This window comes from Pollachius pollachius (genome assembly GCF_949987615.1).
Source record: "Pollachius pollachius genome assembly, chromosome: 14".
Taxonomy (NCBI): Eukaryota; Metazoa; Chordata; class Actinopteri; order Gadiformes; family Gadidae; genus Pollachius; species Pollachius pollachius.
Window position 1 is genome coordinate 22,280,824 of NC_136947.1, and position 141,823 is coordinate 22,422,646.

Genomic DNA, 141,823 nt, shown 5'->3' on the forward strand with positions numbered 1-141,823 from the left:
AGACAAAAAAAATGGTCCTTTTATCTTCTCCGCCGTGTGTGTGAGCACTGTGCATGGACAGCTTTCACTGCTGATTGGCTGTTACCCATCGCGGCTCTGCGTGTAACCAGAGTGTGTAACCAATCAGATGGTGCTGTGGCTGGGACAATGCTGGAGACGGCGTAGTGACAGCAGACAGAGAGGCGTGGCTGCATAAGAGCCAAAATAACCCAGTTTTAAATTGATCTCTTATCGGCCGTCGGATCAAAAAAAAAGGCTGATGCCGATATGCGTCAAAATGGCGAATATCGGCGCCGATAATCGGTCGATCCCTGTTAAAAAGTTTAAAATATTTAAAAAATCTGAAAAGATGTGCGCGATTCCAAGCTATTCTGAATATTTTAAATTTTGAATGGAGTCTCTAGGTAAAAAATTGAAGGAGATAGGTCCCAAAGTTTGTAGAGAATAAGAAAGAAAGAAAGAATAAAACTTATGAACAATAGTTGAGCTCTGCATGCAGCACTCACCTAACAATGAACATTAACTACGCTCCCGATGTGCAAATAAGTTTTCAATGTCAGAACTTGAACCTAGGGAAGCCAACGCCCGTGGCCGTACCCAGCAGATGCTCTGCTCGGTCTCCCTCTCTTATGGCTGGTTCAGGCTACACGATTCTCAGATATTCCTCCACGATTTAACATGTCACACTATACGATCACAGAGCCAGGAAATCGGGCCTTGTCTCGTCGGAAGACTGGCCACACTACAAGATTCGAGGGTGCGATGCTTTCTACTTTGTATCATTCACGTTTGCAAGATATTTAGAAAATCTAAGGTTTAGAACTGACATAAATGATTTTTACATTTTTGTCATAAAGGTTCCAGTAGTTTTTATATCTGCTCAATGCAGCAACTCCTCAAAGTAGTTGCATTGCGCATGACATGAGCGATACAAAGTACCCGCAGCAACAACGTAGCCTAGCAACAGAGCGTCAACAATGGAGTACCTAGCACTGGGCATTATGCTGGCGTTTTGAGGCTGTATCCCTTCACCCTATCGTGGAACTCCTTTGTGGACACTTCGAAAATACAGGGACGTTGCTGCCACATTTCAACCAAAGTTGTCTCCATTATGTTTTTCCATTTTCTCTCGTTTTCTTTATTAGCATTCTTCTTCTTGCTATTGATCGGATTCATTTTTGTAGTAGTTAGTGTGTACTCAGCGTGGTGCAGTGAAGTCAGTTGGTAAACACTGCGCATGAGCTCCAGCTGTTTGTGGGGTTCCCTCGCGCAACTGGGGGCGGGGTTCCCTCGTGTCAACGATGGATACGTCATGCGATTCCCCCAAAAATTCTGACATGCCAAACTTTTCGTCGTGGGGTTTTCGAACGTCGCAGACGAAATCATCGCAGATTGCAAGCATGTCACATTACAAGACCTCGTCCCGTCGCCGACCTTTCAAAATCGTGTACGGCTCGCAAATTTGTCTGCGACGAACGAATCGAGGCAAAATCGGGCTGAAATCGTGTAGTCTGAACCAGCCATTAGGGGGAGACCAGCGGTTCTTCGCCCACTCACGGCATATTTTTGTTTCAACCACAGTGGTAGATAGATTAGATTTTGCGTTTGATGTTTCCTCCCAGTACCTGCCTGCCATCCACCCAGTGTGCTCATCTTCCTGCCTACCTGCCAGTAGCCCTGCCTGCCTGTCATCCATCCTTTCCACCTCCTGTTTATTCCCTACTGCTCACATCCTCCCTACAATAAACTTCTGTTTAATTCAACCTCCGTTGTCTGCGTCTACACTTGGTTCCCCCGTTCGATAACCACCACCTCGCTAACCACTAGGGGTTTGACAATATTTCGTGCCACGAAATATCGCGATATTAAAACGTGACAAAATGCGTCATTGAGATGAAAAAAAATTGGTTCACGATATACATATATTTATTTTTTTTGCAGACTTTATTTATGGAAACAAGTTTGCACTTTAAAAATGTATAGACTAATGCCCTTTTTCCACTGACAGTACCAGCTGAACTCGCCACGAATTAGCGCGGAACAACTTTGTTTGGTTCCAGGCACGTCGTGTTTCCATTTAAAAAACGTACATCTTCAACGTGGGCGGGTCGCATGGGTCGCATAGCATGCATGCGCGAAACTGCGCATGCTAATCCATGAGACACATAAACAGACAGGGCTACACACAGGAGCATCTCCACCACTGTCACGGTCCACGGCGTGTTCTTGCGCGCTGATCCTGTGGTGTTCAATAATCAATCACTATTGTTGACTGAACACTGACGCTAGTATTTAAAGACGCCGGTGTTGTGCCGAAAATGGAATCTCGGTCTGAAATCGCACCTACTCTCCGCGTGAACGTGCTTTCTATTATTTCGTCTGTGATCTCTAGGGTCACATCATGTATACATGTATGACTTGTCTACTATTACATATTTTGGTGCCCTCTTAGTTCATTATCGTGAATGGGAAATCTTATGTTGTGGGTCGCCTATAAAATATAACATTGCTTACTTCTTGTGATGACATGATATAAACATTGCTATAAACTATAAACCCTCTTTTCGTCAGAAGAAATCTTACATATCGCTTTCTACGATAGTAGAAAGCGATACAGAGTAGAGAGATAAGTAAGTGTTTACAATTTCATAAGAAATGGAATATAGGGCAAACTGCATTGTTTTGCATATTTTGTGTCTTTGAAATAAACAACAATATTTTTCATACCTATCATACATTTTTTTCATTCAAGTTTTGTTAAAAATATCGTTACAATATCGAATCCTGAACCCAATATTGTGTATCATATCGAATCGTGAGATGAGTGAATCGTCACACCCCTATTAACCACCGAGAATATTTTTGACCAGTTACGCATGTTGGTCTATAGCAGTCTAAGAGGTAATAAATGAAGTGCGCTGAACGAAACTTTCCTCAAGAAAGGCAACAAAGTCAAATCTAACTTGTGTGATGCTTCTCTTCAGTTTAGTAGTAGTGCTAGCAATACTACATTAAGAACAAGCACCCCCGGTGCTTTTGGTGCAGCCAATGTGGTACGGCATATTTCCATGTCTGAGGATGGCTCACAGCCATAGGTCACGTTGCTGGTACCCGGGGGGAGAGGCTGTAACGTGCACCGGTCTGAGGCCGTCACAAAGCTAGTGTGCCGAATGATTGAGACCGACGTGCTGTCAATCAGTAGGCCTTACTACATTGCCAAGCCGGTTCGGTCGTGACTTGGCTTGCCCGGCAATTTCACTGCCGGGCTCGCCCGGCAAGGTGTCACAGAGCGGGCTTTCTTGGTTCAATGGAGAAGTTGGGACTACGCACGGAGAGTAGACCTCTTAAGAATAATTCTACAAATGTTTTTATTTTTTTCATGATTCAAGAGACTTGCATGCAAGAATGAGTATACATCTGAGTGTAGGTGTAGGCTACAAACTCGATAAACTATTTACAAGTGCGAAAACGATAACATATTCTTTATTTGGCTGACCACTTTTTTTTTATCCAGACAAAAGCCTCGTAAGGACAGTTCCTCAGCGTCTTTCTCATAGATCGCACCATCCTTCCCCGTCTTTGTTTAATGCGACTGCATCACCTTCTCTCACATGATCAGCAGCTTCTGGATTTCACCGTCTCTCCAGTTAGAACTACTCATGTTGATATCACTGCGTTGTCTCTGTCTAGACAACGCAGCGACACCTCTACCCAAGTTCCGCCCCTGGAACCACGGAGCCGTCTATTCGCATTTACAACAGAATGAAACCACCAATGTAGGGTCCGGGAGGGTAAATTGGGGTGCTTGCTCAAGACGGCAATTTACCTCGGGCAGTGTAATCGCCACTGATTTCGAGGAACAAGTAGATCTCGATTCACAAGGTCCGTCTCCGTTTCTAAGTTGTTTTGTTCTTGTTGAGGGTGTCGAGTTTGATATGCACTGATGAGGGTGTGTTTTTGTCTTTCCTATGTCCCATCCATTAAGGTTGAAATAGGTCTTTATGATGGGAAGGCCATTTTACAATGATGCAAAATAAATAAAAAAATATCGATAATTCCCCTCAAATGCATTGAAGCATAAGTCATCCACAAAGTACAGTACATTTATTTGTGGTAAAATGTTGGGAGTAAAGGTAAAAAGTTGTTGGAAGAATAAAAACTAAAAAAGTATTGCTGTATTTCCCACCTCTGAATACAATTCAACCAAATATTAAACTTGTTATGGACACCTGTTGGGCAGAATGCAACAGCAATGCAACGAAAGAGTCCTAAATTGGATACAAACCACGGCATAGCCATTTTAGCCTCCATATATACCATTTAAAAGTATATTTTGACCATGAACAATTACCTCTTTATACTAACTTCTAGACTAACTACATTATGGGGCCAATCTGAATCTGATTAGATCCCATCATTTGATTTCATTGCCATGGCAATCTTTTTAAAATATCTGTCAGGCTTGATTTTTCCAGTTCACTCAGTCAACTATGTTCTATCCAAATGAACATGTTGCTGTGCTTATCGGGGCTAGAGGGTTGACATATTTGCATCAGAGAAAAAAACCCAAAGAGGTTGACCTTTGCATACTTCGACAACCAGGATTTAAAAAAAATGTAAAAACATATATGATTCCAAAGAATACCACTTTAAATAACATACTACTCAAATATACATATTTACATTAATCTATATTGAGGCATGAACTGTCGGTACTAATAACTGTTACATAATCTAACAGGAGCACTGGTGATGATAAATGTAAACATTATAATTGAGCCTAGCCACCAACTATACTGCTTATCATCAGTTGTTTACCTGAAGTGAACCCATGTGCATCTGTCAATCGATCTGTGTGTTTTCTTACTGTAGAGTAAGTCAAGCAATGGATTGATAATGCATCTGTTTTTCATTTAAAGATGAATCACAGTATAAAAAGAAAAGTATAATTGTAGTGATAGGCCTATACTTCGACCAGGACTATTTTGATTTAGCTGGTATTGCGTGAAAATGATGCCAGAGAGAGAGAGAGAGAACCAAAACGTCATTAGTCTCGTGAATTCACATTTTTTGCAAAACAAGGTGAATAATCACCCAAATATGGCTGTTAATAACTAACAAACTACGGATGACAATACAAAACCCCTAGAAGAGTGTGCATCCTAAAAGCCATAATAACTGACGTCCTCAAGCGAGCATCTGAGTGCAGCAACCAATACATATTTAATACACTACTGTTATATCCAGGTAACGTATCTAATGCAATATTTGTCCGCATCTCAATGTGTGTGTACGTGTGTGTGCACTGCTGGTGGTGCAAAGGGATCCAAAAGCCCCACAAATAAAATCAACCACAACACGAATTGCCAATGTCTGAGCTCTGTAGCATGGCGGTCCTACCTGTACCAATGACGTCTACTGTATTTTACAACAGGAGGAAGATGCCTCTTAGTATCTCAGATGTGATACTTGTGTAGATCACACTGTGTGCCGTGCATGGGAACAGTTAATTATTGCAAAATTTGGCTCATGTGACAATCTATCCCAACAATAGCCATGGTGTCGACATGGAGGCATTACAACGAGGAGAAAGGTACACATCGTTCATGTGCAGTCATCGACGAATGACGCCCAGTTATTCCTCAAATGACGACATCCAGTCCTCTAAAAGAATTTCAGATCTGCTTACCTTGGTACCCTGGAACTGAAAACAAAGGAGGATGCTGCGGTATCTTCTCGGCCCTGATCATCTTACTCCAGACCAGTTAACGGTAAAGCCGCTCTGCAATGCACAGGAATAGACTTGAGCACAATGTTGCCAGATCGGGCGAGAAATCGGTGCCAATATGGCAACACTGGCTGCAGCGCGCTTCAGCCAGTGTTGCCAGATTGTGCCTGATTTCCCGATCAATCTGGCAACACTACTTGAGCAACACGAATAAGGGGACGGAGAACATCTTTACTGTACCGACAGCGATATTGTTTCACTTCTTATGACAAATGTACTTATTGTAAGTCGCATTGGATAAAGGCGCCTGCTAAATACCCTTAATGTAAATGTAAACCAGTGAGTGTTTCCCTACGACGGTCAATGCAGCGGTCCGTTCCGTCTTAAAGGGCTAGTTCTGTCTGAAAGGGCCAGTTTTTCATTCCTCGCACAGATGGGCTGACTACAGGCGAAATCGTCTCGTACCAAACAGCTTTGGTATAGAAGCAGATTATTGCTCTAATTTTTTGAATTTTAAAAGCTAATGAACTCTGTATTTGGGAATGTTAACCCGTTAAAATTTAAATATTATACCTTTTAAATGAAATAGGGTCATCTGGATTTATTCGTTTTTGAACTTACGTTACTACCTAACTTATTTGAAATTAAAATATGGCATTTGAAGTTGTACCGTGTCAAAACATGAATTAAAATATATATTTTTCTATGCCACCTTTCAATATATTCATAAATTGCAGGTATTCAAAATTGGTTTAAATAAAAATACATTTCTATTATCCAAGTGGTGAATATATGGATCAGATAATTCAAGCAATACAAGTTTTAACTGAAGTCTCAGGAAATTCCAAGGTCTGACTAATCGAGAAGGAATGCAATCTAACCGACTGCTGGCCACCATGATGGACAGCAGTCGGCACAGTCTGTCCATCATGTGATCAAAGAAAGATTGCAAAAAGGGAGCGTGATGGGCTCTGGTATGTTTGAATGTAAATATTTAAATCCAGATATCTGAGTCATCCATTGGAATGGGCCGGTTGTTTCTTCCCATTGGCTGTTTCAGCTGTAATCACCAATATACCTCTAAGTCCCTCCCCGCGCCAGATTATAGTAGAGTGTGTGTGTGTGTGTGTGTGTGTGTGTGTGTGTGTGTGTGTGTGTGTGTGTGTGTGTGTGTGTGTGTGTGTGTGTGTGTGTGTGTGTGTGTGTGTGTGTGTGTGTGTGTGTGTGTCCACTCACTCACAGACTACACGACAATCAGAGCTGTCCCTCAGGCCTGATCAACACTCCCAACCCTCTCCCCGACTGAGTCGGCAGACTCATTTTTGAGTCTGTTTGTCATTTATAGGTCTGAAACAATATAGGACTGATAAAAAAGAAAAGTGAAATTTAACTAAATTAATTTACTTAATTCGTAATCAGTTTCCATTATTATGCGGCTCCCATTATGGTAATATGCCAATATATTCTATTATTATGCTGGGGGGGGGGGAATCAGTGATTACGGTGGCAACAGCCATTGGGAAGAAAAATATGCTGGAGGCCCATTATTCTTCCTGTTGGCCATCGGTGAGCTAAGGGCGCACTCACACTAGGCCATCTGTACCGTGCCCAACTCCGTTTGACACCTCTACTCCCCGAAAGTCTACATTGTTTGGCTAGTGTGAGCACGCCAACCGTACTCAAGTACAGTTCAATTCCATGGCCTGAGCCCACTTCGCAGAGTTGTGCTCACCTGAAGACACCCGCATGCAAGAACAAGTACACGTCTGAATGTAGGCTACACGCAATTAACTATTTCGTGCAAAAACGCCATCATATTCTTTATTTTGCTGACCACTTGTTTTTTATCCCAACAAAAGCCTCGTAAGGACAGTTCCTCTACGTCTCTCTCGTAGATCGCACCATCTTTCAACGACTTTGTTTAATACGACTGCATCACCTTCTCTCACATGATCAGCAGCTCGCGGATTTCACTTTCTCTCCAGTTAGAACTGCTCATGATCATATCGCTTCTATTTTTTTTCCGAGCCCACCCTTTTCTCCATCTACATGCTTCCCCTGGGCAGCGTCATCAGCAGGCATGGGTTATCCTACCATTGCTATGCTGATGACACACGGCTGTACCTCAGAACCACTCCCACTTCTTCTTGCCCCCTGCCAACATCCACACTGACCACCTGCCTGGAGGAGATAGAGGCGTGGATGAAGCTCAACTTTCTGCAATTAAACAGTTCTAAAACAGAAGCCATCCTCATCGGCACACCACATCAGCTCCTCTCCTCCCACATCACCAATATCACTTTCTCTGGCCAAAACATCCCCCCTTCCACATCTGTCACCAACCTGGGTGTTAAAATGGACCAGCAACTGAATGATGACACCCACATCAATCACCTCCGCAAGACCGCATTCCACCACCTCATAAACATTGCCAAACTCCGGCCTACACTCACCCAGGCAGATGCAGAGAGGCCACGCCTTTGTCTCCTCCAGGTTGGATTACTGCAACGCACTCCTCATCGGGATCTCTGGCAAGAGCATCCAGAAGCTCCAGCACACACAAAACAGCGCTGCCAGGATACGTACGCAAACATGAACACATCTCCCCCATCCTCAAATCCCTTCACTGGCTCCCTGTCGCATTCAGAATTGAATTCAAGGTCTCCCTCCTCACCCACCAGTGCATCCACGGCCATGCCCCCCCCACCCCCCACCTCCAGGAGGTCCTCACCCCCCAGACCACCTCACGCACCCTTCGCTCTGCATCAGCACCCACCCTCAGACCACCCAAGACCAAGCTCCGCACCGTGGGCGATCGGGCTTTCTCCGCTGCTGCCCCCAGACTATTGAACGTCCTCCCTGACCACCTGAAGGCCCCACAGACTACAGCTGTTTATAAACTAAACCTTAAGACTTATCTTTTTAAAAAAGCCTTTTGCTAATTTCCCTTTTACTGTTTATGTATTATATGTTTTAACAACCCCTTTTATTTGTTTTTTGTTTTATTTTATTTTTTCTCTCTCTTAAACTCTGTAGCACTTTGAGATTTCTGAATGCTCTACAAATTAAATATATTTTTATTATTTATTTGGCAGTGTAACAACGCTCAGTGAGAGGGCTGTATCTGAGTAGAACGGCTCCAAATAAGCAACAAAGTCAGTAAAGTGTCAACTGTGTTCACTGTGTTGTTCTACTAAGCAGCGGACGCTTGGTGGTGACGTAAAACGACGTGATGACGTGTGTACAAGAGGCAACCGTACTCAGGCCCAGTTGAGATTGCCTAGTGTGAGCACAGACCAGCGGCACAGCAGGGGGAGGGGGGCAATCGTACTTGAGTATGGTACAAGTGTCAAACGGATTTGGGCATGGTACAGGTGGCCTAGTGTGAGCGCGCCCTAAAGCGTGCAGTGTGTAGATTTAAGTAGCCTCTAGCGGTGAGGTTGAAGACCAACTGAACATCATCTCCAATGGCTACTGTGGCCTGTACTGAAACATACGGTGCAAGTAGGCATTTCTGTTTTGCAAAAAGGCAACATTAATTTTAATTGCACTACAGAAAATTCTAGACAGATCAAGCCTGCAAATAAATCAGCCTGCAAAGTTTATCCAATCTCAATCAGATATATTTGTCTGTCATTATGGTCACTGTATATCTTGTAGGACGGGGCAGAGGTAACAGCCGGTAGAGGGTAAAAATTCTAAGATACTCATTTATGATACTAATTTATGATGTGTCCGTCTGGCCAAAGTTTCTCTGATGCATAATGATGCGGTGTGGTATATTTCATATAATACATCACTCATTATAAGGCTCCTACAATACAGTACAATAGCTGTTGGACTCTATTTTTCTCTGGAGTTGCCAGGGGCTTGAGGCGCCGGGCGGGTGTGGGGCTTCTCGTAAAACCCCGGCTGAGTGCCGCAGTGTTGGGGTTTACCCAGGTGGACGAGAGGGTCGCCTCCCTACGTCTAAGGGTGGTGGGGGGGAAAACTCTGACTGTTGTTTCTGCATTCGCACCAAACAGCAGTTCAGAGTATGCAGCCTTCTTGGAGACCCTGAATGGAGTCCTGTATGGGGCTCCAGTAGGGGACTCCATAGTTCTGCTGGGAGACTTCAATAGCTACGTGGGCAACGATGGAGACGCCTGGAGAGGGGAGGTGGGGAGGAACGGCCTCGGTGATCTTAACCCGAACAGTCGTTTGTCATTGGACTTCTGTGTAAGTCATGGATTGTCCATAACTGTTCGAACAGCTCACCAGGGCTCGGAAATAAAATAGAAATCAAAAATCAGAAATCAAATAGGCAGTTTTATGCACGCCTTTTTCGCGGCACGATCCGCATGTTTACACTCCCCGAGGTAAATTGCGAGGTGTCGCTGCGTTGTCTCCACAGAGACAACGCAGCGATATCATCATGAGCAGTTCTAACTGGAGAGTAAGTGAAATCCGCGAGCTGCTGATCATGTGAGAGAAGGTGATGCAGTCGTGTTAAATTGTTTGAACATAAGGGTGCTCATAAGTGTACCTGGTACCAGAGTACCCTAGGACGAAGATCGATGATCGATTTTGTGATCGTGTCATCCGACCTGAGGCCGCATGCTTTGGACCCTCGGTTGAAAGAGGGGCGGAACTGTCTACCGACCACCATCTGGTGGTGAGTTGGATCAGGGAATGGGGGAAGATTCTGGACAGACCTGGTAAGCCCAAACGGGTAGTGCAGGTGAAATGGGAACGTCTGGAGGAGCCCTCCGTCCTGGGGATCTTTAACTCACATCTGGGGGAGCTTCCCTGTGGGGGTTGGGGGCATTGAGCGGAATGGGCGTTGTTGAAAGCCTGCTGAAGCGGCGGCGGTGACCTGTGGCCTCAAGGTCTTAGGTGCCTGAAGGGGCGGTAACCCTCGGACACCGTGGTGGACACCGGTGGTCCGGGAAGCCATCCGACTCAAGAAGGAGGCCTTCCGGGATACGTTATCCTGGAGGACTCCTGAGGCAGTTGCAGGGTACCGATGGGCTCGAAGGGCTGCAGCTGCTGCCGTGTCGGAGGCTAAGCAGTGGGTGTGGGAGAACTTCAGAGAAGCCATGGAGAAGGACTTTCGGTCGTCACAAAAGTGTTTCTGGAAGACCATCCGTCACCTCAGGAGGGGGAAACGGGGAACCATCCAAGCTGTGTACAGTAAGGATGGGACTCTGTTGACCTCAACTTAGGAGGTAGTAGTACGTTGGAAGGAACACTTTGAGGAACTCCTGAATCTGACTAACACGCCCTCTATGATGGAGGAAGAGCTTGAGATTGATGGTGGTTGGTCGTCAATTTCCCTGATGGAGGTCACTGAGGTAGTCAAACATATCCTCAGTGACAAAGCCCAAGTGATTGATGAGATCCAGCCAGAAATGTTGAAAGCTCTGGGTGTTGAAGGGCTGTCTTGGTTGACATGCCTTTTCAACATTGCATGGGAGTCTGGTACTGTGCTGAAGGAGTGGCAAACCTGATTGGTGGTTCCCCTGTTCAAAGAGGGGGACCAGAGAGTGTCTGCCAATTACCAGGGAATCACACTTCTCACACACCTGGTTAAGTCTACTCCAAGGTGCTGAAAAGGAGGGTTAAGATGATCGTCGGACCTCAGATTGAAGAGGAACAATGCGATTTCCGCCCCGGACGTGGAACTATGGACCAGCTCTTCACTTTCGAAAGGATAATAGAGGGTGCTGGGGAGTATGCCCATCCGGTCTACATTTGTTTTTTGGATCTGGAGAAGGTGTATGACCGGGTCACCAGCCACTATTTGCAACGCTCCAAATCTAGGTAGGTAGGAGATGAAAACTTACTGCTTGTCCTTTCCTTGTCCTGCTTGAACATCCCGGCACCATGCAAAAGTTCACCATTTCGAAAGAAATAGAAACGAGGGGTAATTCACCAATGAGTACATCAACTAATACTCTTCACTAGAAATGTTGTGTGAATTGATTTTCAAGCTGTCTTCCAGTATCAGCTTGGTAGATGGAACCGCGAGGTCTCTGATAGGCGGAGATCTAGATCAGTGGGAGTGGCCTGCGAAGCTGTGCATCGTGGTGCATGGTGGGAGTTGTCTTCAATCCACAAGCGCCAAAAAGTCACTTTCTGCCTTTTCTCGGTCAAGACAGCACCAAATTAGAAATGTATTTTAAGGACCCAATTTCAATACATATTCATGTTTCCACCGGTGAAATTCCCCTTTATATGTTTGCCTAAACTGTATCCAAATTTTTAGCGTTGAACGCACTACCAGGCTTAAGGAAAACTGTGATGGGGATAGAGGGATTTTGTTGATAACAGTGCAGGAAGTGATGACAGATTACAAAGCTTTGCCTCCTCACTGCACCAACCCGTGTCTGGGACCTGAAACCAGTTAATATTTTTTTGAAGATTCGCTGCCCAATAATAAACCCTAAATTTTGGCAGTGCAAGCCCAACCCCTTTTCTTGGCCTTTCAAGCAATGTTTCACGAAGTCTTGAAGATTAAAACTTAGAGAGTAGCGAATCAATTGAACGGAAGAAGAATTTTGGTAGGAAAACTGGGATACTTTGAGACAAATATAAAAAGCTAGATTCCACATTCATTTTGACACAGTTGATTTTTCCAGCTAAAGAAGATAAATAGCACTCCATCTGTGGAGGTCAGATTTTAGTTTCTCCATTATATGTGTGAAGTTGGCTTTAAACTAATCAGAAAAAGAAGGGGTGATATTTACCCCTAAGTACTTAAAGCCGGAATGTGATATACAAAATGGCAAGTCTGTGTCTGGAATCCCACTGTTTTTGAATTTAAATTTTATAACCTGAATATCCGCCAAAGTCAACCAGAATCTTCAAAAGCTCCAATTTCCAGGATAGTAGATCCGATAAAAAAAATCAAGAGTTCATCCGCATATAAGGAAGCTTTATATTCCATCCCCATCCTTCTCATGCCATGTATGGATGATGTAGTTCTAAGTTTAATTGACAAGGGCTCTATTGCTAAAATGAACAGTAATGGGGTAAGGGCGCACTCACACTAGGCCATCTGTACCATGCCCAAGTCAGTTTCAACTGTACCATGCTCAAGTACGATTCCCCCCCGCTGTGCGCTGGTCTGTGCTCACACTAGGCCATCTCAACTGGGCCTGAGTACCGTTGCCTCTTGTACATACGTCATCACGTCATAATACGTCACCACTAAGCGTCTACTAAGCAGTTCTACTAAGCAGCGTCTGCTGCTTAGTAGAACTGCACAGAGAACACAGTTGACACTTTACTGACTTTGTTGCTTATTTGGAGCCGTTCTACTCAGACACAGCCCTCTCTCACTGAGCGTTTTTACTCTGCCAAATAGGCCGTTTTACGCATGCCATTTTCGCGGCACGGTCTGCGCGTTTACACTTGCCGAGGTCAATTGCCTGCTTGAGCTAGAACCCCAATTTACCCTCCCGGACCCTGCACACATTGGTGGTTTATTGCGTTTAATGCTGATGTAAATGCGACAGCTCCGCGGTTCAAGGCTTGGGTAGTGGTGTTGCTGCGCTGTCTCCACAGAGACAACGCAGCGATATGATCATGAGCATCAACTTCTAACTTGAGAGAAAGTGAAATCCGCGAGCTGCTGATCATGTGAGAGAAGGTGATGCAGTCGTATTAAAAAAAGACGTTGATAGATGGTGCGATCTACGAGAGAGACGCAGAGGAACTGTCCTTATGAGGCTTTTGTCTGGATAAAAAACAAGTGGTCAGCAAAATAAAGAATATGTTGGCGTTTTTGCACTTCTAAATAGTTAATCGCGTTTGTAGCCTACACTCAGACGTGAACTTATTCTTGCATGCGGGTGTCTTCATTCATAAAAAAATTAAAACATTCGGGAGTGTGCAAATTATTCTAAAGCGGTCTAGACTCTGTGTGCAGCCCCGCCTTCTCCAGTGAACAAAGAAAGCCTGCTCCGTAAAGAAGGGGAGATATTTGATCAAAAACTGAACTTCACTAATGCACCAACGTGAAACACTTGCCGTCATGTTTATTGTTTAATGGGAAAGAAGGGTCGCATGGACTATACGTCATTTGGACATGAAGGCCATGCCACTAGTTGCTGGCTAATACATTATATCCATTAATTGACTTATCCTTCCCTTCTGTTATTGTGGTGAGTGCAGGCACTACAATACAACTTCCCTTTAAGCTCATAACCTTACACAAATCCCCTGCAGGTAAAGAGCAACAAGTAGACACACACAAATGGAACTGTTTATTTGATTTTGGTTTATTCCTTTGATACTTATCGTGGTGCTTCTTCGCTCATTCCAGGTTGCAACCAGAGTGCTTGCTTAAGGCTGCTTTAAATAGAGGGCACGGCAGGTGGCTCAGATGTGCTGATGGTGGGAGATACCATCTGATATAAGCTCATGGGTGACATATGTATGTATTTGAGCGTGTGTGTAAGTTTATGTGTTTATGTAGGATATATATGTTGGACTTGGTAGATGCTGTGAGAGTTATTATGTTGTGTATTGAAGGAAGGTTATCCAAAGTGTAATTTGGGTTAAACACGTGTTAATTGAATAACTGGTTAATGGTTTGGCAAAGGGGAGGGGCTAGGCCTTTAAAAGCCTACCAACCACAGTTAGTCAGTCAGTCTTGAAGACAGTCGGTGCATGTCACTGTAGGGCATTCATCATGGAGAACCTTTTTGAACAATCCTTTTGAATATTTGTTTTACTTTCTTTTGAACGTCCAGTTTTTGGATCTTGTCACTCCTTTTTTGGAAATAAAAGCACATTAATTCTTTTTGCACCTTATTTCTTTCCATCTCGTAAAAGGATTACGAGATGGAAAAGCCATCTCGTAATCCTTTTTTTTGAAGTCCATGAACCCGACTATTTGTAACAGTCATCCAGCTCCGGTTGCGTGCGTGTGCGCGTGTCGGCTCAGTAGCGTCTGTACATTTGGGAGAGGTGTGCTCAGGCCATGGAATGTAAGTGGACTTGAGTTAACCAGTTATTGAGGTGATGGCTTTTGCTCGCTCGCTTGCACTGATTTAACTTATTTATATACTAAGAATTACCAACCAGTAAAGTAGCAAAAAAGCTTCTTGAGATTATTGAGATGGAAGCAATTGAAAAGTCTCTAGCCGCAATCCAATTGGAGGTCGGCAAAATCGCAACTCAACAGAGATCCTGACGATCACGGAACAGGTGTCCAAACTTCAAACTCAGGTTGACAGCTTAGAAGTTAAGCTGAAAACGAATGACTTGATCAAAGCAAAAGATGACAGAATCAAAGCACTGAAAAGGGGACTGGATGACACCGAACAATATTCTCACATTGAAGATGTTATCTCCGGTTTGAAAACTCACCACCGATCCTACGCCAAAGCCGCGGCTGTTAATGATGGTGAAGATCCTTCTTCCTCTGAAACAGAGATCCTAGAATCGCAGGTTATCCAATTCCTCGGTAGCAAAGACATTCCCATTCATAGTCATCAGATCTCGGCCTGCCACGCTCTCCCCCAGAAAACAAAAATCTCGTATCCACCGGCAATTATTGTCCGCTTTGTAAACAGGACAAAGTTGGCCTGATGCGACAGGGGTTCAAGCTAAGGGGGACCGATGTGTACGTGAATGACCACCTCACAAAGAAGAATGGCGATATTGCCAAAGCAGCACGGCTCCTCAGAAAGGATTAAAAGGTCGAAGTGACTTGGATATGGAACTGCAAAGTTTTCATCCGTACCAATGGAGCGATACCGGAGGAAGAACAAATCATGGTAGAGAGGGAGATTTCCGACCTGGACGTATACAAATGACAAGACTAACCAAACCACTTCATAGACAGACAACAAATATGTTATGCATACTGTCCATCTCGTGGCTTTTGATCATGGACTGTGCCCGCGCTACTTTCGGCAATAAACGGAATATCCTGTAAATAGACGGTATCGGAATATGCCTGACCTATCCAACGTCCTCCGGACTGATAACTCCACCCATCTACATGAGTTCGATCTGTTGAACAGCTTCCAAGGTATGGATTATTCTATTCTCTATGGACTGTATGGCGTTACCCACCATAACACCAGGGACGGCTGTCCCCACTGACATCAATTCTCTATTTTTCAACCCTTTCGAGGAGAACTTGGTCAATGACGGCATTTATGATACTTTTTTCAATCCTGACACCAACCAGACTAATCAAAAGTCACTACAAACCTTGTGTGATTATCATACTGAAGCCCAATTGAATATGTTGTCTCACTCTCTTACAGATAGGCCTAACCCAAATGAAAATGCTTTTTCTGTTTTTCATTTAGATATTCGTAGCCTGCCCAGAAACTATGATGAACTGAAAACCTTCATGTCAGCTCTGACTCATTCACTTCAGTCATGGCTCTTTCTGAGACATGGCTGAATGATGACATCCTTAACCTATACCCCCTGTCGCATTATAATGCACTTCACAGTATAAAGGCAGAAGAGGAGGGGGTGTCTCACTATATGTCTCAAACAACCACAACTTCATTCCCAGGAAAGATCATAGTACTGACTTTGATACTACATTAGTAGAGTCGATATTTGTTGAAATGCCATGTTGTCGGCAAGTTAATAGTAAAAGCATTCTGGTTGGTTGTATTTACAGACCTCCTGATTCAGACATTAATACCTTTATTGACGCACTCCACTCTTGATATAATAAACAAAGAATGTAAATGATGTGCTCTTCTTGGTGATTTCAATATTGATTTGCTTAAAGGTGACCTCACGTCAACAGCTGATTTTTTAAATGCACTTTGTTCCTTTAATTTCTTTCCTTTCATTACTAAGCTGTCCAGAATCACTACGTCATCTGCTACATAATATTGTGTTCAATTCTCTAGATTTTGAGGTCACTTCAGGCGGGGTTATCATCAATACTAACCATATTGACCTAGTCTCCAAAAGATCTGCCAAGTTGCTGGGGATATTGAGGAAGGTTTGGCACTTAATTCAATCCTCAGCTCATCTAACCTTGTATTACAGTTTTTTGTTTCCATGTATCAATTACTGTAATATTGTCTGGGCGGCAACTTATCAGACCTATCTCAGAAAAATACAAATCATACAGAAGAAATTTCTTAGGTTGATATCTCACTCAAGTAGATGGGGCCCAATCTGCACCCCTTTTTAAACAATATAATTTACTACCTATTGATGAAGTGAATGCATATCAAACATGTTTGCTTGCCCATACGTTCATATATAGAAAACTAGATCTTCCAGTCACTCTCCAGAACATATTTATTTCCACATCAGTTATACAGACATACAATACGAGAAACAGAAACAACAACCTACTCCTATCACGCACGCGGACATCTAGGCACCAGTTTAATATCTCCTTCAGAGGCCCGAAGCTATGGAGTAAATTAAGCCCACAGCTAAGATCTATTTCAACATACACTGCATTTAAAAAGCAACTGAGGATACATCTACCGTCTAGCTGAATACATTCTCACGAAAAGAAAATGAAATTGTATTTTTTTTTACATTTTGCTTTTGATCCATATAACCTTGCTTTCAATGTTTCTTTTAGTGGATCCAATTTTTATGTTTAGCCTGCATGTCAAGCGTATCATGAAATGGCAATATGCGTGGAACTCTGTACAAGCCTACATAGGTTTCGCTCCCGCCTTGCACAGATTTACATTTACATTTAGGGCATTTAGCAGATGCTTTTATCCAAAGCGACTTACAATAAGTGCATTTGTTACAATAAGTACATTTGTCATAAGAAGTGAAACAATATATCGCTGTCGGTACAGTAAAGATGTTCATAGAACCAAGTGCAAGTATTACAATCGCTAGGCTAACCCATTCCCCGTGTAAAGCAATGATAGCAGCTACTGTAGATGCTACACAATTAAGTACCTTGAATAAGTGCAATGTACAAGTGCCAGGACGTACAACATTCAGTGGTGGCTGTGCATTGGTTTCTATGCAGAGTCGAGGTGAACTCTGAACAGGTGAGGTTTGAGTCTTTTACGGAAGCTGGTGAGCGACTCTGCGATCCTGACATCGGTAGGGAGCTCGTTCCACCACTGAGGTCCCAAAACAGAGAAAAGTTGTGACTTCGCTGATCGACCTTTGCTTGCTCTTAGTGATGGCGATACCAGACGTCCAGCTGAGGTAGTTGAGCGGAGGGATCGAGCTGGGGTGTGTGGCTTTACTAATGCTTGGAGGTAGGCAGGGGCAGTTTCATCAACTGCCTTGTATGCCAGTACCATCATCTTGAATCTGATGCGAGCTATTACAGGGAGCCAGTGGAGGTCTCGGAAGAGGGGGGTTACATGTGAGAACTTTGGTAGGTTGAACACGAGGCGCGCTGCCGCATTCTGGATGCGCTGCAAGGGTTTAATCGCAGAGGCAGGGAGTCCAGCCAGGAGCGAGTTGCAGTAGTCGAGGCGGGAGATGACCAGTGATTGGACTAGAAGCTGAGCTGCTTCCCTTGTGAGGAAGGGCCGGATCCTGCGGATGTTGTAAAGTGCAAATCTGCAGGATCGGGCCACCGCAGTGATGTTTGCGGTGCAGCATAACTGATTGTCCAACACTACATCAAGGTTTTTGGCACAGATGTTGTCATTTGTGCTAAACAAATAAACTAAACTAAGACTAAACATGGTTGGCGCACTCACACTAGCCAACTGATCTAGACTTGAGCACGGTACAGGTGGGAAACGGACTTGGGCATGGTACAGATGGCCTAGTGTGAGTGCGCCCTAAGTAGGCAGCCTTGACGCGTAGCCCTAGATAAAGGAAAATACTGTGAACTTATTTATTAGTGACTACTGCAGCTTTAGGACATGAATACAATAGACAAACCCAAGATATAATTTTCAGACCAAACCCAACTTACCCAGTAGAGCAAAAAGATACTCCCATTCTACTCTGTCGAATGCCTTCTCCGTGTCTAGGGACCACCACCTCAGGTCTCCTCCCAGACGCCGGAGAATGCACCACATTCAGGAGTCTGCGAATGTTAATGAATGAGTGACGCCCTCTCACAAAACCGGTTTGATAATTGAAATTATATCTGAAACTATGGTTGTTTATTCGAGAGGCAAGAATTTTCGACAGTATCTTGCTGTCAACGTTCAGCAAAGAAATATGCCTATAACAGCTGCAATCCATCGGATCTTTACCAAGCTTTGATTAAAACTGTGGCAATATATGTGATGTGTATTAAAAAATAATATATATATAAAAAATACTTGCGTTCTTCGGCATCATTGAGGAGATAGGTGAGAAGAGACTCTAACCCTATTTTATGCATCAATTCAAATAGAATCAACATTTGAGAGTTTAATATTATAGCAATAATGGTAGTTATATAATTTACAGCAATTGCAATAGTAAAAACAATACAATACATAAAAGTATTATTGTTTTGTCCAAAATGATTCAATCCTCAATTTACCCACAATGAGATCTAAGGCATCACACAAGAAGAGAGGGGTGAACAGGTTCTCTTTTTACAATGACGACTGACTGCCAGCCTGTATCAACAAAATCTGTTTCTCTGGCCCTCTTTCACATCTGCATGGGCAGCTTTGATTAACGTTCGTTAACAACCACAAGGTGGCAGCAAACCCTGAAACACTGGACACTGCAATCATGCTCACCACACAAACACACATACATACCTACATAAGCGATAAACACATACATACATACATGGTGGTTGGATACAACAGAATGACATTCTTCAATCATTACAATGCCGCCCATTGTCATATATTCACAAAAAATAAAAAGAGTTAAACTCTTTCAAAACATATTTTTCAATTGCATTTTTCTATGGACCGCTTATTTATCTGTCAATCATCAGCTCATTAACTTAAGGCAGGACAAGCTGTCTTCTTCTGTATGTGTGACACGTCTCGCCCTGCTCCTCAGATAAGTCACTCCCTGCCCCTGTGTTTCAATTCAATTTTATTTGTTTAGCCCTTAATCACCATTACACTCTCAGAGGGCTTCACAGGCCAAATATTTATGAAACCCCCCTTGACCCAAGAACAAAACCCCCTTAAATCAGCAAGGAAGAAATCTTGACAAACGCATAGTAGGGGATCCCTCCTTCCAGGGATGATCAGGAGTTAATTATATATAATAGATAATTGACATACAGGTAAATACAGGCAAAACATATTTAATTGATGATGGGGTGCTGGCCGGTTAACCATAAGGAGAGTCCACGCATCCAGTCGCAGCCACCGCAACACGCTAGAACAGACAGAAACGTGAATTAGAGGGGAAAAGTACATAGTGGAAATGTATACTGCTACTAATTTAGTAACTTCATTAACAAAAGCACAAACACGCAGTGGTCTTCACATCACATCTGGATCTTTTTCTGCCCCTATGTTCCAAACACAAGGCTGTAGAGGTGCATTTTAAGCTTTGCTTTGAATAGCTCCACAGAGTCAGCTTCCCTGATCACCTGTGGCAGCCTATTCCATAGGAAGCGGGCTTGATAGGCAAACACTCTTTGTCCAGACAATTTCTTTTTAACCTTTGGTAGCGAAAGAAGGCAAGCTCCGGAAGACCGGAGAGACCGAGAAAGACTATAAGGAATGATCAGGTCCTTCAGGTAGGATGGAGCTAATCCATGCAAGGCTTCATAGGTTAGCAGTAGCACCTTAAAATCTGTTCTGGAAGGTATTGGTAGCCAGTGCAAAGAGGCAAGAATAGGAGTGATGTGATCAATCTTTGTCATTCTAATCAGTGGTCTAGCTTGCAGCATTCTGTACAAGCTGTAGACTTTTCTTGGTAGAGTTAGGCAGACCCGAGAACAATGAATTACAATAATCAAGTCTTGATGATATCAATGCGTGAAACATTGTCTCTGCATCTGCTGCGGATAACATTGTTCTGATTTTTGCAATGTTTCTCAGATGGAAAAATACAATTCTAGTTATCTAAGATGTTGGTCGAAGCGCAGCAGAGGGTCGAATTGGACAGTGAGATTTCTGACAGATGCACTTTGTGGGATGGCGAAGCCATCCAACCACAGTGAGACATTCTCCAATTTTCTCTGGTCCCGTTTTGAGCCGATTATTATCAGCTGTCTTCCAAGTGTTATGCTGCAGGAAGTTCTGTGACATCCAACTCTTCACCGCAGCCAGACAGAACTCAACCTTCTGGATTTAGGCCGAGTCCCTTGATTCTACAGGAATAAAGAGTTGGGTGTCATCCGGATAGCAGTGGAAGCTAATTCCAAAGCTGCGGTTAACATCGCCCAAGGAAAGCGTGTAGATTGCAAAAAGCAATGGACCAAGAACCGACCCTTGTGGTACACCAAAGTGTTGTTTGCAGTGCTTTGATTCTGAACCCTCATAGAGCACAAATTGTGTTCTGTGAGGTAAGAATCAAGCCAGCAAAGAGCCGTTCCCCCGAAGCCAATATTGTGCTCAAGACGGTGAAGAAGAATGCTGTGGTTGATCGTGTCGAACGCAGCACTAAGGTTGAGCAACACAAGCATCAAGCTCTCATTTGTATCCAAAGCAAGAAGGATATCATTTACCATTCTTGTCACAGCAGTTTCAGTTGAGTGGAAATTCCTGAACCCTGACTGGAAAGGTTTGAAGAGATTGTTCCTTGTCAGATAGTCGACGATTTGCTTTGCTACAATCCTTTCCTTTGCCTTGGTGAGGAAAGGGAGGTTTGATATAGGCCAGTAGTTGCTGACAAATCAGGATTTAGGCCAGGCTTTTTGAGTAGCGTTTTTTTCACCACAGCCTTGAAACTAGAGGGAACAATTCCTGTGGAATGCAAGAGATTCATAAGTGAGAGGATTTCAGGCCCCATCCTTCCTCGCAAGATGTGTAGGACAAGTTGCACGGCAGGCATGAATTTCCTCTCTAATCGATTGAATCTTGTTTTCAAAGAAACCCATGAATTGACCTGCTAAGAGGGAGGAGCCTACACTCTGAATCTGTTACTGAGTCTGATTCTGCAACCTTGCTTCAGGGTGCGAGTTTCTGCATTAAACCAGCTTTTATTTTCCTTTTTCTTTTAATGATTTTTTTTTAATTACAAGCGGAGCAACATAATCAATGGCAGCGGACAAGGCATTGTTGAGGTCATCAGTAAGGCACTCCACAGAGCCCCTATAGTTACAGAGAGGAGCAAGTGAACGGGGTAACTTATCTGCCATAGCTGTAGTAGTTGCAGGGGTGATGCGGCGACAGCTGAAAGTAGCCTGCTGATCGTCGCGGGGGCAGGATACCAACACCTGGAAAGTGAGCAGTGGACACCTTCGAGGTGTCCATTTTCAGGAATTAAAGGCCTCCTCGTCGTCCATTAATTCCTGATAATGGACACCTCGTCTGGCATTATCCCTCACTTATATACAGTCTACCCTAAGTCAGTTAAATCTGTATTATATACAGTCTATGTTAAGTCAGTTTATCCTGTATTATATACAGTCTGTTATGTTATGCTATGTTGTCAGTAACACAGTTTTATACTTGCTTTTTACTGTTGTAGAGCTAGTAAACAGTCATTTTAACCCACTGAGTTAATACCCCTCCGTTAAATCCATTCAAAGGCATTATCAGGTAATGGCCCACATACACACACACAAAAAATCGCACACACTAACATACACACACATGACAAGGCATTGTTGAAGTCATCAGTAAGGCACTCCACAGAACCCCTATAGTTACAGAGGGGAGCAAGTGAACGGGGTAACTTATCTGCCATAGCTGTAGTAGTTGCAGGGGTGATGCGACGACAGCTGAAAGTAGCCTGGTGATCGTCGCAGGGGCAGAATACCACCGCCTGGAAAGTGAGCAGAAAAAGGTCTGATAAAGCTGAGATGTAGGGAGAGAAAACAAGGTCTGAGATGTCTACACCGAGGGTCAAGACGAGGTCCAGCGTGTTTCCACCGATGTGGGTTTGGTGCTGGACGAGCTGTTTGAAGCCAAGTGTATCTGTAATGGACAGAAAAGCCTTTGCAAGGCCATCAGATGGGTTATTCACATGAATGTTGAAGCAAAATATTGTCTGAATATGTAACAAGGTCAGCTAAAAATCTGAAAACTCATCTAAAAATAGTGATTACGGTCCTGGGGGACGGTACACTACAGCTAAAACGACAGAGTCTGGAACTCGTTTAGTTTGAGTACCCCCGTTTTATTATTTTCAGAGGGAGTCCGGTTAACACAGATTTTGACATACTGGTGGCGGCCTTCGCCTGCGGGTTTTACACCTTGAGACAATGCGAGGCAGCATCCCAGTACATATAGGTGCCGCGTTATTGTCAGAGGGAATCCGGTTTACACTCAGCTCTGAAGGGGTCGGTGAAATAGATACATCATCCTGGTTAACTGGTCCGCATGCCAGCACCCTAAGATTAGCTTCAACATCGGAAGCCCTGGACCCCGGTAGGCAAATAACTTGGTGCTGCCGACAGGATTGCCTTGGCGGAGTTAGTGCAAACGATAGCGTCAGCTCTACAAGTCTGCCTGGCCAGTGTCTTCTCTGTACTTTCTGGAGCATCTGTCTTCTTTATGCTCACTACCCTTTCGTCCTCTAACTGACAGATGCGTCTCTCTAACAGAGCCATCTTATCTATGAGAAATGTGGAGCAAGAGCAACTGGAGTCCATGCTTACCGTGGTTGATGAAGACGGAGCTCCAACGAGTAAACAGCGAATACAATACAAAGTATGTTGAACAGGTCGCAGATATAAATACCGGTAGATAGATACAAACCGAGATACCAGGTCGACGCTAAGCGTCCTGCAAACCAAACCAAACAAACCAGGCCGGCTACCTGGAAGTTGTGTCAGCGGCGTCACACAGCAGCCTCGGGTTGACCTGTGGAGAGAGAGCACAGGTTACGAGAGGTAACAATGCACAGAGGTAACAATGTATCATCTGGGAAATCATGATGCATTGTTTTCCCACATTGTATGCTGTTGGTACAGTAAGCATGGTCATAGAACAAGTGCCAAGCGCTACAAACGCTAGGTTAAACCATTCCCCATTTACAACAAAGACAGCTAGGGTAAGATATGCCAGAACATACAAAAATACAATAAGTGTATAAGAAGGGTGTTTTTGGAAGAAAGTAAGGGAGGGGAGGCAGCGGAGGGTAAGGAGGGAGGCTATGCAGGTTTCCAGGTCCAGGTGAACTCTGAACAAGTGAGTCTTGAGTCTCTTGCGGAAGCTGGTGAACGACTCTGCGGTCCAGACGTCGGCAGGGAGCTCGTTCCACCATTGTGGTTCCAAAAAAGAGAAAAGTTGTGTCATTGTTGTGCAGCCTTTGCTTGCTCTTAGTGTTTACACTACAAGGCATCCAGCTGAGGTAATTGAGCAGAGTGCTCGAGCTGGATTGTGGGCTCTAACTAACGCTTGGAGGTAGGCAGGGGAAGTTTTCGGTTAACCACGAGGTGTGCTGCAGTTTTCTGAAAACGCTGTGAAGGTTTGATCGTGGAGGCAGGGAGTCCAGCCAGGAGCATTTTTGCAGTAGTCGAGGCGGGAGATGACCAGTGCTTGGACCTAATAATAATAATAATAATTCATTAATTTTGTACAGTGCATTTCAGTGACCCAAAGACGCTTACATTGACGGAGACATACACACGAAGAGGGTGATGACAATCAGGGGGGACAAGCGGAAGACAGCATAACAGAGAACAGAAGCAATGTGGAGTGTGATAATAGATAGGGATAAGGGTGGTCATGGGGAGGTCATAGGCTTGGGAAAAGAGGTAGGTTTTTAAACAGGATTTGAATATGGGAAGCGTGGGAGAGTCGCGGACAGGTTGGGGGAGAGAGTTCCAGAGTCGGGGTGCTGTTCTTTAGAAGGCTCTGTCACCGAAGGTTTTAAGTTTGGATGGTCGGACAGTCAGAGTGAGAGTGGAGGAGGATCTGAGGGTTCGGGAGGGGCGATGGGGGATGAGGAGGTCAGACAGGTAGGGGGGCCAGGTGGTGGAGAGCTTTGAAAGTCAGGAGGAGGATTTTGAAGTTGATACGTTGTTTGATGGGGAGCCAGTGGAGAGTGAAGAGAACAGGAGTGATGTGTTCACGAGACCGGGTGTGAGTAAGAAGGCGTGCAGCAGAGTTTTGGACCATTTGGAGTCTATGGAGGGAATGAGAGGTGATGCCAGTGAGGAGGGAGTAGCAGTAGTCAAGACGGGACGAGATGAAGGCGTGGATAAGGGATTCAGCAGCAGGGGGGGACAGGCAGTGTCTGATTTTGCCGATGCTGCAGAGGTGGAAGTAGGAGGTCTTGACAATGGAGCTGACATGGGGAACAAAGGAGAGGGTGAGGTCCAGGATAACATAAGGGGGGAGGGAGTGACGGTCGAGGTGTCGATGGTGAGTGAGATGGGTCCAGTTTTTTTGAGTGAATTTGGTGCCTATGGGGAGGAGCTCTGTTTGGTCGCTATTGAGTTTGAGGGAGTTGAGGGTCAGTCATGTTTTTATTGTAGAGATGCAGGTTTTGAGTTGGGTGAGGAGAGGATTTGGGGTGGGTTTGGTGGTGATGTAGATCTGGGTGTCATCAGCGTAGCACTGGAATTCCAGGTTGAGGTTGCGGATAATGTGACCAAGGGGGAAGAGGTAGCAGATGAAAAGAAGGGGGCCGAGAACTGAGCCCTGAGGGACCCCCTGTGTGGGGTGGATGTGTGGCCAGAGAGGGAAACAAACTTTTGCCTGTCGGTGAGGTAGGAGGTGAGCCAGTCGACCTAGAGCTGTGCTGTTTCCCCCGTGAGGAAGGGCCGGATCCTGCGGATGTGGTTGAAACAACTCTGCAAGATCGGACCCTACCACACTTTTCCAAGTTCCAGTACCAGTAGCGTTCCAGTAGCGAGTTCTCTCAAAGAGACATCACTGTGTGCTTCACAGCTCTCACTCAGGTTTCCATCTCTCCCTGCAACAACTCAACTCTCCTAAGACTTCTCCTTGGGTGGGACTCAGTTAGACACGATAACAAACCAGACCAAGCGAAAGGGAAAGAAAAAGGTGTACTTCTCTGTAGGCACTAGGGTTACCTTGCACCCCATTTTTGCAGATTACCTAAATAATGCCTCATTTGGGGATTTAGATAAGATGCATGGTTATCAGAATTTCTTGGTGAACAGAATTTTGCATGGTGAAAGGTAGTTAGGTTGTAACATTAAGATGTACAATTTGAATGGTAAGTGGACTCAAAACACATTATCTAAAATATTCCTATTGTTTAGCATTACAAAGATAAGCGCACACTACAGCTGTGATTTAAGCAAATCTTCAATCTAGATATTACAGCAGATCAGGGACATACAATTGAACTCATAAATGAAAGCAGGAAAAAGTGTTGTGTTCAGTAATATGTCTACAAATATCATTCAATCTTATTTACAGATAGAAAAGGAAACCTCATTTTTATAAATCAAGCAAATTAAGGAGATTTGGTTATTATCTTTTTTAGTACTGTTCAATCAAATTTGCCAGTTTCATTTGCAATTTGTGACCTTAGACTGGGAGGACTGAAAAGTCACCATTTCACTGGCTCTTTATCAACCCAGTCCACAATCCAGAGTTAATTACAGGTCAAGGCTACGTCAGATTTTCCTGCCAAGAGATAATCCATATCCAGTCCAAGAGAGAAAATCACCAACTGATCTGTCTACAGTACAGTATAACCTATCAAATAAACCTTAACAGCAAACTTGCACTATAGTTTACTGTTTCATATATATATATATATATATATATATATATATATATATATATATACATATATTTATTTATTTTACTTGACTAGTGTTGCACTTCAACCTAACTAAATATAAACGACTCCCAAAGTAGACAGAACTGTACAGTTACATTTATTTGATACTTTACCAAAGTAATAAACATTTATTATATGTATGCTTTTTCAAAGTATACTTTTAGGAAATACATGCGTTTTCCTACTAAATTAAACTTAAGGAAAACTTCATTTCTCTATGGTCACATTGAGTATACTAAAATGGTCTTTAAGTGAGAACTTAAAAATATTCATTACACTTCTTAAAAAAATGTTTTGTTTATATTTAAGTACATGTTATACACTTGTATAACTATTGTATTATGTGTTTGAAATAAATACAAAACAATACAGACTGTTTTAATGTGATCTTTAAGCACATTTCTAGTGTATGCCATGTCCCTTAAAGGTTGATTTTGCTTTTGTCAGACATTAAAACATTAATGAACTTTTCTCATAGGCGGCCTATAAAGTCTAAATACTTACTACCATGGCAAACACACCCACACAAACACAAGAGAGCAGCTTTCTCTGACTTTTCTTGACTTTGGTTTCCACGGCAGATAAAATTTGTGGCCAATACAAATGCGCCCTCACAAGGCAGAGGGTACGATCAATGCCAATGTGGCCCATATCATTGTGGAGACTTCTCAACACAAGAACAACTCTAGACTATTCCATTTACACAAGAAGAGTAAATTCTTGAACTGGTGAGCTGATGATGCACTCCATTGTCTTCAACATCCTCTGGAGGACCTTGCGATCAGCAGCGGAGCAGCTGCCAACCCAGGCAGTGATGCAGCCAGAGATTCTGCTCTCAATGGTGCACCTGCAGAAGTTTGTGAGAATTTTTGCAGACATGCCAAACTTCTTGAGTCTCCTCAGAAAGTTTAGACGTTTTTTTTTTACTGCAACATCTGCCTGCCTGCACCAGGTGAAGTCGTCGATGAACAGACCGAGTAACTTGAAGCAAGAGACTCTCTTTACTTCAGTTCTATCAATATATATGGGAGTATGACCCCCCACCCTTCCGCTTCCTGAGGTTTTTGTCCTGGCACCATGATGCCAGGTCCTTGACCTCCTCTCTGTAGGCGTTCATCATCGTTGGATATGAGACCCAGGATGGTGGTGTCGTCTGCAAACTTAAAGATGGCGTTGGAGCTTTGTATAGCCACACAGTCATGCGTGAACAGGGCATACAGGAGGGGAGTGAACACGCAGCCCTGAGGGGCACCAGTGCTCAGGGTAAGTACACTGGATCCTGAGCTTGGGGCCAAGCAACATGTTGAATGCTGAGCTGTAATCTACGAACAGCATTCACACGTATGTATTGCCATTCTCCAGGTGAGAGAGGGCGGTGTGTACTGTCAGGGCTACGGCGTCGTCTGTAGATCTGTTGGGGCGGTATGCAAGTTGAAGGGGGTCCAAGGTGTCAGGGAGAAGGGAGCAGATGAGGTTTCTGACTAGCCGCTGAAGCACTTCATGAAGATGGAGGTCGGGGGTACGGGGCACTAGTCATTCAGGCAGCTGATGGAAGGGTTCTTGGGCACACAGACAAAAGTCGCACACTGTTTCAGGGAGAGGTTGAATATGGAGGTAAAAACCCATGCTAGCTGGTCGGCACACCCTCTGAAGACACGGCCTGGAAGGCCATCTGGCCCTGGAGACTTCCTAGGTCTCTTACAAGCTCTCATCACGTTGTCTATAGTTAGGGACAGATTAGAGTCGTCCTGGTCCTCAGCTAGCCTCAAAGTAGGGATGGTGTTGCTCGCCAAAAACCGTAGTGGATGTTGAGCTCATCTGGAGGTGAGGCAGCAGGCTGGGTGACATTACTGTTTTTCTTTTTGTAATCCCTGATGGCTTGTAGTCCACACCACACACTTCTTGGGTCAGAGCTGTGGTAGTTAGACTCCAGTTTGACCCTGTAGTCTCTTTGAGCATCTCTTTTGGTTCTCCGCAGGTCAGACTTAGACTTCCTCGGGTTTTCTTGGTCCAAAGTGCTTAAGGCAGAGGAGGGTGCTCTAACCCTGTCCTGTTCACTACCGTTAACCCAGGGCTTCTAGTTAGGGAAAGTCTTAACATTGACTGTCTGGAAAGACATCATCACTACATTTGGACATGTAGGTTGCAACAGCGTATTTGCTAATGTTACCATCAGCTGCATCACAGAACATCTCCCGATCTGTGGTTTCAAAGCAGTCTTGCAGATTGACAATGGATTCATCACTGTAGCGCTCATTTTTTCTTGTTTTCAGCGCTGTCTGTAGGTTGGGAGGAGAAGGAATGGAGCTCAGCCTGGATTTTCAGACCAACCTGGACCTTCAGGATCACAACTTGTAAGTATGCTTTATTAGTTGTGGATTGTTTATTTTTAAAACAAACAAGGTCGCTTCTAAAGAGTGATCACTTGCAGAGTTGTTGGTTTTAGCTGACTGAACTGCACTGAGTTCACTCAGTGCGAAAAAACTTCATTATGTTTTGGTTCAATTTTTGTCCTATTGCGCCCACCGCGGTTCTTTGGGAATTCCTAAGATCCATTCATACATTGTTCAAAATATATTGCCCAAATAAATATATTTGTGATATACAAGGCCATACGTTGATAATAGCCACTGTTAATCTATCTTCTTGTGCGTACATGTGTGTTTATATATGATTCCAGGTGTGTGTGGGATCTGCTTATTTACGAGGGACAAGCGTTAAGCTGTTGACCAATTTATTTTCATGATTTAATTTGCCTCTACATCAGAGCAGGCCCCCAGTACCCAACTCCTCCAAACGGACCCGCCACAAAGCATGTCGGTGGGCACACAGACGGGGGAATCCCCCAAGACGGTCTGAGGGTACAATGAGGACCCTAACCCTAACACTGCGTGAGAAGCAAAGGGATATACCTCAGGTATTAATGTGTTTTGGCTTTAGTATTTGAGACACAGTAGCTGTTAAGTTAGTATTTTTACTACTAAACACAAGATAAAAATGACAGGTGGGTAAAACATGAAACTTCAAGCATGCAAGCCATTTTCCTGAAGATAATTTAACAGGTTATAGCGTTGGTTTACAAGGCAAAGCGTATGTAGCCCGTGAAAATCGATGCCACACAGGACACAATGACTTTCGTGTTTTTTGTAGCATTGATTTATTGTAGAACACATTGTTTCAGTCCTTTTGAAAGAGTAACAGACAATAGCTGGTATGCTTATGGTGAGCAACAGTTGCACCTCAATTTCCAGAAAAACAAATGATATAATAAACAAAGAAAGTAAACACAAGAACATACGGCAGTGGTATTGACTGTAAACAGGAAATATAAAATAACATGTTGCACACACATTTCGCCACATAAACATTAACGATTAACGACTCGGTACACACATTAAATTACTTATAACACTTGCATTTCAGCTAACTTGAACTAGGCCAGGTGGACCCTCCTGTAGTTTCCAACAGGCTTATTTAGCCCGAGTCGTTATCTCTAAAATAGACGATACTGCAGTTCACAAACACAGCACGTGGTGCAATACATCTCAATACAAACAAACGCCCACATTGGTGACTGACGCCCCAAATCCCCGGACATCCAACGCAAACACGGCCATCCACCAGAAATACTCAGTGGCAAGGGCGTAGGAACCGGGGGGACGGAGGGGACGTGTCCCCTCCAATATTGAAGACAGGCGCATTTGTCCCACCTAAAAATTATACCGGGGGGAGAAAAATATTTTATTTTATTTTGAAAGCGCAACACAGCGTCTTGTCACCGCTTCTTATTCTAAAAAACTGGATGATTGAGCGTGCAATTAAAGAATTGATTTGATATGTATCAGTTCATTACTGCCATTCAAAATGTGTTTTCCTTTACATTTACAAATGCATCTTTTTAGTAGAATAAAATATATTTGTGAATTTTTTCAGTATACTTAATTTATGACATATTTCTGTTCAAACCATTAACGAATCCGTCAGGTTTCCGATATGTGTCCCCCCCCAATGTTAAACTCATTCCTACGCCCCTGCTCACTGGTATCGCCATATAAGTGCTCCATACAGCAACAACCGGCAGCATATTTCCCCAGGCCACTCCATACCGCACACAACGGAGCCACACCATGTCTTTTCGGCCAAGGCCAACAAGTTGTCCACCGGTAAACAGGAGGAAGAAGGTCCGTTGCAAACTACCCATTCCCATGCAAGTGTTATATTCATAACGAAAACTACAAACAACATGTAAATCAAACGTAACAATAATAATAAAAAGAAAACATTTTATTTTAAAAAGCGCCTTTCAAGGTACCCAAGGGCACTGTACAAATAAGATACATAAAGTTAATACAAAGTACATATAGTCAAGCAATCAGACACTGACACTATAGACATAAAACACTGGGGACAGGCAGAGAGCAAGGGTACAGGAAGGAGATGACAAAGGATGGACATGGATGCAAAGGGAAAAACACACATAGAGACACTCAGAGGTGAAACAAACAATACATAGGGCATAAAGTGTGAGCCAGATGTAGGGATGATAACAAGTAAAAACAGGGAAAATAAAGGTGGCAGTGCAAGTAGAAATCAGGAGGCGGAAAGGAAAGCTGAACTAAAAATATGTGTTTTTACTTGTGTTTTAAAAGTAGATAAGGTTGTGCTTTTGAGCATCACGAGTGGCAGGGCATTCCACTGCTTTGGGTCTGCCACACTGAAGCCCTGACACCAATGGTGCAAAGCCGAGATGTTGGGACTGCTAAGTTACAGGCATCTAAAGAGCGAAGGGTGCAGGATTTCCGGTATGGAGTAGGGAGGTTTGATAGATAGGATGGGGCCAGATTATGAAGAGATTTATAGACAAGGAGAAGAACTTTGAATTTAATGCGGTATTGGACAGGGAGCCAATGCAACTGCTGGAGGATGGGAGTGAGAATTTTGGACATACTTCAGCCTATTTAAGGTCTTAGCTAGAATGCCATGCAGTAGAGCATTACAGAAGTCAAGCCTCGATGTATTGAATGCATGATTTAGTGTTTCTGCTGCAGATGAGTTTAGTTAGGGGCGGAGGTTCAAGATGCTTTTCAGATGAAAGAAAGAAGTTTTGGTGATATTTTTGATATGTGAATCGAGTCCAGTATTACTCACAGATTTCTTACTTTAGCAGACGTGGTGGTGAAATAGCCAGGGATAGATAACTGAATGTGTTCTATTTTTTTCAAAATGTTAGGGGTGGAGATGAGAATAGCTTCAGTTTTGTCTTGATTGAGTTTGAGGAAGTTTTGAGTCATCCAATTGTTTGTGGCGTTTAAACAGCACACCAGGTTAGATAAAGATAATATCTGAGCAGGCTTGGTGTGACTGTAAATCTGAGTTTCATCTGCAACAGTGGAAATTCCGCACATAGTGTTGTATTATATTGCAGAGAGGAAGGATGTAGATTATGAACAGTAAGGGGCCCAGGAAAGAGCCCTGTAGGACAACATGTTGGAGGGGTGAAGTAGGTGATCTGAAGTTCCAAATGGACACAAACTGTTCTCTCTCGGTGAGGTATGATTTGAACCAGGACAGTGGAACAACAGTGATACCCAGCAGGGTTTCTAACCGGGTTGGCAGGTGGCTGTGGGTACCTCATTGGTATAGAACTATAACACGCTAAGTGGAAACTCAATCCAACTGTACCGGACGGTTACATGTACTCAAAGTAAAAAAAATCAGCAAGCAGGTAAAAAACATTTTGTCCCTGGTATATTTTCAAGTCATAATATTCTAGACAAGAAGACTTAGAGAACAATGACATTTGATTTATATATACTGTATATATGTGTATGATATATATGTATATCTTACATGCAATCTGTTCATGTCTGTTAAAGATGGGGCATTTGTCCTGACCCAATGCCACACTTTGTCTGTGTGACACCTTGGTATAAGGAAGAATCACATCATTCAATGCATCAGGCTTTATAGAAGAGATATACATTCCAAACAAACCCAATGCATCCCCATGAAACGGGTGTGTCCATTAGGTAGACTTATTTAAACTTGGTTTTTAATCCAAGAGCATATTCTGAAAGGAAAACATCTGTCAGGCTGATCTTTCATACAGGAAAAATTACTACGAAAGACCAGCACATAAACCTTCACATGAACTTTCTATTCAAAGACATACATTGACCACAAACAAAACGGGTGTGATAACAAAGGAAACATCCTACACATGTCCTTGGAGCCAGGATGTGGAGTTGACCGGAAGGTTGCTAGTTCGATCCCCGGCTGGCTGAGTGTCGAGGTGTCCCTGAGCAAGTCGCGCTGCGTTGTTGACTCCGCCGTCGGTTTGTGAATGTGTGAAACGTCAGCAAAAATCACTTAAAAGTAAATGTGAATGTAAATGATGGGAAAAGCAGGGAGTTTGAATCCTAATGCAATTTATTTTATACTGAATAGGTTTGGTCCAACGTCCAGGTACAGTGACACAGAGTATGTTCTTTCTGAAAGTTGCTGTTTGACACCTGTCTGGTGTGCAAGAAAAACAGTGAGGTCAAGCAACGACGGATGGGCACTTACGTGGCATTCAATCAGCGGTGCAGAAACTGTAACTATCTACTTGAGCACAATGGTTTGGATGTGGACTGCATCATTACAGACCGCCATCCAAAGATTCAGAAGTATCTTAGAGATCAAAGATCAAACAGTACTACGATGTGTGGCACTTTGAGAAAGGTAATCAAAATTATTTGTTACATTAATCGACTATGAATATATGGTTAATTGCAGCCCTAAATGTCTTGCATATTACTTTATAACATATATACCTTTAGATCAAGTTTGTCAAAGAAACTTGACAAACTTCAGCAATCCAAGGATAGCGGTTTGGAAGATGTGGCTGCGCAGCGTAAGAAATCACGTCTACCGGAGGGCGTATTCTTCAACGCCAGGGCCCAAGATACAGTCCCTTTACAACAGCAAAACATACCAAACAATGTCAATAACTATTGCCAAAAGGTTACATAGGTATACGGTACTAAAACACAAAGTGACAAATAGACTGAAATGCTTTGCAGTCTATGTGGATGACCTGCTGTGCCATCGATGAGTTGTTTCAGGACCAATCACCATTTGTTGAAGGGTTGAGGAAGATCCCAATACCAACCAACCTGTCCTCCCAGTATGAGGGACCCCAAAAGGAGGAAGTTGCCAGGCATGCCTCCCACTTTAGTCCAAGGGGAACCCTACATACTGTCCAGCCGGATCAGGAAACGTTTGGAGTATCTAGAGCACAACACACGACGGGATGACCTCTCTGATCTGATCTGGTCTGTCCCAAGTTACTGCGTATATGCAGGGATGATTCTGTGAATTGTTTGTACATGCAGCACAACAATTATTTACATTGAGAAAAACATTAATTTGTCATGTCTTCATTTATGGATTAGTTATGTAGGTCAAGTGGTATAATGAAACACTACTGTTTCGATTTTATTTGAGACGCTTGTATCTCATTACATTTAACAACATTACTCTTCTTCTATCCTTCGCCTCAAAGGTCCATAGTCCGCACTGAGGATGTTGTTTATGTTCTGCAGGCTATATACGGATTCACGCAGTTAGGCTCTAGGCCTGGTTGGTGAGCCATGCACGTAGGGTGGACTGGAAGCTGCTTCATTCGCACCACAACCTAATGAAATAAATAAGTCCTGATGAACAGCAAAAGTGTTTTATGATGAAGCAAGCAGGGCATATTCAATATGATTTTTGATTCTTATACTTTCTTGGTTGAATCTTCATCATTGAATGCGCTATTGCTAGACACTTTGGACGTAAGCATAAGCTATTTTATGTAATGTATACAATTGAAAACGGTCTCTTATTCCTATTAAGGCTCTTTTTTCCTGCTGCTGTTACACCCAAATTCCTCCCTTTGTTGATTTATACTGTTCCATCGTTCCTTTCTTTCATCTATCCATTTCTGTGATTTCTTTGTGAAATGTTTTATAATTGCAGACAAACAAATGTCACGTCAGTATTTTCATACAGATTACCAATGTATGCATGGGTTTTAAATAAATTCACACAGATTACAAATGTACACACAGATATCAACTGTTTGAGGGGGAGGGGGGTAGTGGGTAAGTTGACCACAATAAAACAATTGATAGAGAAACATTCCCTGGATGGAATGATTCATTTTATTGTTGAGCAACTCAAATGAATGTGGAGTTGGTATTCATGCACCGTGAGCAGCTTGATAGCGAGTTACGCCACATCCATCGCTGCAGGGAAGGCTTTCCGCCGCTTTTCTCGGTGTACTTGTTGTTGTTGTTGTTGACAGTTGTCCAGTCTCACTGGACTTTTTGTTTTTGTTTCAAGCTAAAAGCCCACGTCCGTTTCGGGACAAATGAAAAACAATATTTTCAGATGTTTCGGTCCAACATTGACTGAAGTTATATTAGACGCAAGCAAATACATTGCTGAATTGGAACAATGTGTACTGTGCTCAGTTAAGCCATTCAAATCATTTTTCGGGTCGCACCACAGATAAGAAACGATACTTGCTATCCATGTGCATTGGGATTAACTCAAATTTGGCATTCCAAAAGTTTCCGGAAAATTTGTTCTGTTTCAAGCACATAAGGTTCTCCAATGAGGTGGAAAAAAACGAAATATTACCCCAGTACAGGTCTTGCTTTTTGTTTTGTTTTCGTGTATATCATTAAGATTATAGTGTAATATACAACATTGTTTAAATTTGTTACTTTTGTATTTGTTCTCCGGGGGATGGCCTAATGTCTGTCAACAATGTACCCTGTACCCTGGGGTTACCTGACACCCAACAAACGCTCGAGGTTACTGGAGTGTGAGCTGGAAAGCCACTGACTTACCAAAGAAAGTTAGAAGACAAAGTAGATTGAGTAGACTCAGGCAGTGGCTTCACCTGTCTTTTCAATGCAACTTTTGCGGCCAGATATGTTATCGGATCTTTTGTCCCTGTAAATTATTATTAAAATACCTGGTAAAATGTTGTTGAATACAAAGGTAGAGGTGTCCTTTTTGTCGCTGCTTAAAATAATTTTCTGAGTATAGGCATTAATTCATGGTTAAGTCGAGAATAGTGGATGTGCCTAGTTAAAGTTGAATATCAACCTTAATTTGATGTTGCATTTTTAAATATAAAATTAACTTTTGTTAGTTGAACAAAAGTTAGTTGAAACCAACACACTACACATACATTACATTGAATGCCATTGCAGTTTATTAATTATTTTTTTTGCAGTTTTGCTAAAGTATTTCTGATCAATCTGGTCATGGCCAGATTGAACCCAATCAGAGTTCGACCCTGACCTATCTACAATGAGATAAAAATCTGATTGTGGATTGTCAGCAGTTGACAGTGAATGTGTCCTTGCGTGAATTGATCAAAAAAGTCACATTGAAAGGATGAGGAACTGAGGCCTTGCAGTCCATAAATTGCTCATTTCATTTTCATATTGGTTGATTATTATGAATGAATAAACAAAAGCTTATTTATTTATAGCACAAAATGGTCGAAGCAAGATGTGATCACATCGCTGTCGCTCAAGTATTTTATTATTTATCATTTTTATCACACTTTGGAATAACTTTCAAAAGTTTAATAATCAAGCAAGCATTATCATTGTTATTATTAAACAGTCATATTAGTATTAGTAGTAATTGGTAATAGTATTAATGCAATTATGTTAATACATACAACTATTTCATTAGTTAAAATTATGAATGAATTTAATCTGCAAAGTAATAAGGAACGTTATATTGTATTACAATGGCCATGAGTAATGTCTAATAAACTGTGATGACAATGGTTAAAAAATATGCATAATACTGTATTGTATCAACTGTTTAAACAAAACTGTGGACTAAACATATTTTTTTGGTCATAAGTGGCAAAGAGGAGATAAAGGAAAAAGCAAAAAAATAGAAATTCTGCAAAAAAAGATGTGTATAACAGCAACATGAATGACATGCAAGTTTATCAATTTACAAGTTTAGCCTTGACCTTATCAGCAAGCATTGATGTGTCACAGGTATCCCCATGAGGATGGAGTGTATATATATACAAATATCTCCCTCAGCCAGCTGATGTATATGGATGTGTGTGTGTAGATAGATATACAAATAGAATATAAGATTGATATTTATCTCCATGTACAGTATATATATATATATATATATATATATATATATATATATATATATATATATATATATACATATATATGTAAAATATTAATACATATATACACATGCGTAATATGAATCCACACACTGCACACTCATAAATACATACATGCGGTTCAGACACACTGATAGATAACCTTGAATCTATTTGCCAACCAAGCAGTGCTATCATGGTACAGTTCTCTGTCCTTCAGGTAAGGTTGTTCATGGACAACAGTCAAGGCCATTGTACCTAAGCACACACACGCACGGCCACACACACATACACAGGGTACATATTTGATAGTGTTTTGAAACGAGGCTTCCTAGAGAGAGTCCAACAGTGTAACAGTATTTACCAAGAGATACCAGCCATGAACAGGAGATAGGGGCGGGTTTTGAAGCTGTCAGCTACTCCTCCATTGGTGACACCATCGACTCTCCTCTGGTTCTGGCCTGAAGAGAGAAAGGTATAAAAACCTGAACCACAGTGACACTTGAAGCACATGGAATTGATAGCGTTGAGTGTAGCGAGGTAGATATTGGAATACATTTTGAACCCATCATTCACATTTAATTGTGATATGATTAGATGGCAATCACTCCGTCAGTCAACCTTCACATTTTGATTAAGTGATTGAAATATCAGTTACACCTTTCTTTCAAAAATATAATCTAAGTTCAGCAAGTAAACTAAGAAACAAATCAACGGTCTTTCGCACGTCCACATCTCCATAAAGATGATGCTGAGCATAGCTCTGATCTGGGCAGTCCTTGTGGGGTTCTGCTGTCTCCTCTGGCTGGCTGTAGGGATACGACGGAGGTAAGATACCTTTTATGTTTTTCTTGTAGTGACTGCAATGGGATTTTTCACCCCTGATAATAAGGTGTGCAAAAGGTTGAAGTCAGTGAGCAACATTGTGTCCATCTACGCAGTCAATATAGTTTAAGCACAGTGTGTATCGCTGCACTGTAGTTGCACGCACCTATTGTTATTTTATTTATGTTCAAATTAAATTTTAAATGATTCACCAATCTGTTGTGAATAAATAAAACATGTTTATTATTGTTATACTATGTGAGCATCCCTCCACCTGTTCAGGCGTAGGGAGGCTGTCTGAGGAGGCTTTCAGGTGGTGTGAGAGGTTTATTAGGAGGGCAGGAGATGAGAGGGACTAGCGAAAGGCAGTCTTTTTGCTGTTCTGTCTCACCGCTGAAGTCCCTTTACTGAGAGATAAACAGCAGACAGTAGCGTAGTGATTCACAGATGGAAGATGGAGCGTATAGTAAATGGGTCTACATTGACTTGTACCATTTGCCTGAGCCAAGGTCTTTATTATAAAAGGGCCCATTGAGTCCATCTTGCCCCCTTGTGATGAAACCTTTCCTCCACCTCTTGTCAGAGACGCTGCTTAACCTTTAGCCTCATCAGTGCTACTTAAAGCATCTTCATGAGCAACACTTTTTGTGGGGTTGCTACGGGTGTCTACCGGTTTTATCTGCTTGACAATGAAGCGTGAACATACACATACACTCCCTAAACCAACAACTGAACTCACAGAACATGTGATGCATCCTCACCTACCAGCGCATGTACGGGAGAACTGAACGGTAAAACAAAGATTGTGCATGTTGTTGAATATATTCCATTTTGCCTACTTTACAGGAATCCTGGAGAACCACCGGTTGAGAACGGCCTCATTCCCTACCTGGGCTGTGCCCTACAGTTTGGTGCCAACCCACTTCAGTTTCTACGCAGCCGTCAGAAAAAATATGGCCATATATTCACCTGCAAGATTGCTGGACAGTACTTCCACTTCCTTTGCGACCCTTTCTCCTACCATGCCGTCATTCGTCAGGGCAGACATCTGGATTGGATGAAATTTCACTTTGCTACCTCTGTCAAAGTAAGGGGATACTCTCCGTTATACTCTCTGTACCTAATTACTTAGAAATTTCTTTTAGCCTATAACTGTGTATATTCATAGTCAAAAGATAAACTAGTCCACCTACACAGAAATGTAGGTCAAATTGTGCTCAATTGGTTCACAATTTTTTGCATGATCCTGATTGCTGAAGTTGTATAATTTTTTCTTCAGGCCTTTGGACATGACAGCTTTGATCCTCGCCATGGCCACACCACAGAGAACCTGCACCAGACCTTCCTGAAGACGCTGCAGGGAGAGGCCCTGCCCTCCCTGATTGACGCCATGATGGGCCACCTGCAGGACGTCATGCTGGACTCAGACACGGTCCAACCCAGCGCTGAACGCTGGCAGGTGGACGGCATCTTTGTCTTCTGTTATAAGGTCAGTAATATAGAAGGTGTGCAGTCCGACTCATAGACCAACATGACTTAGGGACAGGAGGAAGCCACTGGTGGTGGTTTATAATGGATCATATGTAGGGTTGAATAACAATATGACAGGAGGACTGAAATTCTGTGTGTCAGTTAAAACCAGCATAATGTTTTTTTTTATATGTATATATATCTGAATGCTTCAGGCCAAGTCATCCAGGGAATTGGTTCACTGTTGCCCACCACCCCCCTTTATTTATCTTATACATGTAGCATGTAACACGAAAATTCAAATCAAGCCATGTCGGGTTTCCTTCGTACCAACAACGTCATTCAACACTTTCAGAAAACAGTAACGGCACTCAAACCGCTAGCGGTTGCATACTTTGTTTGGATGTCATTGTTCATTCTCTCACTGCCTCCTTATCCCCTAGGTTATGTTTGAGTCCGGCTACCTGACTCTCTTTGGCAAGGAGCTGGGCAGGGATAAGCCTCAGGCCCGGCAGGCCGCTCAGAGGGCCCTTGTGCTCAATGCTTTGGAAAACTTCAAGGAGTTCGACAAGATTTTCCCGGCATTAGTGGCCGGTCTGCCCATACATGTGTTCAAGAGTGCTCACAGTGCTAGAGAGGTCAGTAGACATTTTCTATTCAGTGCTGCACAGGAAACACAATCTATAAGACCAAATACCAGTGTGTGTGGATGTTCCCGACATTCATTATATTGATTACTTATTTGACCAGTTATTTTACAAGTCACATGTTCAAATTGCAGGCATGCACATATAACATATAAAAAAAACACTTATCTTATCCCCACATAATTTGCGGTCAGTTGATCATCACTATCTTAATTTTCAGAATCTCGCAAAAACCATGCTTGCCGACAACCTGTCCAAGAGAGAAAATGTCTCTGACCTCATCTCAATGAGAATGATCCTCAATGACTCCCTATCCACATTCAATGACATCAGCAAGGCCCGGACACACGTGGCCTTACTGTGGGCCTCCCAGGCCAACACCCTGCCTGCCACCTTCTGGAGCCTGCTCTACCTCATCAGGTAATTGGTCCGCTGGGACACCTGTGGTCCATCCCACGGCTGGGAAGTTAGCAGTTTGAGACAATATGGGATCGCTGGTTGTATCTCCATGCAGCCATGGTTTTGTAGTGTGTAATCATACGGTTTTGCCAGTCTCCGTAAAAACCCCACTCTGTGAACGTTCCACTCCGATGATGTCATGATGACACAGACGAGGGGAGGGCTGTGTGGATGTGTTGAGCTCTGTCTGGCCAGCGGTTGACTGCAGCATCGAGAGAGGCTTAGGCTTCCCCAAACACCTACATGCATATTCTTGGACCGGTTGTGTGTGGAGGGTGAAGCTCCATCGGAGCAGTGGTTTATTTTGAGGTCAACAGGAGTGAGGGTTAAGGGTACTAAAGACACTTCAACTGCACTTCTCTTCAAGTTTTTATTATTGGCCACAATATTGATGACATGCATTTGCAGGAGTCCAGATGCAATGAAAGCAGCCCGTGAAGAGGTTCAGAAAGTTCTACAGAGCACCGGTCAACAGGTGGAACCCAATGGGCCAAGGCTCACCCTCACCAGAGAAGAGCTGGACAACATGCATGTTTTAGGTACGTTTAGAACACACTTAAGCGCTGTGGCCAGGATGTGCTTCTATGTACACCAAGTGCAGAGACTCACTTTACCATGCAAATATGTTTAAAACCCTTGCCAAATATGTCATGTTTAAAAAAGATCTATACCTTGTTTCCTACCATCCCAGACAGCATCATTAAAGAAGCCATGCGTCTATCCAGTGCTTCCATGAACGTCCGCATTGCAAAGGACAACTTCCTGCTTCACCTTGACAACCAGGAAGCATATCATATAAGAAAGGATGATGTCATCGCCCTGTACCCCCCAATGCTGCACTTTGACCCGGAGATCTTTGAAGACCCCTATGTAAGCCTCTTTCATGATCAGACCCATGAGCGATATTATAAATGAACAATTACAAGATATGGCCACATGTGTTTCTGTTAAAAATATGTGTTTGAATACATTTAAATATATAAATAAATGTTAATATACAATCTATATTCCTCACTCTAGAATACAATTTTCAATCATACTTTGAGTTAAAATGCTGTCTCTAGTAGATTTTATCAAAATGAATAATCAGCTTTTTAATTTATTTTTTGTGCCTCCCTGAAGGAGTATAAATACGACCGGTTCCTGGATGAAGACGGTCAAGAAAAGAACACCTTCTTCCGTGGAGGGCGACGCCTGCGCTACTACTACATGCCGTTTGGCTCTGGGGTCACCAAATGCCCAGGTCGCTTCTTTGCCGTCCACGAGATCAAGCAGTTTCTGACTCTGGCACTGTCCTACTTTGAGATGGAGCTACTGGACCCACTCGTCAAAGTTCCTCCCCTTGACCAATCACGTGCCGGCCTTGGCATCCTTCAGCCCACCTATGACGTAGACTTCAGGTACAAGCTGAAATCTCACCCATGAGGGGGCTCATGGAAATGTATAGAAAACTGCACACCGTTGGAGGAGAGTCTCATTCTGAATGTGATCCTGGATAATCTCCAGTACCACCGGATTGCCTCTCTTCTTAGCTTTGTATATAACTTCCACATTGTAAATATAACACCCATAAAAAACAGAAAGACATTTAACTCCCCTACATTTTTAACTAATAAGACTTGGCAAGTTAACTACCTCCGGATTTTGGTTAATGATTTGCACTGTTAGAATGTAAATTAAAACAACACTTCTAGGCATCAAGGCCCTACTTTTCTTACCACATGAACTCTTGTCTAATAACTCCTCCTAGTCTTCTACCTTAGCTATACGTTTCCCCCTCCATATATTATTTAATTTCTTATCCAAACTGCGACAGATAGGAATGAGGTATATTAACATTACTGGCTGAAGACTCCCATTCTCTATTGCTGTTGGTGCAAATGTTTTGTCGGGGGACGAAAGCATTGCTGTGCTTTAAGGTCATAAACGAATACACCAATGGATTGACTTAAGGCCTGTTCCACCAAGTGCCATTCAAGCCAATCAGAAGGATCCTCTATTTTGTCAGGCAAAGGTCAAGCAGGAAATGCTTTGTCGCTCCTTCAGATTACTGCGACCTGTGAACGTTTCTTCGTTCCCTCACGTTTCTTCCAACTCATCCAGATGGGTTTTTATTGGCATGTATATACTGTATATTTATATTAATAAAAGCCATTACAGATACCTATCTGTGTATGAACGAATAGCTGTATATAAATATGTAGATATATACTTATATAAAATATGTAGATAAATAAGCTCCTATTTGTATTTCTTGCTGTTAGTGTATTTATCTTTACTGATGATTTCTAGAATTGTGCCCCAATGCCACTCAGCATGACCTTAATATTTACACATAAATGGTCATCAACATATTTTTCATTGTTTATGAAAATGATTGTGAGAACCTTTTTATATAATCCATTGGTTCGAAAAAAAAAAGTTTGGACCTATGAAAGAAGTACTGCACACACATATTTGTTGTTCTTATCTATGGGACTTGATAACTTAAGCTCCTGATTACAGCACTGTACAAAGGTCTCATTAAGCACGGATTAAAGATTGTATCATTCTAACACTAAGCATGAGCTGTCCGTTGTTGTCCTTTATTGTTTCCAGAGGATGAGGATCAATGTATGGGTGAACATTTACTGCTCTGTCGCGGTGTTGCATGGAGAACTGTTCTATGACACCATAGAAAGATCCTTTTCACAAAGTTATTAAGGATTTAAATTATTAGATATCATTTATTGAATTAATTTATTCATTGTAATATACATCATAATATATTATGTTGAAAGACCCGAAACGTCTGATGATTCAAGGCACGTCACTGATGTGTCCAGAGGCATCCCTCGATGTGTGTCCTGTGACTTGGCCCTCTGCTAGTGACAGGACAAACATTAAATAATGAGCATTTAGAATATATACTTTTTTTTTGTCTACTTTATTATTTCAAAATCAATCGAATACTGGAAGGCCACATATTCACAAACATACAGTATATGCTAACATTAATTTAAAGTACATTCAAGTTTATATTTGTTTAGGATATCGTCCAAATGCAAAAATCATTACAATCCTTTTTGTTAGCACTAGCATTTGAGACGGAAAACTGTATTTTCAGGTTTTATTAGCAACAAAAAATTACACACTATTTGGGGATATTAAGGGTTTAACAATTGTAGGAAAATGAGAAAGGAAATACATATCTTTACATAAACTAATTACATAATAATAACGGCCTGATGTATTTCTTTCTGCATGTTGGTGATTTCATGAGCCTGATAACCCTTGAACATTTCAAGGTCACACAGATTCAGAAAGGTCGAACTCACATCGCGTGGCTGATGGGTGCTATCTGACGTAAAGGGCAATCCAGCAATATTTAACTACTGCTGCTGCAAGAGTTTAAGTGAGTTCAACTGTAGTAACCGACCGTATTCCCGTCCCCTGGTAACCTCTTGTACAGATGCAAAAGGCCACAAACTGAAATAATTCATTAAATTACGATTGGTGTATTTTTTATGTGATATTTAGAAGTGCACATATTCTGGCCTGCCTTGATTAGCGAATAAAGAGCGACTTTCATATATTAGGATACAATTCTAAAGAGAGATTAAGACATAATTATATAAACATTTTACATTCCAGGTTAAAACAACAAAAACATGAGTCCGGCTTTTTCAGTTACAGTGTTCACGCATGTCAAATTTGTGGGTTGCAGCAAGAACCAGAGAAGCCAAGTTCATACATTAAACAATGCAAGGATCAGAAACAACTGGAAGCACAGCAGTTCATTAACAAGGAGTCCGTCTAACAGTAACGGTAGCCCCAACTTTTCTTAATGCGCTACTTGGGAACCAAAAAGGCAATGATGCAACAAAGTATCAGCGTGTACTTCATGTGGACATGCGTGTGGAGGCTACATGTGTCACAATTTTGTGTCACATGACCGCTAGGCGGGGGTCACATGCCCGCTAGGCGGCGGTCCACCGCTAGGTGGCAGTATGCCCGCTAGGCGGCGGTCCTCCGCTAGGTGGCAGTATGCCCGCTAGGCGGCGGTCCTCCGCTAGGTGGCAGTATGCCCGCCAGGTGGCGGTCCACCGCTAGGCGGCAGTATGCCCGCCAGGTGGCGGTGCACCGCTAGGCGGCAGTATGCCCGCCAGGTGGCGGTCCACCGCTAGGCGGCGGTCACATGCCCGCTAGGCGGCGGTCCACCGCTAGGTGGCAGTATGCCCGCCAGGTGGCGGTCCACCGCTAGGCGGCGGTCACATGTCCGCTAGGCGGTGGTCCACCGCTAGGTGGCAGTATGCCCGCTAGGCGGTGGTCCTCCGCTAGGTGGCAGTATGCCCGCCAGGTGGCGGTCCACCGCTAGGCGGCGGTCACATGCCCGCTGGGCGGCGGCCCACCGCTAGGCGGTTGTCACATGACCGCTATGCGGTGGTCCACAGGTAGGCGGCGGTCGTGTGCTCCAACAGCCAGGAGACAACATTCTACTCTCCGTAGAGAAATTATTTTCAGCGGTGTTGTGATTGGTCAGATCTGATTCTTCAAAATTAGACCGCGACTGTTTTAGCGCCGTGGTGATAGCATTCCCAAAGGTATGTTGAATTTATTTGTTAATAAGGAATAGTTTGACGTGTATTTTGTTTACTGGCAGTGAGTGACGCATCATTGAATCAAAACAAGGCGTTGACGGTCTTCCAGTCCGAGGCTAGAAGACCGGAGACTGGCTGTGGCTGCCGTGTAGCAGCGGCTAGGAGGACGTTCCCTCCAGAGCTCTTTGCGGGAGGAGGTCGGGTCCCATGTCTGATGGGTTGACCGACCAATGTTGCCCCTCTTCGGGATCGTCTTTGTATCGCATGCCTTTGGTTACGAAATCAATCGTTTGCAGGATAAGCAACTCGGTCAGTCTGTGACTCCCTGTTTCGGATTTGTAGTTGAAGGTAACCAGGCTGGTTAGTTGAAGGTAACCAGGGTGGGTGGTTGAAGGTAACCAGGGTGGGTGGTTGAAGGTAACCAGGGTGGGTAGTTGAAGGTAACCAGGGTGGTTAGTTGAAGGTAACCAGGGTGGGTAGTTGAAGGTAACCCGGGTGGGTGGTTGAAGGTAACCAGGGTGTTTGGTTGAAGGTAACCAGGGTGGTTAGTTGAAGGTAACCAGGGTGGGTGGTTGAAGGTAACCAGGGTGTTTGGTTGAAGGTAACCAGGCTGGTTAGTTGAAGGTAACCAGGGTGGGTGGTTGAAGGTAACCAGGGTGGGTGGTTGAAGGTAACCAGGGTGGGTGGTTGAAGGTAACTAGGGTGTTTGGTTGAAGGTAACTAGGGTGTTTGGTTGAAGGTAACCAGGCTGGTTGGTTGAAGGTAACCAGGGTGTTTGGCTGAAGGTAACCAGGCTGGTTGGTTGAAGGTAACCAGGCTGGTTGGTTGAAGGTAACCAGGCTGGTTGGTTGAAGGTAACTAGGGTGTTTGGTTGAAGGTAACCAGGGTGGGTGGTTGAAGGTAACCAGGCTGGTTGGTTGAAGGTAACCAGGCTGGTTGGTTGAAGGTAACCAGGGTGTTTGGCTGAAGGATGCTCCTGGTCTCCCAGGTTGATGATGGAGTCCGGCTTCAGCACCAGGCGTGAAGGGGTGGAGGACCTGAAGGTGGACCTGTCCGTGGAGTTCAGCACCCTCCCATACTCTGAGGTACGGCCCTCCTGCTCTCAAATCCACCACTTTCATTGGCATGAAATAATAATTGGAGAACTTTTTTTATCGTTTGAACAATGCAAATAAAGAGAAAAAAAACGATAATATTGGATAATGAGGTAACGTCGCGGTAGGGTGAGCTAATCAAACGATTTCCTGGTACTACATCATCACCAGTGTGTCAGACCATGTCTGACAAACTCTTGATATATGGTGTATGTCATGGTCTAGGGCAGTGGCTCTCAACCTTTTCTGAGCAAACGCCCCCCTGACCTTAAGCTGCTTTCACACCGCCGCGCGGCAACTCGGCGCCTCCATTCATTTCAGTGAGGGAAGGGCGGCAGAGGGGAGGCGGTTACAAAAGCGGCTGAAAACCAGGAAGCGGTTGCCGCCCACGTGAACGCGCACAGATTTTGCCCTACCACTCAGCCTTCCCCCTGTTTGAACTTTCGGTGGCAGCCGCAGCGTCAAGGTGCTTGCCCACCGCCGCGCGGCAACCGCCCTTATAACCGCCTCGCTGCCGGAGGGTTCAGCGCGGTGGTGTGGAGGGCCAGGCGTTTTCAAAAGCGGCTGCTGCTGCTGCTGTTGCCGCTGTCAGATCGGCTGCCACCGAAAGTTTCAACACGGGGAAAGCTGAGCGGTAGGGCAAAATCTGTGCGCGTTCACGTGGGCGGCAACCGCTTCCTGGTTTTCAGCCGCTTTTGTAACCGCCGCCCTTCCCTCATTGAAATGAATGGAGGCGGCGAGTTGCCACGCGACAGTGTGAAAGCAGCAGCCGCTTTTGAAAACGCATGGCCCTTCACACCACCGCGCTGAACCCTCCGGCAGTGAGGCGGTTATAAGGGCGGTTGCCGCGCGGCGGTGTGCAAGCACCTTTACCCTGATCCTCTGGCGCAGCCCGGGCATCGCGGCCCGGGAACCGTGGGCACGGAACTCCCGCGCCTCCCGCCGTGCCCCATCAATGAATGAATGGCCTGGGAACCGCGGGCACCGTGACAGCAACCCGGGCACCGCGGCCCTGGAACCACGGGCACTGCGGCCCGGGCAACGCGGGCACCGCGAAAACAGATCGCGAGCAGAGGCCTAATTAGGCCTATATATTTTGTATTTGAAATGCAACGCTCTTTTCGTGGAGAGTACGCTCAGAGCAGCTGTAACTGAACAATAGCAAGAGACAGGAGGAAAACGGGCTATGAAACAAAATTAGTTGTTGTTTTTTGCTACACCTAATAGCCGCGGCTATTAGGTATGCAAAACGAGCCCCTCCCTCTTTTTTACGTGACCACTAAGTTTGGAAGCTTTTTTAACCAATCAGTGAAGAGAAATGCCAGACTAAAGTAATGCATTGTCGAGAGCTGCAGTGCCTGCCGTGTTACGCCGTAACATAAAGCTGTGTTGACTTTACTAGTTTCTCTACAGTATTATACACTACAATGTATTGACCACCACTAGCTAGTGGAAAATACATTTGTGTCTAGTACAGTGTTATATTTTTTTATGTTAGGCTACATATATTGAGATGGCAGTGTGCGAAATACCCGTCAATATTCAGGGATGTCCTCATCCCCAGATTGTTGCGCAACACCGATCTAAATGTTCTCAACATGCAGTAGCCTAGGCCATAACATTACAATATTTCGTGGATGCAAGCCAGCATGATAGCCTACATGACAACACACACACACACACACGGACACACACACACACACATACACACACACACACACACAGACACACACACACACACACACACACACACTCGTAAAGCAACACTGACATAGGAGCTTGTATTGGTTAAAGTCGTTGGGATGCACGTTATTTTATAAAAGGGAGAGGCAAAGTTGTGCATTACAATGCAAACATGACAATAATTGGCACCATACTTGCGCACTCAGAAGAACAATGAACTGAATAAATGCCAGGTATATAGCATATCAGAGACGGGCACACAATCAGTGCACTTACAAATGAGAGCCTGCATGACCGATCTTGTGACATTATTTAACCATCCATCTACAGCTAATACGATCAGACAGATACATCATTGAACACATACACAAAGCCCAAAACAAGCCAAACATCACCACGGCAGGTGCGCTCTCTCTCGCACAATCACACAATCACTCCAACTCCAAGGCTAGGCTGTTTCACTAAGACCACAACCAACCACAACTAACCCTGCAGTAGGCCTCGTGTGTGCATTGAAATGCACAACTTTGCCTCTCCCTGTTATAAAATAACGTGCATCCCAACAACTTTAGCCAATGCAGGCTCCTATGTCAGTGTTGCTTTACGAGTGTGTTTTAAGTGTGTGTGCGCGCGTGTGTGTGTGTGTTGTCATTTAGGCTATAGATATAGACTGATTGTCTTGGCTTCCATGAAATATTGTAATGTTATGGCCTAGGCTACTGCATGTTGAGAACATTTAGATCGGTGTTGCGTGGCCTGTCGTCGCAGCCAGCCAGCCGATACCAGCCAGGCGTCGCAGCTCGTCATTATGTCGTATTATCATACCATCATACTAAAATGTTAAAATGAAAGAGGCCGATTGCGTCAATAAGTTTGACTAAAAGAGCAAAAATATAGCTGGCCGTGGAGAGATTATTATTATTGATACTGATAGAGCAACGATTTCATCATTTTAAACTGTAATTGAATAGAAAACTATTAAAATAATATTAGCAATGAAGAGCTGTAGGTAGCTTTCGCCAGAGAGCATGGCTTTCTGGTATTTCAACTGTCGCAAAAAAAACGTTAACATGCAAATTAACTGATTAAGGACCGCCGATAGACTTTGAGCGACCAAGCCAGCCAACGACCACTGCGACTGAAAGCAGCCTGACGAGCGACCAACACAGCGACCAATGCGACCTACGACGCGACCAAAGCGACCTACGTCGCGACCTACGTCGCGGCCAAAGCGACCTGCGTCGCGGCCAAAGCGACCTACGTCACGACGCACGTCGTGACGTAGGTCGCTGTTGTTATGCGCAGTGTAACATGACCACTGTTACACTGCGCATAGACACTCAAAAGTAGCTGAGACGCTAGATGGGTTAGAAACCCCCCTCTTCCGAGACCTCCACTGGCTCCCTGTAATAGCTCGCATCAGATTCAAGATGATGGTACTGGCATACAAGGCAGTCGATGGAACTGCCCCTGCCTCCCTTCAAGCATTAGTAAAGCCACACACCCCAGCTCGATCCCTCCGCTCAGCTGGACGTCTGGTACCGCCATCGCTAAGAGTAAGCAAAGGTCGATCAGCGAAGTCACAACTTTTCTCTGTTTTGGGACCTCAGTGGTGGAACGAGCTCCCTACAGATGTCAGGATCGCAGAGTCGCTCACCAGCTTCCGCAAAAGACTCAAAACTCACCTGTTCAGAGTTCACCTCGACTCTGCATAGAAACCAATGCACAGCCACCATTGAATGTTGTACGTCCTGGCACTTGCACATTGCACTTATTCAAGGTACTTAATTGTGTAGCGTCTACAGTAGCTGCTATCGTTGCTTTACACGGGGAATGGGTTAGCCTAGCGATTGTAATACTTGCACTTGGTTCTATGAACATCTTTACTGTACCGACAGCGATATATTGTTTCACTTCTTATGACAAATGTACTTATTGTAACAAATGCACTTCTTGTAAGTCGCTTTGGATAAAAGAGTCTGCTAAATGCCCTAAATGTAAATGTAAATGTAAACCAATAAATGAAAATACAGTATTTATTTCTGGTAGCCTATTTTTTCACCCAAAAAAATTGAAAACCATGAAAGTTTAAAATCCCCCCAAAAAAATAAAAAAGAAAATCACGTTCCCAGCGCCCCCCTAGGTTGTGCGAACGCCCCCGTTGAGAAACCATGGTCTAGGGGTTTACTGTATATAAATGTAGGTGTTGGGTGGGGTTCTAGGTGGTGTATGTTCTAGGATGTGTTCTAGGTGGTGTTCGTCCTCTGTGTATTTTCTAGGTGGGGTATGATCCGTGAGGTGTATGTACTATGTTATCAAGGTAATGTATGTTGGATGGTGTATGTTCTAGGTGGTGTATATTCTAGGAAGTGTATGTGCCAAGAGGTACTCATCTATGTTGGGTGGTGTACTAGGTGGTGTATGTGCTAGGTGTTCATGTATGTTGGGTGGTGTATATTCTAGGTAGTGTTCTAGGTGGTGTATATTCTAGGAGTTGTATGGAGGCACTCATGTATCTTGGGTGGTGTTCAAGGTGGGGTATGTTCTAGGAGATGTTCATCTATCTTGGGTGGTGTTCAAGGTGGGGTATGTTCTAGGAGATGTTCACCTATGTTGGGTGGTGTTCAAGGTGGGGTATGTTCTAGGAGATGTTCATCTATCTTGGGTGGTGTTCAAGGTGGGGTATGTTCTAGGAGATGTTCATCTATCTTGGGTGGTGTTCAAGGTGGGGTATGTTCTAGGAGATGTTCATCTATGTTGGGTGGTGTTCAAGGTGGGGTATGTTCTAGGAGATGTTCATCTATGTTGGGTGGTGTTCAAGGTGGGGTATGTTCTAGGAGATGTTCATCTATGTTGGGTGGTGTTCTCCAGCAGGATGGGGTGATGGAGGTGAAGGAAAACCTGGAGGTGTACCTGAGGATCAGACCTTTCACCACAGCAGAGAGCGACAGCGCAGAGTCCCAGGTACTACTGCATTACCAATTAGTACTACTATGACCCGGTACTCCTTCTACTGCATTACCAATAAGTACTACTATGACCCGGTACTCCTTCTACTGCATTACCAATTAGTACTACTATGACCCGGTACTCCTTCTACAGCATTACCAATTAGTACTACTATGACCCGGTACTCCTTCTACTGCATTACCAATAAGTACTACTATGACCCGGTACTCCTTCTACTGCATTACCAATAAGTACTACTATGACCCGGTACTCCTTCTACTGCATTACCAATTAGTACTACTATGACCCGGTACTACTACTGCATTACCAATAAGTACTACTATGACCCGGTACTCCTTCTACTGCATTACCAATTAGTACTACTATGACCCGGTACTCCTTCTACTGCATTACCAATAAGTACTACTATGACCCGGTACTCCTTCTACTGCATTACCAATAAGTACTACTATGACCAGGTACTCCTTCTACTGCATTACCAATAAGTACTACTATGACCAGGTACTCCTTCTACTGCATTACCAATAAGTACTACTATGACCAGGTACTCCTTCTACTGCATTACCAATTAGTACTACTATGACCCGGTACTACTACTGCATTACCAATAAGTACTACTATGACCAGGTACTCCTTCTACTGCATTACCAATTAGTACTACTATGACCCGGTACTACTACTGCATTACCAATTAGTACTACTATGACCAGGTACTCCTTCTACTGCATTACCAATGAGTACTACTATGACCCGGTACTACTACTGCATTACCAATAAGTACTACTATGACCCGGTACTACTAATGCATTACCAATGAGTACTACTATGACCAGGTACTACTACTGCATTACCAATAAGTCCTACTATGACCAGGTACTCCTTCTACTGCATTACCAATAAGTACTACTATGACCAGGTACTCCTTCTACTGCATTACCAATAAGTACTACTCTGACCAGGTACTACTACTGCATTACCAATAAGTCCTACTATGACCCGGTACTCCTTCTACTGCATTACCAATGAGTACTTCTATGACCAGGTACTCCTTCTACTGCATTACCAATAAGTACTACTATGACCCGGTACTCCTTCTACTGCATTACCAATGAGTACTTCTATGACCAGGTACTCCTTCTACTGCATTACCAATAAGTACTACTATGACCCGGTACTCCTTCTACTGCATTACCAATGAGTACTTCTATGACCAGGTACTCCTTCTACTGCATTACCAATAAGTACTACTATGACCCGGTACTCCTTCTACTGCATTACCAATGAGTACTACTATGACCAGGTACTCCTTCTACTGCATTACCAATTAGTACTACTATGACCCGGTACTCCTTCTACTGCATTACCAATGAGTACTTCTATGACCAGGTACTCCTTCTACTGCATTACCAATAAGTACTACTATGACCCGGTACTCCTTCTACTGCATTACCAATGAGTACTACTATGACCAGGTACTCCTTCTACTGCATTACCAATAAGTACTACTCTGACCAGGTACTCCTACTGAATGTACCAATAAGTACTACTCTAACCGGGTACTCTCGATCCCACTGTGTTCTACTATATGAAACAGTGGAGGCTTCTCCAGGGAGGAGAGGGAGGAAGATCCTCCTTAACATTGTGCAGAATTATTTTTTTAGGTTGCCCAGACTACTGTAATGAATGAATGCCCTTAAATATGACTACTTTGATGCCTTTTGTATATGTAATGTTTGTTTCCCTGGGTAAAGGGACATTGGCACCCCCTATCGCCTATTTACAATAACTGCTGGAGGACGTTCCTCCCTCAGCCTCCATTGACTCCCATTCACGGCAGTGTTGGCTGCCGGTGAATAACATGGGGTTCAATGGGAGAGAGGAGGAGATTCCTCCTCTGATAGGGTGTGACTATCTAAGGGATCTGAATCGCGCCAACTACTATTCACAAATAGGCTGGAGCCCTGGCTGTGCTGTGAACCAATAAGAAGGAGCTAAGAGAACCAATGAACCCGGCGCTCAGTCTTATGCCTCATTTCCACTGCGTTGCGGTACGGTGCAGCCCTGATTGCTTATATTGGCACTTCCACCGCCAAAAGTTAGGCAAGGTCCGATATAAACACGCTGAGTGCCACGCTTACGGCACTCCTCCGTTGGGTTACCTGTCTGTAAGGGTGCCGAAAACATTGAGCTAAACACGCCGTTATTCTGAAATCATTTAAAAAAGATCCAGTTTGGTATGACCAGGTCACTGATATCTTCGTAACACAAACAGCGAGGCGGATTGAGTCCCTCAATCTTAATTGGCTTAACACCATGGCCAACATTCTGAAACACCAACACTCTGAAACACCCATTAACATCCACATTTGCCTCAAACAATGTTAGGCTTACAGCTCATGTAAATAGTTGTGAAATAATGTTTTGTTTTCCTCTTAATTGTTTGTTACGCTGACCGTTCTGATTGATATTGTGGAAAGGATGTTAGTGATTGTTTCAGAGCATGATGCATTTTTAATGGCATCACTTTTGGTCTTGTGACTCTTGTGACATCTAACTACCTGAAAATAAACATAGCCAAATTACAACCATTAGCTTCAGTCATTAAGGGGCAAAAATAGGCCGAATGATATCCCAGATTTCTTTATTTAGTTTTACAAATCAAGAGTAGGCCTGATATGACTAATTGGCTTTGCATCCTTTCCTTCTGCCCTTGTAGTCCATTTCAAAGACATGCTGCGCACCAGCTTTCAAAGTACAATGCTGCCACTGGTGGTTTTGTATCAATTTTATTCACATAATCATCCCTCGCTGCTATTTTGTAGTTCACCAAAACACCCTGAAACAACTTGAGTCTCAAATACTTATGCCACCATACGCCACTAACCAAGCGCGCAGTCCTTCCTCCCTCACTTTAAAAACCACCAGCCGCCAATGATATGAACTCACTTCAACCTCTTAAAGATACCGATCTGAATACATATACTACTATATATGTATTACTATATCACTAGCCAACGCTCAAAGTGTGTGTGTGTGTGTGTGTGTGTGTGTAGGACTGTGTGACCGTGGAGTCTCCTGAAACGGTGCTTTTGAAGCCTCCCAGGACCTTGTCTAGACTCAGCGACAAGTCTATCCCTGCAACCGGCCAACGCTTCCACTTCTCAAAGGTGAGTTCCCCCCACAGATAGGTCTGTACCCCTACAGACAGGTCTGTACCCCCTACATACAGGTCTGTACCCCCTACATACAGGTCTGTACCCCTACAGACAGGTCAGTACCCCTACAGACAGGTCAGTACCCCTACAGACAGGTCAGTACCCCTACAGACAGGTCTGTACCCCCTACATACAGGTCTGTACCCCCTACATACAGGTCAGTACCCCTACAGACAGGTCTGTAGGGGTACAGACTAGTAATGCGCGATATAAACGATATACGATATAAACGATAAAAAATGGCCTACGATAGAGATTTTAATTCTATCGCTCTATCGCGATAATGCATGTTGATGACGCAAAGGACAATGTTTAATTTTTGGTTTGATGCGGTTCCTTTTCACATTGCAATTTTCGCAACATTTCCAGAATTCGTCAACAAACCTGCATGTGTGCAAAGAACGTTAAATCATTGGACAAAAAGGTCTGGGGCGTTGTAAACCGTTAAAGAAAAAGGGGGGGGGGGAAGCACCGGTGAAAGTAAACAATCATGGATATCCAGCGTGATATACATTGATCTGCGGACTGGTCCAACTCCTCCCTCATCCTGACTCGGAATTTGTTAAATGCATCGGCATTTTTAAGTTATGTATTCCAGCATACTTTTTACTTGCTTTTGTCGGACCGTCGGGTGGTGGCTCAACATGGAGCAAAGAGGAGACGGAATGTCTTTTGGATATCGGACCCAAATATCCAAAAGACGTTCCGTCTCCTCTTTGCTCCATGTTGAGCAACGTCTCCGAGACCACCTCTCCGGCTGGGTCAACCTCCTTTTGATGGTTAAAAATATCACGTAATCAACAAAACTCTTAACAATCAATGATCGATCATCAATTAATCATGCCCATCCCTAATTGTCAGTACAGTGTCTGTTCCTTATCTAGACAGACACCCGTTTTTCCTGTTCTCTGCATCTTGGGTGGCATTTAAGAACCAAGGACTTAAACTAAGTGTAGTGCCTTTTAGAATAGTTTGCACTAAAGGAAATAAACCCAATACTAATTTTATTTATCTGCAACATTATGTTGTATGATTACAGTGTTTCACAATAAATGTTCTCGAAATGACATACTATATTTCTCTTTTTTTAAAATATATTTAGCAGTTTGGCTTTCCTTAGGGTCTATGTAACCTGTTCTGAAACGGTGATTTAATGATTTTATATCGTGATATATATCGTTATCGCAAGAGGCTGCAATGTATATCGCAATATAGATTTTAGGCGATATCGCCCATCTGTAGTACAGACCTGTATGTAGGGGGTACAGACCTGTATGTAGGGGGTACAGACAGGTCTGTACCCCCTACATACAGTCCAGCTCTGTTCCTCCCTACACACAGGCTAGGCCTGGAGGTCTTATGTGCTGTTTGATAAATGGAAGTGCTGTTGTAGTGTGTTTCTGTATTATGTGGTGGGCAGACTGACTGTGTGTGTATCTGGTTCCTGGGGCAGGTGTACGGCCCTGAGACCAGCCAGCTGGACCTGTTTGATGGCACGGTGAAGGATCTGGTCAGACATGTTCTGGAAGGAGGAAACTCGCTGGTGTTCACGTACGGTGTCACCAACGCTGGCAAAACCTTCACCTTCCTGGGTCTGTTACATCACTCCCTCACCTTCACCACACCTTAAACCCTTGTTGTCCTACCACAGCAGCCACAAAGTTAATTTATCTGATCAATATATTTCAGAGAATGCAGCTATATTGAAGGATTCAGTAAATCCAAAATTCATATTGTAATCAATGCATATTACATCGTTTCTAGTCGTAAAGGCTCACTGGACAACCGGTTTCAGTCTGCTAGGCGGTGGGGGTGAATTACTCTATTGACACCCTCTGCTGATGTTTTCATATTCATATTACAACAATTAAACATGCTATAAACACGTTTCACTGGGTTTTTCTAGTCTGTGGTTTGCTACTTCGCATACATGTGCTATGTCACATCCATAACATTATCTTATTTCTCAACAGCCTATTCATGAAAAAATGTACTATATGCAGCTAAGACTGCTTTACTTTGTACACATCATTCTCTGTGCATCCCCTATAAAAATTCAGTTTCTGAGTCCTCAGAAAAGCCATTTCATGTCACATCGATAACGCACCCTATCTGCAATGCTGTTCTGCGATCCAAATATGTTTCAGAATTTTTTTGGGGGTCTGCAATCTTCCTATAAAATAACCTTAAAATTAATGTCACTGGTTTAATTTACGCTGAAGCGATAGTTTCTCTGAAACATTGTGTTGGTCAATTTGAGTACAAATGTCACATCCATAACGCTGGAATCCCTCATGGAAGCTGTGTTTGAGGTATACAGGTGGATTCAATGTGTGTTTGAGGCACACAGGTGTATTAAAGGTGCTTTGAGGTATACAGGTGTATTAAAGGTGCTTTGAGGTATACAGGTGTATTAAAGGTGCTTTGAGGTATACAGGTGGATTCATTGTGTGTTTCAGGTGTATACCCGTGAAGGTATAAGGGTGTATTAAAGGGTTATTCCGAGGCAGTGGGAGTGCGTTACAGTGTCTGTCTGGTCGCCAGGTCCCGACGGGGATGCCGGCCTCCTGCCCCGCTCCCTGCAGCTGGTGTTCCGTAGTGTGGAGGAGCGCGTCTCCCCTCACATGACCGTGAAGCCACACCGCTGCAGAGAGTTCAGTAGGCTGACCCGGGAACAACAGGCGGAGGAGGCCCTGGCCAAGACCGCCCTCCTCAAACTGCTCAAAGAGGTGAGCCGTTGTTCCTGTCTCACTGTGTCGGAAACCGGTCTCACTGCTTCTGAGACTGCTCATGGGTAAAGCCTGCTGCCTCCGTGCCTGTCTCGCTGCTGCCTGTTTCTCTGCTCGGACAGCTCCAAGTGGGGAAGCACCTGTCTCACCCATCTGTCTGTCTGCTTATCTGTATGTCTAGAGTGAAAAGGCCAGTGCCAGCCAGCTGTGTTCCACCAGTCAGAACTCTTCAGAAGGTAAATCCAATGGTTTATTAGAATTGTACCTATATTACTCAATAGTCGGTCGGTACGATGGGCTGTGTGTGTGCTCTGCAGGCCCCAGTGTCCTTGGCTCCCTGCTGGAGGACCCAGTGGTGCTGGATGTTGCCCCAGACACCAGCTTCTCCATCTGGGTGTCCTTCTGTGAGATCTACAACGAGAACATCCATGACCTGCTGGATCCCGTGCCCCCAGGCGCACTCCGCCGGGCGGCGCTGCGTCTCTCACAGGACATCAAGGGGAACTCTTTCGTCAAAGGTCAGCTGTGTGTGTCTGTGTGTGTGTGCAGGTGTAACGTTGTGTGTGTGCGCAGGTGTAACGTTGTGTGTGCGTGCAGGTGTAACGTTGTGTGTGTGTGTGTGCAGGTATAACGTTGTGTGTGCAAGTGTAACGTTGTGTGTGTGTGCAGGTGTAACGTTGTGTGTGTGTGCAGATGTATCGTGTGTGTGTGTGTGTGCAGGTATAACGTTGTGTGTGTGTGTGCAGATGTATCGTGTGTTTGTGTGCAGGTATAACGTTGTGTGTGCAGGTGAAACGTTGTGTGAGGGTAGTTGTAAAGGTGTGTGTGTGTGCGCAGGTGTAATGTTGTGTGTGTTTGTGTGTGTGTGTGCGCAGGTGTAATGTTGTGTGTTTGTGTATGTGTGTGTGTGTGTGCAGGTATAACATTGTGTGGGGGCAAAAACTCTGCCCTCACAGAAACTCCAAAACTTTTGCTTATGTAAGTGAATCTCGCCTTGGCCTACTCGCATGTCACTCCTGGGGCCATATTCACAAAGAGTCGTAGCGCTCAAAGTAGGTCATAAGTGGTGAATTTAGGAGAAATTCCTAAAAATAATTGGTGTGTCACTCTTAAATTTAGGACTCCTAAGTTAATTTACTAAGAGTAATTCACAAAGTATTTTAGGCCTAAAAGTAGCACCTAATTCTAGGAGAGCTTAAAGCCCTCGAGAGGACTCCTAACTCAGTAAGACCTATTCACAAAGAATCTGAAAATGGCTGCAGCGAGACGCAATGCTTTGTAGACAACGCAGGACTGCGAATTGATAAAGAGATGTAGGCTAAATCGTGTGGGTATCAAATATGTGGTTGAATTACTGCAGGATGCAGTACCGTCCCCAACAAACAGGAATGACCAAACCTCTCCGGAGATAAAATGTTTGGCAACACTTCGATATTTAACAACAGGGAAAATGCAACTTTGAAATGCTGACGATTTAAGAATATCGCAACCATCAGTGATGGTTAAAACACAATGTTAATTATGCAATATATAAATATAAATAAATATTCCCTTTAATCATCATTATTTATTGAAAAAACTTTTATGAATAAATCACTTTAATGATATTAATGATCCTATTTGAGTTTAAAAAAATACGTAATTATTACACAGCTACTTACCAAAACGAAAAAATCCACTTTCCTTGACAGCCGCAATTATATGCTTAGCAACGGTGAATTATGAAATAATTCACCGCCGGAAGTTGTGAAGGCCCATGCAATTGAACGGAGCGTTCCACAGCATTGAGAAGAGCCGTGTAATGAATATATATAACTACTCTTACTTATGATTACTATCTATCATTTATCATAAGATGATCTATTGTACTAAGTTTATATCAACTCATTAGCAATTTGTCCTGGGACCAGTTGGGCTTTCGCTTGCGTTTCACGTCTTTGTTTTCGCTTTCATTCATCATGATAGAAGGACTTGAACGGCGGTAAGGGCTGATATTTAAAGTGTTTAAGTGCTGAAAATATGCTCATTGGATAATAGTTTGCAGGGTGCTTTTAATTACCTCCTTGATATAGTGCAATTTAAGTATTTTCATTGTTTGCTTTCTCTCTCTTTTTAACGTGCATACAACGTCGTTATTGTTGTCTGCGCAAACTTGTCATCATGCGTGTATTCTGCTAACGGCACTGTCCATAAATATTTGGTAGGACTTTATTTGTAGCCTATGTTGCGGGGGTGTTGCGGATGAGTTTTCACGAGACCGCCTGCACTCAACAACCAATTCCGCACTGACCGCTTCTAAACTCGTGCACGAGAATCAACGTAAGGGCGCGTCACTCTTAGTTCACTCTTAGTGATTTATCCTTGCTATGAGTAGGTCTCAGCAGCTTTGTGAATTACTTTTAAGAAAAAACTACGTAAAAACGTTTAGTGCGAGTTAGGAGCACTCCTAGCGCTAAGATAAAAAGCTTTGTGAATACGGCCCCAGATGAGTAAGTCTACACGCACGTTAACAATTTACATCAGCAAAGATGCGAGTATGCGGCATATTACTATGATAATCACACAGGGAAAAAGAAGAATGGAATACTCAACCCATATAGCCGTTTGTTAACCTCTAAACAGTTGCAATACAACTGCACACCTTCATGCTATCTAAATAAACTTATATTCACGTACTGCAGAGCCAGTCGGTAATTTACCTCGGTCAGTGATAACGGGCGGACCATGCCGGGAAAAAGGCGTGCATAAGACGGGCATTTTTGGCAGTGTAAAAACGTCTTATGACAAAGACACCTGAATGGGATTGGTTGAAGAGATATACGCTGGCGAGACCCATTAAAAAAATAGGCCTAACACACCTGGCCACGCCCCAACACACCTGGCCACGCCCCAACACACCTGGCCACGCCCCAACACACCTGGCCACACCCCAACACACCTGGCCACGCCCCAACACACCTGGCCACGCCCAAATCACCTGACCACGCCCAACACACCTGACCACGTCCCAAAACACCTGGCCACGCCCCAACACTCCTGGCCACGCGGCGTGGCCATCTGTGTTGGGGCGTGGCCCACGCCCCAACACAGATGGCCTCCCTCCAACGTGTGTGTGTGCTTGTGTGCAGACCTGCGCTGGGTGCAGGTGAACAGCGCTGAGGAGGCGTTGAAGGTGATGAAGTTGGGCCGGAGGAACCAGAGCTTCTCCTTCACCAAACTGAACCAGTCGTCCAGTCGCAGGTACTCCCACTCTTGGGACCTCCAGCCCCAAGCGGCCATCTTGGTTCTAAATAATAGCTCTCTGGACCTTAATGCGCTCCAAGATGGCTGCTAGGTGAATAACGCTGCCTTTCTGCTCCTGGCCTTTAACCGGACAGCATGTCCTGGGACAAGGCATATATTAAGAGATCAGTATGTGGCGTGGCTCAGCCCATTGCTGCTAACCATGTAGGCAGTACGCCTTGTAGCTCTGTGGCCCTACCCGCTGACTCTCTCTCTCTCTGTGTCTGTCTGCAGTCACAGCATCTTCTCCATCCGCATCCTGAGGACGGACCAGGCTGGTGTCCCCAGGGTCGACAGCATCAGCGAGTCTGTACTACACTAGAGTCCCTTACTAGTTAATATGTGGATGAAGTTGTTTGATTACTCTGCTATTATATTGTGATATGCAGTATGTGGATAAGGTTCTAGAGGGAGGTGATATATAAGTCTTCTCTACCGGCTGTTTGTATGTACCCCAAGTTCTCTGTGTTATCTGGCTGGTTGTGTTCTCTGTGTGTTACCTGGCTCCTTGTGTTCTCCAGGTTGTCTCTGATTGGCTGCTTGTGTTCTCCAGGTTGTCTCTGATTGGCTGCTTGTGTTCTCCAGGTTTTGTCTGATTGGCTCCTTGTGTTCTCCAGGTTGTCTCTGTGTGACCTGGCGGGGTCTGAGCGTTGTGCTAAGACTCAGAACCGCGGGGAGCGTCTGAAGGAAGCAGGAAACATCAACACCTCCCTGCTGACGCTGGGGAAGTGCATCAACGCTCTGCGACACAACCAGCAGTCCAAGTATGGACACCAACTACCAGCATACAGCAGGCTAGCTTCCCGCCGGCTAGCAGACTAGCTTCCCGCAGGCTAGCATACTAGCTCACCGCTGGCTAGCAGGATTGCTCACGACAAACTAACATGCTAGCAGCTTAGCCCACCGCCTGCTAACAAGCTAGCAGGCTAGCTTACTGCCAGCTAACAAGCTAGCAGCCTAGCCCACCGCCAGCTAACAAGCTAGCATCTTAGCCCACCGCCAGCTAACAAGCTAGCATCCGAGCCCACCGCCAGATAACAAGCTAGCAGCCAAGCTCACCATCAGCTATCAAGCTTTCTACCTACAAGCTAGCAGCCTAGCTCACCACCAGTTAACAGGCTACCTACCTACCAGCTAACATGCTAACTCACCACCAGCAGGGAAGGTTAGACCTGCTTAATACCAGCTAACAAGCCAGCAGCCTAGCTCACCACCAGTTATCAGGTTAGCTCAACAGCAGAAGGCCAATTCAGAACATCTCATCCTATAGCCTGATGAATACGAGCTGATGCTCCGTTAATCAACCAACACATCCTATGTATTTAGAGGATTCAATTAACAGGGATTTTTCTTTTCAAGTTGGTGTGTTTTGGAAACATTAGTTTCTCTGTTCACTAACTAAAATAATCTATCTCCCTTTTCATAGAAACTTGTACAGGCTTGCTCCCCACCAGCTTACAGGATAGTTCACCGACAGCTAACAGGCTAGCTCACCACCAGCTAACAGGCTAGCTCACCTCCTGCTAACAGGCTAGCTCACCATCAACAAACAGTCTTGCTCAGCACCTGCAGGCCAAGATTAGCTAACTAGTAGGTAACAGGGCAGCTGACATAAGGAAGGCCAAATAAGACTACTAAATGGTCTGACCCCCTAATGAATGGTCTGACCCCCTACTGAATGCACTTACCTTGTCCCACAGGCTGCTAAGACATATCCCGTTCAGGGAGAGCAAGCTGACCCACTACCTGCAGAGCTTCTTCTGTGGTCGAGGCAGAGCCTGCATGATCGTCAACGTCAACCAGTGTGCCTCCATGTACGACGAGACACTCAACGTACTCAAGTTCTCTGCTGTCGCTCAAAAGGTGCTGCTCTCTCCATCCCTCTTTTCAACTCTTCATGCCTTTCCCACGTTACAAGGCTTAGTCGGTGTCCGGTACGGTTGCTCAGGGTATTAAGAAATCCCCAAACACATTAGTTCCTCTGTCTCTTACATCTATTTCCGTCATTTTGTGAATTATTTTTCACAAGATAATCAATAGATCAAGAAAATATGTATAATGGAATAGTCAAAATAGTATTGAGCTTTGCTCCCATCACAGATGATGGCTCACGGCGGCAAGCAGCCAATTGCGTACAGACTCAGTTGAACTAGGCCCGTTGATCACGCCTCATGTGCTGAAGAAAAAGACAGCAGCTTCCCCAGACCAACGATCTACAATTGAGCTTGGTCTGGCAATAGCCAGGCTACCGCAATGCAATTATGCGGCAAATTCCTATGATAATCACGCCGTTAAAAGACTCATGTAATACTCATCCTATAGCCTGATGAAGACGAGCTGATGCTCCATTAATCCACCAACACATACTATGTATTTAGAGGATTCAATTAACAGGGATTTTTCTTTTTAAGTAGGTGTTTTGGAGACATTAGTTTCTCTGTTCACTAACTAAAATAGTCTATCTCCCTTTTCATAGAAACTTGGTATCCAAAACTAAACTGTTGTGAAACAACTGCACAACTTCATGTTCTCAAAAGCAATTTGTATTTCAGGTACCACGGTGCAAATAAACATTGGCTTGTCGCGCTAACCGCTATCGAGATGAATGATCAATACATGTAACAGATAGTGATAATTATAACTCTCGGATTGTAGTCTACCACTATGGACGATCAAAACATATAACAGATAGTGATGATTATAACTCTCGGATTTTAGTCTACCACTATGGACGATCAAAACATATAACAGATAGTGATGATTATAACTCTCGGATTGTAGTCTACCACTATGGATGATCAATACATATAACAGATAGTGATAATTATAACTCTCGAATTGTAGTCTACCACTATGGATGATCAATATGTATTACATATAGTGATAATTCTAGGTCTATGATGGTCGTTCACCACTAGGGATACAGTCAGAGCGCTGTGTTGAGAATCCTAAACAGGCCGTTTCCTCCACCATGAGCTGCTGCTTGTTCAGTGGCCATGGTGACAAATACGCCTGAATGGGATTGGTTAAATGGATATATATGTTGGGGCAGCGGGGCTCCGGCGGGAGACAATCGCAGTCAACAATCACGGGCAACAATACCTTTCTCCTCCATGTCGCGGTTCAGTCTACTTCAGATTGATGTGGAAGAACCAGAGACGTCGGAGAACCCGACGCAGTCGTTTGAGATTCATAATATCGTCTGGAGGCGCACACAGCTTTTGGCCGTGATAATATATATTATATGATATAGATATCCATGTATAATATGATATTATTTAGATATAGTGCTCCAGGACTCCCGCCGGAGCACCCGGAGTGTTCTAGAATATTTACAGAACACGGCCAAAGGCTGTGTGCGTCTCGCCATTGCGATACATCCACTGTAAACAGAGCGCATGGTACCGTGGCCGCAAGCTGCTCAGGGCCACACCCCCACCCTCCTCCTTGACCCGCCTCTCTCCTCCTCATTTGCATTAAAGCTACAGACACCGAAACGGCACGTTTGGGGAAAGCTCAATGTGCGACTGGCTCGTAGTGGCTGTAATTCTGCAACACGGCTGAATTTCTGGAACGTCTTCAAATGCTGTGTTAGGGGCCCACCAATATCTGTATTAAAGCATCCATAAGGTAGCATGCCATGGGTCCTTTAAGGTGTGTGTGTGTGTGTGTGTGTGAGATATATAGGGTATTTGCATCTTTTGTGTTCCTGGAATAAGTTTAAGATGATTACCCATCGACATTGCCCATAACCATGACTACAAAGCTATAGTTTGTGTGTTATTCTTTGTTTGCAGGTTGTGGTGTTGACCTCCAAGACCCTCCCAATCAAGCCCCAGAGGGCTGTGAGGGAGGTCTCCCTCCTCACCAACACCACTGACCAGAAGACCCTCACTCAACGAAGGAGCTCTCTGATTGGCTGGGACTCTAGCCTGGAGGATGTGCAGGTAGGGGTCCCTTCAGCTGACCCTGGGGGTCCCTTCAGATGACCCTGGGGGTCCGTTCAGATGACCCTGGGGGTCCCTTCAGCTGACCCTGGGGGTCCCTTCAGATGACCCTGGGGGTCCATGTGCTAACTGTTTGTTTTGTATCTAGGAGGAGGAGGAGGAGGATGAGGATGATGATGATGATGAAGAGAGCCTAATGGAGGACATGATGGAAGAGGGCAGTGATGGTGAAGATGATGATGAGGAAGAAGACAAGGTTGTTGTGCGTAAAAAGACCTACCAGGTTAGTCTGACCCAGAGCTAGGTATGGTCCGGTTCTCTGTCAGTATCGGATACCATTACGTCAAATTAGTACTATTTATGTAGTATAGATGTACTGAAGGGTACCTTTACACTACTACAGCTGAACTTAAGGTTACCTTTACACTACTATAGCTGAACTTAAGGTTACCTTTACACTACTACAGCTGAACTTAAGGTTACCTTTACACTACTACAGCTGTTCTTAAGGTTACCTTTACACTACTACAGCTGTTCTTAAGGTTACCTTTACACTACTATAGCTGTTCTTAAGGTAACCTTTACACTACTATAGCTGAACTTAAGGTTACCTTTACACTACTATAGCTGAACTTAAGGTTACCTTTACACTACTATAGGTGAACTTAAGGTTACCTTTACACTACTATAGCTGTTCTTAAGGTTACCTTTACACTACTATAGCTGAACTTAAGGTTACCTTTACACTACTACAGCTGAACTTAAGGTTACCTTTACACTACTATAGCTGTTCTTAAGGTAACCTTTACACTACTATAGCTGAACTTAAGGTTACCTTTACACTACTATAGCTGAACTTAAGGTTACCTTTACACTACTATAGCTGTTCTTAAGGTTACCTTGACACTACTATAGCTGAACTTAAGGTTTCCTTTACACTACTATAGCTGAACTTAAGGTTACCTTTACACTACTATAGCTGAACTTAAGGTTACCTTTACACTACTATAGCTGTTCTTAAGGTTACCTTTACACTACTATAGCTGAACTTAAGGTTACCTTTACACTACTACAGCTGAACTTAAGGTTACCTTTACACTACTATAGCTGTTCTTAAGGTAACCTTTACACTACTATAGCTGAACTTAAGGTTACCTTTACACTACTATAGCTGAACTTAAGGTTACCTTTACACTACTATAGCTGAACTTAAGGTTACCTTTACACTACCTCAGCTGAACTTAAGGTTACCTTTACACTACTACAGCTGAACTTAAGGTTACCTTTACACTACTATAGCTGAACTTAAGGTTACCTTTACACTACTATAGCTGAACTTAAGGTTACCTTTACACTACTATAGCTGTTCTTAAGGTTACCTTTACACTACTATAGCTGAACTTAAGGTTTCCTTTACACTACTATAGCTGAACTTAAGGTTACCTTTACACTACTATAGCTGAACTTAAGGTCACCTTTACACTACTATAGCTGTTCTCAAGGTTACCTTTACACTACTATAGCTGAACTTAAGGTTACCTTTACACTACTACAGCTGAACTTAAGGTTACCTTTACACTACTATAGCTGTTCTTAAGGTAACCTTTACACTACTATAGCTGAACTTAAGGTTACCTTTACACTACTATAGCTGAACTTAAGGTTACCTTTACACTACTATAGCTGAACTTAAGGTTACCTTTACACTACTACAGCTGAACTTAAGGTTACCTTTACACTACTACAGCTGAACTTAAGGTTACCTTTACACTACTATAGCTGAACTTAAGGTTACCTTTACACTACTATAGCTGAACTTAAGGTTACCTTTACACTACTATAGCTGAACTTAAGGTTACCTTTACACTACTATAGCTGAACTTAAGGTTACCTTTACACTACTATAGCTGAACTTAAGGTTACCTTTACACAACACTATAGCTGAACTTAAGGTTACCTTTACACTACTACAGCTGTTCTTAAGGTTTCCTTTACACTACTACAGTTGTTCTTAAGGTTACCTTTACACTACTACAGCTGTTCTTAAGGTAACCTTTACACTACTATAGCTGAACTTAAGGTTACCTTTACACTACTATAGCTGAACTTAAGGTTACCTTTACACTACTATAGCTGAACTTAAGGTTACCTTTACACTACTATAGCTGTTCTTAAGGTTACCTTTACACTACTATAGCTGAACTTAAGGTTACCTTTACACTACTACAGCTGAACTTAAGGTTACCTTTACACTACTATAGCTGTTCTTAAGGTAACCTTTACACTACTATAGCTGAACTTAAGGTTACCTTTACACTACTATAGCTGAACTTAAGGTTACCTTTACACTACTATAGCTGAACTTAAGGTTACCTTTACACTACTACAGCTGAACTTAAGGTTACCTTTACACTACTATAGCTGTTCTTAAGGTTACCTTTACACTACTATAGCTGAACTTAAGGTTACCTTTACACTACTATAGCTGAACTTAAGGTAACCTTTACACTACTATAGCTGAACTTAAGGTTACCTTTACACTACTATAGCTGAACTTAAGGTTACCTTTACACTACTATAGCTGAACTTAAGGTTACCTTTACACTACTACAGCTGAACTTAAGGTTACCTTTACACTACTACAGCTGAACTTAAGGTTACCTTTACACTACTATAGCTGAACTTAAGGTTACCTTTACACTACTATAGCTGAACTTAAGGTTACCTTTACACTACTATAGCTGTTCTTAAGGTTACCCTTACACTACTATAGCTGAACTTAAGGTTTCCTTTACACTACTATAGCTGAACTTAAGGTTACCTTTACACTACTATAGCTGAACTTAAGGTTACCTTTACACTACTATAGCTGTTCTTAAGGTTACCTTTACACTACTATAGCTTAACTTAAGGTTACCTTTACACTACTACAGCTGAACTTAAGGTTACCTTTACACTACTATAGCTGTTCTTAAGGTAACCTTTACACTACTATAGCTGAACTTAAGGTTACCTTTACACTACTATAGCTGAACTTAAGGTTACCTTTACACTACTATAGCTGAACTTAAGGTTACTTTTACACTACTACAGCTGAACTTAAGGTTACCTTTACACTACTATAGCTGAACTTAAGGTAACCTTTACACTACTATAGCTGAACTTAAGGTTACCTTTACACTACTATAGCTGAACTTAAGGTTACCTTTACACTACTATAGCTGAACTTAAGGTTACCTTTACACTACTATAGCTGAACTTAAGGTTACCTTTACACAACACTATAGCTGAACTTAAGGTTACCTTTACACTACTACAGCTGTTCTTAAGGTTTCCTTTACACTACTACAGCTGTTCTTAAGGTTACCTTTACACTACTATAGCTGTTCTTAAGGTTACCTTTACAAAATACTATAGCATTACTTAAGGTTACCTTTACACTACTATAGCTGTTCTTAAGGTTACCTTTACAAAATACTATAGCATTACTTCAGGTTACCTTTACACAATACGATAGTCGTACTTTGGGTCCCCTTTACACAATACTATAGCTGTAGTTGAGGGAAACATGGAAACCAACATGTGATCACCTGTAGCGCCGACCTGTAGGCAGGTATGGGCTAAATGGCCGACTGTGCTCCTCAGAGGCAGATGGCTCAGCTGAAGGAGATGCATGCATGGCAGAAGGAGCAGCAGAAGGAGAGCTTTCAGCTGGAGGCGCGCATCAGGGAGGATGTCAGCTCAGAGTTCTCCGCTCTCTTCTCTCAGATGGAGAGAGACTACAAGTAAAAGTTGTCCTTCTAGCTTTGATGTAGTCCCACTAGAGACCGGTCTCACCTCTTCTCCTAGAGACCTGTCTCACCTCTTCTCCCAGAGACCTGTCTCAACTCTTCCCTAGAGACCTGGCTCACCTTTTCCCTAGAGACCCTGTCTCACCTCTTCTCCTAGAGACCCTGTCTCACCTCTTCTCCTAGAGACCCTGTCTCCCCTCTTCTCCTAGAGACCCTGTCTCACCTCTTCTGTTAGAAGCCCTTTCTCCCCTCTTCTCCTAGAGACCCTGTCTCACCTCTTCTGTTATAGACCCTGTCTCACTTCTTCTGTTAGAGACCCTGTCTCACCTCTTCTAGAGACCCTGTCTCACTTCTGTTAGAGACCCTGTCTCACCTCTTCTCCTAGAGACCCTGTCTCCCCTCTTCTCCTAAAGACCCTGTCTCACCTCTTCTCCTAGAGACCCTGTCTCACCTCTTCTGTTAGAGACCCTGTCTCACCTCTTCTCCTAGTGACCCTGTTTTTCCCTCTTCTGTTAGAGACCCTGTCTCACTTCTTCTGTTAGAGACCCTGTCTCACCTCTTCTACTAGAGACCCTGTCTCCCCTCTTCTGTTAGAGACCCTGTCTCACTTCTTCTCCTAGAGGCCCTGTCTCCCCTCTTCTGTTAGAGACCCTGTCTCTCCTCTTCTGTTAGAGACCCTGTCTCACCTCTTCTGTTAGAGACCCAGTCTTCCCTCTTCTGTTAGAGATCCTGTCTCTCTTCTTCTCCTAGAGACCCTGTCTTCCCTCTTCTGTTAGACATCCTGTCTCACTTCTTCTCCTAGAGGCCCTGTCTCCCCTCTTCTCGTAGAGGCCCTGTCTCACCTCTTCTCCTAGTGACCCTGTTTCTCCCTCTTCTGTTAGAGACCCTGTCTCACTTATTCTGTTAGAGACCCTGTCTCACCTCTTCTCCTAGAGACCCTGTCTCCCCTCTTTTGTTAGAGACCCTGTCTCACTTTTTCTCCTAGAGACCCTGTCTCCCCTCTTCTGTTAGAGACCCGGTCTCACTTCTTCTCCTAGAGGCCCTGTCTCACCTCTTCTACTAGAGACCCTGTCTCCCCTCTTCTGTTAGAGACCCTGTCTCCCCTCTTCTGTTAGAGACCCTGTCTCACTTCTTCTGTTAGAGACCCTGTCTCACTTCTTCTCCTAGAGGCCCTGTCTCACTTTTTCTCCTAGAGACCCTGTCTCCCCTCTTCTCCTAGAGGCCCTGTCTCACCTCTTCTCCTAGAGACCCTGTCTCACCTCTTCTCCTAGAGACCCTGTCTCCCCTCTTCTCCTAGAGACCCTGTCTCACCTCTTCTCCTAGAGGCCCTGTCTCACCTCTTCCCCTAGAATCCCTGTCTGACCTCTTCTCCTAGAGGCCCTGTCTTACCTCTTCTCTTGTTCTTCAGAGAGCGTTTGGAGAGGGAGAAGGAGATCTTGGAGGAGCGAGCTGAGAAGAGGTTGGAGATCTTTCAGAACCTGGTGAAGGAGCTGAGCAGTACTCGATCCGGCCCAGGGGAGCAGGTGTCTTCTAGTTTCACACTACAACCCGCTACATGCAGAACCCTAATCTGTGATCCAGCAGTCCTACGAAATTGTAGCATAACTCCTTGGGGTAGACGGAACAGAGCCAGGGTCAAAGTTGCATTTTGTTCCGTGGTTTGCTAGTGTTTAGGTCCATTGAACGCGATTATTCGCAATCAAATAATTACAAATGGGAGGTGAATGGGACTGTAAACAGACAAGGCAATTTTGCATTTGAAAACAGAACTGTGTGCAGGTGTATCACTACAGCTTCGTATGGATACCAACCTTCACCAAAAGAGTGCCAAAATGTAGTTCTCGAACAGGGAAACAAAAAAAAGGCTGTGTTAAAGAATGAACATCATTATCACCCTCTACAGCAAAGTGTCATTTGATAGACTTTTCTAAGCTTGGATTGAAAATTACAACTCAAGCATAATTTTTTTTTATACCGTATTTCCCGCACTATAACGCGCACCGGTTTATAAGGCGCACCTTCAATGAATGACCTATTTTAGAACTTTTTTCATAAATAGGGCGCACCGGATTATAAGGCGCATAGCATAGAAGATACTGTGAGTGTGATACTGTGAGATACTGGGACTGTGAGTAAGCGCAGTAAAATGCTGTGTGCACTGACTACGATAGCCGTAATGCTGCAAGCGGTGTGGCTTTATCGTAGTCGTAGTGAAACATTTTATTATTATTATTAAATTGTTTTTATTGGTTTTTCATACTGAAACATTTTGACAGAGCACCGTTTACAACCAGTATGGATCAACCAATTAACCAATTGATCCATATATAAGGCGCTCCGGGTTATAAGGCGCACTGTCGTTTTTTGAGAAAATAACCGGCTTTTAAGTGCGCCTTATAGTGCGGAAAATACGGTAATTTATTTCATCAGATATAATTTTTCACAAAAGGACAGAGCATAAACTCTCCTTAAGTTGAATAGTCCATCTGTCATTTTCGCCAGCCTGATTATTATTAGAAATTGCCGCTTATTTGCGTCACGGCTGATGTTAAGTTTTGAAGCAACTATTCCGTCCGTGTATTTGCATTTATTCGCTAAGCCGCAGGTGTAGAAGGACCTTACTCCAGCAGTGACCAGTCTACAGGTGTTGATTTTAAACCTTGTCAGACACTTTTTATAAGAACGTTGGAGTCTTATGTGACAGGATCTTTGAGGCCCCTCTCAAACTGAGGGCTTTATCTCTGGAAGTGGCTGTTGTGTGGTTATCAATTGGAACAAGGTGCTTTGCTCACTGCTTTCGCGTGTCTGAGCACCTACATTATTTGCTAGCCCAGAAACTCACATTTTTGGATGCCCAGAGTTAAACAAATATAAACTCCGGAAAAACGCACCCAACATCGTAGGTATGAATGTAGTCCACTCGCAGTGCGCCTCACGTTGTACAGGCTGCTTAAGTGCTCAGTGTGACTGGCACCATAGCTTGTATTCCCACCAGGGAAAGTTTACCAGTGCTGGCTAAGTTTGTGTTTCTTTTAGCTTATTATGCGCTTACAGATCTCCGCCTCCAGCTAAATTATTGGTGGAAAGTAAAGTCGGTAAAATTTGGTTTTATCTACCTCCAGCCTTTAGATTCTAAGGTCGGCCTCCCCACAGAAGTTTTGCTACAGTACGCTAGGATAAGCATGGGTAAATTTAACCCACACACTCTAGGATCATGCTGCCTCTGTTACACCAGTGTTTTACCTTGTTGGACGGTTGGACCGAGACACATTCCACGTCCATCTTAGGGTGACAGGGCTCCCTGTATGCTTCAGGACTTGCGGGGGAAGCTGAATGTGGTCATCGGCGCCAAGTCGATGGACCTGGCCGGGATGAAGAAGGGCACCCAGGCCACGCTCAGCTGCCTGGGAGAACAAAGCCGTGAGCGGCTGGAGCTGAAGGTGCAGTCGATGGAGCAACAGCTCAACAAGTCTCAGGAGCTGTTGGACGCCAAGACAGCTGGTAAGACCCACGTCTCCTCCGTCATGGAGATTACCTTCCTCATGGAGATGCACCTCCTCCATTATATAGATGCACCTCCTCTATTATAGAAATACACCTCCGCTATGATAGAGATATACCTCTATGATAGAGATACACCTTCTTTGATAGACATACACCTCCTCTATTTTAGAGACACACTCCTATTTTAGCGATACACCTCCTCTGTTTTAGAGATACAACTCCGCTATTATAGACACCCCTTTTATTGATACGCCGCCTCTATTATAGAGCTACACCAGCACTATTATAGAGATACACCACCACCTCTATGATAGAGATACACCACCTCTATGATAGAGATACAGCTTCTCTATGATAGAGATGCACATCCTCTATGAGATACACCTCCATGATAGATACACCTCTACGATAGAGATACTCCTCAGCTATTTTAAAAATACACCGCTGCTACTATAGAAACCCCTCTCTTATAGATACAGCGCCTCTATTATAGATACACCTCCTCTATTTTAGACATCGCTCTATTATAGAAGTGGTGTATCTATGCAACTCTTGTTGTTTCCTCTGACCTCTTGTTGTTGTTTTTTTATGTCTGAACTCGTTTGTGACAGACCTGCTCCAGCAAACCCAAAACTCCAGACAGGTAAGACACACCTTCCACATTTAATGAATGATTTGAATATGACAGTGTGTGAGAGTGACAGTTTGTCAGAGTGAGAGTTTGTGGTTATAGCCCTTGAGATGAGTCCTCATATGTTCTGGGGGTCCAAACCAGCCCAAACCTATTCTATTTCAGTATATAGGTTTGTATGTGTATGCATGTGTGTATGTAGCTCTAACATGTAATGGGGTCGTTCCCAGACCCTGGAGTCTCAAGAGCTGAGGATGTCCCAGCTGATGGAGAAGTGTCGGGAGAAGGATGACACCATCTCCAGACTCCAGAAGACCCTAGACGAGCAGCTGCAGGATGCCAACGTAAAACACCCAGACTGGTTAAAGCCACCAGACTGGTTAAAGCCACCAGACTGGTTAAAGCCACCAGACTAGTTAAAGCCACCAGACTAGTTTAAGTCCCTATACAAGGTTAACTTGAGCCAACATACTAGGTTAACTGAAGCCCCCAGACGGGGTGGATCTAAGCCCCCAGACGGGGTGGACCTAAGCCCCCAGACAGGGTGGACCTAAGCCCCCAGACGGGGTGGACCTAAGCCCCCAGACGGTGTTAACTAGAGCCCCCAGGCGGTGTTAACTAGAGCCCCCAGTCGGTGTTAACTAGGGCCCCCAGTCTGTGTTAACTAGGGCCCCCAGTCTGTGTTAACTAGAGCCACCAGTTTAACTCTAGTGTCTTTGTGTGGCAGGTCGCTGGTTCCAGGAAGCGACCGGTAGAGAGCGAGCCATCAGCGGACTGCCAGCCCCCGTCTAAGAAAGGTACGTCCCCGCCTGGGACATCCAGCAGACCACCAGGCCGGGAGAACACCCGAGCCTACCTCTCCATCCACCGCCGCCTCTCTGCCCGCAGGAAGGGACCTCACCTCCTCTTTAACCTCTTCCAACTATTAATGAAGACCTTTCCATTTTTCTTGGGTCAATCAACTGATGTTTCACTCGGTGTGTCGCTGCTTGGGTCATTCGTAAAGTGACCTTCACCTGAAAGATTCCTTCATTCAACAGAACACATGATATCAAAAATATAATATATCTAGAGATACCTTACTCTTTAGACCTCTTGTCTAGTTTGAGATGACATGGTATCTATAGTGAGACTCGAAATGATGGCTGACTTTTCACCTGTCTGACCTTTGGCCTGTAACTGTTGCCCCCTTGACCTAGGGGTAGCCAAGAGGGTATGTTGGCACAAATCCTGTGGTCTATTGTTTAAAAAACAAGAGACACCCATTAGTTTTGCTCGCAGGATTTATTCTGCACCAGGACATTTACTCAAATCCTGACTTTGACTTTATGCTTATAACTTATAACATTGAAATGACACATGACGACTGACATAAACTTTTGACTTCAGATATGTAACTTCATGGTATGACAACATGAAATCAACCAATCAGTATAAACATATCAAAAGTAAATAAATGCCTATAGCTACTGATGAGTATTTCTTGAAATGTCGCTTAATATCAAATAATATTTAAAAGGTAGGAACTCCATTTAATGCAATACAAAAACCCTTGAAATATATTAAACTCTTTCATTTTACCGATGGTTTAGCACATATCACAAACCCACGTTTTGGATAAACTAACCAGCGGCGAAACCGTGCCGAGGAGAAACGTTTGATCACGATCACACAACATTCACAAAGCCCATTTCTCGTCTGACCAAAACTATTACCCTCATGACCCTACTAACATGCCTACTCTGCAAAGTATAATGTGTTGCATTTAAGGAGTTTTAACACACCTATTGTTTAACAAACAAGAGACACGAACCAAAGCTTCCATTAGTCTTCCATTAGCCGTGCGCCATCTAGTGGCTCGGTGAGTCATTCTAGCGAAAGCCGACATTATAAAATTTGATTATTGTAGTCAAAAACAAAAAAATAAAGTGTCTACTTTTATATTTTTACTTATGCCCCAAATGTGTTTATATTTTTAACCCTTTACACACAATAAGGAACTATTTTTCTAACCCATTACATAACCCTAGTGGGTAAACTAACCTTTGACTTGTCCGATAACCTCTTGGAACTTGGCAGAATATTCAGATATTAGTTTGTTAGGAAGGTATTTGAATCTCAATTCAATATTCAGATATTTCCGTTATTTAACGTCAATGCATATTTGCGGACTGCTGGTAGAAGGCTGGGTTGTTTCGTCTGAATATCCCAGTGATTAAAATATATATGAAGGTCAACGCTTCAGCTGATGTTACGGCAGTCATCAGAAAGGCCAAATATTGGAGGACCGAATTATCATTAGTTAGCCCTCGAGTCCTTCGGTCTCGAGGGCTATTCCCCACTATTCACGGAGCCTGAGGTGAATAATTGTGGTTTAAGTATATACTACAAGTGAACACTCCAAAAATAAACAAGGTGACACTTTTTGCCGGGATTTCATTTTGCGATGAAAACAATATCCCGATATTGAGATCTCGAACTTGGGATAATGCCCAATATCCCAAGATAGGGAACAAATCAAATCGCGCTATTTTAGGACGTTCACGTGTAGTATATACAAATATTGAATATTCAAATATTATTTGAATATCACTGACAGCGGGCGTCCCGTGAGGATACGCAAGCCCTTACCCCCCCCCCCAACCATTTACTTTAAACGTTTAAGAAGGGTTTTAATAATGAACGTATTAAGCGGCTATTTCAGGAAAAAAAGAAAAGAAAGTTGTTCTACCTACGTATAATGTGTTGGTTATTTAGTAATCATGAAAAGAACACGCAGCAATGTTTTTCCTTATGGATCTGTCCCGCACAATTGCACCTTACAAACATCCAAAGCTGGAAATTATGTTTTCGGGCTGTCCCTAATAACCTCTGTCCTGTGGCCCTAGTGCAGTTAACACACACGTCCTCCCCTACACACATTCAAAGACGTGTTTTTTTATTTGGGAAATGTGAGTGTTGTATATCCAATGTGAACGTATACAGCCCCACTATCACTTCCAGCGCTGCTCAGTCACTTCCTGGGCTGCTCAGTCACTTCCTGGGCTGCTCAGGAACTTCCTGGGCTGCTTATTCACTTCCTGGGCTGCTCAGTCACTTCCTGGGCTGCTAAGTCACTTCCTGGGCTGCTCAGTCACTTCCTGTGCCACTTGGTCACTTCCAGCGCTGCTCAGTCACTTCCTGGGCTGCTCAGTCACTTCCTGGGCTGCTCATTCACTTCCTGGGCTGCTCAGTCACTTCCTGGGCTGCTCAGTCACTTCCTGGGCTGCTCAGTCACTTCCTGGGCTGCTCAGTCACTTCCTGGGCTGCTAAGTCACTTCCTGGGCTGCTCAGTCACTTCCTGTGCCACTTGGTCACTTCTAGCGCTGCTCGGTCACTTCCGTCACTTCCTGTGCTGCTCAGTCACTTCCTGTGCTGCTCAGTCACTTCCTGTGCTGCTCATTCACTTTCAGCAGGGCCCTGTTGACATTTTCTTTTGTGTCTCATGTGCAACACATTTCTAGTAGTTAATGTTGCATGTATTTTTTTTGTCCAAACTGCATGCCTTTCCCCTCACTAATCCCCCCGCAGTACCCCATTCACCTCTGACCTCTGACCTGTCCCCCTAGCAGGGAGCCGTGGAGGTGCCGACCCTGAGCGGCAGGCGAGGTCACCTAAGGAGAGGAGTGCAGAGCAGCGGGAGGAGGTGAGAGGAAGTGACACGGGAGGAGGTGAAGCTGCCGGGCCACGATGTACAATACCTCCTCATTGGCTGCTCAGAACCCCACTATCACTAGCTAACCTAGCGCTGCCAGAACCACAATAGCACTAGCGAACCTATTGCTTCAAGCCAGAATAGAACTAGCAAACCTAGCATCGTCAGAACCACAGATACACAAGCACACAATAGAACTAGCAAACCTAGCATCGTCAGAACCACAGATACACAAGCACATAATAGAACTAGCAAACCTAGCATCGTCAGAACCACAGATACACAAGCACATAATAGAACTATCAAACCTAGCATCGTCAGAACCACAGATACACAAGCACATAATAGAACTAGCAAACCTAGCATCGTCAGAACCACAGATACACAAGCACATAATAGAACTAGCAAACCTAGCAAGGTCAAAACCCCATTATCAGAAGCGAACCAACCACTTTTAGCACCACAATAGCACTTACTCACTTGCTTTCCTAACGATCTCTGTACAACAATATCTCAGCTAACTATTTAACCTAGTGTTGTCGGAATCACAACATCGCTAGCTAATTCTGCGTATTGGTCCTCATCATTTACTCTACGACCACTAAAACAACATTGCGACTGCTTTTTGTCTTAGCCGTCCTGTCTGACAGGAGGTGCTGTGTGAACAAACCTGAACCGTCCTGTCTGACAGGAGGTGCTGTGAGAACAAACCTGAACCGTCCTGTATGAACAAACCTGAACCGTCCTGTCTGACAGGAGGTGCTGTGAGAACAAACCTGAACCGTCCTGTCTGACAGGAGGTGCTGTGAGAACAAACCTGAACCGTCCTGTCTGACAGGAGGTGCTGTGTGAACAAACCTGAACCGTCCTGTCTGACAGGAGGTGCTGTGTGAGCTCCGGGGGGAGAGGAGGACCAGAGAGGGGGTGTACACTGCCCTGGAGGAGCAGATGACGTTAAAAACGGAGGTGCTGGCCTCCCTGCAGGAGGAGAGAAAAGGCAGGGACGGATCCCAGAGGAGCAAAGAGGAGGTAAGCAGAGGGTCTGGGTTTCCTTTTTGATAGATTTACCAACAACTAGGCGACAGATGTCTTCACCATGTGACCTTCACAGTACAGAGGTAGTGTGTGTCGGTGTGCTCTGAGGGTTCAGTGTGTTGTGAAGGTGCGACCCACCTCCAACTGGACGTCGGTCCATAGTTTGAGAAACCCTGTTCTAGATGGTTGACTGCGGTTCTTTGTGACCCGGGTTCAGCAGGAGGAAAACGAGGAGCAGATCCAGGAGAGAAAGCTCCACATTCATAGGCTTGAAATAGAAGTCGTGGGCCTGAAACAGGAAGTCCTGGGCCTGAAACAGGAAGCAACGATGGCTTCAGTTGCTGCACGAGCAGAGAGTGGTTGTGATCAATTGAGAGAAGAGATACTAGAGCTCAAGAAGAATCTGCTGCGAGAGCAAGAGGAGAAGAAGGAAAGGATGAGGCAGATGGAGGAACTGGAGCAGGAGACGTCCCAGGCCACGGAGAGGCTGGTCCAGAGCCAGCGGGACCAGCAGGCGCGCCGCAGGGAGCTGCTGGCTGCGGCCGAGCAGGCCATCACAGAGAAGGACGCCGAGCTGGAACGCAGAGGCCTCCAGCTCCAAAGGTACCCTGAGAGAAGACACTGGCTCGTCCCTACCGCTGGTTGTTAACGGCCCCCACATCCTAGTGACTATATCCTAACCTCCTAGTGGCTATATCCTACCCTGTCCTAGGGACTAGATCCTAAACTGTCCTAGTGACTATATCCTAACCTCCTAGTGGCTATATCCTACCCTGTCCTAGGGACTAGATCCTAAACTGTCCTAGTGACTATATCCTAACCTCCTAGTGGCTATATCCTACCCTGTCCTAGGGACTAGATCCTAAACTGTCCTAGGGACTATATCCTAACCTCTCCTAGCGGCTATATCCTACCCTGTCCTAGGGACTACAGTGGTTCCTCCAGCACTGTATGGTTGAGGCGGCCGCCTTAAAGGGGACATATCATACCACCAGGTGTGAGTGTGATTAGCAATTACAAGCAGGTTTGAAAATGTGCAGCATTGTGACATCACAGGTGGGCGTGTCCATCTATCCGTCACACATCTAGATGGACACGCCCACCTGTGATGTCACAATGCTGCACATTTTGAAAACGGCTTGTAATGGCTAATCACACTCACACCTGGTGGTATGATATGTCCCCTTTAGCAACAATAGGGCCCCGCCTTGACTACCAATGTATAAAATAGAATAAAGAAAATAAATTATAAATATTTTTTAATAATTATGCATTAACAAAGTATAAAACTCTCGTAGGGAAAGAAAACATACTTCCATCAGGTATGAGATATAAAGTTAAACAATGCATCAGGAATACTGTTCACAACATTGGTCGTGCCATAGAATTGAAACAGATTCCCCCCCCCGCTCCTTGACCACCTTGACTAAGACATTTTCTGGGAGAAACACTGGACTATACACCCTGTCCTAGTGACTAGATCCTACCCTGTCCTGGTGACTAGATCCTACCCTGTCCTAGTGACTAGATCCTACCCTGTCCTGGTGACTAGATCCTACCCTGTCCTAGTGACTATATCCCAACCTGTCCTGGTGACTAGATCCTACCCTGTCCTAGTGACTAGATCCTACCCTGTCCTAGTGACTAGATCCTACCCTGTCCTAGTGACTATATCCCACCCTGTCCTAGTGACTAGATCCCACCCTGTCCTTGTGACTAGATCCTACCCTGTCCTAGTGACTATATCCCACCCTGTCCTGGTGACTAGATCCTACCCTGTCCTAGTGACTAGATCCTACCCTGTCCTAGTGACTATATCCCACCCTGTCCTGGTGACTAGATCCCACCCTGTCCTTGTGACTAGATCCTACCCTGTCCTAGTGACTATATCCCACCCTGTCCTGGTGACTAGATCCTACCCTGTCCTAGTGACTAGATCCTACCCTGTCCTAGTAACTAGATCCCACCCTGTCCTGGTGACTAGATCCTACCCTGTCCTAGTGACTAGATCCTAAACTGTCCTAGTGACTATATCCTACCATGTCCTAGTGACTAGGTCCTACCCTGTCCTAGTGACTATGTCCTACCCTGTCCTAGTGACTAGATCCTACCCTGTCCTAGTGACTAGATCCTACCCTGTCCTAGTTGCTAGATCCTACCCTGTCCTAGTGACTAGATCCTACCCTATCCTAGTGACTAGATCCTACCCTGGTCTAGTGACTAGATCCTACCCTGTCCTAGTGACTAGATCCTACCCTGTCCTAGTGACTAGATCCTACCCTGTCCTAGTGACTATGTCCTACCCTGTCCTAGTGACTAGATCCTACCCTGTCCTAGTGACTAGATCCTACCCTGTCCTAGTGACTAGATCCTACCCTGTCCTAGTGACTATGTCCTACCCTGTCCTAGTGACTAGATCCTACCCTGTCCTAGTGACTAGATCCTACCCTGTCCTAGTGACTATATCCTACCCTGTCTTAGTGACTAGATCCTACCCTGTCCTGGTGACTAGATCCCACCCTGTCCTGGTGACTAAATCCTACCCTGTCCTAGTGACTAGATCCTACCCTGTCCTAGTGACTAGATCCCACCCTGTCCTGGTGACTAGATCCTACCCTGTCCTAGTGACTAGATCCTACCCTGTCCTAGTGACTAGATCCTACCCTGTCCTAGTGACTATATCCCACCCTGTCCTGGTGACTAGATCCCACCCTGTCCTGGTGACTATGTCCTACCCTGTCCTAGTGACTAGATCCTACCCTGTCCTAGTGACTAGATCCTACCCTGTCCTGGTGACTAGATCCTACCCTGTCCTAGTGACTAGATCCTACCCTGTCCTAGTGACTAGATCCTACCCTGTCCTTGTGACTAGATCCTACCCTGTCCTGTTGACTAGATCCTACCCTGTCCTGGTGACTAGATCCTACCCTGTCCTAGTGACTAGATCCTACCCTGTCCTAGTGACTAGATCCTACCCTGTCCTTGCGTCTATAGTACCCTGTCCTAGCGACTATATTCTAACCAGTCCTAGTGACTAGATCCTTCCCTGTCCTGGTGACTAGATCCTACCCTGTCCTTGCGTCTATAGTACCCTGTCCTAGCGACTATATTCTAACCAGTCCTAGTGACTACCGTATTTCCCGCACTATAACGCGCACCGGATTATAAGGCGCACCTCCAATGAATGACCTATTTTAGAACTTTTTTCATAAATAGGGCGCACCGGATTATAAGGCGCATAGCATAGAAGATACTGCAGTCAAACGTTTGACTGGGGATGCGTTATGCATCCACTAGATGGAGCTGTGCTAATTGTACAGCTCGTCACGCGCAACGCAACTGTGAGGACGAGTTGCTGCATTTAGCAGATATAAAACTGGAACCTTTATGACAAAAAAGTAAAACACAATTACGCAGTTCCAAACCTTAGATTTTTTAAATATCTTGCAAACGTGAATGATACAAAGTAGAGCATCGCACCCTCGAATCTTGTAGTGTGGCCAGTCTTCCGCCCGATTTCCTGGCTCTGTGATCGTATAGTGTGACCTTCCGTGAGTAAGCGCAGTATGATGCTGTGTGCACTGACTACGATAGCCGTAATGCTGCAAGCGGTGTGGCTTTATCGTAGTCGTAGTGAAACATTTTATTATTATTAAATTGTTTTTATTGGTTTTTCATACTGAAACATTTTGACAGAGCGCCGTTTACAACCAGTATGGATCAACCAATTAACCAATTGATCCATATATAAGGCTCTCCGGATTATAAGGCGCACTGTCGTTTTTTGAGAAAATTACCGGCTTTTAAGTGCGCCTTATAGTGCGGAAAATACGGTATATCCTAGTGTGTATATCCTACCCTGTCGAAGACAGTGTGTTTGACAGATAGCCTGTGCCATTATGCAAATACTTAGTGGTAGAGTTCTAATACTACAGGCAAGCAACCGTGTGTATGAATGTGTTGTGTGCATGTGTTGTTTGTCGGTTTTAGGCTGAAGCAGCAGTCCACCCTGGACTCTGACAGAGTGAAGGGCCTAGACATGGACCTCCAGAGAAGAGACGAGGACACGGCCGACCTCCGTGAGAAGCTGGCCGACTCCAAGAGACAGATCCAGCAGGTTCACAAAGAGGTACAGTCTCCTCCTCCTCCTCCTCTCTGGTGGGTTCAGTCCCCTCCTCCTCCTCTTTGGTGGGTTCAGTCCCCTCCTCCTCCTCTCTGGTGGGTTCAGTCCCCTCAGCCTCCTCTCTGGTGGGTTCAGTCTCCTGCTCCTCCTCTCTGGTGGGTTCAGTCTCCTCCTCCTCCTCTCTGGTGGGTTCAGTCCCCTCAGCCTCCTCTCTGGTGGGTTCAGTCGTCTCCTCCTCCTCTCTGGTGGGTTCAGTCCCCTCAGCCTCCTCTCTGGTGGGTTCAGTCTCCTCCTCCTCCTCTCTGGTGGGTTCAGTCTCCTCCTCCTCCTCTCTGGTGGGTTCAGTCTCCTCCTCCTCCTCTCTGGTGGGTTCAGTCCCCTCAGCCTCCTCTCTGGTGGGTTCAGTCGTCTCCTCCTCCTCTCTGGTGGGTTCAGTCCCCTCAGCCTCCTCTCTGGTGGGTTCAGTCTCCTCCTCCTCCTCTCTGGTGGGTTCAGTCTCCTCCTCCTCCTCTCTGGTGGGTTCAGTCCCCTCCTCCTCCTCTCTGGTGGGTTCAGTCCCCTCAGCCTCCTCTCTGGTGGGTTCAGTCTCCTCCTCCTCCTCTCTGGTGGGTTCAGTCTCCTCCTCCTCCTCTCTGGTGGGTTCAGTCTCCTCCTCCTCCTCTCTGGTGGGTTCAGTCCCCTCCTCCTCCTCTCTGGTGGGTTCAGTCCCCTCAGCCTCCTCTCTGGTGGGTTCAGTCCCCTCAGCCTCCTCTCTGGTGGGTTCAGTCTCCTCCTCCTCCTCTCTGGTGGGTTCAGTCTCCTCCTCCTCCTCTCTGGTGGGTTCAGTCCCCTCCTCCTCCTCTCTGGTGGGTTCAGTCCCCTCAGCCTCCTCTCTGGTGGGTTCAGTCTCCTCCTCCTCCTCTCTGGTGGGTTCAGTCTCCTCCTCCTCCTCCGCTCTGGTGGGTGGTGCTGACTGGGGTCTTGTCTCCCTGTGTCCAGGTGTCGTTGCTGCGCCCGGAGGCGAAGGCTTTGACTCAGAAGCTGGCCGATGCTGATAAATTGGTGAAACAGCTGCAGTCCGAAGTGGCGGCCCGCGACCGCTCCATCCTGCTGCTCACCACGGTTGGTAGATTTAGAAAGTGTTATAGATTTGAAATGTATTCTGTTTTTAAGTATTGGGAGACTATCAACTTATCGGTGAATAAAGACTGAGGCGGTGGACCAGTAGGAAGCCATTGCTCATCTAGCTTTAGTATTCTATAATTTGGTAGCATTTATTCCATTGTATAGACACTAACCAGCCCTCCTTTGGTCCAGGATCACTCCCGACGGGCCACCCTGTACCAACAGGCCTGTCAAGGTACCCTGCGTTTGTGTGTTTGCGTGTGCTTATGTACTGTGTGTTTATGTTGTGTATGTGTGTGTGTGTTTGGACCTGGAGTCTTAGCAGTGAGTCAGTGTGTGTGCGTGCGTGCGTGTGTGTGTGTGTGTTTAGACCTGGAGTCTTGGCAGCAAATCAGTGTGTGTGTGTGTGTGACTCAAGACTCACTTGTTCAGAGTTCACCTAGACCCCTCCCACCCCTCATGTTCTTATTGTATGTTGTGCGTCCTGGCTCTTAGCTTTGGATCAGAGCGTCTGCTGGATGTCCTAAATGTGTTAATGTGTGTGTAGACCTGGAGGCCCAGGGCCAGGTCGTGGGGAACATGCGCGTGGCTCTCTCGGAGCAGGAGGAGACACAGCAGCAGCAGGATCAGCTGATCCAGGAACTCACACAAGGCAGGATGTTACCCCTCACACATTTGATTATACCTCCTGTTGAACGCTTGATTCTTATTGGGTTCGTACACCTCTGGCTTTTTAACATTTAGGAATCAATGCTCGACAAATCCAACTGTCTAATACAACTATCCAGTCTGTTTCCCTGACAACGCAGAAACAATACGCCCAAAGCACTGCAGGAGTATAAGAATACATATTAGATATAAATATACTATATGTCAAAGTTAATGTTTTATATTGTCTAAAATATATTTTCTATTGTTCCAAAATGTTTTCTATCCGTGCAAATGTTTTCTATTCGTCCAAAAAAGTATCCATTGGTCCAACATTGTTTCTATTGATCTCAAACTGTGCTGTCCTTTCTGCTTCATTTAGAGCTTGATCATCTTAAAGGCTTGTCTGAGAACCATGGCAACACAAAGGACACGCCCACTCAGAGACTCAGCCAATCAGAACTCCAACAGGCCAGACAGGAAGTGGTTCAGGCCCAGGAGAGTCTGAAGGTGAGGAGTTTCCATACTTCCCCTGCATTCTGTGAAAATCTAAACCAGATTTTAACTAAACCATATTATATTTGAACCAAACTAAACCAGAATCAATCTAAACAAGAGTATATCAACAACAGATCCTATTCTACTAGTCTCAACCAGATATATCTAAACAATAAACTATTCTACTCATCTAAACCAGATTAAATCTAATTCAGATTATATCTAAACCGAATCATATTTTACAAGTCTAAACCCTATTCAATCTAAACCAGTTCATGTATAACACCAGATGCTACTCAGTAAATCTAAACCATGTTCAATCTCAACCAAATTATATCGAATCGGATCATATTATACTTGTCTAAACCAGATTCAATCTAAACCAGTTTATAGCTACAGCAGGTCATACTCTACTGGTCTGAACCAGATAAAATCTAAACCAGATTATATCTATACCAGTTTATATAAACACCAGATCCTACTCTATTGGTCTTAACCAGATTAAATCTAAACCACATATCTACACCAGATCCTATTCTAGTAGTCTAAACCAGATTTTTTGTGTGTGTGTGTGTGTGTGTGTGTGTGTGTGTGTGTGTGTGTGTGTGTAGCTGTGTACTGATAGACAGCAGGCGGACCGGAAGAGGTGGCTGGAGGAGAAGATGCTTCTGATTGGTCAGGCTAAGGAAGCAGAAGAGAGGAGGAACCAAGAGATGAGGAAGTTTGCCGAGGACAGAGAGCGACACGCTAGGGAACGCATCCAACTGGTACCCGCAAACTTTACTCTCTCTATTGTAACTAGCTCCCTCTTCAGTGTACCACTAGCTCTCTCTCTCTAGTGTAACACTAGCTCTCTCTCTACAGTGTACCACTAGCTCTCTCTCTCTCTAGTGTACCACTATCTCTCTCTCTCTCTCTCTAGTGTACCACTAGCTCTCTCTCTCTCTCTCTCTAGTGTACCACTAGCTCTCTCTCTCCAGTGCAACACTAGCTCTCTCTCTCTCTCCAGTGTAACACTAGCTCTCTCTCTCTCCAGTGTAACACTAGCTCTCTCTCTCTCCAGTGTAACACTAGCTCTCTCTCTCTCCAGTGTAACACTAGCTCTCTCTCTCTCCAGTTTAACACTAGCTATCTCTCTCTCTCTCCAGTGCAACACTAGCTCTCTCTCTCCAGTGTAACACTAGCTCTCTCTCTCTCTAGTGTACCACTAGCTCTCTCTCTCTCCAGTGTAACACTAGCTCTCTCTCTCTCTCTCCAGTGTAACACTAGCTCTCTCTCTCTCCAGTGTAACACTAGCTCTCTCTCTCTCCAGTGTAACACTAGCTCTCTCTCTAGTGTAACACTAGCTCTCTCTCTCTCTCCAGTGCAACACTAGCTCTCTCTCTCTCTCTGCAGTGTAACACTAGCTCTCTCTCTCTCTCTCCAGTGTAACACTAGCTCTCTCTCTCTCTCTCCAGTGTAACACTAGCTCTCTCTCTCTCCAGTGCAACACTAGCTCTCTCTCTCTCTCTCCAGTGCAACACTAGCTCTCTCTCTCTCCAGTGTAACACTAGCTCTCTCTCTCTCTCTCCAGGGTAACACTAGCTCTCTCTCTCTCCAGCGTAACACTAGCTCTCTCTCTCTCTGCAGTGTAACACTCTCTCTCTCTCTCTCTCTCTCTCTGCAGTGTAACACTAGCTCTCTCTCTCTCTCCAGTGTAACACTAGCTCTCTCTCTCTCCAGTGTACCACTAGCTCTCTCTCTCCAGTGTAACACTAGCTCGCTCTCTCTCTCTCTCTCTCTCTCTCTCTCTCTCTCTCTCTCTCTCTCTCTCTCTCTCTCTCTCTCTCTCTCTCTCTCTCTCTCTCTCTCTCTCTCTCTCTCTCTCTCTCTCTCCAGTGTAACACTAGCTCTCTGTCTCTCTCTCTCTCTCCCCAGTGTTACACTAGCTCTCTCTCTCTCTCCAGTGTAACACTAGCTCTCTCTCTCTCTCTCTCTCTCTCTCTCTCCAGTGTAACACTAGCTCTCTCTCTCTCTCTCCAGTGTAACACTAGCTCTCTCTCTCTCTCTCTCTCCAGTGTAACACTAGTTCTCTCTCTCTCTCCAGTGTAACACTAGCTCTCTCTCTCTCTCCAGTGTAACACTAGCTCTCTCTCTCTCTCCAGTGTAACACTAGCTCTCTCTCTCTCTCTCTCCAGTGTAACACTAGCTCTCTCTCTCTCCCTCCAGTGTAACACTAGCTCTCTCTCTCTCCAGTGTAACACTAGCTCTCTCTCTCTCCAGTGTAACACTAGCTCTCTCTCTCTCCAGTGTAACACTAGCTATCTCTCTCTCTCTCCAGTGCAACACTAGCTCTCTCTCTCCAGTGTAACACTAGCTCTCTCTCTCTCTAGTGTACCACTAGCTCTCTCTCTCTCTCTCTCTCTCTCCAGTGTAACACTAGCTCTCTCTCTCTCTCTCCAGTGTAACACTAGCTCTCTCTCTCTCCAGTGTAACACTAGCTCTCTCTCTAGTGTAACACTAGCTCTCTCTCTCTCTCCAGTGCAACACTAGCTCTCTCTCTCTCTCTCCAGTGCAACACTAGCTCTTTCTCTCTCTCCAATGTAACACTAGCTCTCTCTCTCTCTCCAGTGTAAAACTAGCTCTCTCTCTCTCTGCAGTGTAACACTCTCTCTCTCTCTCTCTCTGCAGTGTAACACTAGCTCTCTCTCTCTCTCTCCAGTGTAACACTAGCTCTCTCTCTCTCTCTCCAGTGTAACACTAGCTCTCTCTCTCTCTCCAGTGCAACACTAGCTCTCTCTCTCTCTCCAGTGCAACACTAGCTCTCTCTCTCTCTCTCCAGTGCAACACTAGCTCTCTCTCTCTCCAGTGTAACACTAGCTCTCTCTCTCTCTGTCTCTCCAGGGTAACACTAGCTCTCTCTCTCTCCAGCGTAACACTAGCTCTCTCTCTCTCTGCAGTGTAACACTCTCTCTCTCTCTCTCTCTCTCTCTCTGCAGTGTAACACTAGCTCTCTCTCTCTCTCCAGTGTAACACTAGCTCTCTCTCTCTCCAGTGTACCACTAGCTCTCTCTCTCCAGTGTAACACTAGCTCTCTCTCTCTCTCTCTCTCTCTCTCTCTCTCTCTCTCTCTCTCTCTCTCTCTCTCTCTCTCTCTCTCCCTCTCCAGTGTAACACTAGCTCTCTGTCTCTCTCTCTCTCTCCCCAGTGTAACACTAGCTCTCTCTCTCTCTCCAGTGTAACACTAGCTCTCTCTCTCTCTCCAGTGTAACACTAGCTCTCTCCCTCCAGTGTAACACTAGCTCTCTCTCTCTCTCTCTCCAGTGTAACACTAGTTCTCTCTCTCTCTCCAGTGTAACACTAGCTCTCTCTCTCTCTCTCCAGTGTAACACTAGCTCTCTCTCTCTCTCTCTCCAGTGTAACAATAGTTCTCTCTCTCTCTCCAGTGTAACACTAGCTCTCTCTCTCTCTCTCCAGTGTAACACTAGCTCTCTCTCTCTCTCTCTCCAGTGTAACACTAGCTCTCTCTCTCTCCCTCCAGTGTAACACTAGCTCTGTCTCTCTCTCTCTCCAGTGTAACACTAGCTCTCTCTCTCTCTCTCCAGTGTAACACTAGCTCTCTCTCTCTCTCCAGTGTAACACTAGCTCTCTCTCTCTCTCTCCAGTGTAACACTAGCTCTCTCTCTCTCTCTCTCCAGTGTAACACTAGCTCTCTCTGGTCCAGGGGTCTTCAACGTTTCACAGGCCAAGGACCCCCTACTTATATATTGTATAAAATTGTGTTTTATATTAAACCTATAGTGCCATGTATAAATGTACTTTGTTATTTTGCATTCAATACTAAGATATTCAAATAATACACAGGTTCATATATTCATGTTTTTATTTTAAACATGTTCAAGGTACAGTGAGTAGGGTGGCCATGCCACTGCCATTCATAAACATAACATAACATAAACTGATAGCTGCCAAGATCACCAATGTCTGTCAGTTGCATGTAGTCATGCATAAAAGCTATTCAAATGGACATTTTTAAAACATAAATGTGGAAACGAAAATGAGTGATGTTTGTTTGTGTCTTTCTTAGCACTCCGCAAGAAGTCCAGTAACTTATCAACCCCAGCGTTTCCGGTTGCTAAGCGACGTCAACGTCTTTGGCGGACTATTTCTCTGCTGACCAGCGTTCTTTACATTATCCCTTACATAACAGCACTCTCTCTCTCCCAACAGTCTTGGCTGCACTCTCATCCAAATACGTATTGTTAACGGCGGAGGAGGGGGTACATATAAAGACCGGACGAGAAACTGAGGTCGCTGTGCTGTGATTCTTCTTAATTGAAGGAGCAGGCAGAGAAAAGCTCTCTCCTGCTAGGCTTTCATTAGAATCAAATACATAAAAATGTCGCAGCCAGTCCAGATGTGTCAGGTGTGCAAGAGAGACATACGAACGTACGCTTACCACTTTTGTAAATGGCATATATATAGTACATTCGGATAGCATGATAGGAATAGATCTATTCCGATTAGAAAAAGTGTCCATGTAAACGCGGCTAGTGTGTTGGATTCATGTTGATGTGTACTTAAAGACATTTCAATTTGTGGAAAGGATTGCGGGGGAATATAAAAAAAAACGTCTAATCAACCAAAACTTTTGCGACCCTCCTGCAGTACCTCTGCGGACCCTCTAGGGGTCGCGGACCCCCTGTTGAAGACCTCTGCTCTAGTGTGACACCTCTGTCTCTCTGTAGGAGAGTGTTTGTGCTGAGCTGGCGGTGAAGGACCAGGCGATGGACGGGTGGAGGAGGGAAAGGGACTCCCTGGTGTCTGCTCTGGAGGTCCAGCTGCAGAAGCTAGTCTCCTGCAACAAAGAGCAGGAGCAGCTGATCGAGCAGCTCCGCTCCGACCCCGGCCCGCCCCCAGAGGTAGGGCTAATGGGCTGGATGGAGGCTGGTTGTACTGAGACCTGGTACTACTGCAGTAATACACCTGGTACTACTGCAGTACTGCAGTACTAGACCTGGTTCTACTGCAATACTGCAGTAGTAGATCTGGTTCTACTGCAGTAATACACCTGGTACTACTGCAGTACTGCAGTACTAGACCTGGTACTACTGCAGTAATATACCTGGTACTACTGCAGTAATACACCTGGTACTACTGCAGTACTAGACCTGGTTCTACTGCAATACTGCAGTACTAGATCTGGTTCTACTGCAGTAATACACCTGGTACTACTGCAATACTGCAGTACTAGACCTGGTACTACTGCAATACTGCAGTACTAGACCTGGTACTACTGCAGTACTAGACCTGGTACTACTGCAGTACTAGACCTGGTTCTACTGCAGTAGACCTGGTTCTACTGCAGTAGTCCTGGTTCTACTGCAGTATTACACCTGGTTCTACTGCAGTATTACACCTGGTTCTACTGCAGTATTACACCTGGTTCTACTGCAGTAATACACCTGGTTCTACTGCAGTAGCCCTGGTTCTACTGCAGTAGAACTGGTGCTGGTCCTCATGTCCCCTGTGTTACAGACTGAGGCAGAGGGCAGGACTGCCCGGGTCTCCACCAGCAGGAGCTCAGCAGACAGGAGCTCAGCAGAGAGGAGCTCAGCAGAGAGGAGCTCAGCAGACAGGAGCTCAGCAGAGAGGAGCTCAGCAGAGAGGAGCTCAGCAGAGAGGAGCTCAGCAGAGAGGAGCTCAGCAGAGAGGACCAGTTCGGTGAGCAGGGCCTGGGCTCAGAGGTCGCCATGGAGAGCCAAACATGTGTGAGCTGGTTTGTAATGCCTGGAGGTCTGTGTGTGTGTTTGTTTCCCAGGGTTCGGCGGGGTTCCCCTCGGTCCTGGAGTCTTCTCAGATCTCCACTGAGAATGGGCGGAGGAGCCGCTTCCCCCGGCCTGAGATGGAGATCTCCTTCAGCCCCCTGCAGCCCAACCGCCTGGCCCTGAGGAGGCAGGGGGAGCAGGGCTCGGTCACCGTCAAGATCAGCCACCCCCGCAAGAGGAGGAGCAACGACATGGACAGGGTGAGGAGTCAGAAGTGGAGCCTAGGACCCATAGCTCAGAGATAGAGCCTAGGACCCATAGCTCAGAGATAGAGCCTAGGACACATAGCTCAGAGATAGAGCCTAGGACCCATAGCTCAGAGATAGAGCCTAGGACCCATAGCTCAGAGATAGAGCCTAGGACCCATAGTAGAGCTCAGAGATAGAGCCTAGGACACATAGCTCAGAGATAGAGCCTAGGACACATAGCTCAGAGATGGAGCCTAGGACACATAGCTCAGAGATAGAGCCTAGGACCCATAGCTCAGAGATAGAGCCTAGGACCCATAGCTCAGAGATAGAGCCTAGGACACATAGCTCAGAGATAGAGCCTAGGACCCATAGCTCAGAGATAGAGCTTAGGACCCATAGTGGAGCTCAGAGATAGAGCCTAGGACACATAGCTCAGAGATAGAGCCTAGGACCCATAGTGGAGCTCAGAGATAGAGCCTAGGAGCCATAGCTCAGAGATAGAGCCTAGGACACATAGCTCAGAGATAGAGCCTAGGACACATAGCTCAGAGATAGAGCCTAGGACCCATAGCTCAGAGATAGAGCCTAGGACCCATAGTGTAGCTCAGAGATAGAGCCTAGGACACATAATTCAGAGATAGAGCCTAGGACCCATAGTGGAGCTCAGAGATAGAGCCTAGGACCCATAGCTCAGAGATAGAGCCTAGGACACATAGCTCAGAGATAGAGCCTAGGACACATAGCTCAGAGATAGAGCCTAGGACACATAGCTCAGAGATAAAGCCTAGGACACATAGCTCAGAGATAGAGCCTAGGACCCATAGCTCAGAGATAGAGCCTAGGACCCATAGCTCAGAAATAGAGCCTAGGACCCATAGCTCAGAGATAGAGCCTAGGACCCATAGTGGAGCTCAGAGATAGAGGCTAGGACCCATAGCTCAGAGATAGAGCCTAGGACCCATAGTGGAGCTCAGAGATAGAGCCTAGGACCCATAGTGGAGCTCAGAGATAGAGCCTAGGACCCATAGCTCAGAGATAGAGCCTAGGACACATAGCTCAGAGATAGAGCCTAGGACACATAGTAGAGCTCAGAGATAGAGCCTAGGACCCATAGTGGAGCTCAGAGATAGAGCCTAGGACCCATAGCTCAGAGATAGAGCCTAGGACACATAGCTCAGAGATAGAGCCTAGGACACATAGCTCAGAGATAGAGCCTAGGACACATAGCTCAGAGATAAAGCCTAGGACACATAGCTCAGAGATAGAGCCTAGGACCCATAGCTCAGAGATAGAGCCTAGGACCCATAGCTCAGAGATAGAGCCTAGGACCCATAGCTCAGAGATAGAGCCTAGGACCCATAGCTCAGAGATAGAGCCTAGGACCCATAGCTCAGAGATAGAGCCTAGGACCCATAGTGGAGCTCAGAGATAGAGCCTAGGACCCATAGTGGAGCTCAGAGATAGAGCCTAGGACCCATAGCTCAGAGATAGAGCCTAGGACACATAGCTCAGAGATAGAGCCTAGGACACATAGTAGAGCTCAGAGATAGAGCCTAGGACCCATAGCTCAGAGATAGAGCCTAGGACCCATAGCTCAGAGATAGAGCCTAGGACCCATAGTGGAGCTCAGAGATAGAGCCTAGGACCCATAGCGGAGCTCAGAGATGGAGATGGTTCTGGTTGAGCTCCTGTTTGTTCTCAGCTCAGTGATTAACAGTAGGGGGGCGCCATGGGTGCTGGCGTTTAGAGCATCCTGCTAATGTTTCTCACCTTGTTTGTTTGTTGGGTCAGAGTTTGGTTTTCAGGAGCAGTAAGAGAAAGGCTCCTCAGCAGGTATGACGGTCAGATAGTCCTCATCCTCATCTCATTCATCAGTTCAGTCGTATGACAGTTAGATAGTCCTCATCCTCATTTCGTTCATCAGTTCAGTCGTATTAAGTTTGGGCTAGTAGGTAACCAGCAGTAGTGGCAGTAGCAGCATGAAACGCCACAGAAGACCTGTCCTCACATCTCTAACTAGACTGATCAGTGGACACTAACCCAAACACAGTGATGAGTGGACACTAACCCAAACACAGTGATGAGTGGACACTAACCTAAACACACAGTGATGAGTGGACACTAACCCAAACACAGTGATGAGTGGACGCTAACCTAAACACACAGTGATGAGTGGACACTAACCCAAACACAGTGATGAGTGGACACTAACCTAAACACAGTGATGAGTGGACACTAACCTAAACATACAGTGATGAGTGGACACTAACCCAAACACAGTGATGAGTGGACACTAACCTAAACACACAGTGATGAGTGGACACTAACCTAAACACAGGGATGAGTGTACACTAACTCAAACACAGTGATGAGTGGACACTAACCCAAACACAGTGATGAGTGGACACTAACCCAAACACAGTGATGAGTGGACACTAACCCAAACACAGTGATGAGTGGACACTAACCTAAACACACAGTGATGAGTGGACACTAACCCAAACACAGTGATGAGTGGACGCTAACCTAAACACACAGTGATGAGTGGACACTAACCCAAACACAGTGATGAGTGGACACTAACCTAAACACAGTGATGAGTGGACACTAACCTAAACATACAGTGATGAGTGGACACTAACCCAAACACAGTGATGAGTGGACACTAACCTAAACACACAGTGATGAGTGGACACTAACCTAAACACAGGGATGAGTGTACACTAACTCAAACACAGTGATGAGTGGACACTAACCCAAACACAGTGATGAGTGGACACTAACCCAAACACAGTGATGAGTGGACACTAACCTAAACACACAGTGATGAGTGGACACTAACCCAAACACAGTGAGTGGACGCTAACCTAAACACAGTGATGAGTGGACACTAACCCAAACACAGTGATGAGTGGACACTAACCCAAACACAGTGATGAGTGGACACTAACCTAAACACACAGTGATGAGTGGACACTAACTCAAACACAGTGATGAGTGGACACTAACCCAAACACAGTGATGAGTGGACACTAACCCAAACACAGTGATGAGTGGACACTAACCCAAACACAGTGATGAGTGGACACTATCCCAAACACACAGTGATGAGTGGACACTAACCCAAACACAGTGATGAGTAGACACTAACCCAAACACAGTGATGAGTGGACACTAACCTAAACACAGTGATGAGTGGACACTTACCCAAACACAGTGATGAGTGGACACTAACCTAAACATACAGTGATGAGTGGACACTAACCCAAACACAGTGATGAGTGGACACTAACCTAAACACAGTGATGAGTGGACACTAACCTAAACACAGTGATGAGTGGACACTAACCCAAACACAGTGATGAGTGGACACTAACCCAAACACAGTGATGAGTGGACACTAGCCTAAACATACAGTGATGAGTGGACACTAACCCAAACACAGGGATGAGTGTACACTAACTCAAACACAGTGATGAGTGGACACTAACCCAAACACAGTGATGAGTGGACACTAACCCAAACACAGTGATGAGTGGACACTAACCTAAACATACAGTGATGAGTGGACACTAACCCAAACACAGGGATGAGTGTACACTAACTCAAACACAGTGATGAGTGGACACTAACCCAAACACAGTGATGAGTGGACACTAACCCAAACACAGTGATGAGTGGACACTAACCCAAACACAGTGATGAGTGGACACTAACCCAAACACACAGTGATGAGTGGACACTAACCCAAACACAGTGATGAGTAGACACTAACCCAAACACAGTGATGAGTGGACACTACCCTAAACACAGTGATGAGTGGACACTAACCTAAACACAGTGATGAGTGGACACTAACCCAAACACAGTGATGAGTGGACACTAACCTAAACACAGTGATGAGTGGACACTAACCCAAACACAGTGATGAGTGGACACTAACCCAAACACAGTGATGAGTGGACACTAACCCAAACACAGTGATGAGTGGACACTAACCCAAACACAGTGATGAGTGGACACTAACCCAAACACACAGTGATGAGTGGACACTAACCCAAACACAGTGATGAGTAGACACTAACCCAAACACAGTGATGAGTGGACACTACCCTAAACACAGTGATGAGTGGACACTAACCTAAACACAGTGATGAGTGGACACTAACCCAAACACAGTGATGAGTGGACACTAACCTAAACACAGTGATGAGTGGACACTAACCCAAACACAGTGATGAGTGGACACTAACCCAAACACAGTGATGAGTGGACACTAACCCAAACACAGTGATGAGTGGACACTAACCCAAACACAGTGATGAGTGGACACTAACCCAAACACAGTGATGAGTGGACACTAACCCAAACACAGTGATGAGTGGACACTAACCCAAACACAGTGATGAGTGGACACTAACCCAAACACAGTGATGAGTAGACACTAACCCAAACACAGGGATGAGTGGACACTAACCGAAGAGTAATCTCTCCCTTCACCCCACCACACCTCATCTCACCACAGCTCACCTCACCATAACCCACCCCACCAAACTACACCTCACCACAGCTCACCTCACCTCACCGTCCTGATTGGTGTGTTTGTGTGTTTCCAGGATGAGGTAGAGGTTGAAAACAAAAGAAATACCAAGACCAAACTCACCCCCCAACAGGAGGAGGTAAAACACACACACACAAACACACACACACACACACACACACACACACACACACACACACACACACACACACACCAGTGGTGAAGGCTGACTTGCGGTCCTTCAGGGCCCCTCTCCTGGTGGGGGAAGCGTTACGCGCAGCAGGAAGGAGGTGAGGATGAAGATAGGAGACCTTCTGCAGAGCTCCCCCAAGCTGTTCACCTCCGGAGGTACTGAGCGCTCTCACTCTCACTCTGTTTTCCTCCAGTGGCCTGTACTACGAACCTGGATTAGTGGGCTAGCCAGGTACAGTGGGGCAAAAAAGTATTTAGTCAGCCTCCAATTGTGCAAGTTCTCCCACTTAAAAAGATGAGAGAGGCCTGTAATTTTCACCATAGGTATACCTCAGCTATGAGAGACAAAATGAAAAAAAAGAATCTAGAAAATCACATTGTCTGATTTTTAAAGAATTTATTTGCAAATTATGGTGGAAAATAAGTATTTGGTCAATAACAAAAGGTCATCTCAATACTTTGTTACATGCCCTTTGTTGGCAATTACAGAGGTCAAACGTTTTCTGTAAGTCTTTACAAGGTTTTCACACACTGCTGCTGGTATTTTGGCCCATTCCTCCATGCAGATCTCCTCTAGAGCAGTGATGTTTTTGGGCCACACGGACTTTCAACTCCCTCCAAAGATTTTCTATGGGGTTGAGATCTGGAGACTGGCTAGGCCACTCCAGGACCTTGAAATGCTTCTTAAGAAGCCACTCCTTCGTTGCCCGGGCGGTGTGTTTGGGGTCATTGTCATGCTGAAAGACCCAGCCACGTTTCATCTTCAGTGCCCTTGCTCATGGAAGGAGGTTTTCACTCAAAATCTCACGATACATGGCCCCATTCATTCTTTCCGTCATACGGATTAGACGTCCTGGTCCCTTGGCAGAAAAACAACCCCAAAGCATGATGTTTCCACCCCCATGCTTCACTGTAGGTATGGTGTTCTTTGGATGCAACTCAGCATTCTTTCTCCTCCAAACACGACGAGTTGAGTTTTTACCAAAAAGTTCTATTGTGGTTTCATCTGACCATATGACATTCTCCCAATCCTGTTCTGGATCATCCAAATGCTCTCTAGCAAACTTCAAACGGGCCCGGACATGCACTGGCTTTAGCAGGGGGACACGTCTGGCACTGCAGGATTTGAGTCCCTGGCGGCGTAGTGTGTTAGTGATGTTAGCCTTTGTTACTTTGGTCCCAGCTCTCTGGAGGTCATTCACTAGGTCCCCCCGTGTGGTTCTGGGATTTTTGTTCACCGTTCTTGTGATCATTTTGACCCCACAGGGTGAGATCTTGCGTGGAGCCCCAGATCGAGGGAGATTATCAGTGGTCTTGTATGTATTCCATTTCCTGATAATTACTCCCACAGTTGATTTCTTCACACCAAGATGCTTACCTATTGCAGATTCAGACTTCCCAGCCTGGTGCAGGTCTACAATTGTGTTTCTGGTGTCCTTTGACAGCTCTTTGGTCTTGGCCATAGTGGAGTTTGGAGTGTGACTGTTTGAGGTTGTGGACAGGTGTCTTTTATACGGATAAGGAGTTCAAACAGGTGCCATTAATACAGGTAACAAGTGGAGGACAGAGGAACCTCTTAAAGAAGAAGTTACAGGTCTGTGACAGCCAGAAATCTTGCTGGTTTGTAGGTGACCAAATACTTATTTTCCACCATAATTTGCAAATAAATTCTTAAAAAATCTCACAATGTGATTTTCTGGATTTTTTTTTTTCATTTTGTCTCTCATAGCTGAGGTTTACCTATGATGAAAATTACAGACCTCTCTCGTCTTTTTAAGTGGGAGAACTTGCACAATTGGTGGCTGACTAAATACTTTTTTGCCCCACTGTATGTTGCGCTCAAAGCCTGGGTTAGCTGGGACAAAGTCGATCTCTTTTAGCGTCGCCGTATCACCACGGTGACTTATGCTGTCAAACAAACCTGGTCGGGAGCAGGTTTTCAGCTCAGTCTATCGGGTTAGATCGGCTACTTAAAGCGACGCGCAGCTTCCTCGCCCCTCCTCTGACAATGGCGTCACCATTACTAGGTGTTCCCGTGGACCTCGGAGCCCGTATCGTACAGGGGTCTCTCCGACAGAGGCTCTTTCGGGACAGATCCCTTGGCATTGCCTGAGAATATTCTTTGTGAGAGATTCAGGTTCTCGTCAGAGGGTATTCGCTATTTGATCGTCCTTGTTGGACCTTATGGAGACAGTGCGTACCGTTGTCCATTGTGTCTCCGTGAGAGTGGTAGAGGGGAGGTAGCGCGTCAGTCATGTGAAGCTTAAAAAGTCCCAATTCTCATGCATATGGAAGACTTATTCACTAAGGTTATGGAATTATATTTTCGTGCTTATTTCGAACTTCAACCCTTATTTTCAAGGCCGTGCTGGCACCACATCTATGCGGGTAAAAGGCATGATAGACCGGTGATATTTGAACCCCGGTCGCTGGCGTTCGGGTCTTATACTAATCCACTACGCCACCGCCGCTACCTCTCAGCTATGGAAAACATATGCGTTACATTTCTTACACAGGGTGTATTTAAAGTGAATTCCCTAAATTATAGAATAAGGCAGGTTGGACGTTGCTTATGCATTTTGAAATCCTCATCACTGTATTGGGATTAATGGCGAACAATTCTGCATTTGGCGTAGTTATTCTATAGCAGTGTTTCCCGCAGGATTTTTTTCAGCAGCGGTGGTGTGGTCCCCGAACCCATTTTTTTGTACCCTTTACATTGGAATGCATGAATCTGGTGCACTTTGAGAGGAGAATATGCACTTAAATCCTATTCAAACAGTCCTGTGTATTACTGTAGATGGGATTATTGGTGTTGTAACTTTGCCTTTTGTGTCTTCATTTACAGATTTTTATATTTTTGTATAGTAATATTTAAACAAAAAATGCCACAACGCAAATATAATTTGCACAATTTATTTACAGATTTTTGCCTAATGCTTAAACACTAAACATGGTTGCTATCCCAAAAAGAGCGACAACACGCACACACACACAGGCCTACACACACACACACAATACTAGAGGAAAAACGGCACGGAGTTTGCGGTTTATAGATACAATAAAATGATTGGGCTCAGAGGGTTTTTAACACTGGTGGTCATGTAGCGACACATTTTAGCAACTTACTTTCTCTCTCTCTCTGTCTGTCTGTCTGTCTGTCTGTCTGTCTGTCTGTCTGTCTGTCTGTCTGTCTGTCTGTCTGTCTGTCTGTCTGTCTGTCTGTCTGTCTGTCTGTCTGGCTCACTCTTTCCTTCTTTCTTCGATCTTCCGCTTCACTCGCTACTGCTAGAATCAATGTAACTTTGCAACCGTGTAGGGTAGCCTACTGCCAACAACTGCCACACTCGCTGTGTATTTTTCTTCTTTGATGTTGGTTACGTGACGATGTGCCGCGTGCTGCGCAATTGACGTTACGCGCTGTACATTTTCTAAAAGGAGCTATGTAAAAAAAAAAAAAAAAACAATTAGGAGAAGGATTTTTATAGCGGCGGCGGTGGAAATTCAGCAGCGGCGGCGCGCCGCTGCTAAGTGAACGTGGGGGAAACACTGTATAGACAATATGCAGAATCGTTTCACTTATACACATTTATATAGGCTGCTTGATCTATCCCGTTTGTAAAGGTGAGAAAAATGAGGCGATAAACGCCCCTTTCACGTGAACGCGCATTGAACCTAAAGCGGACAACCTGGCTCGACTAATCGAATCCTAAGTGAGCTTCGTAGTACCATTAAACTCTGATCGCGAGTTGCATCTCTGTCGATCCAGGCTTCCCAAGAAAGCCTGGGTATGTTCAGCCCTCAGTATGTTCAGGTTCGTAGTACACCCCACAGAGGTACTGAGGTCTCTCTCTCTCTCTCACTCACTCACTCACTCACTCACTCACTCACTCACACAGTTGGCCTCTAGAAGTTCACTCACTCACTCACACACTGTTCACCTCTGTAGGTACACACACACTAACTCTAACTTGTCTTTCTAGCTAAGAAGGTGATGAGTCTGGTCAGCAGCACGTCCTCTTCCTCTGTGAGGGTGAAGAAAACCAAGAAGAAACTCTACCAGCCACACATCTCCTCCCCCATGGGCCTTCCCTCCAACCCGGTACGCACACACTCACACACTTAATGTCAACTGGCTTTATCTGGGCCGGTCCAGAAAGAGGAGTCAGGGAGCTGATGTTGAGCTTATTGATCGGTCTGAAGCCCATCCTGGTGCTCCATGGTGCCACGCAGGAGATCTCCCTCACTGTGTGTGGTGGTGGTGGCTGGTTTGACCTGTGTGCATTGATCAGTGTCATTAGCAGCGATGCGCAGCAGGCGTGCAGCCTCAACCAGCACCAATCAGTCCCACCTGGGCCAGGTGCTGCATCCAGCCGTCTCTCACAGACACTCTGCATGGGTAATGTGTGTTACAGGTCATGCCTGAGGAGAAGGACAGCGACCACCTCATCATCAAGAGGCGTCTCCGAAGCCAGACAGCAAAGTAGCTCCCCCCCCCCCCCCCCTACTCTCCTCCCCTCTCGCCCAACCCTCCACCCTGAAGTGCACAGAAGGATCTGACCCATCCCAGCTCCCTGACCAGATACCGCAGGGTGACCTCGCGTTCAGCAGCCAGCCCTCTACTCGCTCAGCCTCCCAGCACCCCTCTCCCACCCTTCGACCCCGCGGCTCCCCTGGGGTGAAGAACAAGAAGAGCTCATCCCAATCCGGACGGGTTGAAGAGGGCCTCACGTCTCCTGAATGAGCAGCATGACCCAGAGGAGCTCCTCTCCATCCTCGCCCCGATGCTCAGAGGTCAAACGATGGGAAGGAGACGGGAAATCCAGATAGGACCTGTTCTGTATTTATCATAAAGTTATGTTATTATACATCATGTTATATTTAGAAAACTTCTTGCTTTGAACAATAAAATGTGGATGTGCCTTGTTACAGATTTTGGGTGTACTGTAAGGATTTATTTATATATATATATACACACACACACACTTATTTTTCTCCAGGCTAAAAATGAGGCAGAGATGGTAGCCATTTCAGAGTAGGCAAGAAGTGGAGAGGGTTCCTCTTGTCCCTGAAGACATTCATTCATTCACTCATAAACATTGATCTAGCCTTTTTTTTATGTTAGCTATATGTTTTCTTTATTCATGAAAACACAATCAAATTGAAGTGTATTGGTTATGAAGGTGTAGTTGGTTCGCTGCAAGGTTCTCCAGGTCGTGGAGGATGGCATGAGTTTCTGTAGCATCACTGGCATACTTAGCCTCCAACTCTTAACAATCCATCTTCCATGGATCTAGCCTGACTTCTTGCTCAAGGGTCTGAGCTCCCAGTGTTTTTTTGAACTTGTTCATTTGCTGTTGAACAGTGTCTTTACTCCCGCCTTTGATCAGCCTTTCAGTGCATTCTTTTCTCTTGTGGCTTGGTTGACAAAGGGTTCGTCTGAACCTCAACAGCCATGTTACGGCCTTTACACTCCATCTTGAATGTTCCAACAGCTTGCTTGTAGGTTATCTTCCCTCCATGACTGCATCGTGACCGACCACAAATTCCTTTTTGACCTCCGGGTCATCTGGGGAAATCGGACTCAGCTCTTAAGGCATCAGTGGCCAAAGATCAACTCCTTTCCAAAGAGACTCTGGGCTGTTGATCCATCTCGTGGACTTAAAAAATGCATCTGCGGTCATTCCACTTGAAGCATCATCTGCCAGATTTTGTGTAGAGCTTTGTTATCACTGGTGAGTTGCTGACAACTCTGTGTTTTGTGTTTCTTTAGAAGCAATATAATGGACGGAGATACATTTCTTCATCTTTATTTCATCATTCGCTGTGCATTTGCTGTGAAAGAAATAAAATTAAAAAAGGGAGTCAGTCTAGCTTAACCAAAGAAAATATAATAATAGCCAACCCTCTCGAGGAGCTGCATCTCTAGCTTGAGTTTATTTATCTCCAGAATTGTTTTCACATTATCCAACTGAATAGCTGCGCGTGTGTCGATGGCGGAACCGCTATGGTTAAAAACATAACGTCTTACCCCTCTTGTCCACTGCATCCGTCAACGGACGGATCCCATTGACTTTGAATGGGGCGGAGCAACGATGCATTGTGGATCCATCCGTTCCGTTGGATCCATCGGCTCCGTCAAGAAAGTTGAAAAATGTTCAGCTTTTCAGGCAGCGACGGATCTGTCATCCAATCAGATTGCGTATGCTCGGGCTTGGCTGACGTATGCCTCTGCAAAGACTACTCCCCCATCGGTGCAGTGGGTACATGTGAAACAGTTACAGCACTGCTCGGTTGAGTTTCCCATTGTGACGGCTCTTTAGAAAGTTCAAAGGTGGCACAACGTTCGATGTACATTAACCTAGGATAGTCAAGTGCCGTGTCGTCCATTATCCCTTACATAACCAACAGCTATGTCAGTGACACAATAGGCATTTTTTATTCTGCAAATTCATATTATAGACTCCAAAGTCACCCTGGACTCACAGGCCGACAGTCTTGTTATCGTCTATGTCTTGAAAGAATCAGGGAAACCTATTATTGGACATTCTTTCCAAAGTTTTACCAACATTTACAAGAATACATGACACTTTGACTGTTAGAGGCTACCTCTGCTTGGAGATTTGATACCACCGTCGGTGGCTCTCTCAATACAATATTTGTACCTTCAACAAAAAATTACACTCAATCATCTCACATTTGATGAGCAAGACAATTATGTATGTTCATTGGCAATGCATGAATACATACCCATTACAAACGCATTGGATAATGATGAGGAAGTGGGATCAGATGACCCCCTCAACTCCGGCCATCATCGGCCGCCCTTCATTATTAGCGAAGACCAGCTCCTCTGAAACAGTGAAGGGCGGTGGAGCTCACCCCTCCCAGTGGTGGTGCTGATCCTTATTTGCTACAGGTTATCAACATCAGATTAAAAGTTAGAGACTAGCCTATTGAAAATCATAGGCTACATTCACCTGAAATTATTCAAATTGATGCTGGAAGCTTACCACATTGAATTATATTGTGCTTATTCCGAACTTGACCCATGTTCTCAAGGTCATGCTGGCACCACATCTATGGGGATAAAAGGCATGATGATGGACAGGTGAGATGTAAACCCTGGTCGCTGGCCTTCGGGTCTTACACTAATCCACTACGCCACCGCTGCTACCTCTCAGTGGTTGAAAACATATGCCATACATTTCTTACATAGGGTGTATTTAAAGTGAATTCCCTAAATGATAGATTAAAGCAGGTTGGACGTTGCCTTTGCATTTTGAAGACAATATGCAGAATCTTTTCACTTACGAATTTACACAATCTGCTATTTTTTGCCAGCATGCCTCCCTATACTTATGTGCAACTGTGTTGCCCCAAGCTGTAGTCTCATTCTTGAACTCCTCATAGGATTTCATTATGACAATCTGTTCCTCTTGTGTGAAATACACTGCTCTGGATCTATCTATTTTGTAAAGGTGAGTAAAATTACACGGTAAACGCCCTTTTTATGGGAACACGCATTAAAACTAAAGCTGAATCCAAGTGAGCTTCATGGTACCATTTATCTCTGATTGCGAATTTCGTCTTTGTCGATCCAAGTTATCCAAAGAAAGCCCGGTTATGTTCAGCGCGCTTCATAGTATACCCTACCGGTTTGACACAATCTTGGGAAATCTACTCATGGATTTGTGGTGCGATGTAGTGCAAGACTGATGTGCTGCCAGTCCAGAAGAAAGGTTATTCTAGTTCCATCCTAGTCACAGTTGGATTTACATAGCTCTTGGAGTATGCTCATACTGTCAAGATAAAAGGTGCAAGGAATCCTAGAGGTACATATAGAGCAGACTACCTAAAGAATACCTCATCTGGTGTTTGTTCTTAACAGTTCTTTGGAATAAGAGGGCGTCCCTGCATTCAACTGGCCTCCCAGTGCTTTTCTCCAAAGGCAAGGTCTCCCTGTCCAAATCCTTCACCTTTTGGCCTTTTCCTCTGAGGGTAGAGAAGCCAAAACAACACTCCTGTTGCTGTCGACGTTGTGAGCCTGAATCCTCCTTCCAAACAGTAGGACCTGAGGTCTTTGACCAAGGTAATCGCTTCGGTCTCTGTGGGAAATGACCCAATCATCTACGACAAAGTTATTATGGCCTTACCACCATGGACACGCCCGATCTCGTCTGATCTCGGAAGGTAAGCGTGGTCGGGTCTGGTTAGAACTTGGATGGGAGACCACCTGGGAATACCAGGTGCTGTAAGTGGTGTCGGGTGGTGGCCAATAGGTGGCACTCTTCCCTCTGGCCTTAACATCAATCCCGATGCCCCAGTGCAGTGACGGGGACACTGCTATGGAAGGCGCCGTCCTTCGGAGGAGACGTAAAACCGAGGTCCTGACTCACTGAGGTCATAAAAGATCCCAGGGTACTTATCGCAACGAGTAGGGGTTTCCCCGGTGTCCTGGCCCAACCAGGCTCATTCAATCTGGCTCCCTAATCATCCTCCTGTATAATTGGCTGACTCATTAATTCCCTCACTCTCCACCTCAAGCTGGTGTGTGGTGAGCGTTCTGGTGCAGATTGGCTACCATGCATCACCCCAGTGGGTGCTACACACTGGTGGTGGTTAGTGAGGTCCCCCCTTCACTGTAAAGCATCTTCGAGTGTCTAGGAAAGCGCTATATAAATTCAATCCATTATTATTATTATTATTTCTGATTGCATCGAGAGGCTTACGTCATACTTTCCCAGGTTATCCTCTGCTGTTGTCTTCTGTGCAAACGTTGAATGATCATCCTGTATTCTGCCAGGGGATGTCATGACCTGACTTTGTCCAGTTGTTTAGTGTTTGTTCTCCCCGTCTATCAGGTGTCCTTTGACTTGTCCAATCACCTAATTTCCCTCACCTGTGCGTCCTTGTTAATCTTCCCCCCTGCACCTCATTTCCTCATCAGTGGCTGTTTCCCAAAGTGAAGGCTGCAGCCTTGCTAGAACACTTCCTTGCTGGACGTGTCCTATGGAGATGAGGCTAGAGTGCTGCCTAGTGTTCAGAGTTTGGAACGACTTGCTAGTGTGGAAGCGCTTCCGCTTTTTAAATATTGCTCCAGTGTTAAATATTGTAATATTTGAATTGTTGAAATTGTTATTGGCGATAGTAGTTTGTTTAAACACCACCTACTTACATATTAAAACAAATCAATCCATGCAAAATATATTTACGTTGCAAAAACGTTTGAAAGAAATCGCACAGGTTATCTTTTTGCATTTAGATGATTAATCTATAAAAAGCCATACGGCACAAAATATTTCTGAAATGTTCAAATAACTTCACTTGTGGAAAGCAATGTGCATTGCTTTCTATACGCAACTTTTAAATATCGCGTGCAGCGTGTGAACGCAAAGGATTGTGGGTATTTTGGCTCGTTGAGGATCCATCGATGCATCCTTGAAAAATCTCGGAATTCTCAAAAATAAAGGGCGCGAATTTCCAAATGTTCTCAACATCGGAATAGTGCTTGTCGGTGTTCTATGACGTAGCGTCCTTAGAAGCCGTTGAGCATGCTTCCTTCACATTGGGAAACAGCCAGTGTATCCCCTTATTCTTCACTTCAAAAATGTTTTTCCCACTTCTTTAGTTCCCTTGTTGGATTGGTATTTTCCTTGTGGTCTCACTAAAAAAATGTCTGCCAGTCAACGGCTATATTCACAGAGAATATATCAGATATTTTGTTTCTTTATTAAAATTACTCAATATAACACCGTGCCTTTTAAGTTTCCAAAACAAGCATTAATCACTACTGCATATATTTTTGTAATGAGCCATGAACTTCAATTTGCTGGTCTTGGGCATACTTTTATTTTCTCTATTATTTTATTTCATATTTTTTTTATGAACGGTCACAGTGCTGACGTCCAAACCTGTAGGTGGCAGCGTTGTGCAAGACGCCCTTCTACGGTCCGTTTATACCTAAAACCACTAGAAGAAGACCTCATCACAACAAATCCGCCTTGACTTTACCTAGCGCTTAACCATTCATCTATTTCAGATATATACCAACAAAAAATGCTTTATTTAACCCTACTTCGAGGATTGCAGCGGTGTGTTGGCCCGCAATCTCTAAGAAATGTCAAATGTGAAGCTCGGTTTTCGGTAGCACCAGGCTGTGTGAGCAGCTGGCTGTCGAGCCCTCGCCAGGGGACGGGGACCTCGTTCCTGAGGAGGTCGTTCCACTCCGGGAATATCAAGGTATTTAGACACGTTTAATAGTCAACCACAGATTTAGGATCTATTAATTAGTGTTATGTTCTTTACTGGAAACGGGAGAGCACCACTTGGTGTTATGAAGTTATTGTACCATGTTTGTAATGCAAATGCCATTCATTCAGCAGAAAGACTTCGAATAAAACGTTGAATATGCGGGATTCCGTTTGGAAATTTTAGTATTTCTGTCATTCATACGAGGCCTTAACCCTGACTCCCAAAGTAACTTTAATTTGGAATGACATGCGTAAAGATTTTTGTGAAAAGAAAAACAGCTAACGCTGTAAATTGTTATATGTATGAATGCTACAAAATACAGTGGAAAAAATGCCAATCACAATTTAACATTTACAATTTACCATAGCCTGAATATTCATTCTCCCCTTGGCTTACCTCGATCTAATAAACCCTAAATGATTAGATGATATTAACCGGAGGGAGGCAGACTTCTGTGAAGCAATACATCTTAAGTACTGTAACTTATCTTATTCCTGTCTGAATGATTGGACAACAATGGTGTCTATGGTGATGGGTTGATTGTGTTGACTGGCTGTATCATTTGGCCATCTTGTATGCTTTTCTGTGCACAGACGCAGTGCAAACCCCTTCAACCCCTGTGTCTCTCCTCAAAAAGTCTCTGCACCGCAGCATCCGACTACTCAGATACAGGGAGGCTTGTTTACACAGGGAGCCTTGGTAGAGCTATAATTGGTAAGTCAGATGCTGTAGCATTTGTTTTAAGATAAGTCACAATTAATACCATTTCTGTGCAATAGACATTTTATTTTCAATTAGATTCGATTTTTATTCATTCAAAGTCATTCCACAGTTGACAAAGGTTATTTAAATGATAATTGACGTGCAAGAAGTCACCAACTATAGCCCTACGAGGGTCCAGGTAACAAAGTGGTCCTGTTATATATCTTTGACCTAGGCTCCGTTTACATGATGACGGTCTGAACAGAAGACGCAAAAGTGGCGTCGCGTCTTCACTTTTTATTCCACGTTTAGACGAGCGTTTTCGGGAGGAAATCTGCACGCATACGGTGACGCAAAAGTGTGTGGATTTCGATTGGGTGTGCATGTCAGGCGGCTAGGTGGTGCTGTGATACACCATCACACAACACCACCATGTCTGAGCGCATGCGTAGAATCTTCCTTCTCTTATCTGCGCCGCGAAAACCAAAACATAATTACAGATCCTTCTCTGTTCAGTAATACTATCTGTACATATCCTGTACATTTTGTGGAAAGACTCCTGTAAGTTTATTAGAGCTGCCAGAGCAGCTTGACGGTCCAACACATGGAAATAATCCAACATGTTTGTTTATTTCCCTGTACTGGGGCATGTATGCGACGTAAACGCGTACGCGACGTGAGCAGATCTGAGCAGAGTTTTGCGTCTTGTCAGTGTCGACGGAAACGCTACGGCGGAGCGTATTCAAGTTTTCCACTCTGGAGGGTGGTTCCAGATTTTTGTGTTTTTAAGCCCCAAAAACGCTGTCACCATCTAAACGAAAGGCACTTCCGATAAAATATTTGGTCGTTTTTAACCGCAAGCGTCCTCGTGTAAACGAGTCCTTACACTAGTAATACTTTGAGAGGGAACCCATGAGAGGATCCCCACTAGGGCTGGGTAAAAAAAATCGATTTAATCGATTTTGAATCCATTTCATTTACATTTTGCAATATCGATTCATAGGGCATGAGATCGATATTTTTTTTTTTTTTTTTTTTTTGTTACCATTATTATTATTTTTTCACTTTAATGAACAATGCCTTAATGCAATTCGCAGTGATGGAATGTTGTAGTTCAAGTACACCTTCACTTGCAATTCCTTTCTAATTTCAAAATGGCACTTTTGAGACTTGAGACAGTTTTGTTTACAGCTCAAGTTTAAACTGTCCAATTTACAAGTTTGCACTTAAAACCCCTTTAAGATGAAGAGAAAAAATAAAGTACATTTGTATTTTGTAACACAGTTGAGCCACTTTCATTATTTAAGAGCAGATTGAATCGAATCGAATCGTGATTAATACATTCAGAACCTTATGAATCGAATCGATTTAGGAAAGTGGCCACGATACCCAGCCCTAATCCCCTCAGTCGAAAAGTTAGGAGCTGCTGGACGGGAGACAATCTGTCCTCGCTTTGTTGATAATGTTTTCATTATATACATAATGATAATATCTTACTGCTATAATAGCAGGCCTGTCGCACCAGGTACTCAAGTCACTCAAGTGCGCACAAACACACACGTAAACGCGCACACACTAAAGCATGCGCACACCGCACGTCAACACAAAGGCAGTGACACATACACAGAAGCACACACACACGCATATAAACACACACACACACACATAGGTAAGACGTTTAACGGCTCCGCCATCGGCACACGCTTAGGTAAGAACACACGCGCAATCGCACACACCGCGGCAACACTCACCCAGCTAAGGCGTTATGTTTTTAAACATAACGGCTCCGCCGTCGACAAACTCCCAGGTAAAACGTTCTGTCTATAAACTATATGAATTGCGATAACATGTCGAGGTGAGAAATAACAATTTCTCACCTCGACAAGCAACGGCAGGTCGTTCATTTTGTCATATAAAAACCGTTAAATTCAAACATTCCGCCGACCGGCATATCAACACACAAGTGAGATGGTCTTAAAGAGACTGTGTCCCTATAACGCAACGAAAACATGTCAGTAACATAGTAGGCTATGGTGAATTATGTCTATAGAGTCCACCACAAGACTACACTTTACTCTCCTCATTGAGCCTCCCGAAATGTCTTGCGATATTGATATCCCCCTTCCCCCCTGCAGACTGTTTAGTAGTTTTATTTTTCTTATACTTTGTGTGTATGCTATGTGAATGTAGGCTACTGCTGCCTGTCTTGGCCAGGACACTGGAAGAGATGTTTATTCTTAATGATTTATTATTTTCAACTAACCAATAGTAGTTGCCTTGCATTTTAGAATGTCAATGCACTTATCAGCCCTGAATAACAATAAAAGCTTTTTTAATGATTGTTTTGCATGCGTAGTATACTACACTTTCCATTGAACAATTACCCCTGTTAATTACAACTATAGGTTGAACGCACGCGCGAAAACTCTAGTGTGATTAATTATCTCTGCACGCGTCTCTCCTCAGGAGTGAAGATGTTCTCCTACACCAGCAGTGGCACCAGTCTCTGTCTAATGCCACACGTCCTCTTCAAGACCGGGCTGGCCGCACAGAGTTGGGCCGTGCAGGCGTCCTTCATCGCCATCATCAGCCTCTTCACGTTCGTCACCCCCGTCCTCCTCCACCTGCTGACCAAGGGCTACGTTATCCGACTGTACCACAACGCCGACCACGACTCCTACACGGCCGTCACCTGCAACGTCTTCCTGATGGAGAAGAGGACTGTGTTCAAACAGGGCGAGGTCAGCATTCCAGCCGTCGCAAAGATGTTCACCTCGTTCTACGCTGGCCGGAGGAGCATGCTGGTGAACCCCGACCTCTTCCAGCTCCCCAGTGACTACAATCACCTGATGGGTTATGACCAGCCGTTCACGTTCAGTGAGGAGGACTTGGAGAGGCATGACAAAGGCTGAGTGGGTGGGGTGGGTTCCCTGAAAATAATATAATTCCAAAGAACAATCAAATACTGTAATAAATCCAGAAGTGGTTTGATCTTTGATCATGTTGTTCTTATTTTCCAATGGATCATATAGCTGTAAGTTCAATAGATCAGGCCAATGGTGCCATACAGGAGGTAAGTCTTAAAGGAGACATATTATGGTGTTTTCCCAACAAGTAAACATAGTATTTGAGTTCCAGAAAACATGTTTTTGAAGCTGCTTGCTGGAAATAGCTTTTAGGAAAAGAAATCTTGTCTACTGCTATTCCCCTCTGTTTCAGTCCCTTCAGAATCAATGTTTCTGGTGTCTGTAGCTTTTATGCAAATGAGCTGCTGCCCATTGACCAATGAGCTGTCAGACTGAACCACAGCATGGAGGAGAAGGGATTGTTGCCGTTTGCGGACTCCCGGAGCTCTATATGTAATAATATTATATATGGTTATTTATATAATATATCTATTATCACGGCCAAAGCTGTGTGTGCCTCGGATGATATTATGAATCATAAACACTGCGTCTGACGTCTCTGGTACTTCCACAACAAGGAAAGACTCGTAGTGGGGGATATCTCGGCCATGGTTGAGAAGAATTGGGGGGGAAGGAACTTTGACCTTGACTCTGAAGTCCATATTGAACCGCGACATGGAGGAGAAAGGGATTGTACTCCGGGAGCTGAGCTGCCGCCGAGTTCCCCCCACCGGAGCTGCTCGTCCGCTGGTCCCCAAAATCTTAGCTATGCTCTGATTGGAGGGGAGTGGGGAAGTGGGAGGTAACATTCAACTCTGCCCCCTTCCTACGTAGGAGGGGGCGCCGAAACTGACTCGCTCGTTTGGTAACTGCAGGCGGGGTACTTTGAGAAATGCAGATCTTTTTTTCAAAGTTTGTATGCGTGTGGGAGCACCAGAGACCCAAAACAACACCCCATATCCCAGGAGGAGCACCAAATCCTTACTCAACTTGGGCCAGGTGGACGGGAGTCTATGAAGTGTAGATGACTCTCTACACACGTGACTTAAATGAATGACCTGTGATTGGCTGTGTCACCACCTGGTGATGTCTGATTAGGGTTAATGCTGCACACCAGCGTCTATTGAGGTTGAACTGGAAGGGTGTGTTCACAACTTTCTATGAAGGGATTCTGAACACCATATCGTGACACCTTGAGCAGGGGGAAGACAATTTGATCATCTAGACAAGCATGTTACATAAAATCTAAATTCAAACCATTGGCTACTTACAGCTCAGTAATTGCTTTATTATTATTTTATATACAGTAGGCAGCACAACATTATTTGGTTTCATAATAAGATAACAATCACAATAATGAGCAAAATAATTGCAATTATTAGTTTTGTTGCACAATGGACATAGAGCTACGAGATAGTGAGATGTTACTGTAAGATCTTGGAGTGGCTAACTGGTTTTGACTGTAGAGACTGGGAGGGGATAACTGGTTTTGACTAGAGACTGGGAGGGGCTTACTGGTTTTGACTGTAGAGACTGGGAGGGGCTTACTGGTTTTGACTGTAGAGACTGGGAGGGGCTTACTGGTTTTGACTGTAGAGACTGGGAGGGGCTAACTGGTTTTGACTGTAGAGACTGGGAGGGGCTAACTGGTTTTGACTAGAGACTGGGAGGGGCTTACTGGTTTTGACTAGAGACTGGGAGGGGCTTACTGGTTTTGACTAGAGACTGGGAGGGGGTACTGAGGTTGTTACTCACTACATCATCTGGTGTGAAGAGACTGGCAGATCTAGAACATTTGACATGGGGTGGCATTAGGTCTTGGCAAGGGGCTTGGAAGGACAGTACGTGGGAAGAATCCAGGTAAATGTCCTAACCCAAACAAGAACACGAAAGGTACTCACTGGGAAAAACTATCAATGTTGTACAGGCAAAATAATTAGCAATATCCCCAATTTTAGCTTTCCTTTTCATTTTGTCTGCTGCTTGTCACGGTCCAGCTACTCTGGCCTGCAAGAGTGAAGATGTAAAAAGCTCTGCCTAAAATCATTACATTAAAATGCACTGTAGGACGATGTACTACTTAACCTATAGTCGGAACTAACTTTGGAAAAATACATAATACAGGTTATACCGTTACAAGTGCATAGGGTTAGAGCCAATTGACATGAATATTATATATGAACAATATGAACAATATATTTTATGTAATTTGACCATGTATAATGGGTTATATTTAACAATAGTAAGGGTTATTTTATTTTCCTTAAATGACAGAGTACAGTATGATATGAATGCAGTTCTCTCAGATCTCCAATGGTAGAGGTTCTAATCAGGAAACAACATTAGTTGTTTTGGTTGTTTTATTTTATTACCAAACAAACTCCTAGTCTGTTTGATTGAAAGGTGAGATGATCAGTGGGAAAGAGTTTATGCCCTTATAATTATAGAGACCTGGGCAGAGGAATGGATAGAGAGGCTCAGTAAAGGTGCAGCCAGTAGCAGAGTAGATATGAACCCTGGCTTCCACATCATAGAAGGCGACCAGACCCTCATAGTAATCACCAAACACCCCCACCTTCTGGAGCTCATCTCTCAGAGGGAGACAGACCACCGGGTTATTATTAAATACCAACCTGTTCTTGTTAAATGCAATACTCAAGTAGCCATTCTCAGGGGTGAATATGATCTCGCCTTTTCGGTTGATGGACTCTCTGGCCACTCCTAAACACCATCCAGTCTTGTTTTTAACCTGGACCTCAAAGTAAAATCTCCCTGATGAGAAGTTCTCCCTTGTGAGAGTACACAAACTCAATATAAATCTCTTAGGGTTGTCTGGGAGTATCTTCCAAACAGCGCCATCATGGACTTGTTTCCCATCCTCAGACAGGATGAGACGGGGGTCAGCTGTATCAGGATCCAGAGTCACATCTACTTCATACTGCTGGACCTTCTTCAGTTCAGTGTCATGAAGCTTCTTCATCTCCATTTTCAGTGTCTCCTCCAGCTGATCCAGGGATCTCCTCATGGTCCCTACGTATGACGGAGGACAGACCTCCACCGTCGTCCAGTCCCTGGTGGGTGGAGGGTCCTTCAGGGATCTGAAGGTCTGGAGGAAGTTGAAGTGGTCTTCGATGTGTGAGAGTGGCTTCAGCTCTTTGCTCCTTTTGGTCAAATCTTCTATTTCCTTCTCCAGCTCTTGGATGCTGTCTTCAGCTTGTTTATTTGTGGTTTTCAGTTTCTCTTTGACCATTTGGTGGAATTCATCCCAGAATTTTTCAACGCGGCGCTTCAGAGCAGTGAGGACCTGCACACCATCGGCTATCTCTCTGTCTGCATCTACTTTGCTGCTGCCAATTGTTTCTCTGATGTCCTTAATCTTTTGTTGTCTCTCCTGGATCATCTGCTGAACTTCAGAATCTATCTTCCCCAGCTGGGCCGTCTTCACTTCATATTCCTCCTTTAGAGGTACAACAGGATGGGACTTGTGGTTTGTCTCTGTGCAGAACTGACACACAAACACCTGTTCATTCTTGCAGAAAAGCTCCAGTAGTTGATTGTGTTTCTTACACATCCTGTCTTCCAGACGGTCCATAGGCTCGACCAGCAGATGTCTCCTCAGGCCTGCCGCTCTATGATGTGGCTCCAGGTGGGTTTGGCAGTAAGAGGTGAAACACACTAGGCAGGACTTCACGGCCTTCAGCTGGGTCCCAGTACAGACGTCACATGGAACTTTTCCTGGTTCAACACAAGGCTGCTCCTTTACTCGTACGGTCATTTTAAACTGAGCAGCCATCTCCGATATGAGGATATTGACACGTAGATCAGGTCTTGTGTGGAAAAGCTCATTGCAAGCAGGACATTTGTACCGGACTTGTTCATCCCAGAAATGAGTAATACAGGTTCTGCAGAAGTTGTGTCCACACGGTGTGGAAACTGGGTTGTTGAACACATCCAGACAGATGGAACATGAAAAGTTATCTTCAGACCAAGAAGTCTTTGCAGAGGCCATTCCTATACACAGACGACAAGTTTGATATATTAATGATTTTACTTGATTCCTATATTTTTCCAATTCCATAACGGGAAGAAAAGGTTTTAACTTCCCTTAAAGTTGTGCTGTTTGACTCACCTTGCTATGGCTTCTGTCTGTCCGACTATTTGTTCCAAAATGCGTTTTATTTGTCTACTGAAGGAGAGAACTGCTTCCACGTCGGTTGGCTTTTGGGTTTCTATGAACCTAGTTTCGTTTCCTCCAAAAGCCGTCCTCTCCATTCCGCCCCTAACAGCAGGCTCCTTCATATGGCTCCGCCCCCATGGACGCAGTTCACTGACGTTTCATTTTCTTTTTGAAATACAATGTGATTAACGTTTAATCACAATTGTATTTTTGTTTTTCCTATTGTTACACTAAAGGACGTGACTTGGATTAATCTGTAGAGCCTCATCGCAGCGATATGAGAGACTAAGTAAATAAGCTACAGATTCCGGATCGTTGACGCGCCCCTTACCCGTTTAACGTGTAAAAATAAAAACGATTAAAAGGGAGAATTTACTGGTCACACATGTGCGACCAGATGTAAAATTCAGTCGCACACGCTCACATTTTGGTCGCAAAATGCGACGATTTGGTCGCAGTCGCGAGCCCTTGGCAGAAATGATTATTATATTATTATGTTTTGCAGCTGCAATGCATATAGGGGGAACACTGGGATATCTAGATAGGTGTAATGACGCAAATCAGCATATAAACTATAATATCTACACATAGCCACAAGGGAGTCGGACCAAGCATATAAGCTGTAATAACCGCACATAGATCCGCACATAAGAACTTCTCACTCTTCATCAATGGTCACTCTGTCACTCCCTCCCCCCTGGTCAGAAACCTCGGCATCATCATGGACCCCACGCTCTCCTTCAAGTCACACATAAACAGCGTCAGAAAAACGTCCTTCTTCCACCTCCGCAACATTGCAAGCCTTCGACCCACCCTTTCATCCTCAGCTGCCGAAACACTCATCCACGCCTTCATCACTTGCAGACTCAACTATTGCAATAGCATTCTATATGGCCTCCCCGCCACTATTCTCCCCCTCCAGAGAACACATTGCTCCCATCCTCCGTCAACTTCATTGGCTTCCAATAAAACAACACATCAATTTCAAGATCATCAACACTCATAAACTAACAAAATAGCATTTGTCTCGGGTAACAAAGCCAAGGTAAAAGTTATCACATGCCATTTTTCTAATTTTCAGTTTTACGTGTACCCTATTCAATCTAGTGCATTCTCTTTCCTAATTCAATTTGGAACTAGGGCCGCTAGATGGCGGTGTTGCTTTATGGAAGGCCCTTGCCAAACCTAACGCGAGTAGCCATAATAGGGCAGACCGGGTATGGTTGTAACACATTTTTCTTCAGCACCTAAAACTACTTTTTTTTTTTTTTTTAAAGCTACAGTTCTGGACCTTTTAGGCAAAGTACCCACATTTGTCTACAACAAGTGGCAAACACTTGAATCTCCTCTACTATGTCACGGAATTTGTGAGATTATGACAAATACAATGTATACCTTTGTTACAACCTACCCCACTACCGGGGTAGACAAAATGCGAAAAAACAACAACAATGGAACTCCATTTGATATGCCGATTTAATGATAGGTATAAACAACAGGGTTTGAAAATAGATTCACCAAACAAAATATTCTTAAACTGTATTGTAAATGAAGACATATAAATCCTGTGTGTGTATGTGTGCGTGTGTGTCTGTGTGTGTGTGGGTCTGCGTGTGTGTGCATGTGTGTGATACATTGGCAAAGGCAGGCTGGATGCCATCTATAGCCTATGGGATATGAAAAATGGAAGGCTACATTCAGTTACTGTGGGTATACAGAAAAAATAGAATCGTATAACACACAATCCATTCTTCACATAGAGAATAACGATCATATTAATGTTATGAACAAAATATAAAAAGCATAACGTTTATACTTTGTGTGTATTTGTGTCTCTTGAGAGAGAGAGAGAGAGAGAGCTGAAAAGTTGTTTTTTAGAAAAGGGCAACATCTTCAACATCTTCTCTGGTAACAACTTTGTATGCAAGGGGATACAAAACATGCTTTATCAAGTTTGTATATTATTTTATATTTTTACATAACAACTTTATCTACAACGGTAAAAGTACTAGAAAAAACCCTATACCCCCTTCTTACCCTAAAATTTGGATTTCTCTCCTAAAAAAAAAAACGAAAAATGGAAAGATTTAAAAGGTTCCACTAGCGCCAACTAGTGGAACATTTCCATGAGTGATCGTAAAGGAAGGGGGAGGGGACTGAACCTGTCACATGGCTCATATCTTATCCCTGATTGGTGGAATTGGTGGCGTTACAACTCACCCCGTGTTACAACTCTCCCCGGTCTACCATCTAATGCCAGACCTGACCTTACCTAGCCGTCCATCTGTTGACTGATGACCTTACTCGGCCACGTGTGTTACTCTCATTTTGTCCGGATGCTGTGATTGTTCATAGAATTTTCACCCAAAGTCGCTTGGGTTGAAAGCTTTTGCTAGAGATGACTCAATGTAAATTTAAAAAGTAGACTTATAAGTGAACGTGGCAGGCCCATAATTACTTTGCACAATTTGTTCTCATACCAAACTATTCAAATGGGGTATTTTTTAAACGACTCGTTTCTCTCTCCCTGGGTTATTCATACAGTTTACATAAGCACTATATAGGAGGCCTTTAATGAAACGATTTATCCTATTTAATGATAGTAATAGTAGTATTCATTATAAATTAATATAGTTAATAATTAATTAATTATTTTATTATCTGTATTCTCCACAGAGGAAGAGATATATGAAAATTAGATGGGAATCCCATTTGGACAAATCAAGGCCACTTTTATCTGAGGTTAGAGACAATAAAGTGGAGGATTCACGAGCATTGTAACTTTTAACAATAAGAGGTATTTCTGAATCTATTGGAAGAGTAATCGCAGTGTTTGGAAAAATGCATTTACTATAAGTATTATAAGTGTCTGTGTGATTAACTAATATTCATGACGTTGTACACTGCTGTTGTTGCTTTATTTGAGAAGACAGAGGAATTGGGGGCTTATATTTTTCTTATAAGCTGTAAGATAAGGATGGAGAACAAGTTGATGGAGAAGAAGACAACATAATTGCTGTAAGGAGTACAATTTTCTGTCATTATGCAGAACTTTCTCCAAATAGCTTCCTTCTTCTAACTAAAATTACGGAAATTCGAAAATTACTGACATACATAGTTGCCTTTTGCGAGTTTAGAGCAAGCAAGATATATATGAGAGATTGCTTAACACTGTACTTAGAACCAAGGACTGATTAGCTCAATCCACTAAAGTGGAGATACATTTGACCCTAATAACTACAGAGGGGTCTGTGTCAACAGCCACCTTGGAAAAATTCTCTGTATGATTATAAATAGCAGACTCCTTAGCTTCCTGACTGACAATAATGCCATAAGCAAAAACCAAGTCAGCTTCTTACCAGATTACCGTACAACAGACCATATATTCACATTACATCAGTCCATGTACACAAACAACAAATGTGCAGTTAAGATAGGAAAGAAACACACTTCTTTCCACAAAGCCGGGTCGGAGACAGGGATGCAGCTTCAGTCTGACCCTGTTCAATCAGTCCCTCCAGAAAAACGTGGTTATGCGATCGCATTATTCAACGCATAATCAGCCAAAGTCTGCATATTCATGCGGGGGCCGCATTTTTTGAAATATGCCGCACTTTCACTGCATAAATTGCCGATTTCCGCGCAAAATATGCAGGGCTTGCATGATTTCATAATCCCCGCTTTTTCGTTGCAAAAAAGTCACATATATCATGGCAGAAAGTTGAAAAATGTTGCGTTTACTTCACACAAGAGCAGCCATTTCCCCCTGTTGCCATTGGTAAGTTATGAAATGACGTAATGACGAAACATGAACGTCATCGAAAAGCTGCATTTTTCGCAAGTTCCCGCATTTTTGCTGTCCCCAACCTGAGAAGGCCTACAGCAGCACCTAGATCTTCTGCACAGCTTCTCAAATACCTGGGTCCTGACAGTGAACCTTTCTAAAACCAAAATAATGATATTTGAAAAAAGACCCAAATACACATACCACCTTGACTCTGTTACTCTAGAGCAAACAAAAAACTATACCTACCTTGGCATAAACATGAACACCACAGGAAACTTAAACAAAACTGTAAATGACCTGAGAGACTAGGCAAGGAGGGCCTTTTATGCAATAAAAAGAAATATCACACTTGACATTAAGATTTGGCTAAAAATCTTTGACGCAGTGATAGAGCCCATTGCGCTCTAGGCCTGTGGGTTCTGGGGCCCACTCACTAATCAAGATTTTATCAAATGGGACAAACATCAATTGAAACTCTCCATACAGAATTTTGCAAATCAATAGTAAAAGTTCAAAGAAAAACACAAAATAAGAGAGCAGCATGCAGAGCAGAATTAGGACGATATCCGATCGTTTTTAAAATTCAGAAGAGAGTGCTCAAATTGTATAACCACCTTAAGGAAGGTGACAGCAACACAGTCCACATCAAGGCTCTTACCAACAGAGAGTTGATTACTCCCTTGTCCTGGGACTCTGTCCAACACACAACAACCGACACATCAGGCAGAACCAAATTATAAGAAAACAAAACGAAAACTATTTGGCACATTGGAAGGAGTCAACCAAAAACCAGAGTTAATTGGCATGCTATTTGTCCCTTAACAGAGACTACACCGTGGCAGAATACCTGACCAACGTGTCAGGTATTATACTTTGACCGTTTTATTGTTCACCTGCTTTGGCAATGCAAATGTATATTTCTCACGCCAATAAAGCTTTTTTGAATTGAAATTGTATTGAATTGAGAGAGAGATGGTGAGAGAGAGGGATATAAAGTAAGGGAGAGAGAGAGAGAGAGAGAGAGAGAGGGATAGATAGTAAGGGGGATATATATATAGAGATAGAGATGGAGGGGCATAGAGAGAGAGAGAGAGAGAGAGAGAGAGAGAGAGAGAGAGAGAGAGAGAGAGAGAGAGAGAGAGAGAGAGAGGGAGAGAGAGATGGAGAGAGATGGAGTGAGACATTGATAGAGAAAGAGTGAGATAGAGAAAAAGGAGATAGAATGAGAGACCAAGTGATGAGTGTGTCAACTAAAAGGCGCCATCACTCTACAACTCACTTCTCTTCTCTCATCATAGTCCTAGACGTGTGCATTATCCTATAGTTGATTTAAGGATTAGCCAGAAACAGGCTTGCTGGCACAGATCGGTCCAACATGCTTTGTATGCCATCACCAGCTGTCCTGAGATAGGAAGAACAGAAAAAGGATTATATATTTGATATGCTGCAGGCTATTATCTTCTCCAATAGAGCAGCTCTAAGAGGCTTTGGCCAGGAGCTGGGGGATGAGTGGGGTGGACTTTGGTGCGCTTCAACAAAATACTTATCAAACACAAGGCATGGATGGCCTTTTCACAGTAGTCATCAGAAATGGTGAGAACATAAGTGTATATTCAAGCTGCTCAAATCGCCCTCCCGCTTACTGCACAGCTTTAGATGAAAGGAAAAAGAGTGATTTTTAAGATTGTTAAAAACATCAATGCAATTTTCTTGAATTACACTTAAAAACTAAAAGGTGGATAGACAATACTTGGCAAGAATATGAATTAGTATTTTTATGTGAGAGTATTTTCCTGGAGGGTCCACTGCATGGAAATAGAAACACGTTGACAAACAAATAATTCTGAGTCAATAATTTAATGTTTTTCACAAAAACATGCTTAAATTGGAGCAAGGGCTTATCTTATTCAGCGCAACAATACCCTTCTGTCATTCCTGTCATCTTGAGTCAAAGAACAAACCAAAATAAGTACATGTTAAAGTAAATGCCAAACTGTACAACCATGCATGACTATTATTTAGGATAAAATACCGTATGAGATATTGATCATATGATTAGCAGTGTGATATGAATCATTATATTAATCAAAACTGTTATTCTTAGAACCAAAAATAATGAGATTATTGCCTCTAGTTGTGGGTCAAATGGGAATTGATTCCGCCGTTGGACACAAATATGTTGACGGTGAAAACCTTTCCTTCTCATTTGTGCGACTAAATAATACAAAGAAATTCTGTTGACCCTTCTAAAAGGGTCTCAAAGGGCATTTTGCTTATGGTAGTGGTGGTGATGGTTGGACATGGAAGAGACTGCCACACACTGTTGAAATATCCATTTTTATAAACACAGGAACTCCTAAGGAAATATATATTAGCTTTCAAGCAGAGAATGCATTGATTTGTATGTGCAAATAAGGGTGATTCAAGGTTAATTTGCCAGTATGTTAGATCTGGGCAGTGGATTATTGATAAATATATAGTTACCATGCGGATGTTATTAGATTAGAAGAGTAGAGACACAGTTTGTGAATAATTAAATAACGCATAGAAGTTTGAAGGGGGTGTAGGATTTCTCAACAAATGTTAACTTCTCTATTTAAGCAGAAGCTTCTTCTGTCTTCTGAATTCAATTAATCCAGATGTGGAAACAGGTCTCAGTTGTTTACCAAATGAACCAGCGTTATCAGACATGCCCTCATTAATGTTTTATTCATTTTCCTTCTCCATCTTTCCTTAAACCATTTGTTTCATATTTCTGCCAGTACTTAATCGTACTTTCTTATTTTGAGTATTTTTCAGAGTTTAAATTAATATAATAATGGATTTAGACATGGAATAACTCCAAATATATTCCAATTTAAGGGGCAAATATATTTGTAATATGTTTTGCTTATGTTAGTAACATTGGTGCATCAACATTTAATTTAGTTTTTTTTATTTTTGGTTTAATTGAACAGACCCATTATCCCACTCAAAGTATAATTTGCAGGATTATAATTATTTGAAGCCTTTTTGGGCACACAGGGGTCTTTCATGGAACAGTTTGCAATGGCGGAGCAATTCTTTCCTGTAGGGATACTAACATTCTCTGCGTTGTTTTTTCTCTTGTTGACTCTATAGCCTATAGCTTTATCGCATATAAATAAATTAATCAGCACAAACTATCCTGTAAGCACAGGTTATTGACATTGTTATGGCGGTGCTTGAATGAAAATAGCTTACAGCTTTAGACTTTAAAATCAATACAGCTTGCCATTAAAGCCTGACACCCAGCTCACATGAAGAGTGCAACAATGTGTATTGTATGTGTGTAATGAGTGTGTGTGGATGATGGCTTCGGCTGGGGTTTCTCCCCGGCCTCAATTCGTTGTTCTGGGCTGTCAAGGCCACTGGCCAAGGTGCAGAAAATGGACCGCATAGCAGACAAGAAAAATACAGTTTTATTTTAAACAGAGGTCGTAGGCAACAGGCTCCAACGAGCACGGGCAAAGCAGCAGTGGGGGGACAACTAGGGAGCTTGGCAAGGCACTGGTGCACCATGGGGAACGAAAACTAGCAGTGGGCACACTGAAGGCAGGTAGCAGGAGGGAAAACCCGTCTCAGGACCGTGAAGATTGGGCCTGGACTGTGACAGTACCCCTCCCGCTACAACACCTCCAGGTGTTCCAATTGCCTCTGGGTCCAGAACGAAACGGGATGGCAGCCAACTCCTCTCCTCCAGCCCGTACCCCTTCCAGTCGAACAGATACTGCACCCCTTTGCCCCACTTGTGGACCTTGAGTAGCCTACTGACTGTGAAGGTCTTGCCTCAATCCACGATCCTAGGGGGGAGTTTAGGAGGGCGGGAGAAGGGGCTGGAGGACATGGGTATCAACTGCGAAACATCGAAGGATGGGTGAATCCGTTGCATGGACATGGGTAACTTCAGTCTTACAGTGGAAGGGATAATAATCTTGGAAGTCCCCGACGTGAAGAGGGGGTGGACCATTCGGTTACGGCCTTTAGCTTGTCGGGATACATCTTGACGTTCCCGGGGGAGACGACATTTCCAAGAAAAGAGAAAATCACGTAAAACGTCATCAATAAGGGCCTGGAATAGACTGGGGGCGTTTGAGAGACCAAAAGGGAGAACTTAATATTCGTAGTGGCCTGTTGCTTTGTTAAACGCGGTCTTCAATTTGTCACCTTGTCTGATGCGCAACAGATGCTATGTGTTATGTAGATCAAGCTTAGAAAAGATACAAGCGCCTTGGAGCAACTCAAATGCTGTGCACATCGAAGGCAGTGGGTAACGTTTTTCAACCGTAATATTATTAAGCCCCCTATAATCAATGCACAGCCTGAGACTCTCACCCTTCTCCACAAAAATAAAATCCTGCCCCTGCTGGAGTAGAAGATAGACGTATAATGCCTGCAGCCAGAGATTCCAAAATGTACGTACCCATGGTCCCCCTCTCGGGGGGCGAAGGGAGTAAATACGTCCTTTAGGGGGAGAGGACCCGGGGAGCAGGTCAATAGCTGCAGCTGTGTGTGGTTAGAGAGGACGCACGGGTCTTGCTGAATACCTGGCGGAGATCGAGATACTCGGGGGGAACATTAGGGAGGTCAACCTTCTCATCAGGAGGGAAAGGGTGTGAGACAGAGAGTTGGGCTGAGGACAGACAGTTGGCATGGCAACGAGTACTCCAGGTAAGGATTGACCCGTCCCTTCAATTGACGTGAGGTTAGAGTAGGCGGAGCCAGGGGAGGCCTGATACTAGGGGATCACAGAATTATCCATGGCATAAACAATGATAAATGGTCTCAACGTGGTTACCGGACACCTTTAATGTGACTTCCAGTGATATGGGTGACTGAGGAAAACCTGACGTTATTGAGGGCCTTGGTAACTAGGGGGAAATCTAGCTCCCTCAACGCAATCCCTAGTCCGAGGAGAGCCTTTCCCGGAAAACTAATCCCAGAGAAAACATGGCTCTCTAGGAGGGGGAAGTTGTCCTGACACGCCCACCCGTATCCCAGCTACTGGTAGGCAGCCTATTTTACAGCTCTTGATGGGCAGTGAAGGGAAAAGCGTCCTGCCTTGCCACCGTAGTAGCAGGCACTCTCTTCCTGTCGCCGTTTACGCTCCTCTGGCGAGACCTTAGCCCGACCATCCTGCATTGGCTCCGGTTCAGAAGGAATAGGGGCAGCAACTCAATGCGTGCAGAACTCAATGGCAAAGTTGTAAACTGAACGCGCCCCCTGCTTGAGATACAGTAATTCCCTCGCCACCTCCTTTCCCCTCAATGATCTATCGAAAACCTTCCGCATTTGTTTAAAGGAGGTGCAGTAAGTAGCGTCCGCATCCCAGACTGCAGTAGCCCATTCCCGTGCCCTCCCGGTTATCAAAGCAATAACATCAGCTATGCGCAACTGATCTGTTGGAAGCATTGAGGCCTGTAGCTCCATAGCATAAAGGCAGGGTCGTTTCTAGGTTTCTGAAATATCCGAGGCTTAGCCCAGAGCAAAAGGGAAAATGGCAAAAAAAAAAAATGATTTTTTTTGCATGCAAATTATTTCATAATGCTTTACCTAAATAAACAAAATATGCAGTTTATTATAGCTATGAATAGCTACCTGGCTGCTGTGCTGCTTATCCCCAGACATCTAAAGTTCCATTCAAGTTATTTCAGAGTAAAATGAGTACAAGTGAGACAAAAGAAAAGCGTTAGAACATGTCCATCTCGAAGACGTGTTTGCTCAGAAACAGCTGCTTATCAAAGGTCGATGTCACTTCTGATCTCTGAGCATTTATAGCGTTCCTGTTCGTCTTTGTGATTGTGTCATGAAATTGGCCAGTCGTTGTTTATTGTTAGCTACAGTAGCCTTTTTAGCAAACCAGCCAGGAAACAAACAACACAACTTTACATTGTATTGCACGCACAGCAAGACCATGCAATGTATAAATTGGTGACCGGAATAAAGTAGCAATGTAATCAAGTGTGTAAGAGTATTTAAAATCAACATTAAAATGAGCAATGTGGTACGAATACAAAAAAAAGAATCTCTTCACGGGCGCAGCCATTTTGTTGAGAGTGTCATCACTGCTCTCGGTCTACTCTCAGATTTCCGAAAGAGGAAGACAAAAAGGGGGCGTGCCTTCGAGAAATGCCACAAGAAAGCTGGGAGATCTTCGATCTTCGACTATGGGGCTGCATAGAACAGCTTTTTTTAGTGTGTCGAAAGTCGACGGTCATTGGATAAACGCTGCGATTATGTCCCTTCCACGGATGCTCAGCGTCTCTGGGGGTGAATGGAGGAGTGGGTTGGCCTGGACGCTGGGCTTCTGAGTCACGATTGGAAGGTCTGTCGGAAGACTGAGCCGCCGTCTGATTGACAGCGATTTTGAACTATAGAACATCGCCGGAGCTCTCTATAGTCTTCATTCCTATTGCGGATTTTCAGTCCCATCGCGGATTTTGCAAGCGAGTTGAAAGACAAACTGCAACCTTTTATTGATATTTGCTTGGCGAAATTTGCTGACCAGCTAGCCAGCTAGCAACCTGCACACGATGCCAGACAATGCTAATATTGTTGACCTGCTTTTGGCAAAGCCATTTGATAGCCTTCCTTACAAAGAGAAACTAAGAATTAAACAGCAGGGCAGATTAATACCTAAGATTGATATAGTGCAACAAGTGGAAGGGTAAAAGGTCCTTTCAGCTCTCCTGGTATGACAAAATTAACTGGCTGAGTGGAAGTGCTGTTACAAAGAAAATGTACTGCTGGCCATGCCTCTCGATGAAACCATCTTGGGGATGTGTTCTTTGGTCAAAAGTAGGGTTTGGGGATCCGTCTTACTTTGATAGGGCATATAAATGGCATGAAAAGAGCAATGAACATGTGAGTGCATGTGCACGATTAAGTTGCATGGGCAGGATCAGGGTTGAACATGCATTCAATGAGGGTGCTCGCATTCAATTGGCTAAACATAGTGAGACAGTAAAACAAAATAGGGCCTTCCTAAACCGCCTTATTGATGTGACTTCCTTGCTTGGCCAGCAGGAGCTGTAATTTAGAGGACATGATGAGAGTATTAAATTATCCAACAAGGGGAATTACAGGGATTTTACAGAAACATTAGCTAAATATGACTGATGTCATGTCCACACAATTTGAGTCCTTAACTGTGTTTTCTGGCATGTCCCATGCTATTCAAAACGACTTGATCTCTGCTCTTGCAGCCACCATAACTGATGAGATCAGAGACGAAATTCAAAATGCTCCCTTTTTTGGATGGCAGGTGGATGAAACAACTGATATTTCCTGCCGTGCCCAACTCTCTGTTATTGTTCGCTATGGGATTGCTGCAGGTAAAAATGCGTGCTTTACTGGATTTTTTTAATGTGTCTGGGGGGCGAGTCTGTTTTTAATTTATTGAATGAGAACATGCAGGGCTACAATTTTAAGGATAAGCTTCTGGCACAGACCTATGATGGGACTGCTGTCATGGCTTCAGCTCTCAATGGTGTGCAGGCCAAAGTGAAAGAAATACCCCACAGTGCAAAGTTTGTGCATTGCTATGCACATAGGCTGAATCTAGTTCTGTCTCAGGGGGCTTAATGCTTGCCTGAGTGCAGAGTATTTTTTGCATCACTTTCTGGGTTTGCCACATTTTTCTTCCAAACCTACGGAGGGGACGTCTTTTCTGGAGTCTACAGGCTGTTCAAGGTTGCCCAGAAACGCTTCTACTCGATGGAATTTCACATCTCAGAGTCTCTTGCATTTATCAAAGAGAAGAGGTAAGCTGTTTATGCCAAAGCAGCAGATCTCATATCAGACCCACGAGATGAGCACATGAGGAAGCGTCGTTTGACCCAATCACAGGACCCAAGAGCGCTATAGAAATCTGTACATGGCCGTTCTTGACAATATATTGGAGCAGATTCCTCAACGTTTTTCAAATTTGGAAAGTATGCTCTTCTTAGAATTAACCAATCCAAGGATCCAAAAGTTATGGCCATCACTTTGATTCAGGGAGACTGAGGTCTGAACTTCAAGTCCTGTATTCAGATCAAGAATTGCAGGGTGACAGGGGAAAACTGTGTGATTTCTTGGTGTTCCTTAAAGAAATGGAGTTGGACAGTGCAATGCCTCAGCTTTACAAACTATTCTCATTAGTGGCAACAATTGGGGCTACATCTGCAGGTGTAAAATGGAGCTTCTCCTGTTTAAAGCGGCTCAAGACCCGAAACACAATGGGCCAAGGCCGTTTAAGCAGCCTAGCTCTGCTAGCTATTGAGAGGACACTGGTCAAGTCACTCGAAAAGACAGCTAGTTGGTATGACAGGGTCACAGGGCATTTCCTTGAAAAGGGAATAGAGAGCAAAATGTACACATAAATACATTAAAATATTTAGGATGTAGGCCGAAAATGAGCTTCCCCTCTTTGAAAGACCAGCAGCCGCCACTGCTCCATAGCTATGGTGCATTGAGAAAAAAAAGGACCGGCAGGTACCTGGTTCACCCGCGTAGGGCCGTGGAGGACGATGTCGAAGCTCCCATAGAGGCAGTACCGGATCGGAACCATCCACGGGCTGGGCGCAGGGGTAGGGGGGGTCGGTGGTGGTTGGAGGGCATCAATCTGGGCAGATAGCGTTGCGAAGCTTGGTTCGATGACAGAGAAGCTATGATTGACCTTGGCAAATTCCTGTTGATGTCCCAAGAGAGCGCCTTGCTTCTTGAAGGCCTGTCTTAGGTTTGCTATGTCTGAGCAATATATGTAGCACATGCATTGATTTGTAGAGCATGCATTGAGCAACCGTGTTTGAATAAGTTGTGGTGTGGCAATTTTTTTGCAAAGTTATTTTGACATCAGTTTAGTGTCCAGTAAGCTCACAATAAACCATCAAGCCACTATCACAACATTTCAAGAAGAAACACACAACATAATGAGTTAGTAAGCAGTGAAGAGTTTGAATTGATCGAACCCTCACCTGCACAGGTCAGCATTTTGTGAAGGGAGGTGGTGGCCTTGGTGGCCTTCAGGCTGTCGATTTTAAACATTTCAACCATTGATCCTGACCTGACCAGTTTTGTGAGTGGCCCCACCAGAGTTACTGCTAACATGTTTAGATGGTAGAGTAATGGTAGATAGAAGAGCCGTCTAAGAGCCAGGAAGGAAATGCTCTGGCTCTGGCTTGTTGTGACAGATAACATTCAAAAGCTTCGACTATATGTTTTTTCAATAAAAAACGTATTCAGAATGTAAAATCTCATCACGTACTGCTTTAACTGGCAGACATGAAGTACATTCGTTTTGCTGTATGCATACATGTCATGAGTTTGTCCATGAGTTGTTTAGTGTTTGTTCTCCCAATCCACCAAATGTCCTTTGACTTGTCCAATCACTTAAAGAACCCATTTCATGCTTTTTTAGGGTTAAGAATTGCATTTGGGGATACTACTAAAAGTTAGAGCGCAAACAAGCTGTTTCGCACACTTATGGGGGCGTTCTCGGTGGGCGAAAATACTCCCCCTGGCTCAGACTGAGATTTTTCTGGCTTAGCAGACGTAAAACATATAAGTTACATATAAAACAAACAGATAAAACATATACATGCGTCATTTTACAGTCTAAAGCAGGGATCGGCCACCGGCGAGCCGCATCGTCACTCAATGCGGCCCGCAGATCATTTAAAATGTAATTATTATAATGAATTATTTTTAAATGTCATTGTAATTATACTGCTCACCGATAGAGGGCGCTTCCTATACAAATAATCTCGGGGCCCCGGCCTTCCCCATCAGCGAGAAATAAAGACAGAGAGTCAAGAAGGGAAGCAGAGTATCTGTAAGTAGAATTCAAAGGCAAACCCATGTGTCTAGTTTGCTTAGAAACAATATCAGTCATAAAAGATTTCAACTTAACTCGCCACTACAACTACTACAACTGCGCTAAATATGTTGCACTTAATGTTGGGCTACTGTTTTTCTGTTTTGTTTCATCATTGAATGATATATGTGAGCCCTTTGCACTCATCCCTCATGTTGTTGGATGTTGTTGTTTCTTTTGAAACTAACTTTTTGTATTTGTCGCATAACAAGAGTATAAACATGTTACAATTTTGAATGCAATTATATTGTAGCTTCTCTCATATCTGATTAGTTAAAGTGCTTGGTCATGTGGCCCTCTGATAGTGATGATGAAAAATTGTGTCTCTGTTTATCATGAAAGTTGTCAATCCCTGGTGTAATGCTTTAATTCCCCTCAACTGGGTGTCCTTCTTAATCGTGTTTTGTGTGTGTTGTGACTCATCTGAAAGATGTTTGTCCCAGTATACATCAGGCGAGCCTAACAATTAACCCCCAAATTATGCCTAGCCCAGCAACAGACAAAACACCATGCTTACATTTTGGGAGGAGGAGTTCTCCGAGTGGAGACCTTCAAAGCCAGAAGGAGACCAGCTGTTTCATCCATTCATTGGCCGCACCAGACACTCCTTTGACAGATCTGACGCACAAGTCAAAATCCAGGCTGGTATGGGGAAAAGAGCAGGAGAAGGCCTTCCAGGATCTAAAGGAGGCTCCCTACAAGTAGCCCATTCTCTAGAGTCCAGATTTTAGCCGACCCTCGAACCTCCAAACAGATGCTTCTGTAAAGGGCATTGGAGGCCTCCTTGCGCCTGCAAGGAGAAGGAGAGAACCGGCGAGCTGTGGCCTACATCAGCAGAAAACGTATTATCCAGAGGGAAACGCCTTACTGTTCTGTTGTACTTGAGTGTCTAGCAGTGGGCTATTGGCAGTTTAAAATACTACTTGTTATGATATGTTAGATATACAGTGAAAAGTAGAGTACAGTGTACCTTATTTTCTTCAACAATGTATATATCCGATGCAGTAGATCTGGCTATTCAGAGAGTCCAGCAACCTGGCACATATCTATAATTGAACCCTACAGAGGTTAGTATTGCATGAAGACGGAGCCACCCATTGCCATGTCTGCAACTGCATGTACACACGCACACACACACACGCACGCACGCGCTCGCAAACACACACACACACACACACACACACACACACACACACACACATTTTTGTATATATCTTATGTTTTGTTTATGTATGCTTTATTTATTTGAAAAGTGGACATGTTGACTTTAGAGAGCAAACTTATTTTGGGGTACAATATGTATGGGGTGCAATATATGTAGCATGAATGTGTCTTGCAGACCTGTGATGCACCAATTTTCTTTTTTACCGGGACCATCCTTTCCGCCATCCCATGAACCTTAATGCAGAAAGCAATCTTTGCTGTAGCCTTACCCCCCTCGTTTTCCTCAACCTCAAATCAAAGTTTCTCCACGGGGTGAACCTCCATCTCCCCAAGAGGAGCCAAGCTACGCACTGAGACATACTGCTAGGGCCAAGGACAAAACAATACAATAGATATGGTCTCACATAACCTACAAACTTATTGTCAAATATAAATTGATAACGTTTACATTTTAAAAGTTTGAGCCTGATACATTGATTTGAATTATTTTAATTGTTAACTATAGATCTTTTGTAATAACACCAAAGCTGTGTATACCAATAGGTGAATAAGCTTGTATATACATATATTATTAGGCATGGTTAAATGCAACAGTATTCTATCATTAATAAAATATACTAACAAACGGATCCCTGGATAAACAGGTTGAAGACTCCTGGTTTAGACTGTATTTTAGTTAAGGGGGCGACCCTAGCACAAATTACATAACCTTACTGGTCATCATGCAAAATTATTTTATTATAACAAGTTATTTAGTTCTTCTAATACAACAGGAGCGATCATTTGTATTATGTTTAGAACGTGTCAAATGTGTCATACATACATATATATATTTTTCCCTTTTTGGTAGGGATTAATCATTCACCATTTGGAGATGCAGTAACTATTCAAGCGCATTATAAAATGCATATTAACAACAGGCAAGTTTGAGGCCGTCTTGTCCCTGCTAGTGGTCAACTATCAGCCTCTTTGGCTTTTGTTGACTCTTGCCTCTTATCTGAAGGCTGTCATTGTCGTTCAGACCAATAGCGTTGTTGGCCTGATCCACAACTACAGCCTACAGAGAAGTGCTGTGAGTGATCACGCAGCTGTGATGAAACAGAAAGTATAGGAGTGCTGAGACTGTGTGTGGAGGAGCTGAACGGCAGGGGGTCTGATTAATTGGTATTGGTGTATTGATGGCTCATTTGTCTGTGAGCCCTACTCAATTAACAGAGTCCAGCAGCGTGGTAATTGGGTATACCTCATGAAATCCTATACACAGGAATCCAACACTGCTCTATGTGGTGAAAAAAGACGATGAAAGTGCAACAGCGAACTGGGCAGTGGGAGGCCTTACCCATCGGGCAATATAACCGCCTGATGGGTAACCCATTGCACAGACCAACAATATGATCTACAAAAAAATGCAATGGGAACGCTTATTTTATCAGTATCAATCAATCAATCAATCAATCAAGCAATCAATCAATCAATCAATCAATCAATCAGTTCCCCCATCTTATTCCAGACCAGAAGCTCCAAAATGTACTTTTGCACACTAGCTCTACTCATGATAAAATGGGGTGATCACATATGTTGGCCGTTGGCCTCAAACCAACTCATTACTTATACTTCAGAGTACTTATTTCTTACCACGATTTAAGAGGAACCTTTCTATTTATAGGGTAAATGGAAACACTTGGAAGTAACTGCAAAAAGTTTATTGATAAAATTATACAATTTATATTACATTACATCGAAGATGAACAGTAGCCTGCAAACAGCAAACACTTCCAAAATGACAAAAGATTAAAGCTGGACGTTTGGTCTTCTTTTTGAAAGAATTCAGGAATGTCATTGTGCCTTACAAATGTTAGATACAAAATAGCTGGAAATACAACGGATACAAAGTAAAGATCGATCACGTTTCTGTCATGAGTTTTCGGATCCAACAATATTAACTCCCCAAGAATGTTTTGCCCTTTAATCGCCAGCTTCTTACGCAAAATCCATTAAATAGAGTGTTAAAGTATTGAATTAATTCAGTGTATAATCATGTAATATATAGGTTAACTGTTGTGAATTTAATATTTTGTGCATTATTTTTGCTAACTGTTACACTGTGTGTAAGGCTCATTCATTTTGTCAGTAGAATTATTCAAATTCTGTATACACTGTGGCAAATTCTCTACTAGAAATAAAGATGTAATAATTTCAACTGATGAAAATGGCAGTGCATTAATCTTGTCCAACCATCACTGGTTCACAATATATTAATTATGATTTTTCTAGAAGTCTTACATTTGAGCTTTTGTTATGGGTATCTGTTAATGCTGTCCCAATTTGCCCTAGTATTTTTTGATGGGTTTATCCAGAGAGTGGAATGAAAGCGATGCCCGGATCGGTGTCCGGGCTTCTTTGGTATCTGCTTCCACTGCCGAAGCCCAGTCCACGTGTTCTGTTGTTAACCAGATGCCGTTGAGGGGGAACTGTGGTAGTTCTGTTTCTGGGGCTTTGTTTGGTGAGCTTAGCGTTGTTTAGTTTTTAGAGTTTGCGGAGTATCGCTACGGTCAGACGGCCCATTGCGGTTGGCCCATTGATGCTCCTGCCTTTTGTTCTTATTGGCTGATCTCCCGCCGGTGGGTGTGTTGCCCCGCACGTTGAAATTAGTTGTTGTTAAAAAAAAACGATAAAGGGTTGCACGACGGAGAGGCTATAACAATATCAAATTAGAAAAGACATTGTAGATTTAACACCGATTTTTTTAGATGCTTTTCCTAAGCGCACTTCACTTTTTCTTGCTGTTAACTAATTTTAGTAGTAATTTTTTTTACACACAAATTAAATTTGATTTATTTTGTTATTATGTGAGAAAAAAACATAAGTACAAACAGTGAGTTTGAATATATGACATTCAGAATTGTACAGCAAAGTACAACAACACCAAAACTGCAGCAAGCACATTAACAAAATTAACAAATGCATTTGCTCTTCTCTTCCATGACTTTCTTTTTTTTTAACTAAACAAATCTTTCAGGTCCAGCTCTGCTCTCCTGAAATCACTTTCACTTTAGACAAAACAGTGAATTGAAGAGGATCATATGATATAAAAAGTCATGTGTCCCCCTCCTGGCAGCCAGACGAATTGTTCTTCAAGGAGCTGGAGGAGGGAGGTTCTGAAGGCCACTTTGTCAAAAAAAGTCTTCACATATTAATGTTGGTAAACACAGGAAAATGTTGGCTTGATTTTTCTCTGCTGAAATTGCTGAAGGAATCACATAAAACCAACAGATAAAACTCGAGGCATAGGCCTATTCAGCCATTTGTTGACGAGAAAGGCTAGAATTAGGCTCTGAAAATCAAATAATTCACTGAATTATAAACTGAATTGTAACACTGAATGAAATAAAATGTCCAAGTGCATTTCAAATGAAATTGCCAATCATGTCAGGTTTTGGTTTTGAATTGGTGTTTCATCCACGCTTAAAATATATTGTCATCCATTTGTTTTGATGTTTGCAGAGAGAGGAAAATCTAGGGGGCAGGGATCCTGTGCTGGCTGATTTTTCTGCACAAATCCGTTTTGATCATAATGACGGAAAAAAGGCTTGTGAAGGCTATCAGACTATTAATCCATACTGCGTATGTGCATATGTGCTACAAAAGTTGTTGTGAAAGAATGCTTCAGCTGTCCCTTTTGAGATAGAGTTCCTAAATCCCTCGTCTTTATATTTTTAAGGTATGTTTTTTGTTCTGTAGCAAGCAAATAATGAGTACATTAAATTTGATCAACATAACCCATATTCAACAGTTGAATTAACAATACGCAGCCCCAACACCCGCATCACATCCACGTCTGTCTCCGTGAGACAAATGCTCTTCTTCACAATCAAACAGTTTCCTGAAGACGCGCACACACACACAGACATGCATGCCCGCACAAGCACGGACACATTGCACACGCACACACACCTGTTTGTTTGTGCCCATGCCCGAGTTCCCTGGTGTTAGCAGAAGTGGGCGTCCTCAGCACCATACAGGTCTGCTAGCTTCCTGAACCGCGGCCCCCAGGTGCTCAGGTAGTGGTAGTCCTGCTCGCCCTCCGACGACAAGGAGCCCAGCGAGCTCAGCGACTCGGCCACCGAGCCCGCGCCCTCGTAGGCGTATGTGGCCAGCGAGTCGTAGGGCGGCGCGGTGGGGTTGCAGTCGTTCTCCAGCACCCTCTGGTTGATGAACTGCCGCACGTCGGCATTGTCCCGCCCCGCCGCGCCGGCGTGGGCCACGGCGACGCGGCACGAGGGGCCCCGGGCACCGCTGTGACCACGGGGGTAAAGGAGGCTACCGGTGGGCAGGATGTCCCGCCTCTGCTTGGCCGCGTCCTCCAGGGCGTCGGTGGCCGACTCCGGGTGGCGCAGGGCCCCGATGTCGTACGCCTGTGTGTCCTCCTCTCCGCCGCCCTCGTCGTTGTAGCTCACCACGTTGTCCCGCACGTCCTCCTTGGAGATGATCAGCGGCTCCTGCTTCCTCTGCCGCCTCAGTGCCGTAAAGAGCACCACGATCACTGGGGAGGGAGACAGAGAGTCAGACAACAGGAAAGACCCCAGTGCCACAGGACAGGTCTCCCAAAGAAGCCGAAGTATGATGGAGATGATCGACCGCTGGACGAAGGGAGAGCCATTGTGTGCAAACATGTCGCAGAATTTCAAACCACCCAATGTCAACATAGGCAAAAAAATTCAGCAGTTCCTCTCTGAGATCTACAGTATACTGGTAAGTGACTGTAGGCCAGAACAATGCACTCAATATCCACTGACAGCTGATGGCAGGTGTGCTTGCATGTGTTATGAGTTATGTGAGCTGAGCAATTCGCTTTCAGAATGCGATTGTTGGCACTGCTCAATAACTGGAACTCAGAGTGGTGTCTTCCTAGTTTAACATTGGCATTTTCTGCTGCATAGTCTGTGATGTCTCTAACATCCAGTGAATTCCCTACCCAAGCAGCCGCAGAGAAATATCTCACTCACATTGGGGAAAAAAAAAAATCCTTTGTTTGCATCTGCGACACACATGAAGCTTCACTTGCCGCGATTTTGTCATTTTCCACTGTGGATATCACGAAGCATGCACCGATATCGCTAGCGGCTTTACCTAGCGTGGCCTTGTTGTGCATTTCAGTGGAAGCATGCTCAGTTAGGTCATTGTCCCCTCCATGGCCAATTGAGCATTCGCAACGGCACAAAGTAAAGAAGGCTTTCGTTGATTCACTACTGACGGGCCTAACCCATGTCTCTTTTGTTTCCCATTCCTTTTTTTTGGCTGCGCAGTCTTTTCTTTTTCACAGGTATATCCATATTTGCCGAAACCAAACTGACCCAACAACACCGGAAATTACCTAGAATTGGCACAATCACGCTGTACGTACGTATAGTATAATTGTGCCAATTCCAGTTGAATGGTGCAACTGATTCGCATGAGAGGGCCTGTGTTTGGATGACGGACAATTATTGACAGGTGACCTCACCCGTGGCGTGACCAACTAGATTAGCAGTCAATATACGGGACAAGGGAGGTCCGGGACAAACCAATTTAGCCCAAAATACGGGATGTCCCGGCTTATTCAGAACAGTTGGAGATCCTTCTCCCTAGGGTTCACTGTGGTCTGGAGCCAAGCTGTGTTCTTATATGTCGAGGCAAAACCGGCATTGAGTTGGCCCGATTTAGGCTGGCTTTGTGAGGCTAATCATGCGAGCAGTCCCGGGGATATATCAATCCCTGGGTAAAGGGCAAATTAATCTATATTTTGAGAAGGAGCAGTATTCCATGCGTGCCGGAAATGGAGAGCTTGGTAGGTATGGTATGGTAGGTAAATATCAGATAATTTTAATAATAATCACAATAATAACAAGTTCTTATTGACGTTTAATATGTTTTGGTAAAGTGACATAGTTTAAGATGTTTTGAAAGGTTGAGTAGCCATAGTAGTCATAAAAGGAAGAAAGTTATAAAACGTAGTTTGAAATGGTTGAATCAATCAGTGTTACAGTCTCAACTAAGTGTAGAAGAAGTGTGTGTGTGTGTGTGTGTGTGTGTGTGTGTGTGTGTGTGTGTGTGTGTGTGTGTGTGTGTGGGTGTGTGTGTGTGTGTCATCAATAGTTGGATTAACTTGGAAAAGTGTATTACAGATGTTATTCTTTCAAATCTAGTTCATTGAGATAAGATCACAGATTGATAAGGCTTATACTTTTAGACTCTGTGGAGTCTCAGCTTTCATATGTTTATGCTATATTTAAAATAGAGCTGGCAAACACTAGGATCAGTGGTTCTCAAAGGGGGTACACGTAACCCTAGGGGTGCTTTGGAATACTGCAGGGTGTATTTAGAAAACGAGTGGTTGAAATGTAAATCTGAAACAAGAAGAAAGGAGAATCCATGAAAAATAATGTGCATCCAGAAACACCAAATGTGTAAATTTCTGGAAGAATATATTTTAGTTGGATTCACCTCTTCATGCTATGACCCTCCCCTGGCGTTGTGCTTCTTTAGCCAACTGTTGCAAGAAGCACAGGCCCATGTTTCTCACTAAATTGTGAGTATTTGCAACCTTTTAATGTTCATGTTTGCACTGCCAAATAGAACGCACATAAATTATTGATGTTCATTTATTTTTTTCCCGACAATTTTTTTTTGTGCCCTTGAAGAGGTTACTCAGCTGAAATAATATCTTAGAGGGGGGTACACCAGTAGGAAAAGTTAGAGAACACCTGTACTACATAATCTTTCAAATGATGAAACGTGAGAGACCACCAAGGCCGACGGACTGTGGGTGTAAGGTGGACAGGCTTGAGGGAGAGGGGGGCCCATGGGAAGGAAAAAATAAAAATAAAATAAAAATCGTTTGAATTTTCTACCACCCCGTAGTGGTAGGAGCCGCACACTACGCTCAGTGGCCAATTGCCACCAGGCCACGTCTCACCCCCCCCCCATCAACAATCATCGTCGTTATCCCCCCCCCTCGACAATTCTGCGCAAGGGGCTGGTAGGGGGAATTTGGGGGGGCCCCATCAGTACCTCTTGTATACAGGGCCCAGAATTTGGTGCTACGGCCCTGGAGACCACACACCTTGCAAGAGATGAAGATAAACTAAACCTTTGGTCATTGCGTTTCTGGAAGGCAACAATTTTGCCAACAAAGCACACCACACACTCTCCGATTTCAATTCCTAAACATTCCTCACTTACTCAGGAGTATGACGGCACAGAGGAGGATGGCGATGAGTGCCCCGGTGCTGATGCCAGCCGAGCTGGTCAGGGCCTCTGTGTTGCACAACTCTATTTTCCCGTGGCGGTCGCACAAGCAAACGCGCACCGACAGTGTGCCGGTGCTGCTCTGCATGGGGTAGTCCCCATCGGTGATCACCACGGGGACCATGTACACACTCTGCAGCTGGCGGTTGTAACTGGAGCGCCGTGTCAGGATGCCTGCAGTGTTGTCTGGTTTTGGTGGGTACAGGGAATATTTTTTAGTCGTTATGTAACTAAACTTTTGCTGTTCTAATTGGTTTACAAACGGCTGCCAACAAAATGAAACCTTTGTTGGAATATTATAAAAAAAAACTCAAACGTTGAAACGGAAAGCTGCAACTTGATTTGTTGAAATTGGTAGTGCACCTACATTAACATACACTTAAAAACTGCTAATGAGACTATACGACAGCTTAGGTGGCCATTTCAATTAGCTAACAGACCTGGGTTATAACAAATGCAGCGATAAAGCAGCTATTTTTTAACAGAAAACCAGCAAACAACCAGATTCCCATCATCAGATTCCAAAACAAAAATAATCCTGTGGAAGAAACTAATGCTTCAGACACAAAGTGAAGACTAGTTAACGTCATCAACTAGTCCTGTCTGACCCCAGTCACTCCTACCTCCGTTGTCGCGTACGGTGAAGTTGCTGTGATGGATTCCCTCGGGAGCCAGGCTGTAGAAGAAGCGGTGGCCTGAGGCCGGCTCATCGGCGTCCACCGCGCTCACCGTCTGAATGCGCTGTCAGGAAGATCAAATGAAACATTTATGATCAATACATTAAGAGGCACGGACAAAAATGGACACATCAAATGGCTTATTGCTGATTAAGCAGGGTTTCCCAAACGTTTTGGCACGTGACCTCGTTTTTAGGTCACCACATGTTTGCCACCCCGTCTTCTTAGTGTTGTCTGTTCCCTGCAGGTTCCCCACAAGCCAAACAACGTAGATCCATAATGGCCCCGTTCCAGGGAAGCAGTTTGCTTTTGATCGAGGAACATTAGGCACACTGCTTGTGAATAAGAGACCTTTACCCTTCAATGTGTTCATAAAGAATTGACCCTGGAATACCTCCAGCAATCTCCTGTAAACCCATACGCCCATCAGGCGTTCACTTGGACTGGGGGCGGCCAAGTGTTTACATGTAGGCCTTTGCAGAATATACATACATTTGAGGTGTATAAAGATATTTGATCGAATGGTTCAGACCAAAACAACTAAATCCATGTACAACTAAACATGCCTTTTTTAACCCTAATGATTAGGTCACTTGGGTTGATGTTGAGGATGTGCTTGTGTCTGGCGTATATTAAGCTACGGGTTTCCACCCGAAACAAAGAGGTAAGCATGGATTGATTCAACATCATTTTTTTTTCTTACACTTACAACATACGTGGATGTAGAAGCAGGCATACATCCACATTTAGATTAGATTAGATTAGATTCAACTTTATTGTCATTGCACAAGTAAGGACAACCAGTATAACGAAATGCAGTGTAACATCTAACCAGTAGTGCAATCATTAAAAATTGCACCTTATAGAAGACATATATAATGTACATAATATATATAAGACACAGAATGCAGTTGATTTAGATTTAGATACGTTGCATAGATTGATTGAGTGATTATAATTCTTGCGCGATGTTCTTTCAGAACAAACATGAGTGAACAGAGTTTAAAGGGGAAACCCTGAAGGGGCTTGTGATAAAATGAGTTGTGTCGTCCTTACCTGTCCCGATTTGGTCCTCTCACAGACAAAGGTCTCGTAGACGGTGGCAAAGGTGGGAGCATTGTCGTTTATGTCCAAGAGGCGAATGAAGACCGGCACATGACTGCTCTGAAGAGGTTTGTCTAAAGGAAAATGTAACGTTTTAATTTAAACGCATTCTCAATTCTCACACAAAGAACTCTCTCTAAATGTTCTCTTCAGTTAATTCCCTTGTTTGAGCAACTTACTGAACTCTGTGGCAATAACTGAGATGTTGTGCCAGGCGTTCTCCTCTCTGTCCAGGCTCTTGAGCAGGAAGACGGATCCGTTTCCAGGGTGGACGTCGAACAGGCGGTCTATGTCCGTGCGGCGGTCAATAGAGTACCTGCAAGATAAACAGTGGATGGAATCCAAGTAATACGTTGTCAATCCTTTTGGTTGATGGTGTTGGAACCAAGTGAAGTGTTTCTGTAAGATATTGATCACTTCAATAAGTCAAAGTAACAAACCCAGGGAGGGCATATTTGCACACGTGCATGTCAGCCCCAAAGAACCCCTACAAGTGGACATGCACTGGTTTATTATTATATAACGAATATGTTTGTGTGGGAAGGTTGTTAAACGTGTGAGGGTGACAATTCATTTTAATTAGAAAGCAGTGGACAATATTAATCCTACAACCATTGAGAGATTGTGTGTTAATGTGGCAAATCAACCAAATGCGAGTTAACTAGCTCCAAAGCCAAGTTATGTTATGGTATTACATGCATTAGCTGGCAAACATGTTCATTTTTATTATGCCTGAGCATGTCTAATGTTTTGACATTAAACTGGGATCAGCCCTCAAGGGAAGAGCAAATATCATTTTTAGAAAATGCATTTCCAGTAAAAAATTGGTGTGTTCAATAAACATGTTAAATAGAGCTTCATAGTATAAGACATGTAGAAATCTTGAATAGCTGAGATTGTGACAGAGTTCAACTGTTTAAAGTCTGACTGGAGTAAGTGCAACAGTAAAAACCTCCAAACTTTAAAAATTTAAATAATATCAAATAGTTGGAAAAAAGTGTAGTATTGCCCTGTTCTTGACCTGTGTAGCCCTTTACCTAACCTGTTCCTGACCTGTTCCTGACCTGTTCCTGACCTGTGTGGCCCTGTACCTGACCTGTTCCTGACCTGTTCCTGACCTGTTCCTGACCTGTGTAGCCCTGTTCCTGACCTGTTCCTGACCTGTGTAGCCCTGTTCCTGACCTGTTCCTGACCTGTGTAGCACTGTTCCTGACCTGTTCCTGAACTGTTCCTGACCTGTTCCTGACCTGTGTAGCACTGTTCCTGACCTGTACCTGACCTGTTCCTGACCTGTACCTGACCTGTTCCTGACCTGTTCCTGACCTGTGTAGCACTGTTCCTGACCTGTTCCTGAACTGTTCCTGACCTGTTCCTGACCTGTGTAGCACTGTTCCTGACCTGTACCTGACCTGTTCCTGACCTGTACCTGACCTGTTCCTGACCTGTTCCTGACCTGTGTAGCACTGTTCCTGACCTGTTCCTGACCTGTTCCTGACCTGTTCCTGACCTGTGTAGCACTGTTCCTGACCTATTCCTGACCTGTTCCTGACCTGTACCTGACCTGTTCCTGACCTGTGTAGCACTGTTCCTGACCTGTACCTGACCTGTGAGTGAGTGAGTGGGTGAGTGAATGAGTGAATGAGTGAATGGGTGAGTGGGTGAGTGATTGAGTGAGTGGGTGGGTGGGTGGGTGAGTGAGTGAGTGAATGAGTGAGTGAGTGAGTGGGTGAGTGAGTGAGTGAGTGGGTGAGTGAGTGGGTGAGTGAGTGAGTGAGTGAGTGAGTGAGTGAGTGTGTGAGTGAGTGAGTGAGTGGGTGAGTGAGTGGGTGAGTGAGTGAGTGAGTGTGTGAGTGAGTGGGTGAGTGAGTGAGTGTGTGAGTGAGTGAGTGAGTGAGTGAGTGAGTGAGTGTGTGAGTGAGTGAGTGAGTGGGTGAGTGAGTGGGTGAGTGAGTGAGTGAGTGAGTGAGTGGGTGAGTGAGTGAGTGAGTGAGTGAGTGAGTGAGTGAGTGAGTGGGTGAGTGAGTGAGTGAGTGAGTGGGTGAGTGAGTGAGTGAGTGAGTGAGTGAGTGAGTGAGTGAGTGTGTGAGTGAGTGAGTGAGTGAGAGAGTGAGTGAGTGAGTGAGTGAGTGAGTGAGTGAGTGAGTGAGTGAGTGTGTGAGTGAGTGAGTGAGTGGGTGAGTGAGTGGGTGAGTGAGTGAGTGAGTGAGTGAGTGAGTGAGTGAGTGAGTGAGTGAGTGAGTGTGTGAGTGAGTGAGTGAGTGGGTGAGTGAGTGGGTGAGTGAGTGAGTGGGTGAGTGAGTGAGTGAGTGAGTGAGTGAGTGAGTGAGTGAGTGGGTGAGTGAGTGAGTGAGTGAGTGGGTGAGTGAGTGAGTGGGTGAGGGGGTGAGTTACCTGAGGGGGTGAGTTACCTGAGGGGGTGAGTTACCTGAGTGGGTGAGTGGGTGAGTGGGTGAGTTACCTGAGGGGGTGAGTTACCTGAGGGGGTGAGTGGGTGAGTGGGTGAGTTACCTGAGGGGGTGAGTTACCTGAGGGGGCTGTGGGCGGCGTCAGGGTCCTGGGCGCTGACGGAGCCGGCGGCGGCCCGCGGCGTGGCGTCCTCCCTCACCTCCATCAGGTAGCTGGCAGCGCTGAAGAGCGGCGCCTCGTCCACGTCCTCCACGCCGATGCGCACCGTGGCCACGCCCTTGGGGCCGGGCGAGGGGAAGCGGGGGTCCACCTGGGTGTTCTGGACCTGGATCTCCACCGTGTAGGAGCGCTTCCTCTCGTAGTCCAACGGCTGCCGGGGAGAAATGGGTGGTTGTCGTTAGTTAAATGTGCAACAGGCAAAGAGATGGCTTTGACATGTGCTCTAAAACACATTCTGTCATGAAGACGCCAGCCTTCACAGGGATCAAGGTTAATGTCGGACTCCGCAGCAGCGCAAAGAAAAACTCCAGTTAAAACCCTTGATTTTGATTTAGAATATGTTTTTGCTAAGGAAGGTAGTGTGAAATTAGCCAGAAGTATCCAATGGCAGCTGTTTGAGTTCTCTAAACGCTAAGGAAAGGTGTTTCAATGCTTCCTCTCATATCTCCTATAGCAAACTTCCTATTGGACTTCAAGCAACTTGGATTCTGTGCCTCTCCATTCTTCCTCCAGACTCTTGGACCTTGATTTCCAATTGAAATGCAAAATTGACTTTCATCTGTAAAGAGGACTTTGGACCACTGAGTGACAGACCAGCTATTTTTAGCTTAGCACAGGTAAGACGCTTCTGATGTTGTCGTTAGATCAGCGTGGCTTCACGCCAGGAATGCGACAGTTGTAATAGCCCGTTTCCTGGATACGTCTGTGTGCGATGGCTCCTGATGTACTGACTCCTGCCTTAGTCCACTCCTTTTGAAGCTCACACACATTTTTGCCTGTGAAGGAAGCAGTCTTCCCCATTATTAGTAAACCTACTGACCAGACGGAGAGAGCGTTTAAAGGCTCAGGAAACCTTTGCAGGTGTTTTGAGGTAATTAGCAGGACACGATTTTTGCCATAATCTTTTCAGCCATAATCATCAATATACAATAGAAAAATACAATCCAAAGGATAATGACAGGATGGGGAGACATGCATATTGTCTGTTAGAATTGGATGGAGTCTTGCATATTAAACAACTGGTCATCCGTCTATTTGAGTACCATAAATGGATCCACTACTAAACCACTGTTTTTAATTTCTTTTTGAGATTCCCTCTTTTTGTGAGCCAGTGAGCCAGTTGTTCATAATTAGTAAAAAAAAAAGTAAAATAAAAGAGAACGATGATTTGACAAAGGTGGAAACACCCTGGGTTCATTCCCGACCTTGCTGACGGTGATGACTCCTTCTTGGGTGGCCTGGTCTGTGGAGATGTCGAACATGTCCATGCCGTCGCCACTGGCGATGGTGAAGAACATCTCTGCATTCTCTCCGATGTCTTTGTCTGTGGCCCGGATCCGGCCCACAGGTGTGCCTGTTTGGGACGACTCCAGGACGCTGAACTGGAATATACCTGAACAGAAACAGATGAACACTACGTTCAGTGGAGTCCCAGTGCAGATGACACGTGCTGTCTTTCCTCCTCACTGTCATATATTCATCAAATCGGATTTAATTCTTTGCCTTGGATTCAAGGCAAAGAATTAAACAAATGAACATGCCTGGATGGTTGTTTCTTTGGGACAGGCAGGATGTTCTCCACACATTGAGAAGGAATTTATTTCATGTTCATTGACTGAGAATAAGTGTGTGTGTGTGTGTGTGTGTGTGTGTGTGTGTGTGTGTGTGTGTGTGTGTGTGTGCGTGCGTGCGTGCGTGCGTGCGTGCGTGTGTGTGTGTGTGAGCTTATGTGATCTTTGTGACATAAACACTGGAGTAATGACACAATCTGTCCACTAAAGCCAGAGAGCGTATGCAGTGCGTTCGTGTGTGTGCCTTGACATAAAATCTTATATTTGTTTAACTTTAAAAGCCTTTAAAAGGTTTTTTCAATCAAGTATTCAAGGATACCTAACCGAATGGATTGTCAAGACTAGACTAGAGCAGAAGAGGGATGGACAATCTGCAGATGCTGCTCTGCTTCAACAGGCTGTCACCACTAGGGGAACAGAGAACCACAATGCCATCCAGGAGGACGTGTGTGTGTAGTGTCTTACTCTGTGTAAACAGCGGGGGGTTGTCATTGACGTCCGTCAGGGTGATGTTGACGTCGGCTGTCGCAGTCAGCCCCCCCCTCTGCCCGGCCATGTCCTTGGCTTCGATCACCAGCTGGTAGCTCTCCTTCTGCTCCCGGTCCATGTCCCCGGGGCCAAGTGCCGTGCGGATCACACCTGGGAGGGAAACACACACACACACGCACACACACGGTTCACATTCAGGTGATCCACACGTCAGTCCTGTCATTCACGGTTCATTCCTGGGGCCGACTGCCCTAATACACTGCGCTAGAGAACGACTACACAATCTCGGAGTAGAAGCACTTCAATCAGGTGTGAAGGGATGCTTTGGGTTACACAGCATTGGGATGGATTCATCCTGGGCGAAACCTCCACTAGAATGGATTAAAAACTCAGGATAAGGTTCGAGTTAAATGCTGAACAGCAATACAGCCCCGAAAAGGAAAGTGTGCTTCGGGCTTTGCATCAACGCAGTGTTTAGATAACTTGTACACATCAAAATTCAGTGGCGTTCAGTGGTTATTGTTGCAGCATTTTCCTATTTTCTTGGGTTGAGTAATTGCCAGCATTCACAGCTCATTTTATGGGAAAGCATGAAGATCAATTCATTCATCTTCATTTCCAGTTGTGTGTTTGTGAGTAGTAGTGTGCAGCAAGCGAGTTCAAGCCTCGCTTGCAAAATAACACTCCTTTCATCTAATCCCCTTTAATTCACAGTAGTTGTAAATTCCAGGGACTATAAATCTGTCACTTTGATACCCTCTTCTCGTATCTGGTATCATTTGATTAGTCCATCTCTATAGAGATCCTCCCTTGGCCCTCGTGGCTAGCAGATGGGCTAACCCTCTCTGTATCAAATGCATGTGGATCCAGGAGTATCACTGCTCTTTAATCCAGCCCCGACAGTAATCACTCCCTGGCCCAAGGGATTGTTCTTCTGGCACTGTGGTTGATTTATTTACCTTTTACCCTCCTTAAACCTGATGACTGCAAGAGATTACCGTACCAATTATACAAAGTGATGCTGGATTCAGGTTTATATATTGAAGTATTATACATTTATATGTGATTAAAACTGATTTTTAATGACAATTGTTTTCTTTGTTCGGGTTGTGCAGAGGTCCCTTTGATGCTAACCCAGTAGACTCCTTCCTTTGGTCATTTTAATGAAAACGGTCTGAATTAGGATTCAGATTTCTCCTACGTTATCAAACCAAGTCTCGCGTCATCAGACTGAGTAATTGAGTGTTGATGCTTTCGTTCCGTTGTCCATCTGAATGTTTGGATGTTCTCCCTGCAGAATACCAACTTTTGCCCGTTGCCCTGAGCCGTTAGAGGTGAGATGATAGCAACAACCGATACCACACAAAGCATCTCTGTGTGGTATTATGACCCGTGAAAGGTAGCACTGATTACAACACCATGTCTGTAGCCCTTCCAGAAGTCCCAGAGAGCTCGCTCATATCTACTCATTTGCTATTTTGCACTGTAAGCTATTTATATATCTTTGTCCATTATTTTACATCGTTTACATTAATACACATCATTTTTCTTTTGTTTTTATTTATGTCTTATTTAATTCTTGTAACCATAGGGCTGAAGTCATAGGAGGTTTTGCACAGAATAATTTCCCTCTCTTTGCGGTGGATATTTGTGATGTGACACTAACACACTTGACACTTGAGTGTGGACATTATGTCATCATCTTAGAATAGTGATTCCACGCAAAAAAAAAGCAGTTTTCCAGTATTGCCAGCGTTGTTCATGAAGAGAAGGGTTACTGTGTGCTTGTTACCGGTGTTGGGGTCCACGGAGAAGTAGGGATGGCCTTCGCTGATGCTGTACACCAGCTTGGCACTGTTCCCATACA

General features: G+C 44.3%; 5 protein-coding genes across 11 annotated transcripts in view; 3 read left to right on the plus strand and 2 right to left on the minus strand.

Moving 5' to 3' along the window:
- Window positions 1-37,425: 37,425 nt before the first annotated feature.
- Window positions 37,426-41,506, plus strand: cyp7a1 (cytochrome P450, family 7, subfamily A, polypeptide 1; the record flags this gene model as incomplete). Its single annotated transcript, XM_079750271.1, has 8 exons — window positions 37,426-37,508; window positions 38,352-38,592; window positions 38,785-38,994; window positions 39,419-39,613; window positions 39,843-40,042; window positions 40,490-40,620; window positions 40,773-40,951; window positions 41,204-41,506. The coding sequence occupies 8 exons, from the start codon at window positions 37,426-37,428 to the stop codon at window positions 41,504-41,506; spliced, it is 1,542 nt and encodes a 513-aa protein (XP_079606397.1).
- Window positions 41,507-44,593: 3,087 nt separating this feature from the next.
- On the plus strand, window positions 44,594-98,249 carry kif20ba (kinesin family member 20Ba). Of its 5 annotated transcripts, none has more exons than XM_079750258.1 (36): window positions 44,594-44,664; window positions 45,650-45,746; window positions 50,310-50,402; window positions 53,462-53,575; window positions 55,077-55,215; window positions 56,168-56,352; window positions 56,534-56,588; window positions 56,670-56,870; window positions 59,481-59,592; window positions 59,869-59,940; window positions 60,252-60,398; window positions 61,335-61,497; window positions 63,432-63,581; window positions 63,730-63,864; window positions 67,227-67,366; window positions 68,781-68,895; window positions 70,687-70,873; window positions 71,488-71,519; window positions 71,738-71,851; window positions 72,235-72,304; window positions 75,116-75,192; window positions 76,081-76,230; window positions 76,454-76,839; window positions 80,227-80,365; window positions 81,338-81,460; window positions 81,656-81,698; window positions 82,011-82,115; window positions 82,494-82,621; window positions 83,221-83,376; window positions 87,337-87,510; window positions 88,127-88,312; window positions 88,410-88,616; window positions 93,224-93,286; window positions 93,393-93,495; window positions 97,323-97,441; window positions 97,755-98,249. In XM_079750258.1, the coding sequence occupies exons 2-36, from the start codon at window positions 45,654-45,656 to the stop codon at window positions 97,824-97,826; spliced, it is 4,548 nt and encodes a 1,515-aa protein (XP_079606384.1). In that variant the 5' UTR covers window positions 44,594-44,664; window positions 45,650-45,653; the 3' UTR covers window positions 97,827-98,249. The 5 variants fall into 5 exon arrangements, with proteins under 5 accessions (XP_079606384.1, XP_079606386.1, XP_079606387.1 ...); XM_079750260.1 differs by having other exon boundaries at window positions 76,457-76,839; XM_079750261.1 differs by having other exon boundaries at window positions 63,742-63,864.
- Window positions 98,250-103,331: 5,082 nt separating this feature from the next.
- On the plus strand, window positions 103,332-107,293 carry tmem70 (transmembrane protein 70). Its single transcript, XM_079751307.1, has 3 exons — window positions 103,332-103,581; window positions 104,187-104,307; window positions 106,762-107,293. Exons 1-3 carry the CDS (start codon window positions 103,399-103,401, stop codon window positions 107,205-107,207), a joined length of 750 nt encoding a protein of 249 aa, XP_079607433.1. The 5' UTR covers window positions 103,332-103,398; the 3' UTR covers window positions 107,208-107,293.
- A 1,223-nt stretch (window positions 107,294-108,516) lies between these two features.
- On the minus strand, window positions 108,517-111,462 carry LOC307085606 (E3 ubiquitin-protein ligase TRIM39-like). 3 transcript variants are annotated; one of them, XR_013812378.1, is made up of 3 exons: window positions 111,331-111,462; window positions 108,941-111,212; window positions 108,517-108,814 (listed from the first exon to the last, which is right to left on the minus strand). XR_013812378.1 is itself a non-coding variant. In XM_079750461.1 (2 exons), exon 2 carries the CDS (start codon window positions 111,208-111,210, stop codon window positions 109,585-109,587), a length of 1,626 nt encoding a protein of 541 aa, XP_079606587.1. In that variant the 5' UTR covers window positions 111,211-111,212; window positions 111,331-111,462; the 3' UTR covers window positions 108,517-109,584. The 3 variants fall into 3 exon arrangements, 1 of the variants encoding a protein (XP_079606587.1); XR_013812379.1 differs by having other exon boundaries at window positions 108,517-108,847; XM_079750461.1 differs by having other exon boundaries at window positions 108,517-111,212.
- A 16,441-nt stretch (window positions 111,463-127,903) lies between these two features.
- The window catches only part of LOC307086237 (cadherin-6-like), a 33,072-nt gene continuing 19,152 nt past the window's right edge, over window positions 127,904-141,823 (minus strand). The window contains exons 4-12 of the mRNA XM_079751376.1: window positions 141,749-141,823; window positions 139,933-140,106; window positions 139,102-139,289; window positions 137,797-138,047; window positions 135,451-135,587; window positions 135,224-135,345; window positions 134,114-134,231; window positions 133,425-133,676; window positions 127,904-130,746 (exon numbers count right to left, since the gene is read on the minus strand). The exon at window positions 141,749-141,823 is cut by the window's right edge and continues 45 nt beyond it. Of these exons, the coding sequence (XP_079607502.1) occupies window positions 130,193-130,746; window positions 133,425-133,676; window positions 134,114-134,231; window positions 135,224-135,345; window positions 135,451-135,587; window positions 137,797-138,047; window positions 139,102-139,289; window positions 139,933-140,106; window positions 141,749-141,823 (1,871 nt within the window). The 3' untranslated portion in view covers window positions 127,904-130,192. The remainder of the gene's footprint in view (window positions 130,747-133,424; window positions 133,677-134,113; window positions 134,232-135,223; window positions 135,346-135,450; window positions 135,588-137,796; window positions 138,048-139,101; window positions 139,290-139,932; window positions 140,107-141,748) is intronic.

Coding starts and splice junctions, on each gene's coding strand:
- LOC307085606 (XM_079750461.1), bottom strand. CDS start 111,210: ATGGCCTCTGCAAAGACTTCTTGGTCTGAAGATAACTTTTCATGTTCC.
- tmem70 (XM_079751307.1), top strand. CDS start 103,399: ATGCTTTATTTAACCCTACTTCGAGGATTGCAGCGGTGTGTTGGCCCG. Junction 103,582..104,186: donor TCCACTCCGGGAATATCAAG/GTATTTAGACAC, acceptor TTCTGTGCACAG/ACGCAGTGCAAACCCCTTCA. Junction 104,308..106,761: donor CCTTGGTAGAGCTATAATTG/GTAAGTCAGATG, acceptor GTCTCTCCTCAG/GAGTGAAGATGTTCTCCTAC.
- kif20ba (XM_079750258.1), top strand. CDS start 45,654: ATGATGGAGTCCGGCTTCAGCACCAGGCGTGAAGGGGTGGAGGACCTG. Junction 45,747..50,309: donor GCACCCTCCCATACTCTGAG/GTACGGCCCTCC, acceptor GGTGTTCTCCAG/CAGGATGGGGTGATGGAGGT. Junction 75,193..76,080: donor GTGCAGAGCAGCGGGAGGAG/GTGAGAGGAAGT, acceptor CCTGTCTGACAG/GAGGTGCTGTGTGAGCTCCG.